This window comes from Lissotriton helveticus, chromosome 7 (genome assembly GCF_964261635.1).
Source record: "Lissotriton helveticus chromosome 7, aLisHel1.1, whole genome shotgun sequence".
NCBI classification, from domain to species: domain Eukaryota; kingdom Metazoa; phylum Chordata; class Amphibia; order Caudata; family Salamandridae; genus Lissotriton; species Lissotriton helveticus.
The window spans coordinates 368,202,362-368,346,540 of NC_136068.1; positions in this window are offsets into that span (position 1 = coordinate 368,202,362).

Here is a 144,179-nt window from a genome sequence, read left to right on the forward strand (position 1 = left end):
TAAATCTTCATTTATGTTTCCTCCCTCGTGTGATTTCTCGTTATATTCAAATATGTTGTCCTGAATTATGGTGTTAAGTCCTCCCCTACTTTTGTCCTGGGTATAGGCGGCCATAAAGCCTTCCCATTCCTCCGTTCCAAGGTATGAGGAGGTCTCTTTGTCTTCTGGCTTGCAACTAAGTTTGTCGCAGAGGTCAGTTCTTTGTTTCTTTCCCACCCACTATTTGGCTCTTTCTGGTTATTTGATGTTGCATTAATTAGGATTGGGGTGGTTGGTACCAGTTTGAAGCCAGTTCCTTCCTGTTCTTTCCCCTTCCTCTCTTGGTTGGAGTCAGTGCCCCCTTTCAGGGGTTTTTCCAACAGGCTTATTGGACTATGGATCTTTGGTGTGTTGATTATAGCACAGTTACTAATTCTGTTTTTATTATGTATTGGTCCGTTGTCGCCATTTAAATCAAAACTGGTTTCATGATATTCCCGATTTTCTCTTTGTCCGTCATCGGACCTCTTGTTTGCTTCATTTTGCCTATGAACTTGAACTACCTCGACGACTCCTGTCTGTATATTGCCTGTAGTTTCCAAGATCTTCCGTGTTTTATTGTGTTGAGGGGTTGATGTTATTAGTATGGGACTAGTAACTGCTATACTGTCATTTCTTTTTATGCCCGGGCTTCTTCTTTTATGAATTGCTTCCTGCTCTTCTATAGTTTGTAATGATTGATTTGATTGTAAAGGCTGAAGAGGTGATTGAAGACCTGGCACGACTCTTGTGTTTAGGGTAGAGCGTCCCTCGCGTTTTAAAAAAAACAAAATTTTGTAAAAATCTTTGGATGATAAGAAAACTGCCTTTTTATTTTTTTATTGCTTGTCTCCGAATTTGTTATTTGCCCACTCTTTTCCAACCCTGAGATATTTCCGTCTGCTGCTATTTCTATGAGGGAACAATTTTCCTGGGTTGCCGGTCCAGTGTCTGGTGATGTTTCGATCCTTGCCTCCTCCAGCATCTTGGTATTTCGCTTCCGTTTTTTTGTCTTTCTTTTGACTGTTGTATTACCCTGGACGCGACCTTACCTCATCCTGCCCTTCTGCTAGCTTTTCCTGCTTCGACTATCTTGTCTCCTGTCTTTTCCGTTCCATGCAGCTTTCTGCGATAGTCTGTATTTGACTGACTGCTTGGATTTTTGTAACACAATCCAAATCCACTGACCACTCAATTGCGCTACTCGAGCTGCACTCACGACTCCAATCCGTAGTTATTTGGTGTCTAGGTTGTTGAAGATTGGCCCTTCCCAGCCGTATTGCTCCACCTGCCCCACCCGCCCCCTGGATGCAGGAGACAGGAGACAGGAGACCAAGGGAGACCAGGCAGGAGATTTATCCCAACGTCCAGCACAGCGACCAGTACGGCAGTAACTTAGCAGCAGTAGCAGTGGTAGTTGCTTATTTGATTTGAAGCCTGATGGCTCGGTAGCTCCTAGTAGCCCCTGCCTTGTCCTGCCCAGCCCCAGCAACGGGCTCAATACCCACAACAACGGACCGGGTATTTTCAACGGAGTAGTAGAAAGTAAAGAAAGGAGTTCTGGGCGAATTTTTATTTTGTGGTTAATGATAAGTCTGATAATAAGTCTGAGTACTGAGTACTGAGGGCTAAGACCCGGGAGCTCCTCACCCCACTCCTGGTGGGTGAGCCGTGGGGCACCTTTCCCCTTTCCTGTCGTCCTTCCCCCTGCCACCGCCTCACTTCACTGTACTAACAAATAAAGCGCTACGACACTACGGCGTCACGGCTTACCTCCCAGCCTGCTCCTGCTGTGCACAGATGAGCTGCCAGCACATCCAACCCGCCAGCCAGCCGCCGACCTCAAACAACAATGTGGTACAAGGCGGGGCGGGCAGAGATGCAGCGAACGAACGCTGGAGCAGCAGCCGTCAGGGAAGGGCAGCCATCGGCCAACAGGCAGTGGCATTGCGGCAGTGCGGCAGCCTGGTATTCGGTGCCGGCAGCCCGACAGCAACACGGCAAGCTCGGCCAGCTCGGCCAGGCCAGGCTCAGCTCAGTTCAGAGTTTCGAGAGCTCAGAGCGGCTCACAGTGGCTTGCGGCTTCCAATGCGGCTCACAGCAGCGGCTCACAGCAGCGGTGCGCAGCTCCTCCCTGTGACGCATCAGCAACAGCAAATCACCCTCAAATCCTCAAGGACCAAAGAGCCCACCACCGATCTCAGCAGTACCTATAGATTCACTCATACATGCTGACAAAGATCAATAGAACACCATCAAATATACTTATACAGCTACGTCAACATTACGCTCCAGCATACATCCTATTCACGTATACAGTTATCCTACTCACTTATACAAACAATTGATGATACTTAAATTTACTCAGCTACACACTTATAAAAACACCACTTCATTTATTCATATAGATAACTCATACTTAGTGTTATAAAATCACTATTCCAAGTATACAGTTATCCATACATTCACTCATACAATCGCTGAGTCGTATGTATACTTATTTATATACAACTGTCACACACACTGCCTTTTATATTTCTACTTTGTTGGATATGTATCATTGAGAAATATATTTACTCATCACTACACCCATAAACACATTCCCTCAACCAAACAACTGTTTCCACATGCAGTCTTAACCTCATATACCTACTAAAACAACTATTTACACATCTTTGGACAGTCACACACCTCCCACCCAACCACACACACATTCACTCTCCCATACAAATACTCATTTAACTAATCAATAACTAATATAGACTTTCACATAGCTAGTAACCAACTTATGCAGTAGTTTACACAACAAGAGACAGAGTGATACAGATATTCATACGGTTTAATCACTATCCCATATATTTAGTGAGACACTTTAAATTACTCACTTAAACAGTCAATCACACTGTTAGTAAATCCTCCATCCAGACACTTATACTTCCAGTCATTCTTCAATGTAGATTGCTATATATATAATATATATTTAAATATCAAACCAAACCATATTCGCTGGATGATGTCATCAGTGATGTCATTTGAGATGTCATCAGTGATGTCATCAGTGATGTCATTGACCATGTCATGAATGATGTAATATGTGACATCATCAGCAGTGGATTGCGGACGCGCGAGTTATAGTTAGTACAACTAACTATAACTGAGGAATTTCAATGGTTTTGTACAAGTGAAATGGTTTTTCAAATGCTAATTCCTAACTACACATGTCTGAAACCTATGTTTTTTCAGTGAAAAAAACACAAATATACATATATATATATATATATATATATATATATATATATATATATATATATATATATTAATTAACTACTGGTGGTCGCCAGTAGGTAGTTATAGTTATTACCAAGTTTCCATAGGAAGACAATTTTTTGTTTTGCTTATAACTTTGGCATCGTTTGATGAATCTTGCTGAATTATCTAAAACTAATTCTTTGTTCATCTCAGCTCCTATGTTGAAAGTTTGGGGGTGATTCTTCAAGGGGGGCCGAGATAAAATGGGGTCCTAAAACGTGTTTTCTCCATGCTAATTTCCATAGGAAACTTTAGACAAGGCTACAGGTCAAACTGGTTGAACGGAATTACACCAAATTTGGCAGGGAGAAGGGTCTTGGTCTAGAAAGCACGCTTTTGTTTATTTGGTGTAAATCCGTTCAGTAGTTTTTGAGAAATATCGAAATTTACAGATATCGATATTTGGGAATTCTGCCATCTGATTGGCTGAGGCGTTACGAGCACGAGCTTGCTGCTGATTGGCTGCGAGCGGTTGCAACTAGGAAGTGTTGGCTACCATTTTGTGATTTCGTTGAAGTCAGTAAAATTGTGTGCCTTATGCTGTGAAGTCATGTGCCGTGGCCGCTGCACTACACCTGTGAAAGTAGTGTCAGCATGTGTTTATACTTACTAGGATGAACTACTGATCCATACTGGTCTGAAAGTCCTGGGGTACAGAAAATATGTGAGGTACTGTCTAGAGTCTCATGGTGCTCAGCTGAGCTGCTGGCGGACTCGGGCATGAAAGCGTGAGCCCAAACTGTGTGTCATATTCTGTGAAGTCATGTGAAGTCATGTGCTCTGGTCACTGTGCCACATCTGTCGAAGTAGTGTGACCTTCTATCACGGAGTGGAACTGGATTATCATTGCCTTTTCTTCAACGGGGAGACCTGAGCCTGACCTGAGCCGGACTGTTTCTTGTGGGCGCGGGACTGCGAGTCCCAGCAGGCAGAGCGCACTAACCATCACGCACACCTGCGACTCTTCCCGCCCCGCTCCTCCCCTGCAGCTCATAACGGCTTGCGGCCCCCCCTTCGCGGGTGCAGCTCGCTGCCGTTTTAAGGAGTAACTCTGTCACTTGTAAGTGGACCTTCTATCACGGAGTGGAACTGGAATATCATTGCCTTTTCGTCAACGGGGGGGACATGAGCCTGACTGTTTCTTGTGGGCGCGGGACTGCGAGTCCCAGCAGGCAGAGCGCACTAACCATCATGGGCACCTGCGACTCTTCCCGCCCCGCTCCTCCCCTGCAGCTGATAACGGCTCGCGGCCCCCGCTTCGTGGGAGACGCTCGCTGCCGTTTTAAGGAGTAACTCTGTCACTTGTAAGCGGACCTTCTATCACGGAGTGGAACTGGAATATCATTGCCTTTTCTTCAACAGGGGAGACCTGAGCCTGACCTGAGCCGGACTGCGAGTCCCAGCAGGCAGAGCGCACTAACCATCATGCGCACCTGCGACTCTTCCCGCCCCGCTCCTCCCCTGCATATAGGCCAGCCCATTACCGCGCACGCGGGACGCGCGCGGGACGGAGCACGGGGCAAAGCCCGGGCCAAGGGCGGGCCCGTTTGTGCCCGTTCGCGACCGGTCTTGACCGGACCCCCCCTCTTATTTCTGTCATTGAATTATTACCCGATAACCCCGTAAATCATGGATGGACGCGAAACCAGGAATAAATCGTCAACTGCCGGAGGATCTACAGTGGGAGGTATAGAAAAATTTCTGATAAGAGCTAACTCTATTATTGACACCGAAATTACTGTTCTGGAGAAACGTTTGTCTCAAGAAATATCGGCTATGAAAAGATCTTCATTGGGAACTATTGCTAATGCGAAAACGCCCGAAAGGCTTCCGGATACTGTTATCACTGTTCCCTGCGTGGCAGGCCAAGTTATTATTCCCGAGGGGGATGAACAAGATACACAGGACTTGGACATTTTAGTTAATGAGATATTGCCTGAAATTAATCTCATTCTTGATAATCAAGTATCTAATTTGCCTGTTCTTGATGTTACTGTAAATAATACACTGTCAAAGGGGGTTAAAGAAGGAGCTATCCCTACAAGAAAGAGGGCCTATAATAAGAAAGACGGAAGAAATGCAAAATCAGCCAAGTTACAACATGATACTAACCCCCCCTCAATTCTAATTGAGGGGCAAGTAGTTCCCACAAAAGGATCAGTTGTTCCAACCCAATCCCCTGGCCTTAATCTGAGTAGCAAAGATCTATCAATTGAAAGTTTGGTTGATTTGTTTAAATCTATTCTATTTCCCCTAGAAGCCAAAATGGAGCAAATTGAACTCAGATTGTCAAATATAGAGAAGGTTACATCTGCCATATTAGCGAACTCTAATAAGTCCTGTAAGCCGAGTGCCTCTTCAGCCCCTGTACCCAAACCTGGGGGACCTGTAGCCCAAGCTGATAGTAGGGCCCAAACACTTAATTGTATACCTGCAGATCTCCCAGGCCCTAACCCGGCAATTCAAGTACCCTCTAAGCAGGCATTTGCTCCTTTACCGGGGGGTGGTACAGCCCTTGGGAAAACTGATGATGGCCAAGCGGGCCCGCCACCACTAGTAAAGGAGCATAGAGCCTTGAGACCTCGCCTACCAGACCTACCACCCGAGGCAAATCGCTTCATGGTAGTGCTGGCGGGAGCACCCACATTGGAAGAAGGGGAAGAAGAAACCTTTAGCTCCCCAAAAAGTAAGGTAGTCAGGTGGCTCAACTGGAACAGACCCCTGCCGGCCCACCTTCATAATGAAATTATTATGGTTAGAAGGGTGCCTTGGTTGGGCAAACAGTTAAGATCATAAACGGGGACTGTATAATTGTTAATTTTAGAGACCCCAGAACCGTTTCCCATATTTGTGCTGATTTTAATACATCATTTGATTCCACTATCCAGACCCTTCCCCTGTCCTTTTTCTTTCCACCCAATTGTATGTCCCATGGAACAGGAAGGGATGACTGGATCAGGGAGAGGTAGAACTAGAAGATATGAAGAAAGAATGGTCCACATGCCCCCGAGCGCTCACTTTTGTGATTATAACAGGTTCAGTTGCCTGGATGCAGTCGACTGACTACCCCCAGCTGTCCAGCCATTAATACTGATAAGATCTCCTGCTCCTGTCTTGAGAAAAGTATTAACGGATGGAGTTGTTGAGCCCCACGGAAATACCCCTGTGGAGTGCAGGCCAACGGTTGTAGATCCATCAGGGATACATCATCTATTGCTGACTGCTACCACTTACCCCTTAGACCAGTCACAGGATGCAGATTCACCGGATATAGTCCTCCCATTGGTTCCCACCGCCAATTATGAGGAGTCACTATTAAACCCAGTACCCTCAGGGGATTTTGTGATCCCAGATGCTGCCCCTTGTGATCTTGGCTATAAAATAGTAAGCTGGAATATCGCCGGCTGGCGCCAGAAGGAGTTGTCTCCTGGATGGAGGGAGACTATCTCAAATTATGACATCCTCTGCTTAAAAGAGAATTGGTCTACGACAGAGATCCATTTTGAAGGTTTTGCGTCCTATAACTGTCTAGCGCAAGAATCCACTATGGGCAGGGCAAAAGGCGGGCTGGTGATTCTACTGTCTGTCAATTTCCCAATACGAGTGAAGTCCTATTCCACCATTGGATTCCATTCGCAAGTACTTTGGCTGGAGCAAAGTGGGGGCCGAGATACTCTGTTAATTAATCACTATAACAATATGTTTGATCCCACGAGTACCTGTGTTGTTAAGGATCTTGAAACTGTAGTTATGAAAATTGGTAGGGCTATCCATAACCCTTATGATATTATATGGGGAGGGGATTTTAATATTTGCACATACCCTCGTTCCTTTACAAATGTATGTGGTTTTGATGGGGCAAATGGGGAGGATCGGGCCCATTTTGTCCACACACCTTATGGTGATTCTCTGAATACCCTCATGCTCAATTTTGACTTGTTAATTTTTCAGCCTGCTGACAATATTGAAGGTAATACTGTACTGACTTTTGTGGGGAGGAACTCAGCCTCTGTAATAGATTATTTGTTGGTTTCAGTTAACATTACCCGCACTGTGCCATGCCAGAAATTGTTGATCTAGGCCTCAGTGACCATAATGCCATTATTTTGTCGACATCTATTTGGGGGCCAAAGTCTACAGCCAAGCGTGGGATTGTTGATGGAATAATGCCTTGTAGGCAGAATGGTATTAGGATCAAATGGTGTGGGGATTACTCTGATAAGCTGTTGCGAAAAATATTGGTAGCTAGCTCTGAAGAGCTGCTTCGTTGTTTAGATGACGATGCAGCCCCATCGTGTACCATTGCCGTATTTGAAGAACTTAACGGTATTATTAAAAGGACCCTCACCAAGACCAATGTTAACACTCAGAGGGCTACTATAGGATGGTTTGACAGAGCCTGTACGAAATCTCTTCAAGAACTGAAGAAGGCACTCTCAAACCATCCTAGGGACAAGGAAGCTGTAAAACTCCTTAGGGCAACTTATAAACTCCATTTGAATCATAGAAAACAGGCGCTAAGGGAACAAGCGTGGGACAACCTGACTAAAGCGGCAGAGCTGAGAGACAGTAAGCTATTCTGGAACACCGTTAACAGCCCTTTCCTCCAAAAAGAGGAATTCCCTGTTTTAACGGCTCATGTTAGCGAGGATAGCTGGGTCCAATATTTTACGGGAATCTTTGATCCGGCCGGGGAGGATCATATAAGCCCTTGTGTCGACATTATTGGGTCTAAGCTACCCTTGGAGATTACATTGTTAGAGGTCGATAATGCCATTCGTAATAGCAAGGGGGGGAAGGCTCCTGGTCCGGACGGTGTCCCGGTTGACCTGTACAAGACGGATATATTGCTATGGAGCCCCCTGCTGACTCAGGTTTTTAATGCATCTGTCAAAGAAAGCACCCCATCCACATGGGGTGAATCCATTATTTTGCCGATTTTCAAGAAGGGAGATAGAGGAGAGGCTAAGAACTACCGCCCTATCTCCCTTCTTGATTCTTCGCTAAAGATAATGAGCAGGGTCTTATTATTACGTTTGGAGGAGTGGGCTGAAGCCAATGGTATCCTTGCGGATTCACAATTTGGATTCCGCAAGGGCATTGGCACTATCGAGCAGTGCATTAATTTAGATTTAATCATAGGCAAATATACGAAAGCCAAGCAGGGTTCTTTATTTCTCTGCTTGCAGATCTTACCAGTGCCTTTGACCTGGTAGATCACGCTTTATTATGGTCCACATTGCTTGAAATGGGAGCTCCTGCTGTAATTATTTATTTTTTGGCCAGACTATATAATAAGTTGTCAGCTCAGATCCGTTTTGGCCCAGCGGGGGAATGTACTAAGAAGATCAAGGTCAAATCCGGAATCAGGCAAGGTTTTGTTTTAGCCCCGTTACTTTTCTCCCTTTTTTATAAATGCTATGGATTCTGACTTGAAGAAGGTTCAAGCTGATGCCCCCCAAGTAGAGGGCCAAGCAATCCCGGTACTGCTCTACGCAGACGACACTGTCTTACTTTCCAGAACACCTGTTGGTCTGCAGAGATTAATGAATTGCTTCTTCGATTTTATTAAGCGGAGGAAACTTAAAATTAATAATTCTAAAACTTTTATTATGGCATGCGGGAAAAGGGTGAATAAGCTTAGACCGTTCCAGTTTAGGGACCATACAATCGAAGTGGTGGATAAATTCTGCTATTTAGGAATCACTTTTAGCAACAGCGGCACGTGGGCCCCAGAGATCCTTAATGTTAAGGCCAAGATGGGTAAGGGGGCCTCAGGGTTTTTTAGATTTGCCTCTAGATTAGGTAGTCGGCGCCTACCAGACATGCTAACTGTTTACCGACATCGATGTGCTTCAGTGGCACTCTATGGTTCAGGTGTCTGGGGACATTGCCAACAGGGGGATCTGCAAGTTGCTGAAAATGTGTTTCTAAAGAGGCTCCTTTGTCTCCCAATGTCGGCTTCTAATGTGCTGGTACATAAAGAAGTGGGGCTGGAATATTTGACCGACTTAACTGGATTGAGGCCTCTTATGGCCTGGAGGTCAATCTGGGCCAAGGATAAAACTGGCTTTACTCGGAGTATAATTAAAGACTGTCTCCGTTTGGATAAGTATAGTCAGATCCCGTGGCTCAAATATGTTTTGACTTCTTATAAAGATGTGTTTGATCTGGATGTTTCTAGGGATCCTGTAAGTGCCACTAACATCTCCAAACAGGAGCTCAAGCGTGTCTTTTTGGGGGATAAATCTAAACTGCGTGGGGAAGCTTGTAGCCAGTTTACCTCCCATTTATTTTATAATTCTAATAATTTGGTTGGTTCTGAGTTTTCTAAGTATCTAATTTTAATTAATAAACAATCTCACAAGTTCGTTCTTACCAGGCTGAGACTTGGTATTGTTCATAATTTGGTGGCATTCCCCCAGATGAAAAAACATACGTCTACTCCCTGCCCATGTGACGGAACCTCTAAGCAGAGCACGCTGCACTTTTTGCTAATATGCCCCCTGTATTTGCATCTTCGTATAATATATCTTAAACCCCTTTTTAAGAAATACTCTGCGACCACTGTTACAAATGCTATGAGACTCTTATTTGCACTCGATGTCCCGGATGTCTGTTTTTTCACTGCGACTTATATCTTAAAATCAGTGTCCATCAGAAAAAGCTTGGAATTCTAACTTTGCCCTTTCCTGTATCAACTGCTGCTATGCCAATTATACCCCCCCCTTCTGTATTGTATTGAATCCTGTATTTGTACATCTCTTTTTACAAATTTTAATGGATCTGTATGTACTATATTGTGCGCTTTTATGATTGTTTACTGAATAATCGAATAAAGCTTTCAAATCGAAATCGTGAGCATGTAGTTATACCTACTCGGAGGAACTTTTGTTTCGAACATTGTACATTATGTATGGTGCTTAGGGGGTGTTATACAGGGAGTGTGATGGTAAATTTACGCGTATCAAATCAATTCGGTATTTGTGAAGTGCAAACCACTCACTCCTACGGGTCTGATGGCGCTGGGGGCGTAAGCTGAGCTGCTGACGGATTCGGGGTAAAGTCACTGAACTACTGACCCCTATCGGTCTGAAAATGCGGGGTACAGAAATTAAGTGAGGTATTGCCTAGAGTGTCATGCTGGTAAATTGAGCTGCTGCTGGACTCGGGGATGAAACCGTGAGCCTCAACTATGTGTGCTATGATGTGAAGTCATGTGCTCTGGGTGCTGTGCCATACTTGTCCAACTTGTATATGGTGCTTAGGTGGTGTTGTATAGGGAGTGCAAAGGTAAATCAATACGGTATTTGTAAAGCGCAAACTACTCACCCCTATGGGTAAGTCGGTGATCAAAGCGACACTCTGTGCTGCAAAGTTTGATGGTGTGGCCGCTGAGCCACAGCTGTGTGGAGAATACATTTTGACGAGGGTCCGAGAGTTGCCTTTACCTCGCCCTAAAATAGCGGGCCTAAGTTGTAAGTTATAGGGTGGTTCTAAAAAGAGCCCTTGTGTTCATTAGTTGGAGCTACATATAAGTGCGGATGCACAGCTTCAAGTTATTCAGGAAAACTCGATTTCCATGATCTGTGATGTGTACTCCACCACTTCTGTAGATAGCAGCCATATCAAAACGTATGTAATTTTTGTAGATGGACCCCATTTTGTGGTCTCTGAGGTATGCAGACACAGCTTTGTTGACTTTCGCCCTAGATTTTTCAATCTGAGGACAAAATTGTTTTGACCATTTCCACTTCTGTCTTTGGCATATATTGGAATATACAAAGACAGTTTGAGGCAAAAGTATCATCAGTTGTCCAAAGGTGTCCTTTATAAGCATTTCCAAACCTACCCCAGTGAATGTGCCTAGGTCGTTTCCACCACAGTGCACAATCATGAGGTCAGGGTGTTGGAGATGCAAACAGGTTTTAACCAAAGGCAACAATTGGTGCCACTTCAATCCTCTCTGTGGAACCCATTTAATGTCCACATTTTGTAAACCTGGGTCTAAGCCTACGTCTCTGTTCTGCATACCTCTTGCACCAGAAAACATAGCTATGTGCTACGATCCACACTAGCATTTTGAAGGTATGGCTGGAAGGTATGGAAAGATGTCTGTAGCTCGTGCAGTTCCTTCGTAGAATATGAGATATTTTAAACCTGGGGAACTAGTTTTTTTCACATACAAAACGATACCTGATTGGGATATTGAAAAGCATTGTTTTTTAAAAGTAGGGTGCACATTTGTTTTTTGGAAAAGCACCTTTGTGATTGATTAAGAAAAAGAAGTTTGAACGTGAGTACATATTATAGGATAAAAATGTGCTCAACTCAACCACACCTGCCACTTGCATTTGGAAGGCACTGTTCAAACTAAACTTTACCCGGCACATGCCGTTAAATGTTCGAGAAAATGTTGCAAAAAAATATCGTTAGGTTTAAAAAAATTGATGAACTTTTAACCTGCACGTGTTGTGGAATGTTCTAGAAAGTGTCTTGATAGAATATGTTGTACTGCTGACTTCGATCTGTTGTTGAATACGAAAAAATCTGTTTATATGGAAAAGTAAAAAGAAACTAATAGAGAGAAGTTTTGAAACGTAAAAGAATAAAGGAAGTATTCTAATTAGTTCTTTACATGTATTTATGTTTGGAGGAGCAAAATTATAGAGACAACAGCAGGAAGAAGAGGATGAAACAGGGAGTGGGGGTATGGGGGGAGATGGGCACAATGGCACACATGCACAATCAAGTACAGCACAAGTATAGACAGACAATGGCCAAAATGAAACACACCAACAAAGAGCACAAGTCACACAACCCGCCAACATCACACCACTGAACGAGCATAGAAGTGTAAACCACGCTGCATTCATACAGGATGTGTACAAAGGCCGGTCATCGGTGTTGTGGGATGTCTGCGACTGTGGTCATCATGGATGAGATGCCCAGCATGTGGCACATGGGAAGGTTCACTGTGTGTTACGTTGCCAAACATCTGCTCCTCCCCCCCATGAGCCCCCACACTTTTGTACGGTACGCTGTTGTATCCCGTGCACTCGTAGGGCACAGCATTGTAATGCCTATTCCGACATGTCCTGCGGCATTCAAAGTACACCATGAGAGTGCCGTTTGGTGATGGTGTATGCCACTTTACAACATCATCTGCTGCGGCCCTTGTGGCAGGCCACACCAGAACACAGAGACACACCGCACTTCCTGCACACGGATATGTCCGAGAAACCCCATTTCCCTCGCCGGATAGGCACACACCTGCGCTGACCTGTGTATGCCGGAACCAGCACACGAGTGCTGTGCTTGCAGGAGGATGCGTGCGTAGCTACATGTTCAGGGTCACTGCCACCACTGAGGTGACATGGTAACGTCTGCTGAAGACAGCACACTGTGATCTTGCAGGGCTCGTGCCTATCATGCTAACACTGTGGTAAATAAATAATTAATTACCGATACTATTTTTCTATACATTAACTAAAACAGATAGCTCAATAAATAAGAGGCAGGATCCGTGATATCTGAGTCAGAATGGCTTTAATCGGATGGCTCGAGCCTAAAGACCATGAAGTGGCATGCAATGGAATGGAATGGCAGCTGCAACGTCTCATTAACATTACATAGTATATATAGTAAAACAGTACAATTGCATTGTATACAGTAGGCGTAACAAGTGACAAACGAAAGATAAGAACATATGGGCGTACAAAGAAGGCGTGCACAGGGCGTGCACGAAGACATGTGATGAAAACGTCACAGAAGTGTCATAAATGGGTGGATACATGGAGGGGGCTACCTGGGCAGCTGGAACCTTTAACCTACTGGTGCGCGCAAACGGGCCATGACGTGTACCTAGGGAGAGCTGGGGCTCTGACTTCTGCACTAGAAGAGGAGACTGAAGTCTGGGATGTCAGGACGACATGTACCTATAGCATATCTGGTATCTGGTGTTTGGAATACATGTTGATAGAATCTAAATGTCATCAGGGCAAAGGCTACTTGACACTAAGGCTGGTGCATGCATATATCTTACATGTATTGCGTGTGCTATGATTCTTTTATGGATACTAATTCAGTAATTCTCTTGCATGGAGACAGGATGACTAGACTATAGCTGAAGATGTTTATGCGGTTCGTTAGCTTAGGAATGTGAAGCCGGGGAGCTGAACTGATAACTAGAGGCATAACATATTCTTGGCAGACAGTCAGGCAGGCCGGGCCGGGCACCGCGCTGCTTGACAGAAAGTAAGCGAAGGGTCAGGGATGCGGGAGGGGCTGCATCGCTCCTCGGAGTGGTTTCAGGAGACTGGAGCTTGAATCTGGTGTCCGGGCCCTATGAGGCCTAGAAACGGGGACAATTTGATGAATTAACGTGCACAATGTAAAACGTTGGCAACATAGGCCTAATACTTGTTGCTTTCAGGGAGACTGGATAACTGGCATACTAACGTTGGACACAACTATAATTGCGTCTTTAATCTGGAGAGGGGGAACATATGCATGTCGATCATGCACAAGTAACATATAATGGGGAACACGTAGGGACACATGACAAGGCAAAATTCAATTTTCCTCATTCCCTCCTTGTGCCCTACGTTTCCTTCAGGAAACATCAATATTCATGATACCATCTATCTGTTCATAGAGCATCATTTGCTCGTCTCGAATCTTCTTGGAACGGGACCTAGGACTTGGAATACAAGAGGTAGCGCACAAGCCGCAAATCGCAGGGCCACATTGTAAACATAGACAACAACTGAATATGATCATTACTACTATTCCTAGGAATGACAATACTTTCCATCCCCAGGCAGATATTATACTCCAGAGCCAACCGGACCATGTCCAGGTGCCTGGATTCTGGTGTAACTGATGGGCTATTTTGTGAAGTCTGGTTATAGCTGAATAAACAGACGGTGCGTTATTAGGAATGAAAATGCAGCAACTAGATCCGATGACTCTACAAGCTCCGCCCCTATCGGCCAGTATGACGATTTTGAAGGACAACAAATCTCATAGCAGATTGTTCTTCAGTTAAGTTACCTAGAGCGGAAGTAGTCTCATTCACTACTGCTTCAAGGGTTCTGGTTAGCCTACGTATTAGCTTACTATTCTGGACAGGACCTATGAAGAAAAAGAAACCTTTATTGAAGTCTTGATACTGTTCTAAGGCAGTTTCAGTTTGATCGACAATTGGGGATTCAGTCTCCCTTCTATGTCTGACGTGTACTAGATGTGTATTTCTGTGATAAGCGGATGGGGCTAGGAAAACTGGTGGCAGTAGGAAGGCAATGTAACATGTTCCATCCCAATCTAGGGGCAAACGTACATATGCGGTCTGACCACATACAAAATACGAATGACGTGAGGCTCTGAAATTAGATTTCCCACTGTCACTATACTCGATCACAGTAGTACAATCACTATGTCCCAGATGTACTGAACCATTCTTTCTGACACATAATTCGCCTTTCACTGGTAGGACGGTAATAGCAGGCAAATCTGGAGTAGTCTCAGACTGAACATTCAAAACCATGAAATTCGAGGAATAATTACCTAGATCATATACTTCATTTTCTAGATCTAACCCTGTTCTATGGGAAAGTTCTTCCTTGTCTGGGAAACATGTTCTATTCAAAAGGGACTTATCGTCTGAGAATGACGTTATCGTAAACCATGCTCCACACCAACCATTGTGTGAAAACGGATAGGGAAAGAGTGGCAGAACTCCCTTCGGTGTCTGGAAAGGGGGGAGTCGACCACACACCCAACAATTAGTGGCATTGCTAGTCTGGTGTGAATAGTGCAACATTCGGATAAAAGTATTGTTGCGCATGGCAAGTCTGTAGGATAACACGTGAGGAGGTAGTTCACTAAAAGTGTGCTCTACTGTATCATTAGAAGACAAATGTACATGTGAATCAATAGGAGGAAAATATACATGTATAACATAACTTATGCATGTAACCGTAAGACTCAGAAATAACATAAACAATAAAGTAATTACGCATCTGCTGCGCAAATTTTTACAGTAGCGTATTTTCTTGGAGTTTCGTCTAACTCTCTCACTAGGGGGGTCTATCTCATACATGTCAGGAACCTGTCTAACCGCTTCACCCGAGAGGGACTTAAACAATTAAACTGTCTGACTTACTAGACCGTAGCTTTAATTTATACTCCTGCTGCGGAGTTTTCTCTAACAGGGGGAGTTTAGAGTCAGTATCTGGGCAGTCCTTGAAAAAAGTCTTTGGACGGAGTCCATGAAAACGTTTAACTTGACTGGAGTGGAGCCATCCTTTGCTGCCCTCCACTTTGACGGCGGTCCTTGTGGTCATCAGTACGAGTTTCGGTTCTTTCCAGCGGGGCTCCAGCGGACTTGAACGATCAAAATTTCGGATCAAAACCAGATCACCTGGAACGACCTCGTGCGGTTTCAACTGGGTGTTGTCTGGAAAGGCAGCAGCGACCTGTGAACGACAAGAGAGTAGTGCAGACATCAAGGAAGCTAGGTAATCTGTCAGCATATTACTGTCTACATCGGTAGTTTTACGTGGCATCGGTGTACCCCACATATTCGGGGGACGACCGAAAACAACTTCATAAGGTGACAGACCTGAACGGGAGTGAGCGACCATTCTCATGTAAAAAAGGGCGACTGGCAGAGCTACCATCCAATCTACGCCTTTTTCGGCACAGACCTTCGCAATGCGTATTTTCAGAGTCTGATTATGTCTCTCGACGAGGCCAGCTGCCTCGGGGTGTCGTACACAGTGGAACTTCCACTGGTACCCTAACAGAAGAGATACTTGTTTCATGAGTTCGGATGAGAATGGCTGGCCGTTGTCTGAATACACGACCCTGGGCAAACCATAGCGCGGGAAATACTCACGAACCAACTGCCTGGCAGTGGTCGCGGCAGTGTAATCTGGAACTGGATATGCTTCTGTCCATCTGGACAAAGCGCATACAACTACGAGGACATACTTGAAACCTCGACATCGATCCATCTGAATATAATCCATCTGGAGGACTTCAAAAGGGTGGTCAGGAGGATGGAATCCACCTTGTTCCACCGGGACACCTTTACCTGGATTGAACTGACAACATATCATGCAGGTACGTACTTTCTGTTTGGCTGCTGCTCGTAAATGCTTGTTAAACCAAATATTCTGGATGCTGTCTAACATGGCTTTCTCTCCTAAATGTGCTGGACTATGTGCGGTATTAATAATGACTTGAACCATAGAGTCGGGGAGAAACCATGTGGCTTTTCCCTTCGTCAACCATCCCTGATCTGTCTGGACCCCTCCTTGTTCAGACCATTTCTTGATTTCTTCTAGGGTAGCATGTGACTGTATGTCTAGTACATCTCGTGTAGGGTCTTTAACTGTCATTCAAGTAGTCTGATCTGGAATATCTGTCTTTGTCGTGTTAACTGGAATGTCTGGAGTCTGAGCTGTAAGCTTGGCTGTTCGATCTGCTAGATCGTTACCTTGGGAAATGGTGTCAGTGGCTTTCGTATGTGCTTTGCACTTCATAATGGCAATGGCTTTCGGTAAATGTATGGCTTCTAACAGAGCTTGAATGAGGGGGCCGTGCTGAATCTTGGCTCCATGAGAGGTCAGGAAACCTCTTTCTTGCCAGAGGACTCCAAAGTCGTGAACGACTCCGAATGCATAAAGTGAATCTGTATATATATTTACTTTCAGGTTCTTAGCTCGTATGCAGGCTTGGGTCAGAGCGATGAGCTCTGCTGCTTGAGCAGACAGGGTGTCAATACGATGTGTTTCTATAACTTCAGTTTCAGTAGTCACTGCATATGCGGCGACTAGTTCTCCTGTACTTGTTCTCATACATGAACCATCCACATAAAGTGTCAGGTCGGGATCAGGTAATGCAATGTCAGTCAAGTCTTGTCTTGGCTTCGTCATGGTGTTAATAACTTCCACGTAGTCATGTGTGGCAGGGTCGGATGTAATCGAGGGTAACAGTGTAGCAGGATTTAAAACGTTGCAGCGTCTGATTTCTATGTGTGGCTGAAACAGAGTCAGTTCATAACCTGTTAAACGTGCTATTGTCAAGTGCTGAGTCTGTGTTCGGTTTAAAAGAACTTCCACGGAGTGTGGAACTTGTACTGTCAGTGAATGTCCTAACACTATGGAATCACTTTGTCTGATAGCTAGAGCTGTAGCTGCAACTGACTTGAGGCACGCAGGCAGAGCCTGGGCCACTGGATCTAATGTGCTAGAAAAATAAGCACAAGGCTTGTGTTGTCCTGCTTGATCTTGTGTGAGAACAGATAATGCTGTACCATCACGTTCAGTAACAAAAAGTGTAAAAGGCTTACTATAGTTTGGTGTCGCTAATACAGGTGCATTACATAAAGCTTTCTTTAACTCATTAAAAACAAGTGTATGTTCCTGGGTCCAAGGGAGGACAGTCGATGTCGCTGCCTCCTGTGTCGTTAACTGTATCAGTGGTTTAGCTAGATATGCATACTGAGGAATCCATTGTCTGCAGTAAGAAGTGAGGCCGATAAAAGCTCGTACCTCCTTCTGTGTCTTGGGCTGTGGAAGATGTGCTATTAACTGGATACGGTCAGGTGTCAACTGTCTACCCCTCTTGGACAGTAAGTGTCCAAGGTAGACCACTTGCTGGACACAGAATTGTAGTTTCGAAGGGGACACCTTGTGCCCCATCTCGGCTAGAAAATACAAGACTGTAAGTGACGCACGTTCGCAGTCACGTTCTGTACGGGCTGTGATTAATAGATCATCGACATACTGGAGCAGGGCAGTGTCAGTTGGCATGTGAATACTGTCTAGTTGTCTTTTAAGTGCTTGACTGTAAATACTAGGACTTTCTGTGAAACCTTGAGGAGCTCGTGTGAATTTATAGCTTCTTCCATTTAAACAGAATCCGAAAAGAAACTGGCTGTCTGGATGAATGGGGACACTAAAGAATGCGTTCTTGAGATCAATAACAGTAAAGAACGTAGCTTCACAATCAATGGCTGTCAATAGGGAAGAGATATCTGGAACCACAGGGTACTGGGGTATGATAAATTTATTGAGTTCTTGGAGGTCAATCACTAATCGATAAACTGGGGGTGCATTTGGATCAGTACGTTTAAGAATCGGAATGATAGGAGAATTACATACATTGGAGTCAGTTTCTACAACTACTCCTTGAGCAATGAGCTCGTCAATAATTTTCGATACGGCTGCTACAGCCTCAGGGGGCAATTTGTACTCTCGGATTCGTGGTAATACAACACCTTTTTTCAGGGTTACACGATAGGGTGTAATGTGCATACAACCTACATCAGTTGGACCTTGCGCCCATAAATGCTGTGGTACATTCAGTAATCTTGGATCAAAATCACGTAACACATAATGACCTTTAAAATCACGTAAAAACAATCTCACTCCTTCTGGAGAGCAGCATATAACTGCTCCTAACTCTTTCAATGTTTTAATACCTAGTAAATTTTCAGGACATGATTTCGTAAGTAACAAGTCTGTAGTTCGGGACAATGGACCAACTTCTAGGGAAACTGGTTTCGATATTTCATTAACAATAGGCTTTCCTGAAAATCCCAGGGAAACGTTTCTTGAGCCTGAGAGTGGAGCCCCTGGAACCTCGTCATGACTGATGGTAGTCCTACTTGCCCCTGTATCAATCAGAAACTTTCTGTCTTTCCCTAATACTTGACTGTGTACATAGGGACCCTCTTGATCTACAGAACCTCGATGAGAGGCAAGCCAACCTCCCTCTCTAGGCTGTTTCATGAATACTGCTGATATTCTGGATAATCTGACTGTGCGTACTGGTACATCTGTTGTGTAAGGTGTTGTGTGGCAGCTATAGGCTGCGGTACTGTAACTGTCTGTTGTGCGTTCTGCGGTGTCTGGAAATTCTGTGGAACATGTTCTTGTCTAGGAGGACGTGGTCTCTCTTTCCTCTTACCTGTAGCTATGTTGTGTTTCAGAACTGCACATTCGTTTATATAATGACCTGGCTGTTTACAGTAATTGCATGTCCCTTTAACAGGAGCTGCAGAATGACTAGTCTGATTCGGACCCCTCTTCTGACTATCTGGTTGAACAGACTGTGCGACTAGTACTTTCATTTTCGTATCTTTCATACGTCTCCTTTCGTGTTCTTGCTCTTCCCTGATTCTATTCTGGTGATACTGTAGCATCTGGAGCATTTGAGACGGGGTATTAGCTTGCCATGTACTCTCGACTTTCAATACTCTATTTTTAACTTGCGGTAAAGAATTCTCAACTAGTTTGGTAACAAAAAGATGGGGATACGACTCACTACTTGTTTTCAGACCGCTATTAATAATGAAACATTTCTCAAATCTGGAATAAAAGTCACTAGTGTCTTCGTCTTGTTTCTGTTTACAGGCTGAGATGGCATCCCAATCTTCCTTTTTCGTGGCTAGTAATCTTGGCAAGACTTGTATTAACAGTTCGGGCAACTCTTTGGCTTTATCCCCAAGACCAGTACCTGGAACTCGTATATTATCTTCGGTTTCTAACGCGGTCCAATCTATCTTTTTCTCTCCCACCTCCCATTCTTTTTCTTTCAGTTTTTCGTATATGCCCGCAGGTAACAGGACCTTTAACATTTTGATGATATCAGGATACGTGTATTCTCCCATACGGAGCATGTCCTTTAACTCTCGATGAAACCCTGCTGGATCTTTATCGTGACAGGGTATTAACTTTTTCATTTCTAGTAGTTCTATTTTCGTGATAGGGGTGTAAACAAATACTCGTTCGAGGTTACCCCCCGCTCCCTTAACTGGATGCACTTCTCGTAATGGATTCTGTCTGTCTATGTAGAACGGAGGTGAAACAGAAACAAAATGCGGAGTCAGGAACGTTCTGCATTTGTGGCGCTGTTCTAAAATGACGCTAATTAGATCGGTACCTAGACCTTTCCATCTATTTAGGAGTAACTCATTCAATACATTATACAAGGGACCTGGATCAGAATGCTGACTCTCGTACAGTGTAATGAGGTGCTGGATCATGTACATACCCACCAGTCGCTGCTCGGCTGGGGGCAGTTTCAGAAACATTTGGGCCACTACTTCGTCTGGAAACGTGGCAGAATCACTGACCCATCGGACTGCTGATCGGGCTAGTTCTTGTTCATGCATGGTACTAAGCTCACTGTAACCTATTCGTAGTTTCAGAACTTTATCTGTAGCCTGGAATATTTGTTCAAGAGAACACTGTTCTGGTACGGGAGGAGGAAAAACTTTCTTGTAGTCTAGGCGTGTGTGTCTATCGGAAGGTCTCGTCCTACCTACATACGCTATTCTAGTGGGAATCTCGCTGTCTACCTCTTCGTTTGAAGAGTCATTGTCTTTCTCGGCTACTCTCTCTTCTTCCTCCTTGTGTATACTTATTATTTCTTTACGAATCTTTTTATACATAGATTCTATACAATTTTGTGTTCTGTGTTTTCCTTCTGATATATTGTCACTCCATCTTGTAAGGACTTTCATATCTTCCTTGTTTTTATCAGGATAATCTTGTTCTCTTATTAAACAATTTATCAGAAATTGCAAAATCATGCCTTGAATCTCGACTTTCCTGTGCGCCATAGCTTCGTGAATACTTTCTGGATTCTCCCCTGTTTGAATAAAGTGGTATATTCTGTCTAGATGTGGTTCCATATTTGATATGGTAACCAAGAAGCTTGCAACTCGACGTAAACGTATGGAATATATTAGCATGCTATCTTCACCTGGTACTGGGTCATATCTACAATCAGGTCCGCACTCTGTGAGATACTTTCTGAGGGCTTCATACGTAGCCAGTTTTGGCGTACGCTGTAACGCTACATCTCTTAGCGTCCGTCGTCTTGTTTGAGGCGGGGTGATGGGAGTACCTCCCCCTGCTCCTCCTGAACTGGAATCGTCAACTAATACTGAATGTGCGGGTGCTGGTAACGTGACTGGCAAAGTAGGAGTACGTAATGTGGGTTGATCCTGGGGGACTGGCACATGGACAGGATTCCCGGGACCCACAACTGGAGGCACAGGAATTACATTATTAACAGGGGGCTGGACTTGAACTTGGACTGGCGGAGTCGGATCTGTATTAGCATATTCGGGAACAGTGTCGTCTAAATAGGAAGAAAGAAAAATTTCGGCTGCAATCGGTTTATGACGCAGTTTAGTCGGGACCAATGGTGGCGGTAAATTATGGGGTGTTTCCGGGGTCGCCTTCGGCAAACCCTCGGCGAGGAGAGGATACATACCTTTAATTAGGGCATTTCTCTGTCTGTCTGACTGTTCTGCTCTAACTCGTTCACCTTCTTCGATCAATTCCCTTTCTTGGGCTTTTTCTGAGGATTCCCTACTTAATTCTGCTTTTCTGAATTCTTTCTCTGTTCTTTTATGGGATTCTTTACGCCATAACTCTATGGCATCTTTCTGGGATTGTCTGGCTTTCTTTTTCCATAATGCTTCTTCTACTCTCATGATGCACTCGGCATCCCATGTTCCTGAAACAGGCCATCTATATTTCTCTTCAAGATGTTTGGTGTAGTCCACCCATAAATCTAGATACAGTATGGCATCTAAGCCATGCTTATGATACATGAAATGTCCAGGACTGTCCCTGCGAGGGACAGGAACTGATTCTTCGAGTAACCCCTTTCTGGTTTTTATCTGACGTAATTTCGAAAACAAAGGCATATTTGAACCGTACTTGGACTTGAACACAATACACAATGAACACAGTAATGAATAGCAAAACAATCATTCATACCACGACATTAAGAATACATTAATAACAGTTCGAACAGATACTACCTAATACATTGAAAACATAATACTTGAAATTCTCGAGAACAGACTTACTAGAATTACTGGATGCACTGCTAAAACAGTACAGAACATACCGGTCTCCTAAAGAGACACGTCATATCGTATCCACCTAGGTGAACACGTCGGACCGGATCTGTGTACCCAAACCCGTCGGACCGGGCACAAATTAATGAACCCGTCTAGATACCCCCAGCAACGGTACTCACCGGGAAGCAAACTGAAGGCCTCGGACTGGACTGGACTGCTACGACGTCTGGTGACTGCTACGCACTACGCATGCGCTTCGGGCTTCGGGCTTCGGTTACAGGTGGGCCTCCGGATACCTCGGACCTTGCTCTCTCGGCTTGGGCTCTGGTCGGAACGACCCGCCTTCCTCACCGCCTCGTCTGGATGCCGGACCGCAGTCTCCGTCTCCTCCGTGGGCCTGAGGGAGACTTGAAGCAGAAATATCTGCATGTGCACGGTAGAGGTTCCGTCACGGCTGTAGAAGGGTCAGGGGGCCTGCGTTACATCGCCGGCGCGTGGGGAAGGGGCTCATCCCTATTCGGGCGCCATATTATGTGGTAAATAAATAATTAATTACCGATACTATTTTTCTATACATTAACTAAAACAGATAGCTCAATAAATAAGAGGCAGGATCCGTGATATCTGAGTCAGAATGGCTTTAATCGGATGGCTTGAGCCTAAAGACCATGAAGTGGCATGCAATGGAATGGAATGGCAGCTGCAACGTCTCATTAACATTACATAGTATATATAGTAAAACAGTACAATTGCATTGTATACAGTAGGCGTAACAAGTGACAAACGAAAGATAAGAACATATGGGCGTACAAAGAAGGCGTGCACAGGGCGTGCACGAAGACATGTGATGAAAACGTCACAGAAGTGTCATAAATGGGTGGATACATGGAGGGGGCTACCTGGGTAGCTGGAACCTTTAACCTACTGGTGCGCGCAAACGGGCCATGACGTGTAACTAGGGAGAGCTGGGGCTCTGACTTCTGCACTAGAAGAGGAGACTGAAGTCTGGGATGTCAGGACGACATGTACCTATAGCATATCTGGTATCTGGTGTTTGGAATACATGTTGATAGAATCTAAATGTCATCAGGGCAAAGGCTACTTGACACTAAGGCTGGTGCATGCATATATCTTACATGTATTGCGTGTGCTATGATTCTTTTATGGATACTAATTCAGTAATTCTCTTGCATGGAGACAGGATGACTAGACTATAGCTGAAGATGTTTATGCGGTTCGTTAGCTTAGGAATGTGAAGCCGGGGAGCTGAACTGATAACTAGAGGCATAACATATTCTTGGCAGACAGGCAGGCAGGCCGGGCCGGGCACCGCGCTGCTTGACAGAAAGTAAGCGAAGGGTCAGGGATGCGGGAGGGGCTGCATCACTCCTCGGAGTGGTTTCAGGAGACTGGAGCTTGAATCTGGTGTCCGGGCCCTATGAGGCCTAGAAACGGGGACAATTTGATGAATTAACAGGCACAATGTAAAACGTTGGCAACATAGGCCTAATACTTGTTGCTTTCAGGGAGACTGGATAACTGGCATACTAACGTTGGACACAACTATAATTGCGTCTTTAATCTGGAGAGGGGGAACATATGCATGTCGATCATGCACAAGTAACATATAATGGGGAACACGTAGGGACACATGACAAGGCAAAAGTCAATTTTCCTCAACACAATGACCACAGGGACACACTTGCTCAGATGCGGGTTTGGGGGGCGTTGGCGGTCCTGGGGTTGTTGCGATGAGTGTTGTGGCCCTCATGGGTATCCCTGTATCATGCTCATTGAGTCTGTGGCACCTGTGGGTGTTCTGGTGTGGCTCTTGGCTGTGTTTCCTTTCATGCTGCAGGTAGTCGTCCTGTTTTGAACCAGCAGAAAGCAGGCGTAAAATTCCTGGTGGCAACATGGGTTATCACCGGAATTAATTTTGCATTGCAGTTGTGAAAGTTGTGATGTCATTTTTTCGTGTGCAGAACAATATACGAACTGGGCAGTGTATCGCGTCAACATCCAGTGCCTGACGCACTATTCCTAATCAATATAAATACGAGATTTCCTCATTGATTTTGTGTGTACACTGTAAATGTAGGCACTACCTCAGTGCAATTCAATGCAGGATTTTAGTACTTAGAATAAATCGCAAAGGTGCACCTCGTGTCTGTTTGCACGGGCACGGCTACTCTGCATTTCATTATCAGCACTTTAATGCAACTAAAGTTGAGATAAATCTAACACAGTAATCAGAAGTTGGTGCAAACTGCAAAGATCACCAGTAATCCCGTGATAAGTGCTCTAAAATTTAACACCATGGTGGATACCACCAAATAACAGTAAAAAGAACAAGAAAGAGTCACACAGCAGTTAAGAAAAGAACCTAAAAGGTTAATAATTTTTTTTTTGTTAAACTTTATTTTTTAATAAACCATAAACTATGTGTACTTTTTTTTAAATTAATATATATATATATATATATATATTCTGCTCTGCTGCCGTCATTGACTTTCCCTTCACTCTCGATCTGGTGCTTTAAAGCGCGGTGACTGAAGCCGCGCAGATTCAGCAATCCAAAGCTCCACTACACAAATTGCAAAAATCCCTCGCAGGAATGTTACAAACCCCAGATTGTATTGGCTTTACAAAAAGTACACCTCCAGACGCGTTTCGGCTTGCCGCCTTTCTCAATACTGGCCGGCGCCGCCATGAGGCAAATTTAAATACTGCAATACAGGAAACAATAAACAAAGGACGCCCAACTTAAAATGCAAAAGGTTTGGCCATTTCTAAACATGCAAAATGGTAAAGGAAAAGGTCAAAACACATCAATCACACCTTACATATAACTGTTTTGATTTAGACGTGTGACTAAACATTAAACAAAACATGATGCCCTGGATGGGGAGTCAAGTATTACTCCTAATACTACTAAAGTAACACTTTGGCTTCAAGTGTACTAATTATTTAGCCCTGGATGGGCCACGAACTGTGCCATACTACACCAGAATAACTATAAAGAGTTTACTTAAATAATTCGGTACATATCCACAGTACAGAATCACACATAGAGAGTGTTATTAAATGGCGAGCATTACAGATGCACGGCCATCTCCTCACCACTGTTTAGGCCACCTGGCCTCTTGGTTTGATTTTCAATGATGTGCCGTGACTCTAATCTGTGTAACTGTAAGAGTCTGTTCCCTCCTCTCACACTCAAGTGCACTTGATCCATACATAAAAAACTCAATAGATCTCTATTGCTATCATGGAATCTCCCAAAATGCCTGGCCACCGGGTATGTGGGATCCCTATTCTGTATGGCCCCGAGATGTTCCAAAATTCTTATTTTCGTGGGGTGGATTGTACTTCCAATGTAACGCAAGCCACATGGACATACCAAACAGTATACCGTGTGGCTTGTGTTGCAGTTCATCAGGCTTTTGATCTTCATAGGTTCCTTCATGCCGGGTATCTGATACTCTAACACTTTCCGGCTATGTTTACAGGCCCTACATTTAAGACATGGGTAAAACCCTGCCAATCTCCCAAATGGGGACACTCTACACTCCTTTTCATAGTGACTCTGCACTAGGTTACTCCGTAGGGATCTCGCTCTTCTAAAAGTTAGAAGAGGCGCCCTAGGTAAGTCCTTCCCTATTACTGGGTCGGACTTTAAAATGTGTCAATTTTTGGCATAAATTCTCCTGATATTCATAGCGTCACTGGAATAGTTAGTTATCATCCTCAAGCTGTCAACTTTATTTTCATTTGCTTTCTCTTTCTTGGTGTTAGATTTGCCTGCAGCTATCAGATCTCCTCTTGGTTTCCTGTCAACTTTAGATTTAAGGCCATATCTAGAGTGGCCTTGTTGTATCCTCTTGCCTAAAACCTCCTCATGCTTTCTTTAGCAGCAACTTGAAAATCACATGCCCTTGTCCAGTTTCTTTTGATTCTTAAAAGCTCGCCATATGGTATGCTACTAACAGTTTTTTCAGGATGGCAGCTGTTGGCATGTAAAACGGAATTCCCTGTGGTCCGTTTCCTGTGCAGAGACGTGCCCAGTCTGCCCTTCGCAGGGAAAACCTTCAAGTCTAGGAAAGTAACCATTTCCGCAATGATTTCCCCTCTGAATTTGAGGTTCAAATTATTATTGTTAAGGATCTGAATGTATGCCCTGGCTGATTCTTCCGTGCCCCTATAGACGATAAAAAGATCGTTTAATATACCTGGTCCAAATCATGACCCTACGGGTGCATTCTGTGTTCCCCTTCGCCCAGGCCACCTGCTCCTCCCACCAGCCCACATAAAGATTCACGTAGCTGGGGGCAAAGCAGGTGCCCATCGCGGTTCAACGGATTTGCTTAAAGAATTGTTCCTGAAAGAGGAAAATATTATTGCTCAGACAGAATTGAACAAACTCCAGCAGCATTACATTGTGCTCTGCCTGATTAATAGGTTTGGTGTCAAGAAACTATCTCACTGCTTCTATTCCTTGCAGATGGTCAACACTGGTGTACAGGCTTGAAATGTCAAGTGTTATCATAATCATGTCCATCTCTCATTCAGTGTTTCAATTTTCAGCAAGAAATCTTTCGTATCTCTTATGCATGAATTTAGTTTATATACAAAATCAGAAAGAAAGAAGTCCACGAACCTGGACATATTATCTGTCAGGCTCCCCATGGATGAAACAATAGGGCGGCCTGGTGGGCAGGTCCCATGTCTGTGCGGCTTGGGTAAGTGGTAGAACGTAGGTACATGAGGGTATTTGCATTCCAAGTACGAATATTCTTCTTTGCTCAACATCCCCCTGTAATACCACCTGTTCAGGATCAATCTGTAGGCATTGACACTCTCCTCAAATGCCTTTTTTTTGTCACCTTTATGTAACTTGATGTGTCCCCCAACTGTGATAGGGCCTCTTTTATGTAGTATTCCTTGGTCATCAACACTACATTCCCGCCCTTATCGGATGGTTTGCATACAATCCTTTGATCCTGTTTAAGATCCTCAATCGCTCTTCTGTAGTCCTCTGTGATATTATCTGTTCTTTTCAGTCTATCCCTGTTGTTTCTCAATTTTAGAAGATCTTTTTTATCACTTCAGTGAACATATCAATTGAGTCTGCTGGCATCATGGGGCAAAACCTTGATTTGGGTTTAAAAGGGCTTCCTGGATTTATTTGTGTAATTCCGGCTCTTTTTGTCTCCAGTGCCGATGATGGCATCAGTGTTGCAGGATTGCCCTCATCCGCCAAGTCCTCCATGACAGCCAGTGTCTCAATATCTCCCACCGTCAGGTTACCAGATAAATTTAAGTCCCTCGAGTTTGGGCTTAGTGTGGTACATTCTTTGCCTTTGAAAAATTTCAGTAGTTTTAATTTCCTACCAAATTTAAACCAATCAATTTTAGTTTGTGTGTATTCGGATGCCTTGGTTGGTCAGAAACTCATTCCCAGTTGTAATACCTCCTCTACCACAGGTTTTAATTTTCTTGGGGTTAAGTTAACAACTCTAAGGACTTCTCTTTCTTTTTCTACCTCTTGTTTCATTGTTTCTTGCTCCGAGTCACTCTTGGCAAGGCGGTATTGCCGCTTGCTCCACCCGGCCCTCCTCGTCTGGCGTTTGCTTTTTTTTTTCTTTGGGGTGGTTTTTCCAGTGGTTCGGCTTCCCCCCTTTGCCCTATGTGTATCGTATTACTTGCAACTCCTCTAAAAAAGGGGCTGGCATGGGGGTCTCGGCTTGCGCTATTCCAGGTGCTCCACCCTCCCTTTCTTCTTCACTTTGTTCGACGTCAGTAACTTCAGATTCTAAGGTTTCTTGGCGTTCCACTGCGGTTTTAGTTTTATTACTCCGCAGCTGCTTTCTCGACTGGTCGTATCTCTTGGCGAAATTCAGTATACGACCCTGCAGATAGTCCCTCTCGTCCATCTCAAATTTATCTTACTTCCGTTGTCTAATTTTCTGTTTATATATCTTAAGGTGTTTTTTCATAGCCTCACGTAGTTCCTCCTGACTCTGTTTATCAGTGTCCTTTGCTATTAGAGTTTCCAGTTCATCAATGTCCCGTAGTGCCTGTTCCCTATCACACCATGCAAACTTGATTAGGATGAGAAGCATTCCTTTGAATGATGCGGCAGTATGCTCCGCCCATTCTTCTAACAGTAGTGGATTGGGATTTTCATACGCAGGGACCGTACATATTCTTAGTCCTCGCGGCACACGCTCAACCTCTATGTAATTTTGGAGTGAGGTTGCATCCCACCATTTACGGGTCTCGCGTTCGCAAAGTCTCTCAAGTCAATAGAGTTACACCAGAGCTGGCTGTGTGAGCCCCCCCGCTCTGCTCTCCGTGTTTGTGTGTTCATTTGTTTTTTCAAAAGATCTCCAAGACTGCCTCACGGCGTGCCGCCTCATCAAACATAATCCTTTTGAGCTTTTTGCTCCGTAGCGATGTACAAACGTTCCTTCAATCTACCGAGTTGTTTCGCTTTCGCCACTTTCTCCAGCTCTCACCTGAGCTTTGGTTGTCAATCTCACACGCATTCACTTTCCACTGAAGCGCGTTCGCAGCTCCGTTTCCGTTGCCGCTTCTAAGGGAACCCCGGTGATACAATGTAACAGATATCTGCTCCCTCGGTGGTGAAGGGAGATAAACACTCTGCTCCACTGTCCGTCATTGACTTTCCCTTCACTCTCGATCGGGTGCTTTAAAGCGCGGTAACAGACGCCACGCGGATCCAGCAATCCAAAGCTCCACTGCACAAATTGCAAAAAGCACTCGCAGGAACGTTAGAAACCCCAGATTTTATTGGGTTTACAAAAAGTACACCTACAGACGCGTTTCGGCTTGCCGCCTTCTCAATAGTGGCCGGCGCCACCATGAGGCAAGTTTAAATACTACAGCACAGGAAAAAATAAACAAAGGACACCCAACTTAAAATGCTAAAGGTGTCAGCCATTTCTAAGCAAGGAAAAGGTCAAAACACATCAATCACAGCTTACATATAACTGTTTTGATTAAGATGTGTGACTAAACATTAAACAATCCACAAGAGGATGGGATGCACTCCTTTTTTCTTCTAGAATTTAATCATATTTATCCATAATTGTCACAAGATGCGTGCGTACTGGGTTTAATGCCTTGCCCTGATAGCACATAGAATATACCATACTGTAGCGGGCAGCATTTGTGCCCCATACCCAGTCGCACAGCTTTAAGGAGAACGTTTCCACATTACTCAATGTAATCCATTTAACTCCTTTTTAATACATGTACTCCATCGTATTATCCAACTTTTAACTTTAATCCCAATAACTCCACACGTTGGGGTGTCATGCTATTTTTCCAGGATTCTCATGCTCGAGATGTGCCCATCCGGACCTCTTGTCAAGAACACAAACAGACGCATGATTCATCCAAAAGCAGTGTTTATTTAAAAACCCAATGCATTTCGACCTTTGACAAGCCCTTCTTCAGGGGTCACTACAAATGACAAAAAGCATTCACCATTACACCCTTATTCACTAATATGCATATAGAGATCAATACAGTCAATCATTGTTTGTATCAAACATAATCAAGAAAGTTATTATATTTATCCATTTGCACGTCAATAAAAAAGACACACGAAAAAACACATATCATTGTGCTATCCCACATAATCACCTCAATAACCTGATTTCAACCCCCATCCTTCCTTTGGTTTACTGTGACGGATCATCTCATCTATCACACTACGTCAATCCCCTCCATTTACCTAACCAAAAGACGCTATTAACTAGCTGTCCACACTGTCCTCACTCGTGACATCCATTGACATCAATTCATTCATTCATACTTTAACCACTCATTCTATCTCACTCCTGTCACCCTCTAAAACTATCCCCTGTTCTTCTTTCACTTCACCTATCCACGTCTCGCCATTCATCTGCGTAAACATAATCCAATCGCTCTGGGAGGGCGCATGAACAATAGGGTAGTTACAGGACTCTGTGTGAGACTGGGATTATGTTTACGAAGATGAATGGCGAGACGTGGATAGGTGAAGTGAAAGAAGAACAATATGCCTCACTGAAGGGAGTTTGCTGCTGCAGTTGTCTTACAGAGTTGGGGGTCTCTGCTATTCAGGACTCAGGACATAGTTACACATGTGGGATTGGCTTGTGTTGAAGACGGTTAGTGGCACCATGTGTGGACGGTCTTCCACAGTGTAGGTCAGAAGTTGTGGTGAGCAAGGGCCTATAGCCATGTGCACACGTTGGTGGCCCCACCGGCCAGAGTAGTACAGGTTCAGTGGCACCACGTGTCGTTTGTCTTCCATATGCAAATATCCTTTACTGATTGAAGGGAGTCTGGTGCTGTAGTCACTGCCACGTAGTTGGGGTCGCTGCCATTCAGGACTCAGGAACCAGTTACACATGTGGGATCGGCTTGCGTTGAACAGGGTTAGTTGGCACCAGGTGTCGCCGGTCTTCCACAGTGTAGACCGGAGGCAGTGGTTAGCAAAGGCTCACAGGCAGGTGACATTGACTTGAGCTGCACAGATTGGAAGCATTTGGTCTTCTTAACCCATTATAGTCTTTTACACAATTTGCATCGCTAGGTATCTTAAATTGTGAACCGTGTAACCCCAGTGAAGGGCGCAGGCAGCGGTCAGGATGGGCGCACAGCCACGTGGCGTTGAGCTGAGCTGCACAGTTAGTGGCACCTGGAGCACTCAGTGCGTGTGCACCCTGTGATGATACGTGGTCCTGGCAGGCTGCACTGGGAGCAATGTCTTGCCTTGATAAGGCCACATGAAGATGACTTATGGTGTAGTGAGTTAGTAGCACCTGAAGCACACAGCGTGTGCGCATCCTGAAATGATGCGTGGTCCCGGCGGGCCGCACTGGGAGCAACGTGTCTTGTGAACTGGACTGCGCCATCTGCAATCACCACTGCATCTGAATTGTGAGCCCTGCTGTCTGCAGTGTAGATCGAAGGCAGTATTTAGCATAGACATCAAGGAATGCTTTTGTCACTTCTTGACAAAATGCGAGGACATAGAGTACAATTCTCTGTGCAATTAACAAATCAAAGCTGAATTCAAGTTGTGAACCCTGCTGTCCGCAGTGTAGATCGAAGGCAGTAGTCGGTACAGACATAAGTCTGCGGTGCTGTGGCGCTGGGTTCGCAGGGGGCTTGTGTGGAGGAGGCCTGCGATCATGGTGGAAGCCACGTGCTAGGGTGGATGCCGCCGCTCTGGCAGACTCGTTGGTCTTCCCAGAAGTGAACCACACGAAAAATCTGGCCTATTTATTCATACTCCTATGCTGGAGTGGCGTATGTTGGATCAGCCCACTCTGCTTCCGCTTCCAGGGGAAAAACAACACAGCTACATGATTGAGATCTTTCCCACTGCCTGAGGTAACATGGTTGTGTCCACTGTGCACTACACTACAAGTATCAATAGTATATCTCCACATGGAGAGGTTTGTGCTTTGCATAGTGAGATCTGTGCAGCACATCAGCGTTACACTTGGCATAGTGTGCATTATTATTGATGGGTGACTTGCCTTCTTCATATATAGTTGGTTGCCACATCTCTCAATATTCAGCTATTGTGCGGCGGAGGAGCCATGGTATTTTGGGAAGGTCCGTTGTCCTGTTTTGTGCTGCCTCAGTGGTAGTAGTGGGGGGGTGTACCGGGGGGCAGGTTGTGGTGGCGGTGGCGCTGGGTGTTGTGGTCTTGTGGGGTGTCGGAGCTGCATGATCAGTAGCTCTATCACGTGTTGGTCTTTAGATGTGGCTGTGAGTTGGGTTTAATTCACACAGTAGATAGTCGACCTCCTTATACCAGTTAAAGGTTGATGTTAATTTGTTACTGGTAAGCGGCTTATCGTCTGCTTTTTGGATCGCATTGCAGATTTGGCTGGTTGTTTAAAATATGGGGAAATTGTGTTTTCATGTTTTTTTGCACGGAAATGCCTACTTTTCTTATCATTAGCGTTAGTTGTGGCTCTAGTTTGTGGCGACTTTGTTGGCGGAAGGTATTGATGGAAGAGTGGTGAGATTTGCAGTTTTCACAAGGTTGAGAATGGGATGATAATTAAAAAACATAGAAAAAAAGATATGTTTAATGAACATTATAATTAGAAATTAGCATTTAAAAAACCTTTGAAATTCACTGAAAAACCATAGGTTTTACAGACGTAATAGTTAGGAATTAGCATTGAAAAAACTTAGGAATTCACAGAAAAAAACATAGGTTTTAGGGATGTTATAGTTAGTTGGACATTTCACTCATACAAAATGATAGAAATTCCGCTGTTATAGTTAGTTGAGCTAACAATAACTCATGCCCCCGCAATGCACTGCTGATGACGTCACATATTACATCATTCATGCCATGGTCAGTGACATCACTGATGACATCACTGATGACATCATAAATGACATCACTGATGACATCATTGATATCATCCATGTGACAATCTGATGCACCTTGTCAGACCTTAATATAACACTTGATACACCCACTCTAAAATACAGACTATAATTTTTGAAACATTGACCACACCAATACCAGTTAGTACATATCCACTGACTAATTCCTAGGTCTACACATACATCAATTCATTCACCCATACAGTCATTCATACATACAGTCAGCCATCATTATCATATCCAGTCACATATCTATACAGACACTCAGACACCGCCTCTCATTCATAGAGTTATTCACACACCTAGTCAGTAATGGAAATAATGAATCACACTTTTATTTACTCACCTGTATAGTTATACACATACACCTCACTTATTTAAACATATACTAACATATACATTCCCTCTAATACAATAACTAATGCAAGCACACACTGATCCATACAGGCACTCTGACAATCACTTACTCTCACATATAGTCATTTATACAGTCCAACATGCACATATACTGACTTTCACATATGCAGTTACTTTCTGAGTACCTCAATACTTTACTGCTTAACCCGTGATTTTCATGTTGCTGTTTCAACCTTGCTATAAATCCGCATTTGCATTAGATCAGCTCAATGTTAAATAAAATGCAATATTGCATAGCAGTTGTTAAAGCGGGTAAAATATCATTATTATCAAGCCATGTATCGGCATGGTAGCTGTCCAATTACGATTATACCATTTTGTTGTATATCGGCGAAATCTCTCTCTTATGATGCTTTTGCACCCAGTGGCAGCTAAAAAAACTCATTATATAGCCATGTATCGGCTGACCTACTAACCGCTCTAAAAGTTTAGTGTATATCAACACAAATTAATAGAACACCTTTTCTATAAAAGAAACATTAAAAAAAATATCTCAAAGGTTTCGTAAATTTATTTAACCACATCTTATGAATTAACACTTAATCACCGAGATGTATAGCAAATACTTCCCCTATATTCATTCCTTTCGGGGCCTTGGTCTCTAAATCAATTATATATCTTGATTCTAATCTTCGTAGCTCGTGATCCAGTCTCCTCCCCGTATATTGTTTGGACCCTGATCTAGACCAAAGTAACGTAACAGCTCCCTGTCACTGTGATTTTGCTCTGCAAAATGCCTTGCTACCGGATACATGACAACCTTTTTGTCTATCGCCCTCATGCGCAGTAACACTCTTATTTTTATGGGGTGGATAGTACTGCTAATGTATCTCATTCCTCATGGACACTCTAGGCAGTATACTACATATGTAGTATTGCACGTCTAAAAACTTGTTTATGGTCCTTTGCTATTTGAGACCTGGCACTTTGTACATAAGTGTTCTTCTACTTCCTGTGCAAGCCATGGACTTTCCACAAGGATAAAAACCTCTTAGTTCCCTTAGGGTCCCTCGTGTATTCAGCTTGTTCTCTAGATGACTCTGTACACAGAGATGCATAATGAGTTTTTTTTAGCTGCCACTGGATGCAAAAGCATCATAAGAGATAGCTTAAGCCGATACATGGCAAAATGGTATAATCATAATTGGGCAGCTACCATGCCGATACACGGCTTGATGACAATGATATTTTACCCTCTTTAACAACTGCTATGCAATATTGCATTTTATTTAACATTGAGGTGATATAAAGAAAATGCAGATTTATAGCAAGGTTGGAACAGCAACATGAAAATCACAGGTTAAGCAGTTAAGTATTGAGGTACTCAGATGGCATATGGCGCTCATGTTTACATGGGATATGCTTATCTGTCGTTGGTGGCTATGTTGGTACATCATGTGACTTATTTATGGATGTTTAAACATGTCATGTTGGCTGTACAAATTAAAGCTGTTTAACGACAAAAACCCCTGTGAGTGCTTTTTTCTATCCAGAAAGGGAAGGAAAGTGAGCATGTATTTATACTCAAAAACAGAACCAGCGCATCACTTCCTCGCACCAGAACACGACACATCAATCCAAGGTAAGATTCTTTCAAATTTTTATTGCAGATTTAGGGCTATGACGCATTTCAGCATTGCCCCCTGCCTTGATCACAACCATAAATACATATATGCATGTATACATATTTATATATATATATATATATATATATATATATATATTACATTAAAAATGTACATTAAAACTAAAATGATTAACTTTATGAACAAATATTAAAAAATAATATATTTAAACAATATTAGGAAATATATTAGAGTCTGGTAAGGATAGATATACTATTCCCACTCCAATTCATGCAAGAGTAGAGAAATAGTAGAAATTTTGAGGGGTTAACCCCTTCCATGCTGCAGCGATTTTCCCCGTGTGCTGCAAAATCGCGAGTGGATGGGTTTATGACGGCCCCCAGCCGTCATCAGCACACGAGCACCGTAGTGCATGACGGATGGGGGCCGTCATAAGCATGCAAGGGGTTAAATACATTCCACTTCAAACAGTGCAACAGTAGGGAAAACGTTAGACTTCAGAAGGGTTACTTTTGCTATTCCCATGCCAGTCTGTGCAACAGTAGGGAAAGTGTTAGATTTCAGAAAGTTTAACTGTACTATTCCCACTCAAAAGTCCAACACATTTCCTACTTTTGCTTTGATTGGAGTGGGAATAGTAAATTTAAACCTTCCGAAATTCAACACTTTCCCTACTGTTCCACGTACCGGCATGGAAACAGCAAATTTAACCCCTAAAAAGTCCAACGCTTTCCCTACTTTTGCTTGGATTGGAGGGGTTACATTTTCTATTCCCACTTTATACAGAGCAACAGTAGGGAAAGCATTGGACTTCAGAAAGGTAAGATTTGCTATTCTCACTCCTGTCTGTGCAACAGTAGGGAAAGCATTGGACTTCGGAGGGGTAAGATTTACTATTCTCACTCCAGTCTGTGCAACAGTAGGGAAAGCGTTAGACTTTGGAGTGCTATATTCTACTATTTCCACTCCAGTCTAAGCAACAGTAGGAAAACAACCTCATTTCAACACATTACATACTTGAATAACCCTATTAACTTCAATTATACAGGAGTTTACCCTGTTGGTTCCAAGACATCAAGGGCAGTCACAGTATATTTACTACCTTTTAGATATTTAGGCTTATTCATGACTAATCATCATGGTCAAATATTCATGCTAAACTATGGAAACACACTTTAAAAAGCTAAGAGATTGTTGGACAGATGGTCTCTTCTTCCTTTAACTTTATTAGGTTGAGTATCCCTAATGTTCATTTTACCATTATTTTATCTTTGTTTATTCACCTTCCTAATAAAATACCTAAATACTATTTTATCATTAATATTTAAAAATGTATGATTGTCAGGCCTCTGGTTGCCAGCTCTCTCAGGGGTCCCTGCAACTATGGAAGGAGGCGGGCTTTGAACGTTAGGGGGATTTTTTCAATCTATCAAACTTGATCACTAGCAAGTCCCTGTTTCAGCAACTGGGCCCAGTTTGTTAGCACTTTCTTTTAGCTTTAAACAAATATCAAGTTTTGTAAGAACAAATTATGCTATGACAAATATTTTGGTTTATAGGATCTTAAGCCACCTATATGATCAGGGCTTGCCTTGAGTCTGCAATTGTTATTGTTGTTTATTGCAGCTGGGGGAACAGAAAGTGATTGGTAACTTTTTCTTTAAATTATGAAAAGAAACTGGGTGCAGTGTCAGCAAAAAAAATGGCAGACTATGTGAAGTAGGGCATAGAGCGCTGCGAGCGGCCAACTATGAAAGAATGACCATCTTGTCATGATGACTATCTTACTATACGCCGAAAAGACTACACAAGATGTCCCTGGCTTCCTCAGAGTATTGTTTTAGATTCAGGGATAGGGTCTTGGGATCATATGTTTTTTTAATTGCGTGCTCTATATCAATTTTGGTCTCATGTATTTCAAAAGATTAATCATTCATTAGCACTATCGGTCCACATTACCCCTTCTCTTAAATTGGTCCCATTTGGTTCTTCAATAGAGGTTCAGCACTCATCAAAGTACCTGCAATATTTTTTTTCTATAGCTATAGAAGTGGCTAGGTCCCTAATTCTTCAGAATTGGAAATCTGATAAGATACCTTCGATTCATCATTGGCACAAGAAGATGACTGGGACATATATCTGAAGAAGCATACACCAAACATTTACGGTCCCTTCGTAGATTTGCAGTGACCTGGTCAGGGTTTTTCTACAATTTATACTAGGTTGTTTGGTGGCATTTTCACCCCTAATGTTCTTCATCTTTTCTACTATGCAGCTGATATCTATTTTTTTTTGTTTGTTTTTTTTTTGGTTAAAAACTTTTATTGAGCAACAAAATCAGGGTTACAGAGATGGGCCTACAACCTCGCGGGCTGGCCGCTAAAATCAAGGCACAACGTGGGAAAAACACTTGCGGCCACTCCGGAGGTCAGGCACAAATCGGATACAAAATGTCGGCCAAAGTATAAAACAAGATAAGGCATTTTTCTTTTTTATACACACCAAAAAAACAACAAACAACAAGAAAGGCGAATGCATAATAAACGGAGTCAGCCCAGAAGGAGGAGGGGAAACCCACTAATCAGGAATATGAAATCATAATCAGTAGGACAAAGCAGGGTGGGGGGGACAGCGGGGAGGACAGGCAAATCAAAGGACAGTATACGAAATTTCAGGAACGCCAGCCTAGGGCGATAAGGTAACATCGGGGGGTTCAACCAATGGAGGAGCACAAATATCTCCATGATAGGCGTTCCACTGACTCCAGATCTTCGTCCATGCACTAGGTCTGCCCCTGGCTGTATAGACCGTCTTTTCGCGGAACATAGACCAGTCCATGTTTTCCTCCCACACAGAGGCAGTGGGGGGCCTGTACGAGCCCCAGAGTTGCGCTATGTCCCGCTTCGCAACCATATATCCCAGGGTCGCCCATCTGGTCTGGGCCACCGAATAGTCGGTAAGTTCCCACACGTTCAACAGGCATCTCCGGGCCTCAGGCACTAGGGCAATGCCAGTCACATCAGCCATCACCGCAAGTACCTCAGTCCAGTAGGCAGCCACCCTCGGGCACTCCCAGATAATGTGAAGAAATGTAGCACTCATCCCGCATCCACGCTTGCATAAACCATCCGGGGAAAAACCCATCACAACCAAACGAGGACCAGTAACATACACCCGGTGGAGGATCTTGAGCTGAACCAGACGGAGACGGGCAGGAATGGCGACCTCTTTCGGAGAAGATAGTGCCGACTGCCAATCCTCGTCATCCAATTCCCGCCCATCGCCGATCCAAGCCTCCCTAAGTCGGACAAGCAAGTCAGCGCGATTGTGAATCAGCTTCTTGTAGATCAAGGAGATAGTGCTATCGGGGAGGTGGCCATCCAGGATACGATCTTCGAGGGGGGAGGACTCAGGGATGGCGGCACCAGAAGTCAGAACAGAAGCAAGGGCATGGCGGACCTGCAAATATCTAAAAAATTCCCTATCACTCAAGTCATAATCATTCCGAAGGGCCTCGAAGGACTTCACCGCTCCATTCGTACATACGTCACCCACTCTACTTATTCCAATCATATCCCAGCGGTCAAAACCCTTCGTCGTACAAAGACATCCCAGACGCTCGGATGCATAAAGCGGAGTCGCCAGTGTCATGCGATCCTCCCATCCCAGGCTTACATTCGCAGCGCGCCACACACTAACCGCAATCCTGGTCGGTCCCGTAAGATGGCGCCCAGCCGACCTGGAGTAAAGCGCTCTATTAAAGTCCCCTCCCGGCAGTTGGAGTCTATCCATTTCAAAGGCCGGATCCCGACCCGGGGAGTACATTGAGTGGTTAATGGCAGACAGTTGGGTAGCCCAATAATATCTCCTGATATCAGGAAGTGCTATGCCCCCGTCATACCAAGGGATGGTAAGCTTCGCAAGGGCGATACGTGGACGCCCGTCCCAAATCAGCTGCCTTTGTAGACTCTCGACCTCTCGAAAATAGGTAGCGGGGATGTCATCATAGGAATTCTGGAGTGTGTAAAGGAATCGCGGCAAGGACATCATCTTGAAAAGGGCAGCTCTGCCCAGCGGAGACAGAGGCAATTTACGCCAGCGAGCCACGTCCAGCCTCAGTCTAAGAAGCGGGGGAAGGAGATTACGTTCAAACCGGAGCGACGAATCAAGTGTAATAAAAATCCCCAGATATTGGAAGCCAGACTGAACAACCTGGATAGGAAATCTATTCGGCAACGGGGGCAGAACACCCGAGAGAACATATACACAGGACTTAGCCCAGTTGATAATCAAACCAGAATTTTTACCAAACGAGGTGAGAACGTCGAATAAAACATTTAAAGATTTACGCGGGGAAGTAAGGTAAAGAAGAATGTCGTCCGCGTAAAGCGAAACGCGGTCCTCAAAATCCGGGGACCAACGTATCCCCTTGAGAGAAGGCTCCCATCGAAGCCACGCAGACAGCGGCTCTAATGCGAGAGCAAAAAGTAGAGGAGACAAGGGGCACCCCTGTCTGGTCCCCCTACCGAGGGAAAAGGGAACAGAAACTCGACCGTTAACCACAACCTGCGCCAGGGGGTCGGTGTATAGCAGCTTCACCCATCCAATAAACCCCGGGCCAAAACCAAACTTCTCAAGAGCTGCCCAAAGATAGAGCCACTCTGTCGTATCAAAGGCCATCGAGGCGTCCAACAAAGCCAAAATGGCCGGCTCCGTCAGAAGCCCCGCCCTCGCAATGGCTCCGTGGAGGCGACGCAGATTAAGAGCTGTGTTACGGTGCGGGATAAAACCGGATTGGTCCGGATGAATCAAGTCACTAATGACCGTCAGGAGGCGAGTAGCCAAGAGCTTGGCAAGAACCTTGGGCTCAACATTTAACAGGGAGATGGGTCTATATGACGAACAAAGATCCCGGGGCTTACCCTCTTTAGGAATTACAACGATCGTAGCCAGGCGCTGGTCATAGGGGAGAGCACCCCGCTCACGGGACTCCAAAAACATTGTTCGAAGATAGGGCGCAATCTTATCAGGACGCAGTTTGTACAACTCGATTGGCAATCCGTTCGGGCCCAAAGCCTTGCCCGAACGGAGAGAGCGAATGGCAGTCGCTATTTCAACCGTAGAGAACGGGGCCTCCATAGAGACCTGCTCCAAATCGGAGAGGCAGGGCAAAGCTATATCACGCAGCTAGAGGCGAGACTCGTCTGCATCCCGTTCTGACACAGGGGAATAAACCGCACGAAAGTAGTCCGCAAAACATTCCACTATTTCAACTGGGTCCGTCACTCTCACACCATTCGAAGTCTGAATCACCGGCACCACTCGATTCGCCCTCTCCTTCTTATCCAACCAGGCAAGCAATTTACCCGCTTTGTCCCCAACATCATACAAACGACCCTGTTGCTCTCGAAACATCATTTTAGCCGCATCTGTGACCAGAGACTTATAGGCAAACTGCTTCAGACCCAGGGCATGGAGTTTGCCAGGAGTAACACTCGATTCCAGGTGAGCCTCCATCTCAAGTATTTCCATCTCAAGATCCACCACCTCCCGATTCCTCGCCTTTTTGGTTTCAGCAATGAGAGACAGGGCCTGCCCACGAATCACTGTCTTAAAAGCCTCCCATAGGGACACCGCAGAGGAGACGGACACCTCGTTGTCTAGAAAATAATTGTCCAGGGACTTAATCAATAGACCACGGGTCTCAGGGGTGGTCAGGTACCAAGGGTTGATAGGAGCCACCCGGCCCGCCGCCTCCACCCCCACATCAAAGCAAAGCCAGAGCGGAGAATGGTCCGAGATGCCCCGGGGAAGGTGTCTAATCTCCCGGACAGCCGATGATTGTGCAGCTGGCATTAGGAAGTAATCCAGTCTAGACAGACTCCCATGGGCCCCAGAATGGAAAGTATATTGAAGCTGAGTGGGGTGCATAAGTCTCCAACAGTCCACCAAACCAAAAGTATCCAAAAAACCACCCAGCCACAGTTGGGCCAAAGGAGTGTCCCTAGGGGGGTAACGATCACTCAGACCAGAGAACAGAGTGTTAAAGTCACCAGCCATGAAAAGAGCGCCATCAGGGAGGCCCAACAGCACTCGGCCCAAATCGGAGAAGGTAGAGGTCTGCAGGCCGGGGGGCACGTAGACGGCGAACAGAGAAAGGGTCTGGCCCTCATATCGTCCCACGAGGACGGCATAACGCCCCCGATCATCAAGGATCACATCATCTATCGCAAGGGGAAGGGAAGCCCGGACAAGGATGCCCACCCCCCTGGAACCCGTAGTAAACCCTGAGTGCGCGACAAGGCGATAGCCCCACCTATTCATTGCACGACAAGTATTACCCACTAGATGGGTCTACTGCAGAAAAACAATATCGGGAGACAAACGTCGCAGGTATCGCAACACCACCCCCCTTTTTATATGATCCCCCAGACCATTGACATTCCACGAAATAAACCTCAACCCGCTACCCCCCATCCCACAGAGTGATGCAGGAACCATCCCCCATTGAGCATGACATTGAAAATTCCATTAGCAAGATAGAGTCGCCTTGAAAAAACAAAACACGAACCTCAAACACCCCACCAACCCACCCCCCAACATCCAAGAAAACACCCCCCACCCTGCACCCCTGCAGTAAGCTAAAAAACCACCCCAACATGCAGTGTGCCTGTCGCCCAAAAACCCCCATTCTACAAAAAGACCCCGGAGGAGGAAAGGCCCCGTCCCACCCGCCACCCCGACAGAGCTAAAGGGAGAAGAGAATACACAGAAAAAAGAGGCACTCAAGTATGGAACCCTGGGAGAATTCACATGGCACGGAAACAGGGGCATAGACAATAAGTTCAGCTCTCTACACCACCCTCGGCACCACCCGGGTGTTCGGTGGGCTCAGTCCAGTTAGGCCGGTCCGGCAGAGAGTCCAGCCAGTCATTTACCAAATCAGGCCGATCAAAGAAAAGGGTCCGTTCATTGTACTCAACTCGCAGCCTGGTAGGAAAAAGCATGGCGTATCGCAGTCCCAAGTCCCGAAGACGCTTCTTGACTCCACGGAAGCCCATACGTTGTCTCTGCACGAGCTGTGAGAAGTCCGGGTAAAAGTTCACCATGGCATTCTCGAAGGCCACCGGGCCCTTAACTCGCGAGGCCTGCAGGATAGCGTCTCGGTCCCTATAATGAAAGAGTTTTGCAACAATGGGACTCGGCGGGGCGCCCGGCTTGCCCTGGCCACCCGGAACACGATGGGCACGTTCCACCGCAAAGAATTTGCTCAATCCAGATGGAGAAAGGTAGTTTTGTATCAAGTCCTCAACCAGGAGATCAACAGAATGTGGGTCAGGATTTTCCGGAACGCCAACCACACGCACGTTGCAACTCCGTGCTCTGTTTTCAAAATCCTCCAAGCGCCGAGTCATAAAATCATTCACCTTTCTGAGGTTGCCAATCTCCGTCTGTATCTCCGAGACGTCGGCCGTGAGGCTAGATGACTTGAGATCCAATGACTTCACCTTCTCATTGGTTTTAGATAGGTCGGCCCGAATCAAGTTCACATCGATGGCCACAGTATCTATTTTGTGGGCCAGAGCTTCATACTGTTGGCCGATGGTTTCTCTCATGCCAGAAATGGTGCCCATGATGTCCTGCAGGGACGGCTCCGCCGAAGCCTCCAAAGGGTGCCCAACTGCACTCGGGCCAGGCAAGGCGGTTCCAGGGGACCCCTTTGATTGTGTGTACCGGTCCATGATGTTAGACTGGACCGGGCCCCCGCGCAGGGGCGTCTTGGTCTTCCGCCTCTCTTGGTCCCCTCTGCCAGACATGATGGAGACCGCGTCCCCGAGGGACCCACGCGACCTGGTGAAAATGGCCGCAGGAGGACAGGGCGCCGGAGCCAAAAATCAGCAGCAAGGGCACATCGAGGTGTGAACCAGTCTGGAAGGATGCGAAGCAGGCAAAAGGTGCAACAGCAACCTCGCGTCGCTGGACCCAACAACGGCCAGACACCTCTGCCGGAAGACGTAGTCTGAGGCAAAATCGAAACCGAAAGTTAAGAGGGGGACCCACAAGTCGAATCCCCCTGCCGCTGTTGTTCAACTCAGACACGGCAACAGAGCCTCACCAAGACCCGGGCGCACCACCGGGGCGGGCCCCGAAAGTTCGAGTCGACGTATCTTCGGTGCCCGTGGTCCAATTCGAAATCCAAAAACGGCATTAAGATCAGCCCAGGTTCCTCTACAAGAGTCCTCGTAATTAATCAGGATATGTTCAGGATATCATGCCGGGAGTGGCGGGGGTCCGGAGAGCACTGTGCTCACGCGGCCATCATGGATGCCCGCCAAGCTCCTCCTCCGATATCTATTTTAGATGTTAACTAATCCTATGTATTAATATGAACTTTTGTTTTCTTTTACTGGACTCAAACGTGATCTAAGATTAAGCTGTTGCTAGCAATGCAATTTATAATGCATGCTGCTGTTTTTCTTTTATTTATTGCACTAGCTTTTTATCCATATATTGATTGCTCCATTGGACATATATGCTCAATGAAATTGTTTTCTTCTTTGCATCAATTGTAGTGCTTGAAGCCACTCAATATTTGTTTTTAAATTAAAAAAAATATCCATTTGGAAGATTCATAAACAATGTAACAGTTAATTTTCAATACAAAAATATTGCCTATTTAATTATTACCTAACTAATTTTCTACATTATACCCCTACAAGCCAAGCATCCCACACCTAAAATATAATGAAAATAAAGAAGTATATATTAAAATGTACATAATTGATCAACAATTACAAAATGAATTAACAACTATAAAAGATAATTGTTGATTAATTATTACTTTACTTACCACCCTACAACTCTGCAAACCCAGTAACCAGCATCTACAATATAACTAAATATATAATTGTTACACAATTTATATATATACCTACCACCTACAACTCTACAAACACAACAGCACACACATTAAATATAACTGAAATATATACCTGATACACAATAACTTACATGAATATGAATCAGTTAAATATGTAATTATACATTAACACTTGTTATTTTTCAATTATTATTTAATTACCTTCTCACAGTATACTCCTACAAACCTAGCAACCCACAACTAAAATAAAGCTGGAATAAATCAATATTACATAATGCACATAATTAAGTGTAATAAATCAATTTTTCCATAAAATACATAAAGAATATTATTCACATACTTGCTTCAAAATTATTTATTAGATAATAATTAATCATTAACTATTTAACTTCCCACCTAACCCTCTACAAACTCAACAGCCCATTACACTATAAATCAGCATTACCAATTAAATTAATACTTCTAAATCACTTTAAATTACAAAATACATTTTAAAAATGAATAACAATTAGTCAACAATGCTAACACAAAAAATAAATATATAAACTAAAACACATTAAATTAGATAAAAAAAGCTTTTTACAACTATATTATTGAAAACAAAATGTATGACAACAATTTTCTTAATAACCATATTGCTTACCTGAAAAACAATATTGTGGTAGCTGTAATGCCAGTGGCATTGGTGATGATAGCCGTAGTAATGATGGTAATAGTGAGAGTTATTGTAATCTGGTAGCACTTGTTGTGGTGGTGGCTATGGTGCTGGCTTGGTAGCATTAGAATATAAAATCAGCCCTGGCTCAAATGTTCAAATCAGGCCCATGCTGTAGGTTTTAATGACTATATTGGAACCAATGGGCATTGTTGGGTCATGTCACCCCATCCTGCTCTGAAAGCAGGCCTCTAATTTGCAGCTTACTTGAAAAATAGATGTCAAATGGACTAAAGGCAGAATGGCAATTTCAACCCTGGCCTGAGTAGTTTTGGCAATGCTGTTGATGTCAGCGATGATAGTAATGAGTAACTAAATTGTTCAGATGTCAAAAGGTTACACAGTTGGTGGCTGCCTGGCACGCACCACTGAAAATCAATAAGGGGCTATTCCACACAGTGTAGCCAGATTAAACAAGGAGGCAGAGGTAGATTAAGAGCCACGATCGAGATGAGCAGCAGTGAAGCTGTAACAGGGAGTTGGGTTTTAGACATCCTCATCAATTATGTACCTCAGAGTACAATATGTGTGCCTCCATTGCCATTACTGCAGTTATTCTCAGCCAACATGCTCGAGGACAAAATGTGTATGATTTGCAAGGCCCATCTAATTTTATGGTGAAATTGGGTGATCATTTAATCTTGTGCACCGGTGCATATTGATTTTTGATTGCCTTTATCTAGCAAGTTTTGCTTGCAAATACAACAATCAAACAACAAAAAATGACATCAAGACTAATTTGCTGCCGATCCACCCAAGAGTAAATAACACTTGAGAGACCACACAGATAGTTTCTAGGTGACAGTAAAGAATCCCCAGACAAACCCTAAAGCAAAGCAAACAACTGTTTTAATTTTCATTAAAAGCCTATTTTACTGATAGGTGTTTTCAGTCTGCTTCATCTCTGCATAAATAAATATGCAGTTTTTAGGTCTCGGCTAGTGTAGGCTGTGCACATGCGCAGTCTCGCTGGCGAGATTTTATGATTTAGAGTACGTTTCACTAGCTAGGTTAAGCCCCGCCCCTCTTTTCCATTGGCTGGCATCACCGTTCATGCTAAACGGTGGCCAGTCAATGGAAAAGAGATTACAGTGACATACTCTTTTCTCTTTTAGAGCCGTCCCACTTGGACTGGCTTCCTTGACTTACGTGTGTGGTAAAAGGTTTCCTATCTTCTTTATGGGGCAAAACAGATGGCCCCATAAAGAAGATAATGAACCTTTTACCACACACTTAAGTCCGTCCAAGTCCGTCCAAGTGGGACGGCAGAAAAGTGTACGTCACGTCGTAGCGGAAAAAGTCTGATTTAACCATGAAGTGCTTGAGCCGCAGAGACTACTCTTCCCCCTCCAGTGGCGCCCAGCGGCGGTTGCAGTCAGCAGACCCGGCCATGTGAAGTCAGTGTATGTGGTGTTTCTGAAAAGGGTTCGGGCTGATGCATCTGGGTGCACTCTCTTTACTGTCTCCCGGCAAGACAGCGGTCAGACAGACTCGCAGCATGCCGAGTGTCTCTGGCCACAGCAATCATCGCTTGTGTAGCTGGAGCGCTGGGACAAGGCACAGATACAATTGGAAACTGCAGTCATGTCAGTAAAGTCTGCAAGGTCTTCCTGAAAATCATTCATGGGACGATAAAGAGATCCCAAACTCACCTTTTTACAGTGTTTTCCAACAGATCCTACATGTTATTGAATACTTCCGGGCTGTCTGTATGGCTAGGAGAGACAAAACTTCCCAGAAAGTACATGCTCACCAACCATGGATTTAAACAAAGGAGTTAAATAGACTTGGGGGGTCAGCGCGAATGTTCTGCATCACGCGGACAACCTGGAGGTTGCAGCTCCAACAGGGTAAAGAGCCAGCGGTTGCTTCAGTACTTTACGCGGGTGTTTAAATGCTTTGTAGACTCCCAGTTGTGACGCATAAAGAAACAAGCGGAGGGAGGTTAAGAAATTGGCTTGAATCAGAGTGCGTTTGATCAAGTTGATTGGGAGGTTGGAAGCTGGGTAGTGGCCGCGGATAGTATTCGCCTACCTTGCATATTGGTACCAAACTCTTATTACTAGGACCTGAACATGAGTGGGCTGGGAGGTTCTGATTCAAGCACTCACCCCTGCTTGAGCAGGGGGGTCTGAACTGTGTTGTGCGGAGTTTACCACCCGGCAACTACCAGGTGCAACAAAGTCTGCACCTTCGTTAATTTCAGCAGGCCAACCCTGCCGAATTTAAACAAGGAACCATTAGTACAGCGTTTGCTAGTTATATGCATGGTAAACAAGAAGGCCCTTGGAATGCACTTTTACCGGACTCATGTGCTTGAAGGCGGGTTGTATACAGGGTGCAGTCTGAGAGGAGTGTGAAGACGCCAAGCCCAGCCTGCCCCACTCCCACTGCTCTGGTAGGCTGTAACTAGGGCTGCCTGCAGTCTCGACAGCCCGGTGAGGGAAGCGCCTCTGAAAGGCTGGGCTGGAAGAGGCAGCAGCAGGGAGGGACCTAGACTGATGCGGCGCTCCAGATACTGAAACTATGCGCCTGATAATGAGATAATTAGGGGGTCACATAATTCTGGCTGCTGTCGACTTCAAAACCTTTAAGAGCAGCCTGCAGTCTCTCCTACAGCCTTTGTGACTACGAGCAGACATTTTTCTTTAATGGCTAAGTACAGTAACCAGAAAGGGGAACAGCGGGGGCATTGTTCGACGGTTGGGAACACCACAAAACCCCGACGGCCCGCTGCAGTGGTTACAATGACAATAGTTTAAATAAAAATGCACCTTTGTTACACCTATGCAAGTCTCTTCTGTAGGGAGGGTAAATGTTTTTTTAAATGGGGACTGATAACAGTTCCCTAGACTGCACCCATCCAGCATAAAAAAGGTAAAAACCAGTGAACCTGATGCAGATTTTATAGTGCTTGCAAAGCATACTATGTATGCAGAAATTAAATATTTTCGTGAGACAAACAGCTCCCTCAAACTTTTGCTTTGTCCGCCCCGTAGAAACAACTGGGCCATTTTTCATCTATTCTTGTACCGCTCTCGATTTTATTTTGATGAACGCTAGAGTTTTTTAAGTAGGGATTTACACATTTGACCCTAGGCCTAGGGTTATCGAGCAGGTGTTTTGACCTGAGACTTCTGAGACATGGCAAACACAGGGTTGCCTGTTACTCACGGAACACCCTTCACTAAACTTCCACCACTCTCTAATATACTACTCTCTACTACTCACTCTCTCCTACTTGCTCTACTACTATCTCCTACTCTCTACTACTCACTCTCTACTACTCTCTACTATACTACTCTCTGCTACTCTCTCTGCTATCTCCTACTCTCTACTACTCACTCTCCCCTCGCTCTACTATCTCGTACTCTACTACTCACTCTCTCCTACTCGCTCTACTACTATCTACTTCTCTCTGCTACTCTCTACTCACTACTACTCTCTAGTACTCTACTACTCACTCTCTACTACTCCCTACTACTTACTCTCTCCTACTCGCTCTACTGCTATCTCTTATTCTCTTCTACTCACTCTCCACCACTCTCTACTATACTACTCTCTACTACTCACTCTCTCCTACTCACTACTACTCACTCTCTACTAATCACTATCTACTATCTACTACTCACTCTGCTACTAATCACTCTCTACTACTCATTCTCTACTCACTCTCTACTGCTCTCTACTACTCACTCTCTACTACTCTTTACTACTCACTCTCTACTCCTCTACTACTCACTCTCTACTACTCTCTACTAGTTACTACTCACACTCTACTACTACTCTCTACTGCTCACTCTCTACTACTCACTCTTTTGTTCACTCTACTACTCACTCTCTACTACTTTACTACTCCCTACTCTCTATTACACTCTACTACTCACTCTCTACTACTCACTCTCTACTACTCACTCTCTACTACTCTGCTCACTCTTTACTACTCACTGTCTCCTACTCACTCTCCACTACCCTCTACTATCTACTACTCACACTACTACTACTCTCTACTGCTCACTCTCTATTCCTCACTCTGTTGCTCAGTCTACTACTCACTCTCTACTACTCTACTATTTCATACTCTCTATAACACTCCACTACTCACTCTCTACTACTCACTTTCTACTCTCTACTCAATCTACCACTCACTCTACTACTGTCTCCTACTCTGCTCACTCTCTACTGCTCACTCTCTCCTACTCTCTACTACTCACTCTCTACTACTCTCTCCTCTCTCTCTACTACTCTCTCTTTACTACTCTCTCTACTACTCTATACTATTCACTCTACTACTCACAACTACTCTAATCTATACTCACTCTCTACTACTCACTCTCTACTACTCTATGCTACACACTCTCTTCTACTCTCTACGTCTCACTCTCTACTACTCACTCTCTACTCCTCTACTACTCCCTCTCTACTTCTCTCAACTACTCTCTACTACTCTCTACTACTCACTCTCTACTCCTCTACTACTCACTCTCTACTACTCTCTACTGTCTACCTACTACTCACTCTAGTATTCACTCTCTACTACTCTCTACTACTCACGCTCTACTACTCTCTACTACTCACTCTCTACTATTCACTCGCTACTTCTTACTCTCTACTACTCACTCTCTACTAGTTACTCTCTACTACTCACTCGCTACAACTCTCTACTACTCTCGCTCTACTACTCTCTACTACTCACGCTCTACTACTCTCTACTACTCTCTCTACTCACTCTACTACTCACTCTCTACCACTTTTTACTACTTACTACAACTCTCTATTACTTACTCTACTACTCTCTACTATTTACTCTACTACTCTCCACTACTCATTCTCTACTACTCACTCTCTACTACTCTACTACTCACTCTACTATTCACTCTAATACTCACTCTCTACTACTCACTCTCTACTACTCTACTACTCACTCTCTAATACTCACGCTATACTAATCTCTACTACTCACTCTCTACTCCCCTACTACTCATTCTCTACTTCTTTCTACTACTCACTCTCTACTATCCACTGTACTACTCACTCTACTCCTCTCTACTACTCTCTTTACTGCTCTCTACTTCTCACTCTCTACTACGCACCCTACTACTCTCTCTCTACTACTCTCTACTACTCAATCTCTACTACTCACTCTCTACTACTCTCTACTACTCACTCTGCTATTCACTCTCTACTACCCACTCTACTACTCACTCTCTACTAGTCTCTACTACTCTCTCTCTACTCTCTACTACTCACTCTCTACTCTCTCTCTACCTCTCTACGCACACACATGTACATACATACATACATATATATATTCACTGAAAAAACCATAGGTTATAGACCATATATAGTTAGGAATTAGCATTTACAAAACCTTGAAAATTCACTGAAAAAACCATAGGTTATAGACCATATATAGTTAGGAATTAGCATTTAGAAAACCTTATTTTACTCACACAAAACCATTGAAATTCCATATATAGTTAGTTGCACTAACTATATATCGCGCACCCGCAATCCACTGCTGATGATGTCACATATTACATCATTCATGACATGGTCAGTGACATCACTGATGACATCACTGATGACATCTCAAATGACATCACTGATGACATCATCTAGTGTCTGTGTGTTTTTGTAAAGTTTAAATACGTTTTACATATTGAAGAATGAGTGGATGTATGGAAGACTGAGTGTGTGTGTGGCTGGCTGGGAGGTGTGTGACTCTGTGCATATCAATGTGTACTTGTATCAGTGATTGTATAAGAGAGTAAGTATGTGTTAGTATATGTGTGAAAAGTATGGTGTTCTGTGTTTAACTATAGATGAGGAAATCGAAGTGTGATTGATTCTTCACAGGACTGACTAGGTGTATGAGTGCATATGATAGTGTTGTAATAATGAGTGACTGTATGTATGAGTGATTGTATGGGTGAATGAGTGAATGTGTGTGTAGACGTAGGAATCAGTGAGTGTGTATGTAGTAACTGGTATTGGTGTGTCATGATGTCATCAGTGATGTCATTTGAGATGTCATCAGTGATGTCATTTGAGATGTCATTAGTGATGTCATCAGTGATGTCACTGAAGTATGGTGTTCTGTGTTTAACTGTATAGATGAGGAAATGGAAGTGTGATTGATTCTTTACAGGACTGACTTGGTGTGTGAGTAACTCCATGGATGAGTGGCAGTGTGTGACTGTCTGCATAGGTGTATGAGTGCATATGATAGTGTTGTAATAATGAGTGACTGTATGTATGAGTGATTGTATGGGTGAATGAGTGAATGTGTGTGTAGACGTAGGAATCAGTGAGTGCGTATGTAGTAACTGGTATTGGTGTGTCATGATGTCATCAGTGATGTCATTTGAGATGTCATCAGTGATGTCATCAGTGATGTCATTTGAGATGTCATCAGTGATGTCATCAGTGATGTCACTGACCATGTCATGAATGATGTAATATGTGACAGCATCAGCAGTGGATTGCGGGTGCGCGATATATAGTTAGTGCAACTAACTATATATGGAATTTCAATGGTTTTGTGTGAGTAAAATAAGGTTTTCTAAATGCTAATTCCTAACTATATATGGTCTATAACCTATGGTTTTTTCAGTGAATTTTCAAGGTTTTGTAAATGCTAATTCCTAACTATATATGGTCTATAACCTATGGTTTTTTCAGTGAATTTCATTGGTTTTTTAACAGCTAATATCTGTAGCTGTAAAATGTATTCTTCTTTAAATCCAAAAATATATTTTATGTTTATTAATAATTTTTTTTAAATATTTTTTTTTCTTCGTTCCCGCTTCGCGAATCGGGAAGCTTCCCGTTAGCTGACCTTGATGCCGCGAAATAGACCGCGAACCGGTAAACGTTCCTTTACCGCAACTGCCGCGTTAGAAAACAACATCGTGACGCCTCCCGTCCGCATGACGTTTCGCGTTGTCGCGTGATACGTCATATGACGTGCTACGTTAGCGAACTGGTACGCTTACCGAGGCGCAAAGCGCAGGTTTCTGGAAGCAAACCGGGAGGCGGTGCAAAGCGCGTAACGTAAACACAGCAGGTCATGTGACTTGGTAATAACACTTTTCATTGGTTCATTTCACTTTTGGTTTCCTAATGATGTAAGACTAGGTCATATAATCTAAAATGAACACTTTTCTTTGGTTGAGAACTATTGTTTTTCCCAAATGATGAAAATCCCTCCTTCTTTCCTCACTCTGACTTTCATCATTGTGAGAGAAAGACCCTTTGTTACCAGTGAGCAATGGCTTCTTTAGTAGCTTCAGCTGGTGCTTCCCCACCACCTCCACCACATCCAAGGAAGAGTGGACCACCTGCTGAAGTTATAATTCAGCAAGAAGAGGAAGAAGAGGAACAGGAGGAAGAGCACGAAGAGAGGCAGTTTTTGCCTGAGGAGCCCAGGACGTCTCACCAGAAAGAAAACTTCATTTGGCAATTTTTTTAAATTCCCAAAGGTCAGAAAAAAGTAAATGCAAGATACGTAACTTGCCTTATATGTCAAGATAGACAGTCCAGAGGGACCGACAAAAAATACAGTTTCGGAAACTACACAATGCATCGCCATATGACTAGGTGGCATCCTAACAACTACAGTGCTGCACAGTTTCGTAACGACCTAGATAATCTCCCTATTATGGCCAGAAGATCTGTTGTACCGGAAGTAACGGGACCAGAGGGCAGGGAGATGGTGCCAAATATACAAATGAGATTTGGTGAAGTAAAACAAGTCTGCGTACATTGCAGTGGATTCATTTGCTACAGAGAAAGTAGCATCACTCTGATCAACAGAGCTATTGACTATCATATGCAAGTTTGTACGAAACGCCCCAAATAATAAATTCTTTTTTTTTTTTTGTTGCTCCTGTTGAGCCCTTTACAATGAATCGTTTTCGTTGCCCCCTCCGAAAAAAACCCCAAAAAATATAAAACTGTTCAGAAAAATTCAAAAAAAGTAAAAAAATGTTCAGAAAAATAATAAAAAAAATATAAAACAACAAAAACAAACAAAAAAAAAGTTCTTTTCAGAACTACCTCCCCGTTATTAAAAAATTGGTACAATATTTGGAACTGTGCCAACCTCTATTTCTCTTAGTTCGCTTCCCAGTTCGCTCGCCGGTACGCGAACCGGAAGCGAACCAAAAATTTTTTTTTTTTAAAAAGAACAGTAAGTATAAGGGAAGGAAACAGACAGTTATGTTAAAAGAAAGACAGCTATAGGGGAGTAAACTAGAGATACTATTACCCGTAATCCACTGCTGATGATGTCACATATTACATCATTCATGACATGCTCAGTGACATCATCAGCAGAGGATTGCGGGTAACAGTATCCCTAGTTTATTCCCTATAGCTGTCTTTCTTTTAACATAACTGTCTGTTTCCTTTCCTTATACTTACTGTTCTTTTTTTTAAAAAAAATTTAGATCAGTCAGAAACAGTGAAAGTAATGAAATATAAAAGACTACGTAGAATATGAGCACTGTATGCAACAACTTTGACACTTAAAGAAGCCTCACCTTCTCCATGCCTCCTACACAGTTCTACATGTACATCATAAATGCAAACAGAACAGAATTAATTATACATGTTAAATGGTTTATTTTTGCTGTTCTCAGAATGTATCAAATTTCACTAAAACAGTGACTTGAAGGTATTCATCATATAACAGCGGGAAAAAAAAAACACAATCAAAATGATTGTGTTTAAAAAACCCATACAACATAACAAATCAGAATTCAGAACTCCTTAAAGTTAACTTACTTTCCATGACGGCCAAGGATGTCCTATGAACAGCTTACACTCTGTTGTGCTGTTATTACTTTCAACCCGCCACTTTCTGAAAGAAAACCTCCATCGTTTTCAAAAACATGTTACATACAATAAATTACTTCTCGCTCTCTACCACACGTTTCCACAAGGCCAAATCGTGTCTGAGCCATTTATAACTCTTAGAATTCTTTTAAGCCAATCCCGTCATGTTGTATTTCCGCAACTTTCACAATTAAAATGTTGAAGATCATTTTCACAATCCTGGACTAGTAATATCTTCCCCTTCTTGCTCAATCATGTTCTACATTTCCTATCACACTGATACTGCTTACTATGAAGCAGACTTACACTACCTTTATGACTAGTACAATTATTTAATTCTCTACATCACTTTTAATCACAAAGCAATGTAAAACAGTAGACAGCATTGCAGACTTACATTCCCTCTACTCCATGTTTTGATTGGCTGCTTCAATTAGCTTATAAAAAGAAACAGTTTTTCTGAACTCATTCAAAGTGCACGTATTTCTCCATGACGTCCAGTGTTATGGTAAGAAGTTATGTCTCTGTACTACACTTATCCTCAAGGCCAAATCGTGTAGGAGCCATTAGAACTTCTTGAAATTCCTCAGAGCACATCCCGAGATTCTTTCCCTAAAATTTTGGTTTTAAAAACACCAGGTAAGAGTTTTTAAGGTCATACGGCAATTTTTAAAAAAAAATTAAAACAGAATCATTGCAGAATGACCAGCCATTTCTACACTTTAAATAAGCTGTGTAATGTCCTGATGTTATTGAAGGACCATCATGATATATAATTGCTACAGTTACAAAAGTCCTTCCTGATATTGACAACTGTGAAGCCACAAAATTTTTAATTAAAGTTGTCAATTTTGTTCCATCAGGCCTACATCGTTGGAACATTAAAATGACATACTGGCCATATGTTCGTATAAATAATGTGGACATCATTTCAGATTTACATTGGCTACACTCCATGTTGTGATCAGCTGCTTTTACTAGCTTATTAAAAGAGACTGATTTACTGTCTGGCAAAGTTAAATATATAAATCTTTCTGAGTCTACACTAGTAGTACTTGATACCCTACAGTTCTCGCAGTCATGCTGCCATTGATAAGAAAGCCCAAACAGGTGATCTACATCTACACCTTCATCATGCAATACATCAAGCATATACATTAAAAACTCCTGACAATCTTGCTGACTATTTTGAGAGAATTGTGTTTGGCCTGAACATCTGTCTAACAGATTTCGAATTTCAGACACACTTTCTATGTTTGTTCTATCAGTGCTACATTTCTCTAACACAGAATTTAACAAACTGCAAAATCTTTGATCAGAATTGACCACAATCTCTTCTTTTACATTTTCTAGAGAAAACAAAACATTAACCACTACATTAGCATAGCAGTTGACACCAGAACTGTTTTCAAATTGAAAACCAACAACATCTTCAACAGAATCCTTTTTGTTTCTGCTTATAATTTCAGGTTCATCGACTTTTCGTCTTTTTGCTACAACCTCCCCAGTGTTGGTCACATTTCTTCGTTTCCGGCCTACCACACGTTTCTCAAACAAAGGATACTGAGGCAAATGTGGCGCATACTCTCTTCTTAACCTATTGTATTCCTTAACACAATCTAGATCCGCACAAATGTTTGTGACATCACACTCAATCAAGTACAATCCCGATAAAGTTCTAACTCGTGACAATGCCACATATGCCATACCCTCCTTGAACACAGAACTGCCAATATTCACCAATGCACAGTCTACACTTAAACCTTGCGATTTATGGATTGTCACCGCATATGCCAAGCAAACAGGAAACTGCTTACGACGAACATATAAGTCTTTTACAAGCAAAAATCTAGCAGAACAACGACCAATTAGCTGTACTTCCTCAATGCCATCAAATTTAATTTTTAAAAATTCTATTCCATCTCTATTTCTGTATTTCACAAAATCAACAACATTACCCATTGATCCATTTACCAGACCTCTTTCAACATGTAAATTCCTTCTTAAAATTATACGGCAGTTCAAGCACACATTCAGAGTCTTTTCAAAACCTGCAGTTTTAGATATACTCTTCTCTAATGAATCCAATTTTGTTTTCAGATTCTCAGACCAAATAATTGTTGATCCCATATGCTCTACTCTGTCAATAGCTTCCAGTTTCACAATCTCTTGCTTTTCTAAATGCAACATTTTGTTGTTGAATTTGGCACATTCTGCAAGAGTTGGCATCAAACATATTCCAGATTTTTTCTCAGTAATTTTCTGAAAAATATTCTCAGGCACAACATCTTCGTCTGGATATAAATTTGTCAGTAATCGTGCATGTAAAGCTTCTTTCCCATGCTCGGTCACTTTTCCAATTCTAACATCTTGTAGAATAGTCTTGTAAACTTCATCCTTTGCCTGACGCATATTTTCATGCAGTTCAGCATAATTGAAGTTTAACCATATATTGACGTTGCCAATGCTCCCTAAGCACTTCCTGGTATCTTCATGCGTGAGCATTTTGAACACAGGTTGCCATTTCACTGGTGTCAGCTGCAGAAGATCTCCGAAAACAATGATGTGTTTGCCACCAAATAACACATCATACTCTGTTTTGAGAACTTCTTGCATTCTCAAATGCACAAAGGCAAGCATGACATTGGAAACCATGCTTACTTCGTCAATGATAAGAAGTTTCATTTTCCTCAAGACTCTTGAAACTTCAAAACAAGCATCTCCAGATAGCTTGTGATATTCTAATTTGTTGTCATGCTCCACTGGCAGCATCAGTAAATGATGTAAAGTAATCCCTTTAATGTTATGTGCTGCCAGTCCAGTTGGAGCGGTGACAACACAAGACAGCGATGACTCTGTCCTTTCCTGCAAATAACATGAAATTGCTTTAATAAGGAAACTTTTTCCAGTTCCCGCTTCTCCACTCACGTACAGTCGGACAGGCTTCAACGACGTACATGAGCACTCTTTCTTGTCATGACTTAATCCATGATCAATTTGCATGGTAAGTTCGTCATATATTTTCCTCTGCTCAACGTTGAGTTGTCTTTCCAACTCTTCTAAGTTAACCGCATCCTCCTGAGCATGTGCCATGGCTCTTTCCACTTCATTCATAGCAGTGGCAGCTTCATTTTCGATAAGAGGTCCTCCTAGTGGATCCTGACTCAATGAAGCAGAACTCTGACTGTCCTGAGAACTGTCTCTGGCACTCTCAGCTGCAATCGTTGCTTCCTGCTCAATTTCCACATTCAACATTTCTACATATTTGGGAAAAGCAGGACATTCTATGGTCTCCTTGGCAGCATTGAATGAGTCTTCGTAACAAAGGAAATCTCCAAGCAGTTCCTCTTCTGCACGCCAAGGCTTAAAAAGTTGCAAAAGTGCTAAATAGAAAAACTCCTTTTTTTCAGGAGATTCGCCACTCAATTTTCGATGGTTTATCAAGTGGCATTTTCTTTGCTTGACCAGACATCCCTCACTTCCTATTACAGCATACACTCCTTTCTCAGTATCTTCTTTGATGTTCCTCTTGAATATGTAATTTTGCAGAACCTCATACAGACAAACATTCTCGAGGTGACTGCTTCGATTTGGATAATATGTATCCAACATGTTGGTCTTCAAAATGTCGGTACTGTTTGGCTCCTTTTCCGCCAAATACTCAATTTCCCGCACAGGTTTGAGAACTCGATTACGCTTTGCAGCAAGACCAACACTCGCCCAAACGATACTCCTGGACTTGGCATAGAGACTTGCTGAAGACAACCGGTCAGAACATTCGTAAGCTCCGATTTCTCGATGCGACAACATCTTCAGACTGAAACTGTACAACTTCTTGCTGAGGCTCTTTTCATGGGAAATGTCCTCCCACATATCCTTCAATTCTGTCTTCTCTTTTTTGGTGATGTAAGATGTCACATACCGAGCCACAGCCATACAGTTATCAGCCACAAACTGTATATCCATGTTAGCATTCCACATGGACAAAATCACCGGGTTGTAGTCGTTGATGTACTTAGACTCTTCGTTCCTCTTCAAATTGTATGTGTTTTTAGGTGATTTCTTCATCACATTATGTCGCAGCGAAGACATCAAACTGTTCACTCTTCCTTTAGAAATCACCGGTCGTGGAAAGCCGAAACGACATTTGGTGTAGAACTTGTCTTTGTTCCGGAATTTACGACGACAGTACTTTCCACATCGATGGCTTTGGAAACGTAGAACTTTTTCTCTTAGGCTTTTTTTCTCCTTTGCGTTTGGAACAGCACACGTAGAATACTGTTCTATGAAACTCATCACTGAGTCTTCTGCATCCGTTCCAAATTTAGGTGCATCCTTGATCCACAGCAACATATGTATATGAGGAGCACCTCTTGCTTGGTACTCCTTCCTCCAGAAGAAATACAACACCTCTCCAAGAGGTGGATTCTTCTTATTCATGATGAAAGACATCATACCTTCAAATCTATGATTGAAGTACCTACATACATTGACTGGATCCAAAGAGCACAGTTCTCCGGGTGTCTTGAATTCGATGTTTTCTACGTTAGCATTTGCCTCTCGTAGAAATTCAAGTAAGTCTTCCCAGCCATACTCAGCACAGCTCAAAGTGAGGAACCATGTGGGAGTTCCTAAGTTCCTCAGCATACATTTTAAATCACCATGACGACGGTACCAGTACTCATTAGTACCACGCTGACACGCCATGAGATTAATCAGGTGAGAATCCAAAATACTGTCTTGGACATTGACTTTATCCATAAAGTCACTTGCCGAGATGTTTTGCATGTGTATACCACTTTTCAAGATGTGGTTCACTGCATATGACAGTCCAGACAGATCGCTTTCAAACAGGAGATGAAACAAATAAGGAATGCATTGTCGAAACCTAGGATCTCCTGCATACAATCGCAAAGTCCGGTATTCAGAAGCAGGAATTTGATGAGGTCGCTCATCATATCTTCCTCCCTGACCTGTTGGAAAAAGCTGTGGGAAACACCGAGCTTCCAAACTTTCCTCCCAAACACTAATGGGACTCCCTTTCGCTTGTTTCATTTGAAACAACTCAATAGCATTCCCCATGACTTCCTTGGAATGCAAAGGATGAACACTATAATGTTCATATATTTCTTCACTAGTACAGGGTTCTACTTTCTCAATTTGACCAGCAAACAAATCGCTATCCTCTTCCTCACTTACTTCCTCTTCTGCAACATATACATTTTTATAGTATTTATTATATTTTTTCAAATACAATGTTGCCCTTTTGACTTTCCTAACATCTACTAAATCTTGCCATATTTTCTTATTCTTTGTCGGAACCCCATTAACTAAGATAACAAGAGGTTCCTCTTCCACTTTTTCTACTCCAATTGTGTTAATGTTTTTCTCCAAATCTAGAGGCAAATAAACAACTCTTCCCTTTAATCCTCTCTGTAAATCTGATGGAGGCAATTTCCCTGTCTTTGGCTCCATTCTTACAATAGCCTGAAAGGGATGGATACTTTGAATCAAAATAGATTCATAAGTATTTAAATCCTTCAATTCAGAAGGAATCTCAACCAATTCCAGATTATTATGAACTGCTCTAGCAGGCATCTGGTTTTGATTTAATTTGTTACAACAATAAGTACACACACGTTGATCCAATCCCAAATCAAAACAATTTTCTACCATCAAGTATGTTGTAAAATCCTTCCATTCACTATTATTTTCCCTTTCACTTTTTCCATATAAATCCACTAACTTAGTCTGATTCTTATAATAAGTGCGTCGACAACACACACAAGTGAAATTTGGCCTCTCACTTGATTTCACCTCAAACGTCGCAATTTCCCTCTGGAAATTATCTGTACTGGAAACCTGTACACTAACTTCCACATTACTCTCTTCTTCTTGGTCAATTTCAACATTCTCCTCTTTACTTCCAAAGTAACAAAACTCAATTTCTTCACATATATTCTTCACATCTATTTCAGAACCATGCAAAAGAGCAGCGCATAATTGTTTAAGCATAATTGCTGGACTCTTAGCATAATACAACATTCTAACTAATTTCCTCACTTTATTATGATGCACTGCTAGCATCCTGAAATGATGAAAAACACTCTGGCATACTCTCCTGGAAAGACAAGCCAGTGAATGACCATGCAAACCTATCACTTCTCTCACTCTGCAAGGATCTAATTCTTGCAACAACTTCATTTTCTGCTTCAAACTTTTCTTATTAAATGACCGTATAAAATCACAAAGCAAATTGATGGAATCCTGTCGTACACTGCAAATACTACTACACTTCCAGGTGTACACAGGACCCTTAGGACGTCTCCCTAAAACCTCATTACCTAACACCTCTTCTATCTCTGTTGTCACAAGTTTTTTTTTTTCAACTGGACAACCATCTTTCACTTCATAAGCTCGACCACTGGTGTCAACTGCATGCACCAAATCATTATCCTGGAAATAACTCTCCTCATTAAAAAAAGCCTCAGAGCTTGAACTATGCATCCATTCTCCAGAAAAAACTTCACAAAAATTACTACGATTAACTATTCTCTTCCATCTACTATTTCTTTTGAAATCATAAATTGCCTTGTTTAGCTTCCTAATTCTATTGATTGTCAAAATAAATAACTTACGTTTAATTTCAAATGCCTGATCAATAACTTTCTCAACTATTTTTTTTCTCTTATAAAAAACCACTTTCTGTTGACCTTTCTTAATATTTTTTAACAAATTGCCAATTATCCTGTTGCGGAACATCCGTTTACGAATGTCCTTTAAACTGTTGTTTCCTTCTACTTTCATGCATAGAGTTATCTCTTACTCTAGCAGTAACATTTTTCATTGGCCTTTCCTTACCGTTTGAATTGCTTCTCCTTTTCTGGACTGAAACATTTTCTGTAGTAATATTTTTTTTACTACAGATATTTCTTATGAATGTTTTTGTACTCTTACCCGGTGCTTTCTTGGTGACTTGACAAATCTTTTTGTTAGAGGACTGCTGCTTTTTTTCATTCACCTGCTGTCTTTGACGTTTTGCAGCCTTTCTCACTCTTTCTTTGGTTGGCATCCTGAAATCTTGAAATAATCTGCAGTTGAATCTGTGGTAAAATATAATAAACAATGTTATTAACCACTATTACCCAACAGTAAATTAATAACAGTCATCAAAAACTTAACACACTACTTAACATTTTTACATAGAAGAATTTTTTGTACATGGCAAATTTAGAATACAGAAATAGCAGAAAAGAAATGGAATTTATATTCATTTTACCTGTGCTGTTTTATATATGAATCTGATCTAATTTTATGACCATATTTTAATATTTTATTGAAGACACTACACATAACCTGTTTTTGAAGGTGTCTTTATTTTTAAATTAAACGGTTTACATATTTACTTTTTATTTATTATAAATTTATAAAATAAATGTTTATAGTTCCATAGGCTCAAGCACGTCAGCTTCCCATCCTATGTCATACAATTCTGACAAATCTGCATCCTCATCACGTTCTTCTTCATCCTCAGGATTGAAATCATCCAAGGGATCAACATCCACTGATGTTTCAATTACGAGTTCAATGATGAGGTCGAAATCAACTGATTGCTGATTGTCGCTCATGTTGATGTTGTCTTTATCTTTAAAGAAAGATAACAACAATGAGATGTTGCAGAGTAAGAGACAAATCTCAGAGATTATAATAGTAAAATTGTTTAACAACAGTAACATTTTGCAGCTATTATTTAACCATGTCCAACGATGCTGAGGAGGCAGCCGCGGGCCGTGGAGGGAGTTACGGTGGAGCAGGGAGGCGGGTAGGGGGAGGGGCAGGGTGGAGGGACCTAAAAACTGGCATATGAATAATTGCAGGTAAGTACACAATTTAATTATTCAAACGAATTTCGTAGCGCGCACAGCATCGCAAAATGCGATGCTGTGCGCGCTACGAATTTCGTTTAAATAATTAAATTGTGTACTTACCTGCAATTATCCATATGCCAGTTTTTAGGTCACTCCACCCTGCCCCTCCCCCTCCCCGCCTCCCTGCCCCACCGTAACTCCCTCCACGGCCCGCGGCTGTGAGGAGGTGAAGCCTATCTCCAATTTTTCACTGAACAGGACTCATCTCTTCTTAACCTTGGATAAACCTCACCGACTCTGTGTCCCCTGCACATAATTAAATGTAAAGGGGCAGATTTATATTAACTAGCACATCCCCAGAGATGCACCAGTTAACGTGCACCGCTGCTCTGCCACCCACGGTGTGCCGCATTTACAATCAGATAGGACAAAGCTGCATCAAAACCCTGCGCCTGCTTGAAGCAGGCATAGATCTTGACGCAGGTAGGCTGAAAGCTAAAGCAACAACTAAGTGTCGTGTGCAGAAGTTGCAAAAAAGGAAAAATGGCGTTTAAACCAGTAATGAGCCCATGCTAACTTAACACAGTGTAAAGATATCCAGGATCTACATCAGTTTGGGGTTCACGAACCTGGCAGGTACAAGGCACTGAGGCTTTGCACCGTGCATGTCTCATCCCAAATCATATGTTGTTTGTGAATGAAACAATTTCCCAGACCAAATGCTTTGGATTGGCTACTTCTAAAAAATTAAACACCCCTACTATCCCGGAGTTAGAAGAATATGATGGTTGGAGTAATTTTACTCGGTTGTCCATTAAAGATTTACAGGCCCTACTCCGTAATTCTTCCTTTAACATTTCCAGTATAAATCCAAAAGGTTGGCTGCTTTGGCAACGTGCCTTATCCACGGTTTAATAACGCTGCCTTTTGCTTTATATAAGTTTTCAAATTTATGAAATATATACCAATAGGTCGTTATGAACCTTTAGGTAGTGGTTTTCTTCATGAGGTCTGGTCGCTTCCATACACATACAGATGTTTCAAAGATGATCAAGAAGTTTATCTGAATGGAGAGGAATGCACTGAGACGCCAGATCATTCACTAATGTGTAGGCACATACTGTAGTGTAGTTCCTATCTTCCCAATAGGCTCTGCGCATTGGAATAATACCTACAGCAGTAAAGGCCTAGGCCAGACGTTAACTAGGTCTACTACTGTCGATACTAGACTTAAAGTTTTGGGTTTGCCAGCTTAGCTCAGAGTTCACTAGAAACTTTCTCGAATGTTCAAGGAGGACTTAACTTCCCTGATTAGACAAGAAGGGATTTAGTTTCTGACAACCATAGAACATGACAACTTTGCTCTCCCCTAATCAAGAGTCAATCTCGAGAGTCGTGTGAACAAAAGGCAAATTATTTTACTCAGTCAGTACGTGCATTCTTAGTCTCATCAGAATGTAGAGAAAAGGAAGAGACGGGTGTGTTCAATAAAAAGGTGTTATTTATTGATCAGTCTCTTTTCTCATACAAGAGAAATGGATCGATATTATTGCAATACTTATAGTTAAGTAAAGTGCATACATTAAAAGCAATAGTATAAAATAATACTGTAAAAACATTGATATGGTTTCTAAGCCATAAGATGTTTTAAAATGAATAAAATATATTACATACACATATACATTTGACTAAACGTACTCAACTGGTGTTTCTAAATACGCCTACCCCGTGTACCTGACCTAAGTCTAATACGTGGGCGGGAATAGAAAGTTACAGTTTAAGTTAAGTTGGTTTTTGCCAAGTGAAATAACTTAAGAATTCTCTGTGAGGGGTTATTCAGTTCTGTACCTGGAAGTTAGGATGAATGAGGAATGGTATCTCTCTCTCTGGTCTCGATATTCCAGGCGGCCTGCGAGGGCTGCCCAGAAACGCCGGTGCTGGATTCTCGGCAGGAGAAAGCAGCGCGTCTCTCAGCGCGTCAGAAAGGCGGGGCTGCTGCCAGCGGGGTCTGCTCTGCTCTGGGCTTCGGCAAGTATGGCTGCTCCGTCTCGTCACCACGCGTGTGTTTGCATATGGCAAGATCGGTAATATTTATACCTTTAAGGTGCCGAGATTGACGTAAGGATGGACATAGATACGTCAATAAAGATGTCATACGACTTGCTCGTTAGCACATTCTTTTACTAAAGTTCTCGGTGAAATCAAAACAATGGCCGCAGGGTTTTGCCCAGGTTGTCATAGGTTTGATTTGTTATGAGAACTCCGTATGCCTTATCAGGGGCTGGAGGAATATCGCTTGTCTAATTAGATCGCAAGCGTTATGACCTAATCAGATAACACGTTCCTGTGCCGTAGTGTGACTGCGTCAGATAACGGTATCTGCATCATGGGGGTTTTCTGCCTCATGGGCGGACTGCTAGTTAACTTGTTGGTTTGTTTAACTAGAATAGGGTCAGGAATAGGGGGATCGATTCAGGACCTATAGGAATACATGACACCCACTCCACGCTAACTATGGACATATTTACTAATCTAGGCATAGTATAACATAGTACAACATACTATAGAGTAGTGTGTATACCTTACCACCCCAAAATACATAAATGCATTTTGAAATTTTCAAATATACTGAAAAATTGCAGACATATATATTGTATGCACTCAAGCTGTAGAATAATGCCAAAGTAATCGCATTTGTATACATTATTGCTTGTATGGTATATGAGAATTACACATGAAATGGTTTCTTAAATACAGAAAAAAGTTTCGAGACCATTTCATCACAGAATAAAATATTTATGAACATGCCAGCGGGCAGCTAATGTCTATAAGCTATCTAAAATTTAGAAACCTTAGTTCTCTAAGAATAGTTCTTACTTTAAGCAGAAGATAGTGTCCCGAAAAATATGCAAAAATATTTTGGGGCTGCTGAAAAATTGCTGTCCGTGAACTGGAGCGAAAGTGTTCATGTGACTTTATTTTTAAAGTTGAAGGCCGAATTCAGGGAACGCCGTGTGCGGGCTTGTTCAAAAGTCTCTATTTCTGTTCGGGTGAGAACATCATATCATTTAGGCTTTCGAAAAAATTGTCAACAGCTTCCTGGGAAAGTTCCACTAACTCGGAAATAGGTGTAATCATGCATTCTTGCGCATGATTGTCTCCATTGACATTCTGATTCGCATTGCTGACAGAAGGTCGTACCTGTTCGATGCTGCTTTCATCTTGAACTTCACTACCCATCAATCGTAGTGGTGAAGCTTCCACGAATGCCGTCATCAGGATTGGTAGCCTTTGAGGGCAGCACAAAGCATGAACCTTGATCGGGCTCAACAATGTTTCTGCATCCATCGGCGCATCCGATTGTAGCGTCAGACAGGTGTCTAACACGCATTCTTCTCCACATAGCAGACACCTCAATACAGGTAAAACACATCTTTGCCACATTGGTCGAAATGATAGAAACCAAGTCATGTTCAGGTCTCTAAGCCGGGAGAGTCCCAGGATTTTTGATATCCGGTCCCGGTGTCCAATGGCTAGGATTGTTTCTTCCCTTGTCGCAAGAGTTTTGTCTGTGACATGGGTTGCCATAACGAAAAATAAGGACTAAGAATAGGATTCCTGCAATTAGTCCCAAGATCAGGGGAAGTCCGCCAAAAATCGAATGGACGAAATCTGGAAAAATACCCAGTATGGCTTTGAATGGTGTTAATGCCATCGAAAATACTGTCTTAAATACCTTTGAGACCCCATTGGTATCAGAAATATTTAAGATTTCATTCAGGATTTCCGCGAAATGTACGGGGGAATTAGTTGATAATAATGTATGTATCTCTGCAGTCGTCCTTGCGACTTGTAGATCATACGTTTCTTTTGATGACGAGAGCCTGGTAGGCGTCTGAAGAAGGACTGTTTTCATTCTGCTTAAAGTATCTATTCAAATAGAAGTAATTTTCAAATCGGGCCATGACCTTGCCTCACTGTCTGGAAAGGAGCTGGGGAACAACGAGCGTCCACAGCACTTGACCTTCGCAGTCGTAGTTACTAGATAAGGAGTCCCGGGCATAAGACTACAACATCTGCGGTCTACAATAAGAATGTAACTCCCATTATAGAGTCTTTGAAAGAATGGTTCTATTTCTGTTGCAGGTGCGCCTTGCTGGTGACATGAAAGGTTGTATGAATTCCCTTCACAGGCTCCATGCAAACTAATTCCGTTACACAGAAGTGTGCCACTTAGTGACATCGCACAATTGTTGCCACTAAGAAACACTTTCTGTCCTTTATTACTGACACATGCATGTGAATAGGGCAGGTTCCATGTTGTTTTAAGGTACCCCTTTCCCAATTTCTCGTACATGCCAGCCTGTATATATTTTTGGCAGTATTGAAACCTGAAGGTTGAGATTGGAATATTTATTATCCCATGTATTATCCATTCACTGACAGGTCGTTCTGACATTGTCATTGGTAATCTTTCTAGTTTTTCAATGCTCAAGATTGTATAATCAGCACCCTTTTGTGCCATACCGATTTGTCTATCAGTAAGGTTAAAGATTTGGAATAGTGACGTTGTGTTGATTAAACGCCAAGGCACATAGCCTAAACGCAGATTTTGTAACGTCCAGCCAAGCTGTACAATAGAACGCAATTGTGACTGACCGTGTTGTAATAACAGTAAGTCTTGCAATAATATATCGATTGCTGACGACACAATGCTGTCCAAAGAAAAAATTCTGGAGGACAGAGTCATTAACCCATTGTCCACTACAGAAAGTGATTTTTCCAAATTAATACGGTCAATTTCCCGTATTCTCTCTGCTGTTTCAATTTGAGTAACCTTCCAGGCCTCATTGTATGCTGCATATACAGAGGCTGCTATGAAACGCTTTTGACGCTGTTTGCGTGGTCCCAAAGTGAAATCACGCAAGTCAGCACCATCAGTAAGTAAAGTTAGGTGTTGCTTAATTTCTGCCAGTGTGGAAGTTTGTAGCCATTGAAGGCATAATTTGCCCACACTGTAGGTTGTTATTATCCCTGGGTGATGTCTTTGAGGATATCTAGGGTCTGGCCTGGTAATTTTGAACCCCTGTGTTTTGTTCAGGAATCTGTCTTGACAGTTATTAGTATCTGTGGGCCAGATCAACCACTGTTTCCAATCAGGATGTGTTCTGTTTTGGTTTAATATATGGTTTACGTCTATCTCTTCATCTGTAGAAGTGTTGCTAAACATTGTTGGCTTTGGAATAGACGGTTTATTTAAATCTTTGATTTTGGCTAGGCCAAGACAGGTGGTTTGTTGAACAGTGTCATTTAGAAATATCATTTGTTCTGGGATCATGCAGGCTCTAAACAAAGCTTCTATACCCTGTACATGCCATTCTTTTGTACCCCAAACACTTTTCAATTCAACATTTTTGTCCCAATATTCAAAACCAAAAGTATTCATTTTTTCAAAGAATGAGTCTGAATATAACAATTTTGTGTTGGTTATCATGGTTTTGGTTCCTGTCTTGTTCGACAATTTAAAATAAAATGCTTCAGCATTACTTATGTTAAAACCTGAAAAATATGAATATTTGTCGTAAACGGTTCTTGAGCTCCCTTTTGGAGGTGTTGCACAATGTTCCCATTGATTATAATTTAAAACATTTCTAGGTTGTGCAGATCTATGTAAAAAGTGGTTACCATAGTGGTTATAGCAATACATACTGTCATAATTTGTAGAACCCTGCAAATAATCATGTTTGGTAAATTTAGCAGACATTACTAAGTCAGACATCATATTATTAATGCTTTCGAAGTCCCAATCATCAGCAAATGAGTTTGGTTTTGCAAAGTCACTCAATGAGATCTTAATTTGGTGTGGATATTTCAGGATCTCGACCGGACCATGAATTTCATAGTCAGTGTTGTCCCAAGCTACCCCACCAGGTATCGGATTGGCTGTGAAGTTGGCTGAAGAAAGTTCTCTTTTCTCGACGTGTGAAGATGTGTGTGGTTTGAGGATCAAGTTGATTTTCTGACTTGCTGTGTCCATTTTAGCATATTTTCCCTCAATGAAGCGTCCCAATGTTAGTATCATGATGAGCCAAAGTATGAGGATAAATGCACCAAAACTCACCCAAAATTCAATCCATGGGGAAATCAGATATGTTTCTTTCAGTTGTTTCAAAAGTTCCTTAGCTTTGTCTTTAGAGGATTTTGATGATGGCTGTGTCTTTGATTCACTGAAACCTTCAGAGGAATCATCGAAGTTTATGAAGTAGCCAGATGCAGTTCTGTCAATTGTTCCAATTGGTTCAGGATTTCTGTTTCTTGCATTTTCACTTGGTACCTCATTATAGGTTGGTGTGTCTCTGCTAAATGTTTTTATTTGGGTTTTCAGAGGTCTGAGTTCTATTGCATTGTTGCATAGTCCTTGTTGTTCTTCTGTAGGCGTTTCGAATGTGATGAGCCTCTTCGTTAGGACCTCTGTACTGGTAGCAAACATTGGTGTTCTGCTACTTATTGGGAGTCCACTTGGCCTACTGTTTGTTATCGGCCACATGTTGTGGTTTTACCAGGTCGATTGATACAACTCGGTTCTCCTTTTTTCCAGCAAGTGGCGGTAGTACAACTGATCTTGTCCCGTTGACAGACAAGACAGGAACTGCTTTTCTGTAAGAAGGCCCAAATTCCTTCTTTACCGCGATCTTTTCCCTGACTAGATCCCCGACTTTTGGAATCCAGACAGGTCTTGCTGGGACAGGTGGTGGTTCTTCAGTGGTTGTTGGCTGTTGTTTCAACTTTATGTTGCTCAGGTCTTTTCTTGTTTTGTTTAAGTCCTGCAAAATAGCCAAACGGTCTTTGATATCAAAGCTTTTTTCTTTCACCACTGAAGTCTGACTATCAATGTCAGAGATCATCATCCTAGTTCCAAATAATAATTCGTACGCACTGAATCCCTTCAGAGAATTTCTTGGCAAGTTATTGAGACTACGTTGGACACTTATTAGATGTTTGACCCACCCAGCTCCCGAACCTAATATCCTTTCCGTTATAGATTGCTTTATGCCTTGGTTTTTTCTTTACACCGTCCCGTACCCTCAGGAAGGAAGTGAGAAGATTCCCGCTGGACTATGCTCATTTGGTCATGTTTCCCCCCAGGCTGGAGGGCTTGAGTGAAAACAATAGTCAAACGTAGCATGCGCTTAGCGTATATGCCACTTAGACCCGCAAATCTTTGTATAACAGTCCGGACGTCAGCCGAGTGCTGGTGATCTACATTATAAGTGGAAACTAGCCTGTATATGTTAATCGCAACCCTTCCTTTTTACTCCTTTATTTTTCCTGGAGTAGAACGACGAGGTATTAAACTGTTTCTCTCCCCACTGCGATCTCTGTTGCAGTTTGGGCAGTTTTTTACAAACATGGTGTGACGCAGGCTCATGCCTGGCCACCAGTACCGTGATTGTAATTCTTCCAGAGAATCTTTCAGTTTAAGGTGTCTGAGACCCTCGCCCATGTGTGCGTCTGCGATTAACAAGTTTCTCCTGTCCATGTTTGGAATCACTCTATCCCCCACTCCAGGGATTCGAGCAAAAGGGACGGAGTTTGCATCGATTATGTATGTATAATTGAGTGGATAGTTGATCGGTAACGCTGAGCAGTCGCCTTTTGATGACGTTTTCACCGCCAGCACTGTTTCACCGTCAATGTATTTTAATGTACGCTTTTTTCGAACTACGGGAGCCGATTTAGTGGCTGCCGCTGCGGCTGTTTCAGCCAATGAATTCCCTGCAACGTGAACGCCATCACGTTGATGACTCAGTGAGTGAGTCACGTGAGTCTTTGGTAGTTCTTTTTGTAAAAGAGCTATTTGTTCCCAGAGCAGTTTCTGCTTTATTGGTGCATCTGTGTCATCTTTGTAACCGTTTTGAATCCATGTCTGCAAATCGCTGTTATATGATTTGACGCAGTAATATGAATCTGACACTATAAGTGTCGGGAATTCGCGATCCGCATTATCTAGCGCCATTTTCAAAGCTAATATTTCAGTTTGTTGTTCTGAATTAGTTTCTACTGAGTGTGTCTTTGTTAATAGAGGTTTTAGTTTACCTCCGCGCCACACTTCTTTTGTAATCTCACATGTGGGGTTGTATGCTTGTTCTCCCCAAACGGAGGGTTGAGCATGTCCGTCTGTATAGATTACACAGGCGTAATGTCGTAAAGGCAGAATGTCGATTGGCAGAGGATATGTTTCTTCATATGCTAGATTTTTCATTTCTTCTAGTCTTTAGAAAATTGTCAACCAGGCTATACTTGATAATTCATATCCTTCGTATAGGACTGTCAGATGGGCAATTCTGGATTTTTTAAAGTTGAATTTGTAACCCTCTGCAGCGAACCCAAGTAGTATGGTGTTCACTCTTTTCAAGTGAGTCTCCAAGTCATCATCTGTTAAGTAAATGTCATCGACATAAGATAATGCTTCATCATCATATAGTTGAAGTAATTCTGTTACTTTAGCTGAGAATACCCCCGGGCTGTTCTTGTACCCCTGGGCTAACCGACAGAATTGTTTTTGAGTGCCATTTACTGAGAATGCAGTTAAATATCTGCTCTCTGGTGCTATGTTTTGACAAAAGAATCCATTGGAGATGTCTAAGGTTGTTTTATATTTTTTGCGCACTATGTTATTCATTAGTGCAGCACTGTGTGAGTTTTGCACTGCAAAAGTTTTGCAACATGTGTTAAGGTGTCGGTAATCCAAAACTAGACGATATGAATTGTCTGGTTTGGAGACCGGAAACAAAGGCTTGTTCATTTGTGAGGTGCAAGTTTCAATCACCCCCTGGTATTCTAGCTGATCTAGTATTTCATGTACCTGTTTTTTAGCTTCTTGCTTAATTGGGTACTGCCTTTGTGCAGTAGGTTGTGATTTTAACTGGATTTTGTGAGGAGGGGAGTCCTCATCCCATCCTACATGATTTTTATATAAAGCAGGTGCTAGAGCCACTGCCCACTTTCTGGCAAGTGTGTATTTTTTATGAATTGGAATTTGATTTGAGAAGGCAGGCATAATTACTTCTTCGCCATGAGGGCACTCCCTGACAAACTCTGGTGGCCAGTCTTTTTCAGCTAGAAGGATGTCATAACCCTTGGAGAGGTTATCCCAAAATAGTCCCCTTATTTTCCTAGTCTTATCTCCCTCTATACGTAATGTTATCTCGTATATCTTGTGAGGTTTGCTAACCCTGGTGTCTGCAGTTTCCACTTGAAGATATTCATTCGTGTCCACTGTCTCCAGATGATTCATAAGGACTTTGCGAGCTATGCTCACTTCTGCTGCGCTGTCTAGCATTGTCTGAGCCCATTCCCCGTTTTTCAGTTGTGTCCTCAGTATTCTCGGCATTGTTAACTACCTTGATACTGGCTACCTTCTTTTTTGGAAATTTTAATTTCTTTTTTAGCTGAGCAGGTTCCTTGTCTTTGGACTTGGCGTGCTCTTCTCTCTGTTCTGATCGTCCTCTTCTTTCCGATTTCTGCGAGGAATTCTGAAAAGATTGAGAGGGACGTGTATCAATGTCTTGATATCTATCAGTTTTTTTTATATTATCCCTATTTCTAAGGTTATATCTTTTCCCAGAGGGGTCACTCTGAGGTGACCTGTGTCTTTGGTTCGGAGATTTTTCTCTTCGCCTAGGAGACCTTCCTCGGGACTGGAATTTCTTCTCTTTAGGATTGGATTGTTTGTTTCCATCCCAGTTCTTTTTTGGTGAATTATTATTTAAAAATATTTTTTCTGGACTTTCAGTCAGTTGCGGTTTTACTGGTATTCCACCTAAACTATCTCTGCCTAGTTCCTCATAGGATTTTTCTATGATTCTGGCAATTTCAGCTGGTTGGTCTGCTATATCTGTCTCTTTTAACCTCTGGCGGATCGCCACGTTTGCTGCTTCACCTTTTATGTTGGCTAATAATATAGCCGAGACCTGCTTGAAGTTTTTTAGTAATTTCATACCAAGAGTTAAAGCGGGTTCAGGACCATATTCGTCTTGAATTTGTTTTAGCACGTCTGGTATCACCGAAATGGATGGAACACCGTGCGTTTTTGTGTAGATGGAAGCAAAGACTGTACCCCAAGTGTCACAGTCCTCAATGTGTGGTGCGATTCCCATAGGAAGACAGATAGTCAGAATCCTGTGTTTTTCTAGCGGGGTGGTGTCAGGAAACACCGCCTCTATTTGGGTAATTTTCTGTGCCAACCAGAATGGTATTTGTTCCCGTTTAGCCGGTACTTTACCTAGGCAAGACTGGATGTTCTGTGGTGTAATTTTATTTGTGTTCCCCTGGTGAGGGGTCAGCTGTGGAAGTTTAATCGCTGGCTGAATTGTTGAAGTCCGCATCACATACTGTACTAATTGTCTATGAATTTTTATTAATTGTTTTAGCTGTGTTAACAGCTCTACTACAGACATCCCATTGATGTCTGGGTGTGGTGTGTATCCGGCTAGGACCGGCCACGTTGCTCCTGGTCTACCTAAAGGACCGAGCCTGGTGATGTGATTGTTATGTTTTAGGGCGCCATCAAATAAGAGCAAATGCTCTTGGAATTTGAGTGGTACTTCCACCTCCTCGAAAGGAGTGTACTCATTAGGAGGTTCCTCTATTTTGTAATAGTGGAAGTACTTTGTTACAGCATTTGCTGCTGGAAAATGTATCCATGAATAATATACCTCTGTCTGCCGATATTCGTGTGCCTCAATTACGAATATGACTGTGCCACCTCTAGGTGTCAGTCCATTTTCTATAAGTTTCAGGGTTATAGATCTCCTTTTGATGACCGGGATGAGTATTATATCCTGGTCTGCTGCCTGCATGGTAGCATCAGCTGCTGCGAGTTCAGTTGCTAATCTAACTGCCTCTCTTTCTTCCTCATTGTCTGACATTTTACTGTCCTGAAGGTTATTTTGTTTGTTTGCAGATCAGGTTTCTTATGGAAACAAAGATTAGATGCACAATATTTTGGAACTGTTTATCCTTCAACGTTGACTATACCAAGAACCATACATAGGAGTTCCCTCCTGCGAGGTCTGGCGGATATAACCTTTCACCCACTCCAGACGTCTTTGGAGTATTTGGGAAAAGGGGTCTGAGTGAGAAAGCACGACTGAGTTACTCTAAATGTCTTACGTTAGTTTTATCGCCCTTTCCAAACGCGTTGGGCGCCATGTAGTGTAGTTCCTATCTTCCCAATAGGCTCTGCGCATTGGAATAATACCTACAGCAGTAAAGGCCTAGGCCAGACGTTAACTAGGTCTACTACTGTCGATACTAGACTTAAAGTTTTGGGTTTGCCAGCTTAGCTCAGAGTTCACTAGAAACTTTCTCGAATGTTCAAGGAGGACTTAACTTCCCTGATTAGACAAGAAGGGATTTAGTTTCTGACAACCATAGAACATGACAACTTTGCTCTCCCCTAATCAAGAGTCAATCTCGAGAGTCGTGTGAACAAAAGGCAAATTATTTTACTCAGTCAGTACGTGCATTCTTAGTCTCATCAGAATGTAGAGAAAAGGAAGAGACGGGCGTGTTCAATAAAAAGGTGTTATTTATTGATCAGTCTCTTTTCTCATACAAGAGAAATGGATCGATATTATTGCAATACTTATAGTTAAGTAAAGTGCATACATTAAAAGCAATAGTATAAAATAATACTGTAAAAACATTGATATGGTTTCTAAGCCATAAGATGTTTTAAAATGAATAAAATATATTACATACACATATACATTTGACTAAACGTACTCAACTGGTGTTTCTAAATACGCCTACCCCGTGTACCTGACCTAAGTCTAATACGTGGGCGGGAATAGAAAGTTACAGTTTAAGTTAAGTTGGTTTTTGCCAAGTGAAATAACTTAAGAATTCTCTGTGAGGAGTTATTCAGTTCTGTACCTGGAAGTTAGGATGAATGAGGAATGGTATCTCTCTCTCTGGTCTCGATATTCCAGGCGGCCTGCGAGGGCTGCCCAGAAACGCCGGTGCTGGATTCTCGGCAGGAGAAAGCAGCGCGTCTCTCAGCGCGTCAGAAAGGCGGGGCTGCTGCCAGCGGGGTCTGCTCTGCTCTGGGCTTCGGCAAGTATGGCTGCTCCGTCTCGTCACCACGCGTGTGTTTGCATATGGCAAGATCGGTAATATTTATACCTTTAAGGTGCCGAGATTGACGTAAGGATGGACATAGATACGTCAATAAAGATGTCATACGACTTGCTCGTTAGCACATTCTTTTACTAAAGTTCTCGGTGAAATCAAAACAATGGCCGCAGGGTTTTGCCCAGGTTGTGATAGGTTTGATTTGTTATGAGAACTCCGTATGCCTTATCAGGGGCTGGAGGAATATCGCTTGTCTAATTAGATCGCAAGCGTTATGACCTAATCAGATAACACGTTCCTGTGCCGTAGTGTGACTGCGTCAGATAACGGTATCTGCATCATGGGGGTTTTCTGCCTCATGGGTTGACTGCTAGTTAACTTGTTGGTTTGTTTAACTAGAATAGGGTCAGGAATAGGGGGATCGATTCAGGACCTATAGGAATACATGACAATACAGTTACACGGTTCATGCAACAAACACCGACCAAATATGGCTTGCGTGTTGCAAGGCACGCCAGTTCCTGCTATCATCCCCACGTTCAAGTTGTTGGAAAACGGTAGTTATTTGATGCTCAATAATGAAGATTGTTCTGGGTTAATTAAAAGTATTCCTTTTATCGTAACAGTAAGTGAACGGGTTATTTGCTGCAGAAATGTTCTATTTCCTCCCACACATGAACATAGGGAGTTTTCAATCTGGCCACAAATACCAACCTTGGGAGCAGATTTCAACGGCATGGCAAGAATAAGAGCTCTTTTGTCTCAGAGAGAGGTGGCCTTGAGTTCGGCCCGTGAAACTTTCGTGCTTCACATAGCGAACACCCGTACAGAGGTGCAGACCCTTTTAAATACTGATTCGCCTTTCCATTTCAGCAAGATCGTTCGGACTATCTTTAACGCGTCCTCCACAAAGGGCCTGGCGCACTTTTTTAAAGTTGTTACCAGTGGTCTCGTGACTTCATTTGAGAAAATCTTTGGAGTCATCCCTGCTTTCTTTCATTCTATTTTTTCCACTGTGCTTGGTGGATTCCCATTTTTACTTGCATTACCAGCGGACGCTCTTGTGCTTTTTTACATTTTTAAATATGGATGTCCCTCCTGTGCAAGCTCCCGCCCTGCAGCTGCTGACGCTGTTCCGCAATCGCATGCTTGAATATTATGGCACAATGCCGTTGGCGATATTAAGCACGGCATATGGATTATCTTTTCGATTCTCCTACTTCACCTGTGTCCAGCCTGTATTTCACTGCCTGACCTGTGATTTCGATGAGGCCATTGATTTGTGTCTCTGCGGACCGGTTTCTCCTGACGTCGACTTTAATCAGCTGATGAGTCCTATCATTACTCACGAGTTGGTTTGTCCTGGCGAAAGGATTATGGCTGTGGCATTGATGCATGTACTAATTGGTCCCTGGAATTTACTGGCGGCAACACAGTCTTTCTTGGAACAGAGCTTTCTTGAAAACCCACCGAGCTGTCCTCTGATGGTGATAGAGGATCCGGTGCTGGGAGAGCACGTATGTTCTTTTCCGCTTTTAAATTGGATGGCTGAACTCTTTTCGGATGAAGACGGTGACTTCCTATTGGAGGCTGTTGCAGCTTATTTTGCATACACAGTTATGTCATAGACCTTTTTCATGTTTGATATGCTGAGTACTAGTATTTCATTGACAATTCATTGACTTATTTGTCAAGTTTTTAGTATTTAGCTTGCCTATTGGCTTAAGCCTCGATAAAGTAGTTGGCTGTTTTATTTTTCTTTAGCATTAAATTTTCCTAGTTTTTAATGTTTTACCTTGCGGACCGTCCACATATAAAGTTGCAATCTGCTCTCATGAGATGGCACTTCTATTATCTTATTCAGTTCGTTTCCGGATCATGGGGAGGTGTCATCTAGATCCTGGATATCTTTACACCGTGTTAAGTTAGCATGGGCTCATTACCGGTTTAAACGCCATTTTTCCTTTTTTGCAACTTCTGCACACGACACTTAGTTGTTGCTTTAGCTTTCAACCTAGTAGTTCATCGTGGTTTACATGAGAATAATATGTTATTGCTCTACTATCTGCTTTGCTTGTTAAACTATATCTGTACAGCGAGTGCTGAAGTTTCAAGAACAACACGATACAGAATTGTTATGAGGTCTGATCTCCACGACTTCATACTCATAACATAAGTGCAGCTTCTGCCAATTCTGGGCATGAGGCGGGTTTTATATTGCTTTGCCGAACACACATACACAACACTTGATGCGGTTCACATGAAGAGAGAGCTGGTGTATGCTGATGTGATTCCTTCAAATCTAAGACACTAAAGTATGGGCACACCCTAAACCAACACAAAGAGACCTTCTTAGCAAATAATATAATATGTGTATTAGAGAGGGTGAGATATAAGCAGCCGCGGGCCGTGGAGGGAGTTACGGTGGAGCAGGGAGGCGGGGAGGGGGAGGGGCAGGGTGGAGCCCTCTCCACCCTGCCCCTCCCCCTCCCCGCCTCCCTGCCCCACCGTAACTCCCTCCACGGCCCGCGGCTGCTTATAAGTGTTGCTAACTCTTATTCATTTACAGCATGTTAACATACTGTCACCATTCGCTTTTTATGTACTAGTAACTATGCTGGTAATTTTGCTACTGATAATATGTGTACTTGTATTATCTAAGATACTACGCCTGAGAAGACGGCATTAGTAAATAAACATTTCAAATACACATGTGTTCTTCTTAACTCCATGTTCTGGTTTCTAAGAAATATATAACGACCGAGTGTTCATGAGTTCCACGTATCCTGAGGTACTATAAGTTCATATTCTGGATTGTCTAAACATTGAGAGTTTGTTATATCCAATGTGACACTGTACCTAGCTTGCTAAGCGGTTTTTGATTACTAAGGTGAGTTTTGGGGCACCCTAATTCGCCGAGGTTCCAATCCTCTGTGCACAGTTCTCTGTGAGAACAGAAACCCTGCGACAGGGGCACCCCTGAGCCTTGCTGGAGCTTCATCACACTTGCGATACAACTCCAGCAATGCACCACCTTTACGGCACAGATACGTCACGCATCTGTGCTGTTTTTGCCCCATGATGCGCCGCATTGTAAAGGCAGCACACCATAGGTGGCGGAACAGCGGCACAGGATGACTAACACTTCCCTGGTGATGCGCCAGTCATCATAAATCTATCCCTATGCTTCTTATCTTGTTAGAGTTGAACCGCCATATGTATCATCAAAGTTTTTTGCATTTCCTAAATAGCGAACTTTAAGGAATAAATAGCGATTCTTTACCATTCCTAGTTTGCGATGAGCTATTTGCTAATTACAAATTACCCATTCATTTCCATGGAGCAGGAGGCCCATACGAATGACGGTGCAATTTGCGATTAGCAATTACCTCATCGCAAATTACGAATTTTTCCGAGGGTGCAGGGGTGCGCTACTCAAAGAAACAAAATCTATTTGTAAAACACTTCAGACAAACCAACATTTGAAAAACACAACTTTCTTCATAATTTTCTCCTTAAAGCACACTATTTTCTATCTAAATTAAAGAAATCTTTTCTCACCTTAGCAAATACTTTGAGTTTCAAAACAGTCTCAGAAACACACCAATTTGTCTTCAGCAGAGCAAAAGGTATGCACTCCAGAGTCTGCAGCTATCAAAAGCACAGAAATGCTGTAATTCTTCACACATATCTCTCATGTCACCCAATCAAAACTCTTCCCTCACTTTTTTTCAAATCAAAACCCTTCCCCCCTCTGCCCCCTCTCTGCTTTTTCTGCATAGCAACCACCTCTTGCAAGACCTCTGGTGTTTCCAAGTTCACACAACAATGTTGCAATTGAACTCTGAACTCTCAGTGCTCCTGCATATCCAGTGCATACTTTCATTTAACGATTTTTTCTTCGCCACTCAAAATACATCTTTCAACGAACTCATCCATGCACCCTAACTTTCTGTTTTCAGCAATCAAAATCCACCAATCACTCTTACTGCTTCATTAACACAGAAACTCCTCAGTTTTTTTCATTTTACACTCTCATTTTTTCAACTGCCATTTCATTGCCACACTTCATCTGACTGCAGGAGAACCTTCTCTCGCCATGTTTTCTGTCTGGATTGTTGGACATAGTTACATCTATTGGGCTCAGAGGTACGCTGAAAACAGGAATTTACCTAACCTCAATTTACAAGATGTGGAAATTAAGTGGTTTGGCCACAGAGGATTAAAATGTCACCAATTGATACCATTGGTGAAAACCTTTATGCATTTGCCAAAACCTGACCTGTTAATTGTGCACTGTGGAGGTAATGATTTGGGCACTTTGACTGGGGTAGGTCTGGAAATGCTTTTAAAGGACACCTTTGAGCAATTGATGGCACTTTTTCCTCAGACTGCCTTGGTATATTCAAATATATGCCAAAGACAAAAATGGAGGTGGTCGAACCAATTTTGTCCACAAATTGAGAAATCGAGGAAGCATGTAAACAAATCTGTTTCAGCTTACATGAGAGACCATGGAATGGGCTCCCTGTACAACAATAACTTGCGTTACTACATGGAAGATATCTACAGAGGAGATGGAGTTCACTTCTCAGATGAGGGCAACAGAATTTTCACTCTGAATTTAAGACTGTGCATTGGTACCTACTTATAAGTACCTAAATGTACCATAAACCCAAAAGCTCTTCTCAGAGCTACCCTACATCTGATCACTCACAATTATTATTTTAGTCTAACTTTTTTCACTAATTTTCAAGAAAGTACGCTCCCCAGAACGCTTCCCGGTTCGCGAACCGGGCGCACTCCACGCAGTAAAACTAAAAAAACAATATTTTTTTTTTTTGCCCTGCGAGACCCTTTTAAAGCCTCCACATCAAACCTAGGGGGTCAGGGAGGATCTACTATGCCCCCTTATGGTCATTTGCCCCTTCGCTTTGGCCTCCTCTTGTCTCTCGATCCTACCGAGAGACAAGATGGCGGCCGCTACGGACTGTTTGGAATGTTTACAGACGCCGAAGAACCAATCAGCTTCGCAAAGCTCCGTAACGCGAAAAGTACGCGAAGCGGAGCGCTGTTACAGATATATATCTTTTTTTGAACATTAATTTCTCAAAATCCACTGGAACACATATATTGAGACCTAGCAAAGGCACATCGGGCTACCAGTCCCTACAATTTTGCCAATTTCGTGCAAATCCATTCAGCCGTTCCATTATTATTATATTTTTTTTTTTTGCCCCGCGGGGCCCTTTTAAAACCTCCACATCAAACCTAGAGGGTCAGGGAGGATCTACTATGCCCCCTTATGGTCATTTGCCCCTTCAGTTTGGCCTCCGCTTGTCTCTCGATCCTACCGAGAGACAAGATGGCGGCCGCTACGGACTGTTTGGAATGTTTACAGACGCCGGAGAACCAATCAGCTTCGCTTCACAAAGCTCGGTACCGCGTAAAGTCCGCTAACCGGAGCGCTGCCCGGTCCGCTGTTACAGATATATATCTTTTTTTGAACGTTAATTTCTCAAAATCCACTGAAGCACATATATTGAGACCTACAAAAGGCACATCGGGCTACCAGTCCCTACAATGTTGCCAAGTTTCGTGCAAATCCATTCAGCCGTTCGGGCTAAAAGTGAGGCCAACCGCCCTATGGAAAACTCAATGTTAAAAACACGTTTAGGGACCCCCCTTTTTTCTCGGCCCCCCCTTGACGAACCCCCCCCCAAATTTTTAAGGGCTGCTCAGAAACAAAATGTGCAATTTTCCTGAAAATTTCAGCCAATTCCGTCCACAAACGCCAAAGTTATTAGACATAGAATTTTCAAAAATCCCATAGAGAAAAAATCCTAACTCTATATACCTACTGGCGACCGCCAGTAGGTAATATATATATATATATATATATATATGCATATACATTTATGTATAAGTATGTGTATGTATATATTTACATACATACATATATAAACATATATATTACCTACTGGCGGTCGCCAGTAGGTATATATAGTTAGGATTTTTTTGAATAGGGATTTCTGAAAATTCTATGTTGAATAACTTTGGCGTTGATGGACGGAATTAGCTGAAATTTTCAGGAAAATTGCACATTTTGTTTCTGAGCGTCACCTGAAAGTTTGGGGGGTTTCGTCAAGCGGAGGCCGAGAAAAAAGGGGGGGTCCCAAAACGTGTTTTTAACATTGAGTTTTCCATAGGGCGGTTGGACTCACTTTTAGCTCGAACGGCTGAATGGATTTCCACAAAACTTGGCAAAATTGTAGGGACTGGTAGCCCGATGTGCCTTTGCTATGTCTCAGGATATATGCTCCAGTGGTTTTTACGAAAATTAACTTTGAAAAATATATATTGGGCTACATTGGGCTATATATATGTTAGAGCCCAAATGGAGCCCAATGTAGCCCAATGTAGCCCAATGTAGCCCAAAGATGGCCACCAGAGACAAAAAAAAACAAATGTAGCCCAAATATCAGCCAGATGTTGCCCAACTATAGCCCAGTGACAGAATGTCCCAGAGTGTTCTAAAGAACAACTAGAGCGCTAACAGTCTTACTTATGACAAAAGTATGGCACACCTGAAGTCATCTTGATTGGAATAAAGTGTTAACACTTAAAACATTTAATTTGCAAAGGAACAAAATGAGGGGGTTCATTTTGCCATAGAAATTATGATTAGTGCTGAAGAAAGAAAAATTAGGGCACATTTTGAGTGACTTCTCAAATCCTCTTATATTTCATTAAAAAAATTCTGATATGCAGTCTCCCAAGATGGCCACCAGAGACAAAAGAGCCCAAATGTAGCCCAAATATCAGACAGATGTAGCCCAACTATAGCCCAATGACAGAATGTCCCAGAGTGTTCTAAAGAACAACTAGAACGCTAACAGTCTTACTTATGACAAAAGTATGGCACACCTGAAGTCATCTTGATTGGAATAAAGTGGTAACACTTAATACATTTAATTTGAAAAGGAACAAAATGAGGGGTTTCATTTTGCCATGGAAATGTTATATATATATATATATTCACTGAAAAAAACATAGGTTATAGACCATATATAGTTAGGAATTAGCATTTAAAAAACCTTATTTTACTCACACAAAACCATTGAAATTCCATATATAGTTAGTTGCACTAACTATATATCGCGCACCCGCAATCCACTGCTGATCATGTCACATATTACATCATTCATGACATGGTCAGTGACATCACTGATGACATCTCAAATGACATCACTGATGACATCACTGATGACAACATCCAGTGACTGTATTTTTCTGTAAAGTTAAAATATGTCTTGAGTGGATGTATAAGTGTCTGGATGAAGGATTTAGTAGGTGCATGACTGACTGTATGAGTGAGTGATTAAATGTGTCTCACCGAGTGCATGGGTTAGTGACTAAACTGTCTTAATTTGTGCATCATTATGTCTGTTGTTCTGTAAACTGCTGCATGTGTTGATCATTAGCTATACGAGAGGCTATATGTGTTATTAATTGGTTGCCCAAGTATTTCTATGGGAGATTGAGTTTGTGTGGGGGTGGCTGGAAGGTGTGTGACTCTATGCATAGATGTGTGAGCAGTTTATTCACTAGGTGTATGAGTTCAAGAGTGCATGTGGAAACAGCTACATGGGCAGTTGACTGTGTGCATGAGTGTATTGATGAGTGAATGGATATCTCAATGCTACATGTCATAGTAAGTACATATGTAAAACACAGTACATGTGAGAGTTGGCATATATAAATAACTGTGCATGAGAGCCACTGAATGAGTGAGTGGTTGTATCGATCATTGTGAACTTGTATCAGGGATTGTATAAGAGAGTAAATATGTGTTAGTATATGTTTCAATAAGTAAGGTGTGTTTAACTGTATAGTTGAAGAAATGGAGGTGAGATTGTTTCTTTGCATGACTGACTGGGTGTGTGAGTAACTCCATGGATGAGTGGCAGTGTGTGAGTGTCTGTATACACTGAGTGTATCTAAGGTTATATTAGAGTCTGAAGAGGTTTATCGTATTAGCACAAGAATGATGTCAAATGAGATGTCATCAGTGATGTCATCAGTGATGTCATTTGAGATGTCATCAGTGATGTCATCAGTGATGTCACTGACCATGTCATGAATGATGTAATATGTGACATGATCAGCAGTGGATTGCGGGTGCGCGATATATAGTTAGTGCAACTAACTATATATAGAATTTCAATGGTTTTGTGTGAGTAAAATAAGGTTTTTTAAATGCTAATTCCTAACTATATATGGTCTATAACCTATGGTTTTTTCAGTGAATTTTCAAGGTTTTGTAAATGCTAATTCCTAACTATATATGGTCTATAACCTATGGTTTTTTCAGTGAATTTCAATGGTTTTTTAATAGCAAATATCATAAGCTGTCGAATGTCAAGTACGTGGTAAGTGAAAACATTTTCGTGTTTATGCACACTGATCTGCTTTGAATGGTGCCCCCCCCTCATTTCTATTAGGAGTACTCTCTCTTTGCAGATAGTGAAAGGTAGTTAACGCAGGCGTTTGCCCCCGTTGTAATCCGTCGTGCCTGCTTCTCTCTCCATTTGATTGATTGTTATCCAAGTATTTACTGTTTTAGAATTAGTTCTCTTTGGTTCATTCTCTATTTACAAACAAACACAGAGTCGCAATACTCTGTTTAGTCTTTGCAGATAACGAAAAATCGTGTAAAAAAAAAGAAAAGGAATCGAGCAAAATCAGTAGGCCACTAATGGGATCTCTTTTTGACCTCGCTAAAATAGAAACATTAGGAACAACCCCTCATGACAAATACAAAACTAGTGAGATGAACTGAACTCCACACAATGATGGCTGCAAAACAGCTCGGCTCCGCCACCCACCCCGCCCAAAATAACGATAAAGAACGGCTGCCATGATTGGTTGCGGAATGACCACGACGGAGCTACGAAATGGTGCTGCTCTCATGCTAACCCCAGCTTCAGTCTGAAACATCCAGAAACACTGTAGACTACCAATTCGATCAGTTCCGGTAGCGCCCCAATGTAACCCGGTAGAGAAGAACTAGCCCTCCCCTCTTTGACTGATGGTTCTTGTTGCCTGTCCCTTCTGTTGCCATTTAACAGAACTATTTAGCCTGCTGAAAGGGGTTGTGTTCCGACCGCTGGTTGGTGGAGACATTTTGACTATATTCTGTACCTGCGTTGTCGCATAATGCGTCATATGACGCGCCGCGTTAGCGCATCCGGAAGTCATCCGGGGCGCGCAGCGCGTAACGTAAGCATAACAAGTCATGTGACTTGTTAATAAAACTTTTCATTGGTTCATTTTACTTTTCTTATTGTAATGATGAAAGGCTTGGTCATATGACCTAAAAATTACGCTTTTCATTACTTCCGAACATTATTTTTTCTTAAATATATGTTATAATGTTCCAGGCTAATGTACTTTCCCGGAAATTTTACAACTGTCCTGCAAGTAAAATATATTCTTTTTTCGAGAAAAAGAGCGTTTCTTCGTCCCATGACGGAGCCGTTGAGCAAAAGAGGGTCGACCTGCTGTCTTAGTCGCCGATACGCCTGAATATGAGATTCTTATCGATCACTTTATGTTGCAGGAATAGAAAACAAAACAGCCCTTGACCATTTATCTTTACTGCGTTCCTTCGTATTATACCTTTTACCCTTCATGTAATTGGTCTGCTTTATTTCACTTGCCTTTTAATGATTCTAAAACAGTCACTATTATTAAAAACTTTACCAATGTATATACTACTACCATGTTTTCTTTTAAAAACCTTTATTGTGAAAATGTCATTATACAAATACGAGCCTATAACCACGTGGGCCTGCCACAGAGCAAACTGTAATCGTATATGATGAATAGACATTTACACTGTAGAGGAACGTAACGGGCGGGCCATTAGGTTGCAAGAACTAAGGTGTCTAACAGTTACGGAATCGGTGGACGTACATTTTATAATTAAAATACGACAGGGCCAGTTACAATAAAATTATCTAGATATACATTTGCGGGCAAGTACCATGGGTGACGTTAATTCGAACTTTCAGCAGTACAGTAATCAATAACACATCAGAACTTAATATCAATAGGGATGTCGAAATAGTCAATCAATTCTCGTCCCCGCCCGCCATGTACTTCAAAACTGCATACGTATCTCGTGATTTCAAGGTTCTGCAACCAGTACACAACAAGGAGTTACGAGTCCCATTTATTCCGGCGCCATTTTGGGCGAGGACGGGCAGGTCCAGGATATAGTCAAAATGTCTCTACCAACCATCGACTATGATGATGTTCATATGCTGTATTTATTAGAGTAACACTCATCTGTCCACATGAAATTAATTTGCCACAATCTAAACATGTCATTTTAATCTTTCCAAAGTTCTTCTAAATATTTGGGACCGTTTCCCTTGCCTCTGAAGCTCTCAGTGCCACTTCTTTGATGAATGTACTAGCAGGTCAGGGGTTCTCCTCCAAATCTCTCTTTTATGCAGCACTATAATTAATTGGTGCCACCTCTCCATATGACGATGCATGGTATAGTTACCACAACTATATTTTTTTTCGGTTCCTCTGGAGAGTTCATCGTGGCAGATGAAGCGTGTAACGTACCGGGCATTTACCTTTTTTTGCATGTACAGGAAAGGAAAAAAAAATCGAGCGTCCGAGTTCTAAGGTGTCCCAGGGCCATTTTAGTGGACCAGGCCCAAATCCAAAGAACAGGCCGCCCTTTTGAGAGTCCTCTTGCAGCCGCCTGTCGCTGTAGCATCAAGAGCAGCCGAAACTCAGCTGAATGGCAACTGAAACGGTAAAGGGGCGCCCCACTACAGCAGACGAGCCTCCACCTAGGAAGGCCCATTCACGCCGGCTCCCCCCCCCTTCGGGCACCCCACGCCGTTATTCGGAGCAGTATTGTAGGATGGCCACACCAGTGCGGCAACTTGCTAGACATCACCTCGGTGGTAACCGAATCTCAACGCCTTGTGGTGTCTTCTATTCAAAAAACATTGTTATGCTGCCTTCGACCTATTCGCCGCAAGTGCGCACACAACTCAACTGCATAGCTTGCTAGACACCACCTCGGTGCCATCCGGATCTTGGAATGTCAGCACCTTTTGGTGTCTTCTCTTCAGAAAATATTGTTGCGCTGCCTTTGGCCCCATTCGCACATCAGTCCGCTACTGACGCCATCTCACAGGCTAATGGGGCGCCCCACGCCGACTTTCAGCATTGTAGAATGACCACACCAGTACAGCAACTTGCTAGACATCACCTCGGTGCCATCCGGATCTCGGCGCCCCACTGCAGATGAAGTGCCTCTCAACTATGAAACCACCACGGTGACATCCGGATCTTGGCGCGTTGTGCTGCCTTCGGCCTATTCGCACATCGGTCCGCTACTGACGCCATCTCACAGGCTAATGGGGCGACCCACGCCGAGTTTCAGCATTGTAGGATGACCACACCAGTACAGCAACTTGCTAGACATCACCTCGGTGCCATCCGAATCTTGGCATCTCAACGCCTAGTGGTATCTTCCATACAAAAAATATTGTTACGCTGCCTTTGGCCCCATTCGCACATCAGTCCGCAACTTAGACATCACCTCGGTGCCATCCGGATCTTGGCATCTCAGCGCCTTGTGGTGTCAGTCAGAAAATATTGTTGCGCTGCCTTTGGCCCCATTCGCACATCGGTCCGCTACTAACGCCATCTCACAGGCCAACGGGGCGCCCCACGCCGACTTTCAACATTGTAGGATGGCCACAGAAGTGCGACAACTTACTAGACACCACCTCGGTGCCATCCGGATCTTGGCGCGTTGTGCTGCCTTCGGCCTATTCGCACATCGGTCCGCTACTGACGCCATCTCACAGGCCAACGGGGCGCCCCACGCCGACTTTCAGCATTGTTGGATGGCCACACCAGTGCGGCAACTTACTAGACACCACCTCGGTGCCATCCGGATCTTGGCGCGTTGTGCTGCCTTCGGCCTATTCGCACATCGGTCCGCTACTGACGCAAACTCACAGGCCAACGGGGCGCCCCACGCCGACTTTCAGCATTGTAGGATGGCCACACCAGTGCTGCAACTTGCTGGACACCACCTCGGTGCCATCCGGATCTTGGCGCATTGTATTGCCTTCGGCCTATTCGCACATCGGTCCGCTACTGACGCCGCCTCACGTGCCAACGTATTTTCTACGCATTTTATACCCTATGCCGCATAACAGGTCATGTGACTTGTTTATAAAACTTTTCATTGGTTCATTTTACTTTTGGTTTCCTAATGATGGAAGGCTTGATCATATGACCTAAAAACAACACTTTTCATTGGATGAAAACTTTTTTTTTTTTTCCCAAACGATGAAAGCCCCACCTTGTTTCTGGATGTTTCAGACTAAACTGGCGTCAGCATGAGAGCACCACCATCTCGTAGCTCCGTCGTGGTCATTCCGCGAGCAATCATGGCAGCTGCTCCCCACCAGAAGCCTGCAGGAGTCGGGGCCCCCAAAACATTTGATGAATTCTCAAGGCGGAGGGGACGCTTTCGAGAATGGGGTCCAAGACCTAGCAGACAAGCGTCCGATTTCCAAGGTGTCCCAGGGCCATTTCAGTGGACCAGGCCCAAAAAGGAAAGAGCCTGCCGCCATTTTGAGAGTCCTGTGACAGCCGCCTATCGCTGCACCGCAAGAGTGGGAGCAACTCAGCTGAATTGCGGCTTTTGACACAGTGGACCAAAAACGGACGGAATGGCAACTGAAACGGTAAAGGGGCGCCCCACTACAACAGATGACACTCCACCTGGAGAGGCCCGTTCACGCCGCCTCCCCCGGGGCGCCCCACGCCGTTATTCGGAGCAGCATTGTAGGATACCAAAACCAGTGCGGCAACTTACTGGACATCACCTTGGTGCCATCGTTCTGCTGCCTTGGAACTATTCGCACAACAGTTTGCTACTGATGACCCACCCCCCGCGACGCCCCACGCCGTTATTTGCTGGGTGGCAACTTACTAGACATCACTTTCGTGTCATCTAGATTTCGGCGCGTTCTGCTGCCTTGGAACTATTCGCACAACAGTTTGCTACTGATGACCCACCCCCCGCGACGCCCCACGCCGGAAATCTGGACGTTGTGCTGCGTTGGGACTATTCGCACAGCCGACCGCTACTTCGTTGTTTTTCCCTAAAAATGTTTATATGTTATTACTATTTTTGTTTTCTTGTATATATTTATAAATTATTAAAGTTTTATAATCTTACTACTTTGTCGGAGTGCTATATATTTTTAATGTGACACATAATTGTAAAAACTTTGATGTACAAAGAGTCATCCCTGGAATCTTCCGCTTCACGCTCGGTCCCCTCCCCAATCACAATACAGGATGGTTTTCAGATAATAGCAACGCTTCTGCTGTGACGGATCTCATCGAGTGTGGGCCTTGATCTACTATAACTCCTTTGAAGAGGGGTGATTCTTTACAGCTGTGGCCATAAACTACATCTGCAGGGCTAGCTGATAGCCTAGGACCGGCCTGGACAATCGGACACAGAGGAAAAGAAGTGTCAGAGGGTGCGGTAGTGAATAGGGCGAAAGGGAGGTGTCGGGCGGGCACAGGGTGTGATTCTCAGGGAAGAGCAGCGCAGATGGGGGGAGGTTTATTACCCATGCATAAGACAGAGACAGGGGTGACCACTGCCTGGGTGAGATGCTTGCGAGGGTGGGGAGCCATGCTAAGGATCGACAGCGTGCACAGAGTGGGTCTGGTCAAGGCATCTAAAATGGCTGCCGTGCACGACAAAAGTGTGGCATTTGAAAAAAGACAAGATGGCGCAGACAATGTTTTTCAACACTTCCTGATTTCCTTCGAATCGAACGTTAACAGACGTTGGGGCATATTACCAAAGTTAAGCGATATTTATCCCTAACGATGCATTGCAAAGATTTTTTTACCGTCAGAAATTATCGCAGATAAACCTTGCTATTATCAAGGTTTATCGCAAATACGATAAAAAACGACCGCAATGCATTAATATCGCTGAAAACTCAGCGATATTCATGCATTACCGAGCTAATGCTCTTAGCCATGTTATCCACCTCCCATTGGATAACATGGCTAAGAACTGCTCAGGGCAGCTGTTACTTTTTGGAGATATTCGCGCTTATCTCGAATATTTCCAAAAGTTGATAATAGGAGATAGCGATGTTAGCGACTGTTTCCAGTCGCTAACATCTTGGCATGCCCACTTTGCATGTCATTAGTGATAAATATCACTCACATGCAAAGTGGGGCCCAAGATGGTCGCTATCTCCTACTAGCCGTCGCTAACTGGTGTTAGCAACAGCTAGGTAATACAGATATAATTTTATCTCCGCGAAGCGGAGCGCTGTTACAGATATATATCTTGTTTTTGAACGTTAATTTCTCAAAATGCACTGAAGCACATATATTGAGACCTAGCAAAGGCACATCGGGCTACCAGTCCCTAATATTTTACCAAGTTTCATGCAAATCCATTCAGCCGTTCGATTATTATTATTATTTTTTTTTTTTGCCCCGCGGGGCCCTTTTAAAACCTCCACATCGAACCTAGGGGGTCAGCGAGGATCTACTATGCCCCCTTATGGTCATTTGCCCCTTCGCTTTGGCCTCCTCTTGTCTCTCGATCCTACCGAGAGACAAGATGGCGGCCGCTACGTACTGTTTGGAATGTTTACAGACACCGGAGAGCCAATCAGCTTCGCTTCGCAAAGCTCCGTAACGCGAAAAGTACGCGAAGCGGTGCGCTGTTACAGATATATATCTTTTTTTGAACGTTAATTTCTCAAAATCCACTGAAGCACATATATTGAGACCTAGCAAAGGCACATCGGGCTACCAGTCCCTACAATTTTGCCAAGTTTCGTGCAAATCCATTCAGCCGTTCGATTATTATTATTATTTTTTTTTTTTGCCCCGCGGGGCCCTTTTAAAACCTCCACATCAAACCTAGGGGGTCAGCGAGGATCTACTATTCCCCCTTATGGTCATTTGCCCCTTCGCTTTGGCCTCCTCTTGTCTCTCGATCCTACCGAGAGACAAGATGGCGGCCGCTACGGACTGTTTGGAATGTTGACAGACGCCGGAGAACCAATCAGCTTCGCTTCACAAAGCTCCGTTGCGCGAAAAGTACGCGTCCTGGAGCGCTGCCCGGTCCGCTGTTACAGATATATATCTTTTTTTAAACGTTAATTTCTCAAAATCCACTGTAGCACATATATTGAGACCTACAAAAGGCACATCGGGCTACCAGTCCCTACAATTTTGCCAAGTTTCGTGCAAATCCATTCAGCCGTTCGGGCTAAAAGTGAGGCCAACCGCCCTATGGAAAACTCAATGTTAAAAACACGTTTTGGGACCCCCCTTTTTTCTCGACCCCCCCTGGACGACCCCCCCCCCAATTTTCAGGGGCTGCTCAGAAACAAAATGTGCCATTTTCCAGAAAATTTCAGCCAATTCCGTCCACAAACGCCAAAGTTATTAGACATAGAATTTTCAAAAAACCCATAGAGAAAAAATCCTAACTATATATACCTACTGGCGACCGCCAGTAGGTAATATATATATATTACCTACTGGCGGTCGCCAGTAGGTATATATAGTTAGGATTTTTTTGAATAGGGATTTCTGAAAATTCTATGTTGAATAACTTTGGCGTTGATGGACGGAATTGGCTGAAAATGGCACATTTTGATTCTGAGCATCCCCTGAAAGTTTGGGGGGGTTTCGTCAAGCGGGGGCCGAGAAAAAAGGGTGGTCCCAAAACGTGTTTTTAACATTGAGTTTTCCATAGGGCGGCTGGACTCACTTTTAACTCGAACGGCTGAATGGATTTCCACAAAACTTGGCAAAATTGTAGGGACTGGTAGCCCGATGTGCCTTTGCTATGTCTCAAGATATATGCTCCTGTGGTTTTTACGAAAATTAACTTTGAAAAATATATATTGGGCTACATTGGGCTATATATATGTTAGAGCCCAAATGGAGCCCAATGGAGCCCAATGTAGCCCAATGTAGCCCAAAGATGGCCACCAGAGACAAAAAAAACAAATGTAGCCCAAATATCAGCCAGATGTAGCCCAACTATAGCCCAGTGACAGAATGTCCCAGAGTGTTCTAAAGAACAACGAGAGCGCTAACAGTCTTACTTATGACAAAAGTATGGCACACCTGAAGTCATCTTGATTGGAATAAAGTGTTAACACTTAAAACATTTAATTTGCAAAGGAACAAAATGAGGGGGTTCATTTTGCCATAGAAATTATGATTAGTGCTGAAGAAAGAAAAATTAGGGCACATTTTGAGTGACTTCTCAAATCCTCTTATATTTCATTAAAACAATTCTGATATGCAGTCTCCCAAGATGTCCACCAGAGACAAAAGAGCCCAAATGTAGCCCAAATATCAGACAGATGTAGCCCAACTATAGCCCAATGACAGAATGTCCCAGAGTGTTCTAAAGAACAACTAGAACGCTAACAGTCTTACTTATGACAAAAGTATGGCACACCTGAAGTCATCTTGATTGGAATAAAGTGGTAACACTTAATACATTTAATTTGAAAAGGAACAAAATGAGGGGTTTCATTTTGCCATAGAAATTTTATATATATATATATATATATATATATATATATATATATATATATATATATATATATATATATATATATATATTACCTACTGGCGGTCGCCAGTAGGTATATATAGTTAGGATTTTTTTGAATAGGGATTTCTGAAAATTCTATGTTGAATAACTTTGGCGTTGATGGACGGAATTGGCTGAAAATGGCACATTTTGATTCTAAGGCGTCCCCTGAAAGTTTGGGGCGGTTTCGTCAAGCGGGGGGCGAGAAAAAGGGGGGGTCCCAAAACGTGTTTTTAACATTGAGTTTTCCATAGGGCGGTTGGACTCACTTTTAGCTCGAACGGCTGAATGGATTTCTATGAAACTTGGCAAAATTGTAGAGACTGTTTGCCCGATGTGCCTTTGCTAGGTCTCAAGATATGTGCTCCAGTGGATTTTGAGAAATTAACGTTCAAAAAAATATATATATCTGTGACAGCGTCCCGGTTAGCGCCCCGGTTCGCGTACCAGACGCGTAACGGAACTTCGCGAGGAGAAGCGGATTGGCTCTCCGGTGACTGTCAACATTCTAAACAGTCCGGAGCGGCCGCCATCTTGTCTCTCGGTAGGATCGATAGACAAGAGGTGGAAATAAACGAAGGGGGAAATGAATGAAAGGGGGCAAGGTAGACCCCTCCTGACCCCCTAGGATTGATGTGGGGGCTATGAAAGGGCCCCGCGGGGCAAAAAAATAAAATACATTTTTTTTCGATTTTTCGCGGTGGAAGCGCTACCCGGTACGCGAACCGGGTAGCTCACCGGTAGCGTAACGGGAGTCCGCCATCTTGTGTTTCGGACGAATTTAGTCACAAGATGGAGGATAAACAATGTTGGGAATGGGTATAAGGGGGCACGGGAGACATATCCTGACCCCCTAGGTTTTCTGAGGGTGGCTGAGGAGGCCCATATATGTAAAAAAACCACCTTTTTTTTTTCAAATTATCGCACGGTTAGCGCCCGGTCCGCTCGCAGGGGGGCGCTCCGGAAAGCGTAACAAGGGGAAAACCAAGGGAAATAGTAAAATAATATTTTAGAGTGCTTTGAGGTAGGGTAGCTCTGAATAGAGCTGTTGTGTTGTGTGGGTGATGTTAGTACCAACATGTAGGTACCAATGAAGAGTCTAAAATTCAATGTACACCGTCTCCTCTGTAGATATTTTGTATGTTCTAATATGCGTTATTTAAATGTAAATGTGTGGAAAAGTACTTCATGCTTTAAAGATATTGTATTTTTGAACTGGTTGTTCTTTCCTCTTAGTCCTCCTCTTTGTTTTTTTTCCCCACACTCTTCTTCAGCATGATAGTTGATAAATTCGTTCCCTCCAAAAATGTATATACATAAAAAAATTATATTAAATACATATAAAATATATGTTTCCTTTAAAAGAAGAATACATTTTACAGCTTTTGATATTTGCTATTAAAAAACCATTGAAATTCACTGAAAAAACCATAGGTTATAGACCATATATAGTTAGGAATTAGCATTTACAAAACCTTATTTTACTCACACAAAACCATTGAAATTCGCATATATAGTTAGTTGCACTAACTATATATCGCGCACCCGCAATCCACTGCTGATCATGTCACATATTACATCATTCATGACATGGTCAGTGACATCACTGATGACATCACTGATGACATCTCAAATGACATCACTGATGACATCACTGATGACAACATCCAGTGACTGTATGTTTCTGTAAAGTTAAAATATGTCTTACATATTGAAGAATGAGTGGATGTATAAGTGTCTGGATGAAGGATTTAGTAGGTGCATGACTGACTGTATGAGTGAGTGATTAAATGTGTCTCACTGAGTGCATGGGTTAGTGACTAAACTGTCTTAATGTGTGCATCATTATGTCTGTTGTTCTGTAAACTGCTGCATGTGTTGATCAGTAGCTAAATGAGTAACTATATGGGTTATTGATTGGTTGCCCAAGTATTTTTATGGGAGACTGAGTGAGTGTGTGGGTGGCTGGGAGGTGTATGACTCTGTGCATAGATGTGTGAGCAGTTGATTCACTAGATGTATGGGTTCAAAAGTGCACGTGGAAACAGCTGTATGGGCGGTTGACTGTGTGCATGAGTGTATTGGTGAGTGAATGGATATCTCAGTGCTACATGTCAAAGTAAGTACATATGTAAAACACAGTACATGTGAGAGTTGACATATATAAATAACTGTTCATAAGAGCCAGTGAATGTGTGAGTGGCTGTATGGATCATTGTGAACTTGTATCAGGGATTGTATAAGAGAGTAAATATGTGTTACTATATGTTTGAATAAGTAAGGTGTGTATAACTGTATAGTTGAGGAAATGGAGGTGTGATTGATTCTTTGCATGACTGACTACGTGTGTGAGTAACTCCATGGATGAGTGACAGTCTGTGAGTGTCTGTTTACACTGAGTGTATCTAAGGTTATATTAGAGTCTGAAGAGGTTCATCGTATTATCACATGAATGATGTCAACAGTGATGTGATCAGTAATGTCAAATGAGATGTCATCAGTGATGTGATCAGTAATGTCAAATGAGATGTCATCAGTGATGTCATTTGAGATGTCATCAGTGATGTCATCAGTGATGTCATTTGAGATGTCATCAGTGATGTCATCAGTGATGTCATTTGAGATGTCATCAGTGATGTCATCAGTGATGTCACTGACCATGTCATGAATGATGTAATATGTGACATGATCAGCAGTGGATTGCGGGTGCGCGATATATAGTTAGTGCAACTAACTATATATGCGAATTTCAATGGTTTTGTGTGAGTAAAATAAGGTTTTGTAAATGCTAATTCCTAACTATATATGGTCTATAACCTATGGTTTTTTCAGTGAATATATATATATACATCTGCATATCTATCTAAATATGAATGCATGCATACAAATACATATATGCATACATATGCATGTTATGTACATGAAAGTTTGAAAAACACTAATAAAAGCAAAGCTAAAAAGCCTACTAATTACAAAAAGAATTGCTTTAACTTAAATGAAGACGAGACCTGTTGCAATTATATAATGCTTGTTTTTGTACCAGTCAGTTTTATGATTTGAGTGGCTCTGATTTTTATTGCAAAAACAACAGTTGATGGCCAGAATGCAGAACAATGTCATACATTCACCCCAGTACAGAGATCTGGGCCTAAATCCATTGTTTTTTTGCTCACCATGCCATTCCAGTTTGAACCCAGCCATATGCAAATCAGTCTTGACACTGTGCCCCATGGGAACAGTCCAGCCCGAACTGCCAAGCCAGGTCTTCCCTGGACTGCAAACAAGAATCCTAGGACCTGTTTCGGGCTTTCAGCCCTCATCAGCCAGGATAGCTTGATTCCAGTCGCATGGAGAGCACGGGACTCACGTCTGAGCATACCCTTCCCACTCGGCGTGACAAATGCAAAAACAACAGTTGATGGACAGAATGCAGAACAATGTCATACATTTACCCCAGTACAGAGATCTGAGTCTAAATCCATCGTTTTTTTGCTCACTATGCCATTCCAGTTTGAACCCAGCCATATGCAAATCAGTCCTGACCCTGTGCCCCATTGGAACAGTCCAGCCCGAACTGCTAAGCAAGGTCCTCCCTGGACTGCAAACAAGCATCCTAAGATCGGTTTTCGGGCTTTGAGCCCACATCAGCCAGGATAGCTTGATTCCAGTGGCATGGAGAGCACGGGACTCACGTCTTAGCCCACCCGTCCCACTCGGGAAGACAAATGCAAAAACAACAGTTGATGGACAGAATGCAGAACAATGTCAGTCTTGACCCTGTGCCCCATGGGAGCACTCCAGCCCGAACTGCACAGCCAGGTCCTCCCTGGCCGGCAAACAAGAATCCTTGGTCCGGTTTCGGGCTTTCAGCCATCATCAGCCAGGATAGCTTGATTCCAGTGGCATGGAGAGCACAGGACTCATGTCTGAGCATACCCATCCCACTCGGGTGACAAATGCAAAAACAACAATTGATGGGCGGAATGTTGCACAATGGCAAAACATTCACCCCCAGTCACAGAGCTCGGTTTAATCCATTGTTATTTTGCTCATCACACCATCCCAGTTCAGACATGGGTCTATGCAAATCAGTGTTGACCCTGTGCCCCATGGGAACAGTCCAGCCCGAACTGCCAAGCCAGGTCCTCCCTGGACTGCAAACAAGCATCCTAGGACCGGTTTCTGGCTTTCAGCCCTCATCAGCCAGGATTGCTGATGAGGGCTGAAAATAAGGAAATCGCAAAATTTGCGATTCCTTATTTTGCGATTGCATTTAAGGAGTCGCAAATTTAGCAATTCCTTAAATGCAATGTAAGAAGCCAAAAAAATTTGCTAAATGGCCTTAAAGAATCGCAAATTACCTCCAACTTCTAGTTGGTGGTAAGTAGCCAATTCCTTGAAAAATGCACATTTTTGCATTTTTCAAAGTGCCATGTGACGCACATACATGCCCTTAGGGCATGTATGTGTGCCACATGTGCACCCATGCATATTTCAGGGGTGCAACAGGGTGTCCTTTAGACACCCCTGCACCCTTGAAATTATTCTCAATTTGCAATTAGCAAATTGCGAATCGGAAATTGAGAATAACTTCTCATTCATTCCTATGGGCCTCCTGGCCCGAAGAAATGAATGGGAAAGTATTCCTTAATTGCGAATTCGCAATTTGCAAATTCGCAATTAAGGAATATCAAGAAATCGCTAATAAATTGCAATTTTCTTGATACATACCAATTAGCGATTCAGAATCGCTAATTGGTAACTTGATACATATGGCCCCAAGTGCTTTGTGCTTTAGCAAAAGTGTTGGAGTGCTAGGCTATTCAGAAAAGGGGGTGGTGATGAACAGAGTGTCTGAATTAAGCAGACCACTCTTACCCAGTCCAAAGATCAGGGCTTGATCCATCACCGTTATTTAGCTCACTGCCCCATCCCAGCTCAGAACCTGGCTATATGCAAATTAGTCTGTCCCTGGCCCAGTGCATCGTGCTAGGCTGGCATGAAAAGCGATCAGTCAAGGAGGATTGTGGATATCAATTGCATTCAAGGTCTTAAGGTACACTGAGAAAGGGCTTCATGCTTTAGCAAGTTTGATGTCTTAATTAAGATTGTCAAAGGGGATAAAGTGCAGGTCGAGTGCATAGTCAGTGGCAGATATGAATTGAAGGGCTCACTGAGTAAATGTGCTCAGGGCATTAACAAGATACTTTGCCAGTTTGCTTTCTGCCAGCGACATAAATTTTCAAAAATGTCCCGCAGTGCAAAAGGCCTTCCCTTGAAAGCAGATTATTATTGCCTGTCGGCACACACACACTTCTTGCCTTGAAAAGTGGGATTTCAAAAGACCTTTTCTCTCTGTCATCACTGCAGGGCATGTGCAGGCAATGCAGCTGATGTCTTCCTTTGCATGTTTGCACAGCCGGCAAGAAGTCACAGGGGTTCGTCTCAGCCAGGGAGGGGGGTTACATAAGGTCCTAAAATAGCCCAAGTGGTAACTCGGCAGCTTCAGCCTTGCCCTCAACCCAAACAGTTCTCCTAGGTACGACTGTGGCTTCGAGAGACCATATGCGCCAATTTTCATCCCAGTATGTGATCTTTTTGACAGTGTGGCTTTGTCAGTAAGGGAAGAGAGCTTCTTGGGTGCTGATGTATATGCTCCGTTATGAACAACCTGGGTGAGTGTTTAGGCCAAAGTTGGATAGCTTGCAAGGTTTCTAGGGCCAGATTCATGTATTTGTGTGCCCATACATTACCTGAATCTGATATAGCACTCCACAGGATGGTATTTAATGTGCCTCTTGGCTCTTTTTTAAATTTGTGTTTGGTTTTTAAGTAGGCACCATAGCTTGATAGGTTCTGTCTCCGTAGCACACATTCTAGTATTTGTTGGGCTGGAGAAAGGTGTTGTGAGAGGCTGAATATCTGCTGACAGTTGCCAATTGTAGCATTATCAAATAATGTATTTGCTCTCTTCCTAAGTACTTCTGCTCCGTACACTACTGAGGAAGCTAATTTTACAGCCATATCTAGTAGAAATCGTTGGAGAGCCAGACCTTTTAGTGTGTTCCTTAAAGAACAAAAGACAGACATTAGAGTGTTACTTTTCCTTAGTATTGAGCAACTTGTACTGATTAGTATTGTTTTGGATTTCTTGAGATTTACTTGAAGCACATGATCTGCTGCATATGTTGCTGTGGAGTTTATGAGCCTCTGCAGGCAGACCTTCGTATGGGTAATCCGTACCACGTTGTCAGCATACAACTTGTGGGAAGAATTGAAACCTGACAGTGTTGGGGCATATGAGTTTACTTCTTTAAGTGTTGTTGATAGGGCTGCTACGTACAAATTAAACAAGAACAGGGCAAGGTCACATCCTTGTTTCAGGACATTATTTGTGTATATTTTCCTTGAAGCAGCTGTGTCAGAGCCTAGTTTTACCTAAGTCCAAGTGTTTGTATATAATAGTTGGATTGCTCCGAAGATCGTTGGAGAAATTCCCCAATTCTGAAGTTTGGAACAGAGCGGCAGATTATGAAGGCCCTGCGCCGCCGGTGCGTCACTTTTTCCCATGTTAAAAGTGACGCACCGGCGGCGCAAGGCCTTCATAAATCTGCCCCAGAGAATATTGTTCTGTACTGCATCAAAACAAGAGCGAAAGTCCAAAAACAGAGATACAGATTCTGTGAGCAAGATCTTGCTTTATCGATTAATAAGGTAAGCATTGAGGTATTTGTAGTTGCTTGTGTATTTTTCATTAATCCCATTTGATTCCCAGGAACTAATGAATTTTTCACTGCCCAGTTGGTTAGTTCTGCCAACAGAAGTTTGGCGAAGTATTTCGCATCCCTATGTAAAACAGCGATCAGTCAGTAGTTTGAGTTCTCACCAGCTTTATAAATCAGGCATGGCCTGTTAAGAAGAGCGTAATTGTACAGGCAGCTCAGTTCTTCAGACCAATACTGGTGGTTTTCCTTAAAGATGGCCTGGGGGATGCCATCGGGGCTGGAGGCACTGTCATGTCACCCAGAAGAAATTACTTTTTCACTTCATCCGGAGTGATGACTTCATGTGGGCGATTGGCTGTCATATTTCAAGTTGATATTTCAGAGTTAGCAGATACTGTCTTAATACAGCTGAACATTCAATGCAGGTAAGTGGTGCCGCTCGCAGAGGAGTGTTTGATTCGTCAGCCAGCCAAGTGGATCTGTCAGCCTGCTTGAGACCCTGGGAAGCGCCGCGGCCCATCAGGCTGTGCGCTCAACGCCGAGCACACCTGTTGCCTCTTCCCGGGACTCCTCCCTTCATTCACCGCCTACTTTACTCCTCGCTCCGCGGGGGCCGCTCGCAGAGGAGTTTTTGATTCGTCAGCCAGCCAAGTGGATCTGTCAGCCTGCTTGAGACCCTGGGAAGCGCCGCGGGTGCAGAGAAGCTCCGTGAAGCGAAGTTAGCCTGTAAGGGGGGACGGGACTGCGAGGCCCATCAGGCTGTGCGCTCAACACCGAGCACACCTGTCGCCTCTTCCCGGGACTCCTCCCTTCATTCACCGCCTACTTTACTCCTCGCGGCCCCCGCTCCGCGGGGGCCGCTCGCAGAGGAGTGTTTGATTCGTCAGCCAGCCAAGTGGATCTGTCAGCCTGCTTGAGACCCTGGGAAGCGCCGCGGGTGCAGAGAAGCTCCGTGAAGCGAAGTTAGCCTGTAAGGGGGGACGGGACTGCGAGGCCCATCAGGCTGTGCGCTCAACACCGAGCACACCTGTTGCCTCTTCCCGGGACTCCTCCCTTCATTCACCGCCTACTTTACTCCTCGCGGCCCCCGCTCCGCGGGAGCCGCTCGCAGAGGAGTGTTTGATTCGTCAGCCAGCCAAGTGGATCTGTCAGCCTGCTTGAGACCCTGGGAAGCGCCGCGGGTGCAGAGAAGCTCCGTGAAGCGAAGTTAGCCTGTAAGGGGGGACGGGACTGCGAGGCCCATCAGGCTGTGCGCTCAACACCGAGCACACCTGTTGCCTCTTCCCGGGACTCCTCCCTTCATTCACCGCCTACTTTACTCCTCGCGGCCCCCGCTCCGCGGGAGCCGCTCGCAGAGGAGTGTTTGATTCGTCAGCCAGCCAAGTGGATCTGTCAGCCTGCTTGAGACTCTGGGAAGCGCTGCGGGTGCAGAGAAGCTCCGTGAAGCGAAGTTAGCCTGTAAGGGGGGACGGGACTGCGAGGCCCATCAGGCTGTGCGCTCAACACCGAGCAGACCTGTTGCCTCTTCCCGGGACTCCTCCCTTCATTCACCGCCTACTTTACTCCTCGCGGCCCCCGCTCCGCGGGAGCCGCTCGCAGAGGAGTGTTTGATTCGTCAGCCAGCCAAGTGGATCTGTCAACCTGCTTGAGACCCTGGGAAGCGCCGCGGGTGCAGAGAAGCTCCGTGAAGCGAAGTTAGCCTGTAAGGGGCGACGGGACTGCGAGGCCCATCAGGCTGTGCGCTCAACACCGAGCACACCTGTTGCCTCTTCCCGGGACTCCTCCCTTCATTCACCGCCTACTTTACTCCTCGCGGCCCCCGCTCCGCGGGAGCCGCTCGCAGAGGAGTGTTTGATTCATCAGCCAGCCAAGTGGATCTGTCAGCCTGCTTGAGACCCTGGGAAGCGCCGCGGGTGCAGAGAAGCTCCGTGAAGCGAAGTTAGCCTGTAAGGGGGGACGGGACTGCGAGGCCCATCAGGCTGTGCGCTCAACACCGAGCACACCTGTTGCCTCTTCCCGGGACTCCTCCCTTTAAACCTCTTCCGGTATAAAATCTGTTACCAGGCTCGCGTGAGCGGTACGCGTGAGCGGGACGAACCCCGGGACGAAGCCCGGACTAAGGGTGGACCCTCTGAGACCCTCCGAGAGCCGAGAAGACTGGACTGGGCCTGTCCCTTTGTGCAACAGGTACTGTTTACATCTAGGCTCGCCCTTCTTATTTGCTGGCATCAGCGTAAATAATGTCTATTGTGATTCCCGATCAACCGGTATTGGACAAACAGGGTGTACTGGTAAATAGGACCCTTGATGACTATTTTGCCAAATCTTCCCCTGATGTTTCTAGGGAAATGTTCATGGCGGAAAGACGTGCGGATCGCCGCCGCTCTATAGAAAGCATAAAGAGTAGGTCGGTGTCACTAACTTCTTTTCCTGCCTCTTGCTCCATTGACATTGATAATGATGCAACAGTTAATGAGCCGGTCAATAATTTAGACAGTGAGCATTTGGATGCGAGTGTGTCAGTGCTTACATCACATACCCCGCCAAAAACGGTTTTGAATGGTCTATCTCCAGTTCCTAATACCAGTAGTCAATGTATGTCAGAGGGAAATGCTTTGCCTACTGTGAAATTGTTGTGCAACAGGGCAAAAAAATCCATACCCCTGCAAAAAATGTATGGCCCGCCGCCTACCAAGAAAAGGCGGAAAAGGGGGGATCCATTACAACCCAAGCTGAGTTGCTCTGAATTTGGGAAAAAAGTTATTGCCAGTTCTATTAAGAAACCTATTATTCCCCAAGACGACATGGAGGGGTCCCTTGTCACACTTTCTCCCCAAATAAATCTGCTAGTAGACCATGAGGATAATATGGATGTCAACATGCTTGTAAATGTGCCTACCGAGGACAAGGACCATGCTACATTACTCAATATAGAGAGTTTAATTAAATCCTATTCTGCATCTATTTTGGAGAGGCTGATGGAAGTAGAATGTAGATTGTGTAAAATTGAGTATGCATTGGGTGGTAAGGATGTTGTATCTAAAAAGGTATCAAACAAGGCTACTAGTATACCAACAAATAACGTATCATCTAATATACTAGTACCCGTTCAATTACCTCCAACTATCCCTACTGCTATTCCTTCCCTACCGGCATCAACCTCCAACCCTATGGGGAATATACCTCCAGTACCTGCACAACCCAACTCACCCAAATTACCCTCTAAAATGAACCATAAAAATAACGACCAACTGTTGATCAATGTTGCAAACAAAACCACTGAGAACATCCCTAGCAAACTCCCAAGGAATCCAACTAGGGAGGTGGGGGAAACCAGATACACGGGGGGGAATCTAGAAAGACACCCCTGTCCGAACGTCCGCCAGAGGCAGTACCCTATGTGGTTGTCTTAACAGGTGTACCTGTGCTGGGACAAAACAAGAGAGAGGGTTATGTACAATTAAAGAATAAGACCATGCATTGGCTGAGTTCTTATAGGCCAATTGCAAATAACATAAATGGTGAGATCGTACATGTTCGTCGGCTCCAATGGTTAGGGGGCAGACCTAAAGACATCAATGGCGATGTGGTAGTCGTGAACTTTAGGGATCCATCTGCTGTCCATTTTATTTTAAACTGGCAATCAGGTGGTCCAAAGAACATCATAATCCCTAAACCATTAACATACTTCTACCCAAGATCGGTGGTATTTTCTTCTCAATACCACTCATCTCAGTACCATCCATCCCAGTACCAACCATTTCAATTCACAAACCAAACCCAATCAACCAATTGTTTTACCGCACAGAACACTGGTAGCAATCAATATGCCATGTACTCACCTATACCACAGAATACAAGCAATTCGCACTATGCCCCTCATCCCCTGGTAGTCCTAGATCCCCCGGGATGGAATTATGTCCCGGACAAAACAAGCAATTTTCACAATAGAAGGATGGACCATCTAAAGCCCTTTACACCTCTAGAAACCTTTAATAGGTTTGACATTTTTAGTGGTCTAGATGATTGCGACTGATGTTTGTTGACCAGGGGTGGTGAGGGGCCGGAAACACTAAGCCTTGGCGATGTGGGTGTTGTTAATATTTCTGATGTACTGGCTAATTCTGTGCCTTTTGGTGGTGTGGGCGCTGTAAATATACCGGATGTACTGGTTAACTTGGTGCCTTTGGGTTTGGATAAGATTGTCCCTCATGAAGTAAATGTAATACATGATGCAAATATTGAAGAAGAACAGGTACCACTCACAACCATTCTGTGTAATAAGACATCATCTGAGGTAATACCCTTGGTAATACAACCTGTGGTTTTTAACTGTCATGAAGAGATGCCAAGGGTTCTTACAGTGAGGCCAGTTGCCCTCGAGTTGCCTGTTAAATTGGTCTGTTGGAATATAGCCGGAGTTGCGAAAAATTTGAGGGATCCGGAGTGGGCATGTTTTATAGAGTCATTTGATCTCTGTTTATTTCAAGAAACTTGGACAGTGGAGATGCCTCACAGGGTGGGTTACAAGACCTATGGTATAGGTGCGACACCATCCAAAAGTGGAAGGCCGTCGGGGGGACTTCTGTTGTGGGTGAAAATAACTTTAAGGGCGAAAATCGAGAAGATTGATATAAATTTTGTAGATTTACTAGTTTTAAAAATCACATTGGTAAATGGGAAGAACCTATTTCTAGTAAATGTCTACAATAGGCCCCTACCCTCATCAAGAGAATCCCCAACCATCTCAAAATTGGACTGCTTTTTGAGTGGATTAGATCCCAGAGAAGATTTCGTTATCCTGGCTGGTGATTTCAATTGTAATTTTGAGCCAGTTGTGGGGCTTAGCGAAATCTTCGAGGAAGAGGACCAGGCGAATAAAATTCCCACTCTCGAGAATGTTAAATCGGTCAAATGCTCATTACAGGGTCTCCAAATGATCAATTTATGCACGGACCATTCTCTTAGGGCTTGCAACGGACGGTTACCATCAGATAGCTCTAAGAAACCAACATTCACCAGGAATAATTATCAAAACAATTTAGATTTTGTGATTGCCTCCATACCTTTCTGGATATACCTGCTTGACCTTGAAGTCAAGGAACGGTTCGAAAGTGACCATTTCCCTCTAATTTTGTCTTTAGATGCTCTATTGTTTAGCGATAAGGCTCAGCAATTTCCAATTGAGGGCAATAGTGCTGATAATTCCGAGATCCACATTAGTAATAATAGAAGATCTCTGAAATGGCCGCTCATACTGGACAACAGTAACATCCTTAGCGAAATATATTTTCTTCTTGCTGAGATATTTGGACCTCATCTAGCTGCAAAGCCTGAGGACGAATTTAGAATGTCCTTTATGTTTTTACATCAGAAATTTTTTGCTGACCTAAGATTATTAGTCACTAAAATGCCCAAAAAATCCCAGCAAAAGACCCAGAATCTGTCCCACGGTAAACCATGGTATGATAGAACATGCAGGGAGTCAAAGAGGGAACTGCTAATGGCAATAAAAACTAAGTCACCAAGAGATGTCAAAAGAGCTAGGAATAACTATAAGGCTATCCAAAGGGCCTCAAAGACAAAATGGGAGGAGGACAAATGGGCCGATTTGTTGCAAGCCGCCAGATCACGTGATAACGTGGCGTTCTGGAGGCTGGTCGCAAACGGGAATCATGTGGGTAGGGTGGCAAAAGATGTTTTTCTGGATGAGCAAACGTGGGTTACCCACTTTACGAATCTATATAAAAAATATGATGATTCACATATGGATACGATTGTGGTAAACCACGACTCCTCGACGGAGCATTTGGTTTTTACCCTAGGGGAAACGGAGATGGCCATAACCCAATTCAAATCTGGGAAAGCCCCAGGTTTGGATAAGATCCCAGGGGACCTATACAAGCACGACCTAGAAATATGGGCACCTTATATTAACTACCTGTGCAATACATTATCTTGCTCTTTAGAATTTCCCGAAAGTTGGAAGGGAGCGGAAATTGTTTTAATTTTTAAAAAAGGCGATAGGATGGACCCCTGTAACTATCGGCCAATAAGTTTAATGGACATCCTACAGAAAATCTATTCACGACACATTTTATTACGTGTGAGTGATTGGTTGGATGAAAACAAAATTTTAACCAAATTCCAAGCTGGATTCAGATCAAAAGTCAGCACAATAGATCAGATCTTTAGATTTTGCTGCCTCTATTGGAAGTACGTAGAGATTAAAAGGTGCCACTTATATGTTGCCTTTGTTGATTTAAGGGCAGCATTCGATCTGGTGCCTCGAAATCTTTTCTGGAAAACCTTGAGTGCAGCGGGTATGCCAAACAACCTTGTCATTCAGATTAAAGAGTTGCATGAAGGGAATTTTGCGAGAATTAGATGGGGCACAAATGGTGAGTTAACCCAAAAAATACCCATTGAACGTGGAGTCCGCCAGGGCTGCGTTCTGGCTCCCACGCTCTTTTCCCTGTTCGTAAACGATATCCCCTCTTTTTTAGAGGGATGTAAAAACGACTCTCCTAAACTGAATGGAGAAAAGGTAACCTCTTTACTATTTGCTGACGACACAATTTTGATATCCCAAACGAAAAATGGACTACAGTCACTATTGAACACTTTTAACGAATATTGTAGCTTAAAGGGGTTGGAGATTAATGGAATGAAAACTAAATGTATGTCCCTAAATCCTATAAAACCGGATAAGGGTTGCTTAACATTAAAGGGAGCAAAGTTGGAATCAGTGCCCCACTTTTCTTACTTAGGGGTGACACTAGATTCCAAGTTTAACTGGAAAGCGCAAATGGATAAAAGTAAACTAATCTTTGCTCAGAATGTTAAACCAATCCTCAGGGAACAAAGTCAAAGCACCAGTAAAGCAGTGTCCCCTGTGATGGAACTATTTAAATTTAAGGTTCAATCATCAGTCCTTTATGGAGCGGAAATATGGGGCCCTGGAGCCAAGGATATTTTTAAAGCATCAGATAACAACTTTATGCGAAGCCTGGTGAGGGTCCCGAGAGGTACCCCACTCGTACCCTTGGAATTGGACCTAAACTTTAAAAGAACAGACCATCATGTTCTGATTCGACCCCTAATGCTGTGGGTTAGACTATGGCATGTCCCCGAACTCCAAGATTATAGAGACGGGCTAAAAGAAATTATGGCGCTCGATAGCCAGACTGCCACCCCATGGCTAAGGCATGTTAAGATCTGGTTGAGTTGCATAGGATTAAAACAATTCTGGGAGAACCCTGAGCAATTACCAGATAATCCCAAACAAATTTTAAAAAGGGCTTTCTGGACCTTTATAGGAAACAGGACTATAAGTAACACAACAAGTGGGACCTTAATCTCAAAATTCTTAAATTTTAAGGACGAACCCCTTTATGAAATTTTTATGGATGAAATAGAGCCCCCACTTGCCAAAACTTTATTTTTAAAATTTAGGTATGGAAACCTTTTAATCAAAACAACATTGGCTCGTTGGGCTAGGAGTCGAGATATATCGTCCCAAGCAATGGACGAAACTTGTCCTATGTGTGAACATGAACAGATTGAAAATGAACAGCACATCCTTTTCTTTTGCCCCTTGTATGCTCAGGCAAGAAAGAGATGGATCAAACCAATATGCCTACTCTTAGGCTTGAGGTCATGCTCACAGGCTCTGAGAATCCTAACTACTAATACATCCCAACAGGTAATATTTAGTGTCAGTAGATTTCTACTCTCTATTTTTTATCAAAGGAAAAAAATGGGGCATCAATTGTAATTGAACTGATCTGTTGATCCGATGTGGTGGTCCATCCTACGACATATGAATGTATTGTTTTCGCTCAATTTGACTCCCAACATGGATTGTACTTTTTATCAACGTTTTTATGCAGTGATATGTTGTTTTATTTAATGTAATGCAAGTAATGTGTGCACTGTCTTCTTTTATGGCATATATGCCGAAATAAAGATTTTGAATTGAATTGAAGTGGCCCACACTTCTTCAGGTTTGTTAGATGATACAGGAGGAGGCCTAAGACATGTAGCATGGTTCACCAGTCTCCAAAATACTCTGGCGTCTTTCTTCTTGTTGCAGCTAGTAATGTGTGCCAATATGGTCCTGTCTCCATCTTGGCCGAGTCCCATGTTGTTTTTTTTGTATAGGAGTCTCAGCTTGACTAAGACAGACCTCCATAATGTAGAGGTTGGGCTGAATCAAAGTAGCCTAAGTGAGTGTTTTAATTTCTTTTTAGCTATGGCTATAAGGGCTGTGAGTCACCTGAAATGGTCGCTTGGATAATGATTTAGTTTTCATGATGGACTTTTGTTATCACCTAAGGGGAGGACTGGAAGTTGACCCTAGATATTTATATATATGGAAATACCTGAACAGCCGGATGTCAGGGAGTTTGGCACCTCTCCAGGATACTGAAGCCCTTGTTGTTGATACCTGTATCATGCCCTCCTGCTGGGTCAGGAAAGTGGCAGCAGGGGCCTGCTTGGGGACCCCATTCCCCACCACACAGAGCCAAACGTGAAACTGTGCCATGGTGAGGAGGGCTGGCAATGGTGCTACAGAAGGGGAGAGGAGCCAAATAGATAGGTTACCCCAGACTGAGAGCATCAGTAACACAATACTGCTCATTCAGCCTTAGCCGCTAACACAAACAAACATTTACAATGCAAAAGGTCTCGCAATCACATTGTTTTGAGCTATTGGCATTGAAAATGTTATTGGTTTTCTTTCCCTTCGTGAAGCATTAATCAAGCAATGGTGTTGTAAATGACAATGTATTTACCGCCTGTTGACCCCCGCATACAGACATACATAGAAACCGCACTACAAAAGAGTACACGTGCATGCACACACTGAGAAACACACGCACCCTGTGAGACAGACACACTAATACATAGAGGCACACGGGTGCACCGAAGCATGTGATCACACACGCAGGCACACTGAGTCACATGCACACTGTAGCTTTGGGTCTGAATGGCCTCGTTCAAACCTGGCTGAAGCCTGACTGATTCCCTCCCCGTCCGACCATCATTCTGAAGGTTGATAGGAGGAAGGATTACACAACCCCATCTCAGTCATGCTGTTAATTTATTTATTTTATATGGAAGGTTTTATATAGCACTGGCTAGACCCATGAGTATCAGAGAGCTTTACATGAGCAGAAGAAGTCCAAGAAGAAAACAGTTGTTCTGGGTAAACACAAACAAGCAAGTACAATACAGCATTGAGTTGAAAAAAAGGGTCAGAAAGCAATTTACATGAGAAGAGGCACACAAGGGCAATTTTACAAGGTTACAAAAACACACAGGTGGAACTCAACAGTTAAGTTAAGGGGGGTCCAAATTTCTGGACGGATTAGTGGGATATGAACAGCTTAATAATATAAATGGGTGAGACAATTTAGGGATAAAAGAGAGTATCAGCTGAGAAAGAATAAAGGTAGTGATAGGGGTAATGGTAGGAGAACAGGGGGTGGGACAAAAGGGGGTAGGGTCAGAGTAAACAAGGTGATATGTAAAAAGGAGAGAGCGAGGTGGGAGTTAGAAAGAAGACAAAAGGATCACCAATGCAGGGGATATATATTTCTTCTTTCATACTTCATTATTCAACTTCCCGTCCTAACCCCATAAGCACCTCTTCATTTGAAAAAAGTCGATTTATGCCTACAATACAAACCAAACTATATCACATGAGCCCCCGTAGGTAATATTAAGTATTATTATTATGAAGTGTACCATGGTCTGAAGACACAAGGGGTGTCTGGTGACATGGGGCTCGCAGCCTTCAGCCCACCACGGTCTCTCGGTATGTTGTACCTCCCACACACTTCGTTATAGAAACATCGTGTTTTTCAAATATTTTTCTCAACGCTGCAAACCTGTAAGCACTAAACAATGGCGACCCCCTGTCAGGGTGTAAAGTTAGTCCCCTCGAAAGACGGAAATAAAGAAAGAGGAAACAATAAAAATACATTAAAAAACAAGTTAACATTATTAGTATGGATAACATTTCACTCACAGACAGGTTATCGGAATATCTTTTTTTATAGAAATAAAGGCCCAATTTGGTGGATTTTGGAGGTTTTCGTTTCCATTTATTTCAGAATCCTTGCTGCAATGCCACCATTTTCAAAAGTCCTCCGTGCCAAAAACAAAGGTGGACGTCGAAAGAAAACACTGCATTTGTGAAACAAATGCTCCAGTTTCAAGCAGACGGGACTGAAATAGGAGGAGGGAAATACTAAATAAATGCTCCACGTTGTGAAAGGCCTCTATTGCCTCCGGCTTCAAAGCTCCTTGTGATACAGAATAACACGGAGGCGGTTAAAGGATAAGAAAGTAAGCGTATGGTTGTAAACACAGACGGACGGTGAGAGTGCACTTTTTAAAAGCTGTGGAACCAGCCCTTGATACAGGCCAGGACGCTATGCTTTCAAACTTAGACACATCCAAAGTCTTGGTTGTAACCCTTCCTGAAGTTCTCGCGAGCTTGAAGGCAAGTAAGGGGGGTAAGGCGGCTGGACCAGATGGTATACCAGCACACCTCTATAAGGCTAACACCGAATTATGGGGGCCTCTGCTTGTCCAGCTTTTTAATGTTGCTTTGGCAAAAGGTTTAGTTCCTACCTGGTTTACATCGACAATAGTCCCAATCTTCAAGAAAGGTGACAGACAGAACTGCATGTGCTATAGGCCAATTTCTTTATTGGACTCTTCTATAAAAATTTTGGGGAGAGTGGTTTTAGATAAGCTGCGAATCTGGTCAGAAGAGAATGGGGTGTTAAGCGATTTTCAATTTGGGTTTCAAAGGGGTTTAGGGACTATAGAGCAAGGACTGAATTTGTTTATCCTGCAACAGAAGTATATAAGGGTTACAACGTCTATACCTCACCTTTGTTGACTTATCGTCAGCTTTTGATTGTGTTTCACACAATAAATTGTGGTCAATTATGGCCGAGTTGGGGGTAGACAATGCCATTATATGCTTCTTGCGAGATTTATATTCCGGGGCCACTGCAAGTGTCCGTTATGGGAAAGATGGAGAATGTAGCAGACAATTTGGGATTGGTCGGGGTGTACGCCAAGGGTGCGTTTTAGCCCCCTTTTTATTTTTGCTATATATAAATGGCTTGGAGAAACGTCTCGTGCAGGTGGGCAGGGACATGCCTATGGTGGGTGGAAGGCCCGTCCCTGCCCTGATGTACGCTGACGATGCTGTTTTGATGGCACGAACCCCAATGGCGCTACAAACTTTGGTTACATCCTTTAATAGTTTCATGCTTGGCTTAGACTTAAAAATCAACTGCTCAAAAACTTTATCTATGTATTGTGGGTCAAGGACAAGCAAGCATTTGAAACCTATTTTTATAAATTCCAACCCCTTAGAAAAGACCGCCACCTTCCCATATTTGGGAATTTTGTTTCATGAAAGTGGCTCATGGACTAGTGCAATCTATGCTAGATCCCTGTTGTTTTCCAAAACTATTATGGCCTTACAATGTTTTATGAAAAAATTAGGGAAAAAACCCATAAAAGAAATTTTAACTATTTATAGGGCAACCTGTTTAGCTGTAGCCACCTATGGATCAGGTTTGTGGGGTTACTCAAATATTAGTTCAATTCAAACCATGGAAAACAAATTTTTACGTTACATCTTGTCCGTGCCTGAAAGTATTGCAACTATGATATGCCATGTTGAATTGGGAGTAATTTATGTTACTGATACGATTAGAATCCAGCCAATCCTTCTTTGGCACAGGGTTTGGACAAATGATGAATGTGTGGTTAACCGGGCTATTTTAAAGGATATTTTAGCACTGGACAATATTAATGATTTTAAATGGATATGTTACGTCAAGAACTTTCTCAATGAACTAAATTGTGCCCAATACTTTGAGGACCCGTCCTCAATGGCATATATATCGAGAAGAGACCTGAAAAATTTGTGCATTACCTACCTCAGGGACAAAAGACATTTAGAGGAGGCAAGAAAAAAGACTGTTTCCGCCCACCAGGACATTCTATGTGGAGAGAAACTACAGCCATATTTATCATTGTATATGTCCAACCATGAACGTTTCCTTCTAACCCGGTTTAGACTCAACATTGTTTTTAGGGTTTTATCTTTTCCTGTGATGAATTGTTGGTCGAAAGAACTATCCTTTTGCCCTTGTGACGATGTATCCCCACAGTCTGATATACATATTTTATTTTTTTGTAAATTTTATACCTTCTTTCGAAAGAAACTTATCATCCCTATTCTTAAAGAATTAAATATACACAGATGTCGCTTAGCTTTTTTAGAGTGCCAGAAAATGGAAACTGTTTTTATGGTAGCCTCATTTGGTGAATTTTTTAAATCTGTTTTTAAATGTCGCAAATCGATTCAAATGAATTAATCTCTATATTGTACATACATATTTTTAATAATGAATACCTGACTCCCCTGCAAACTGTACCTTTTCATGCTACTTTTATGGTTATTTTTGCTTTTTTAACCGAATAAAGTATTTTGAATCTGAATCTAAAAGCAATAAAAAAACGAATGGACGTGAGATTCAAAAGCAGAGAAATGGGCTCATATCAAGTTGAAATCGGAGAATTTAAGCATTATATATGGGAGCGGGCTGGACCAGCGTCCACGTGGAAGAGAGGGGGCGGGGGCACCTTCGGGTGTTCATATTAAGGCGCTTGAAAATGCTGATTTGAAAATAAATTCAGATCCATTTCACATTGGCATTTGGGCTTTGCCAGAATAGCGCCAAGACGTCTGGTGCAAGGCCTCTGGCGCTCTTGGTTTGTATATTACTATTTGCATCCCCAGCCTCTGTGAGGAACAGAGCACAGATGCCAGGCCTTGCAGAGCGCCTCGTGCAGCACTAGGCCTCATTTAAGAGCTGCACAGCAAGAACGCCTCCAGATGTATATTTCTATAAAGCGCTATAAGCAGAGTAAGGCACTAGGCGGGGAGCCCCTCATAGCTATACTTTTGAATAGCGTCTTAGGCTACACAGTGCACAACAAAGAGCCGAGCTAGGAGCCCCTGTTTGTCGTATTTATATTTTTCTATAGCGCTACATGCATCACTAGACCTTGGATAGAGTCATGGGGAATGCAAGGCCTCCTAACGAGGCTCTTGGAGCGAGGCCACCAGTAGTTTTTCATGCGCTTTGTGCCTGTCTGCAGTGGGAACCAGCGCTTGCCACTGCGGGAAGGCAGGGGGCCATCTGCTTTCACTCAGCCGAGTGTTTATATTTGCATTGGCCTTTCACTTTCACTTTAAGTTAAAGCACCATGCAAAAATAAACACAGTGCTGAGTGAAAACAGATGGCCCCCATAAAGATAAGAAATTGCTTTGCGACAGCAGCAAAGCAGACGACCCGTCTGGATCGGCCGTACGAAAAGGCGAAAGGGTGTCAACAAAAAACCTCTTTTCCAATGGCAGGCCACCGTTTAGCATAAACGGTGATGCCAGCCAATGAAAATGAGTGGCGGAGCTTCAAGTCCCCTTCTCAAATCTACTCTCTCACTATAGTTCTCGCCGAGCATAAAGTGCATGCGCTGCAACGCTAGGCGAGACCTAAAAATGGACTTGCCTTGGCTGCTGTCCTCCACTGATGACTGGCCATTGTTGAAAGAAGTTACAACAAGCATTTGCAATGCAATAGGTCTCGTATTTGCGAGAGTTTGAGCTATTGGCATTGTAAATGACAAGGCCTTTTATTTATGTGTTGGTTTTATTACAGATAAATAAAAAGCATTGTCATTTGGGGAGAGGAATTGGCCTAACGGCTAGGGCGCTCGACCTCGGACCTGGGGATCTGGGTTCGAGTCTCGGTAACGACGCCAAAAACCTCCTGTGATTCTGGGAAAATCACTTAATCTCCCCGTGCCTAAAATGAAAGTAACTGGAAACGTAAAATGTAACGTAACTGGAAAATATGTAAAAGCGCTCTGATACCTGATTCGGTTCGGGTCTAGTTCGCGCTATATAAAACTCTGCAAAAAAAATAAATAATAATTTACAATGCTAATAGTTTGAACTCTCGGAATGTGTGCCTTATTGCATTGCAAATTCTTATTTTTAATGTGCTGGAGATTGTTGAAGACTGTTGGAGAAAATGCTGCAAGGCGGAAAGAGATCCAAAAATTCGAAGTCAACCCGAAGGAAGTAAAAACAGTAGTTATTGATGTAGGCAGGAAGTAAACAAACACACATCTCAACACAAGGTAGAAACGCGGACACTTACCAAGCTGCCGATTTTGGGGGGGTGGGGAGTTGTTGCCCTCTCTTGCTTGGCCTATGACAGTCAGTGACCAGTGTGCTTGGTCAGACGTCTCCCTTACCTCCTCTCTTGACATTCACAACAGACTCCACAGAATCCACACAAACCTCCATGAGAAAGCCATTATCTGCCATTCCTAAGGATTAAAAAAACAAGGGGAAGGAGAGCAGTCGGCGCAGGGAAGTCCCAACTGCAGCAGTCCTCCCGGTCTTGGTGCCGAGATACTTCCGACCCTTTGCAGTACGGGTTTAATGTGCCTCACCCTCACTTTATTTGTGTTTCTAAAGGTAGATTCCTACATTTAACCCATAAGCCTGTTTTACATTCAGAAGTGCTGCAGTCTACATTCGGTCATTGCTAGCAAGTGGACCCACTTCTCAGGTAGCCAGCTCTGGTCTTTTGCATAGTGGGACATGTAGTTTAATTGTTACAATTTTAATATGGGTATTAATAGTGGTGTGGATGGTTGAGTTGGCTGAAAGGCAAGGTCTGTCAAAAGGTACCACGAATAACAGGGGACCGAGAGACAGAGCTACAAACAGACAAGAGGACATACACCGTCCTATGGCTCAGAGATGGGAAAAGGAGAGAGACTTTTATTGAGAGCCGAAGACATCTGGATACTGGGGCGGGGGGCGCAGACAGCGTAGAACGCATCTGGAGGGAGTGACACCTGCGCTGTCATGCATTTTAAATGCAAACTAACACAAACTTTATCATGCCAACCAGTCGGTCATTGTGAACACGCGCACAGGAGGTACGGCTTTAACGTGCATGAACGTGTACGTGGCACAGCGTTAACTCCTGGGCGGGCACGTGTAGTACAGAACACCACCGCATGCACATGCTCGAGTCACAGCTGTAATGAGGGGTGCTTGAAAACCCTAGGAGCAGCTTGTGTGCTCCCTCAGTGGTACCCCCTACAGCACCCATGTCAAAGAGATCACTCCGGGTGTCGAGGGGATCCTGCTCAATGCGGACGCCCCTCCCCCTTCCCACCTCCCCCCACACACTTCCCTTCACTGTACACTTCTGTGGGAGGCTACGAGGCCCAGGTCTTGTATTCCGGCCCGCAGGGAACTACCTGCTCGGCTGTCTGAACTCACACTAACACCACCCCATGCATATTACCTTCTTGCTCGCACTCGGTCACTCGTGTGAGTATGAAAAACCACACTACACCCAACGCACACGCTCCGCATTGCTCGGACTCTCTGTGAGCGTCACCTGTGCTCCAGAGTTAGAAACCATACACTCCTCACATACACACACATTCACACACACTCGCATGGTCTTTTTGTCAGGTGCTATAATTCACATGCTTGCTTGAGAAACTACGAAGCCAAGACCCTACCCTGCCACAAAGGCACCTACGGAAGTATGCACAGGACTGCTAGGGTGCTGTAGCCGGCAGACCAAGTGAGGAGCTATACTACTGCACTGTGCTTACCACATGAGAGGGCGGACCCCTTTACCTGCACCTGCTGACAGCAGGATGAGGAGAGACCCACAGCCCCTCTCCTCAGAGTGCTTGAGTCTACAGAAGGTACGCACTGAGAGTAGGGCAGGCAGCTGTGCACAATAAATAGCTTGTATTCCTTTTCCAGCTGCGAGTGCTTTGAAATAACCGATAAGAGAAACCAGGTGCTTTAAAACATGATTCGCGTCCTAGACAAACAAGCAAAACAGAAAGCAGCTTGACATCCGGCCCGGGGAGGAGACCTGGGACGGGGAGGGCTGCCCGCGCATGCGCTGTCCTGCAACTTTTGCGTGCCCTGTCAGGTCTCCCGTGCTAAAAGAGAACCCCGGCGCCAGAGAGGAAATGCGGGGGCTGAAGTCCGGGTCCCAGTAGGGGACCCGGGTGAAGAGTAGGATATAGCAGTGCGAGGCTCCCTTGCCTATGGAGAGCCCCGCGTTCTGCAGCAAGAACTGTAGAAGAGCTGGAGAGGTCCGCCTGCAGCCAGCCACCATTTAGGAGCACCCCCCCCCCCCCGCAGACCGGGTGAGTCAATGGCCCAAAAGTTACACTGTTTGCTGGCCCTCGATGGCCCGAAAGTTACACTGTAGGGCAGGAAATATGCGCCTGGCTGTACGCGCGAACGCAAAAGTGAAACTGTATGCTGGTTTGCCTGCGAAAGCGGGACAGGCGATGTGCGCGTGGCTGAACGTACGCGTCCACAGACCACAATCTGCTCGTGCACCGGTCTGTACCATTTGGGAAGCAAGTCAGTCACAATAGATCCCGCTGGCGACAGCGCTTTCGCGCTGCATCACCAGCGAGACCTAAAAATTGTGCACAACGTCAGCTGTAGAATGTTGTTGAAATATTTGTGCAAAAGTCAACATATTATTTTTATGGTAGAAACAAAAAAAAGCGATGGAGTATAACAAGCCTCTGGCTTTGTAGGAGATTAGATCCTGCAGCTGTCAGTATCCCAGTGGGCAGCCGAGCGCTGTAAGAGTGATCAGACAATGCGTTAAGAAATTAAAATGGTGGCACCGTTAAACCTACTTTACCTATCAATGGTCATCTACATTCTGAAAGTACTATGAGGCAACAGAAATGGCAGTAAAGTGGGCAAGAGCTCAGAAGCAGGGGAGGCTTCACACCGCCCTGAGGCTGCAGTGCAGTGCAGACCGCGCCTATAAGGCAGTATAGCGAGGGCAAATCCGCCCACACGTGACCTAGGGTCAGAGTTGTATATGTGAAGGGAGGGCGTTTTGCAGTACATATATTTGTAACAGATGGTCCATTGAGGTGGTAATGGGGTTGCTATCTATCCCAAAAACGCATTGGAAAGCCAATGCATTGCACTGTTAGTTTGCCAGTTGCTGGGTATTTTAGTCAGAACACCACAACTACATCTCTCATAAAAATTCTATTTTTTCAATGATTACAAATATGTGGCAATTGGAATTGCTATGTTGCATCCACTTTCTTTCCCTGGTATTTCACACAGAGAATTTGCATCGTTGAAGCAGGTGAAACCTCTGGGTTGAAAATCAGTCAATAGTAGTGATCCAGCGCGGCTAAAATAAATCTTTCCTTATGACACTAACCCAGAAAACATCTACACAACCTTAATCATAATAAACCCTATGTTGGTGGGGCCCATAACACCGCAATCATACATTCACTCAATTTTCTGGATCAAACGCTAAGGAAATGAGCTGCTGGACAAACAGAGTACCTTGTTAAATTGACAAAATTATAACTTACACATTAAATACATTAACTTAGAATCCTTTCGGTTCTAAACATCAAAGTACTCCGCTATTCTGTCAATGGACCAACTAGTAGAATCGGTTGATGGCGATTAAGTCCAGCTCAATCACAATTAAAACCTTTAACATTTATTATTCACAATTTTATTCTAAAGAACCACAGATTCATTTAGAGCTAGCATATAATTAGGCTGTGGGGTTTTAGGTTTAAACATATAATAACTGAAAAAACCCCACTGAAAGAAAAATAGCCCTCACCGGTGAAAACATATAAACACTGAAAAAACACCTGCACAACCACAAACTAAATGCCATTCAAAGAAAGAAAAAAGAAAGTGAACGAGTCATTTTGTTCTTACTGAAGGGGTCAATAAAATATAACTGTTATACAAGCTAGCAGTAAGAAAGACTGGCTAACATTATTCTGCTTGAGTTTTGTTCTTTAGGGATGCCACTAAAATATTGTTTCTTCTTCCTTTTACTTTTTTCAGTTGTATGGCCTTTGGTCTAAAGATGCAGGGTTTAGTTTCAAGTTTTAGGTTTAGTTTAATTATTTTATAAACTGTAGAGAATCAGGACATATCAAACTCCCATTTGATATTTTGGCTGCATTATATTCTTTCACTGATAAGTAAAATGGCTAGTTTCATTAAAAAACTTTCCTAATATGTGTCTTCACATTTGCCCACAGAGAATGGGTAAAAACCCTTAATACATCAGACCATAGTTTCTAGTGGGTCAGTATTGATAGTAGGTGAATTGCCAACACCTCAGGCTTTAAACATTAAATGCAAGGTATAGTGACAAGTATATATATCACCAAGCATCTGGGATAGTGTTGAAAACGTGACACTAGACTTTTGGAAAACATGGAACGGAGTGTCAGTTGTTATGCTCTGCAAAAGAGGTTCTTTCCAAGTTCAACAAAGATTGGAGTGATATTGTTTGTATTTGTAGTAATTCAGCAACGTATATAAAAAATTTGTGTGATGACCTGTCAAAGTTGATACCCGAGCTGAAGTGATTCCCTGCAGGAGATCCTTGCCACTTGTTAGATGGTATGCTGAAAGCATCTTTACAATCTTCAGAGTTAATGAGGGATGCTACTGACTTTTTAGTCCATTCTGGTGCACTGTTTTCTTATGCCCAGGAACTAAAACGCAAATATTTATCATTTCGTGCTTTATGTGGCATCAAAGAAAGAGTCATCCCAACTGTGCCCCTTAGCTGACGGTTCTCAGCCCAAGGGCCTATGAATGCTGAGAGGGCCTTTTCACAGAAGTTTACATGGGAAGGAAAGCGAGAGCGCACATGACCAAAGACTCACTGAAGAAGTATTGTATGGTGTACTACAATAAGATCAATTTGCAAACATCTCTTTGTACCTCATATACACTATACGTACACTGTCTATATACCATGTTCTTTCAGTGCAGAAAGCAAGCAATAATAAAAGCAAAACGTTCCATAAACACTGGAAAAACACTTTTTCTGTTGTTTTTTAGTGGCGTGAAAATGGGTAACCACTGATAACAACAGTTTTTTAAGATATTGAAAACACTGAAAAAACCCCACCAGAATTTACCAAAAATAGAAACTGAAAACAGGACAGCCTACATATAATGTTATCTAAATTCTTTCAGCAAATAAGTACAGTTCTTTATTAGGCAAAGTACATTTAAAACATCAATCAGCATTTAAGTAAATTTTTTAGAAAAGAAACGGAAAAATATTAACTACCCTTGGCCATAGGGCGATGACAAGAATGGTTCACCAAGAAAGGAAGATGAACCACAGGTCACGGGAAAGGACTTCCAAAAACTGACTGACTGTCCCAGTAACCTCCTCGGACGCAATCTCCTCCCGGGGCAACTCCCACAAAAATTTCGTTCCTTCCCCGGTCAAAGTTAAAAAAGTCCAGAATGACCGAGTCTCCCGCAGCATCAGGATAGAAGCAACCCCGCACAACATAAGAGCAGACTCTCTTATACCCCACTCTCTGGCTCACTACACTCAAAGTTGCAATCTTTGGGCCGAGAAATCACACTTATTGGTCCATTGGAGGGGTGGTGATGGTCACCTCATCGCCCTCCTTGTTCGAACCGATTTGCAGACAATAATGCATACAGTAGTTCTCATGATCCACAATGTCCAAAGGTAATTCAACTTGGTAATGTATTTTGTAACAAACTCTGATGGTCACACATTAGTTCATCCTCTGAATGAAATGAAATGAAATGAAATTTATAATGCGTAACTAAGCCCGTGGGCATCAAGGCGCCTAACAAAGAAAATCAAAAAGGCAGAACCAAAGCTAAGGATAGGCTATGGCAAATAGCCATGTCTTAAGGGCCTTTCAAAAGGCTTGCTTTGAGGGAAGAGTTTTAATATCAGACGGCAGAGAGTTCCACAACCTTGGGGCCAAAGTTGAGAAGGCTCTGCCACCCCACCTAGCTCTACGGACACGGGGGATTGATAGCAAGGCTTTATTGGCCGAGCGCAGGGATCTGGAGGGGGTATAAGGATTTAACAGATCCCTTAGGCCTCCTGACTTGTTCGTGGCCAAGGCCCCATGGATCAGACAGAGGGACTTGAATGAAATCCTGGCCTCAATTGGAAGCCAATGCAATGCTTTCCTGGCAGCCGTAGCAGAGGCCCGCCTAGGAAGATCTAACACAAACTTCGCGGCGGCATTCTGCACCATTTGGAGTCGCATTATAAGACTCTTGTTAATGCCGAGGTATAAGGCGTTGCAATAATCTAGTCTTAAACCTATTAATGCTACTACTATTTGCTTTCTTGCTTGAGGGGACAGGTAATGTTTTATTTTCCTCAGGATGTTTATTATGCCCCAGCAGGTGGAAATAGTCCTACTTACTTGCTGGCTCATCCCCAAATAAGGGTCAATCATGACTCCTAAGTTCCTAGCTAAAACAGTGGGTGTAGGGCACACTCCCAGAGATGAAGGCCACCATTCCTCCGACCAAATATCCTCCTTGCCTCCGAACACCAGAATTTCTGTCTTCTCGCCGTTGAGCTTCAATGAATTGCAAATCATCCATTGAGCCACTGCCTCCATGCAGTGTCTAAAATTGGAGGCTGCCGAGATGACAGGTTGGGCGAGAGACATCAATATCTGCGTGTCGTCGGCATAGGAGACTACCTCCATCCCGTAAGATCTAATAAGCCTGGCAAGTGGGGAAACATAGATGTTAAAAAGGGTCGGACTTAATGCCGACCCCTGAGGGACCCCACACTGCACAGGAAGGGATGGAGATAGGAACTCCCCCAGCTTGACTCTCTGTTCCCTCTGGCCAAGGAAGGAGGATAGCAAACTAAGTGCAGGCCCCTCCACCCCTATCTCCCTCAGGCGAGATGTTAACACTAAGGGAGACAGGGTATCGAACGCAGCCGTAAGATCTAATAGGATAAGGAGAGTGGTCTGGCCCTTATCCACTCTAGTACGGATGTTATCAAGCACCGTGGTAAGGGCCGACTCCGTACTGTGCTCTCTCCGAAATCCATGCTGCGAGTGATCTAAAAGGCCAGAGGTTTCCAGGAAGGCAGCAAGATGCTGGTTGAGATGAGTTTCCAACATCTTTGCTGGGGCTGGGAGCAGCGAAATGGGGCGGAAGTTTTTGAGGACGCCCGGGTCCAAAGTAGGCTTTTTTAACAGTGGTTTAACCACCGCTCTTTTCCATTGTAGCGGGAAAGACCCATCTTTCATTGCCCTGTTCATGATCTCTAGTAGCAGGGGCAAGAGAGTCTCCTTGCATTGTTTAAGAAGTTTTAGAGGGCACGGGTCTAAAGGAGACCCCAACCTGGTCTTCAAAAGGAGAACTTCAAGTTCCTGCAGGGAGAGGGGTGGGAAGCTGGAAAAACACCCTAACGGTACAACCTCCGAGGATGTTAGTGGAGGGACAGGAACGCTCGGAGAGGAAGATAATGCCGACCTCTGAGATTCTAAGGCCGAATAAATGTCCACAATTTTAGATTGGAAAAATTGTGCAACATCATCACAGAGCCGCTGTGAACTAACCACAGGGTCCGGCACCTTCAATGAGGTGAGCGTGTCTACGATCTTAAACAGCTCTTTCGGCGAGGAGAGTGAGGAGGTCAACGAGGTGAAGTACTCTTGTTTAATCCTTATCACCTCCGTTTTGTACTCCTTTAAGAGGGATTTGTGACTATCCCTCTCTCGCAAATCCCAGCTAGTCCTCCAAAGGCGTTCCTGTCTTCGAACTCCCTGTCTAAGGAGTCTTGATGATTCCGAAAACCACGGTGCCGATGGGCTTTTCCTCGCGGAATAACGGAGTGAGGCAGGGGCCAGGTCATCAATGGCAGTTAAGATAACAGTATCAAATCTGTCTACTGCATTCCCTACGTCCTCCTCAGAGGTAATCAGCCGACTGGGCAGTCTAGGAGCAAGCATATCATTGGTATGCTTTTGAGGTTACGCCTCAATTCCATTTTACTTGGCTCATTCCCCTTACTCTTGACAGTCGGGATTGATAATTCTAAGGGAATCGCAAAATGATCCGACCAAGAGAGAGGGATGGGAGTCCCGATGGTTAGCCGGGGGTCGTTAGAGAAGACCCCATCAAGCAAATGGCCTGCTTGATGGGTGGGATCATTAACTAGCTGTTTCATCCCACATCCGGAAAAAATATCCAATAGGGAAAGAGTATCCTTTGACTCCAGATTTTCCAAATGGAAATTCATGTCCCCCAGGACAGTAAAATGCTCACAGCCAAAGTGTGGCTCTAAAATGTTGAGCATATGTTGACCAAAGTCTGTCCTGGTCCCCGGTGGCCTATAAATGAGGAGGCCCGTGAACGGAACTGCATAAGGTCCGTTGATAGAAAACTGGAGGGCCTGAAAGGTAATTTGGGGTGTGGAGAGAGGGATGGTGTGGCAGGAAAAGCAGTCTCTGTAAAGGATGCCCAGCCCTCCCCCAACACGTCCCACTCTGTCCTCTCTCACCAGCTAATAACCATCCGGTACTGCCTCAACCAAGTCAGGTCCCGAAGAATCCTTGGCCCACGTTTCTGTAATGAAGACCCAGGCGGGTTGTCTGGACAAAACGAAATCCTTAAATGCGAGATTATTCTTAATCAAGGACCTCGCATTTATGAGAAACCCCTGATCGTTCCTCATCAAGATTCCTGATTTCGGATTTGAAACTACCGGTATGACAACCGCAGATGGAGCCGGCACCGTATAGGTAGGCCGGAAGCAGTGACAGCGTGGGGGGGTCAGAAGCGACTCCGGGGCGTACCTATGAAGGCAAGGCAGTATAGGTGGCTTGAGAATCAGCAGTTCCTGCCAGGAATAGCTGATCTCAGTAAATTCACCGTCAGCAAGTCCAGTCTCCCAGCCGTCCAGCCCGTCCTTAGCGCGGACGGGCGCAGACGGGCTGGACTCTGGCGTGACTCCGGCGTTACTGCGGCACACACGCCGCGCGCACACGCCGCGCGCTTGCATGACTCGTCTATATAGGGCTCTAGCGAGTCAGCCTGACTGCTAGAGCGCTCCCTGGACTGGCGATCCTACCTACCCCCAAGATGGCGCCTATCATAGTAGAGAGCGCGAAAACTTGCTTGGATAGACCCGCTGAAGCCGCGGTGGATGGCCCAATTATGGTGCAAGTGAGTGGAATGAGTTAAAAGCAGGGGCAAAGTGCTTTAAAATTAAATTAAATAAAGAGACAAAAACGGGAAATTTTAAAATTACAATGCACCTGAATGCCACAGCGCAGCGCGTAGCAAGGTGAGCCTTAACAGGCAGACCCACCTTCAACTATCCCTTTTATAGGTTATGCTTCACGATGCCTCTAGCCAGTCAGCCTGACTGCTAGAGCGCTCCCTGGACTGGCGATCCTACCTACCCCCAAGATGGCGCCTATGATAGTAGAGAGCGCGAAAACTCGCTTGGATAGACCCGCTGAAGCCGCGGTGGATGGCCCAATTATGGTGCAAGTGAGTGGAATGAGTTAAAAGCAGGGGCAAAGTGCTTTAAAATTAAATTAAATAAAGAGACAAAAACGGGAAATTTTTAAATTACAATGCGCCTGAATGCCACAGCGCAGCGCGTAGCAAGGTGAGCCTTAACAGGCAGACCCACCTTCAACTATCCCTTTTATAGGTTATGCTTCACGATGCCTCTAGCCAGTCAGCCTGACTGCTAGAGTGCTCCCTGGACTGGCGATCCTACCTACCCCCAAGATGGCGCCTATGATAGTAGAGAGCGCGAAAACTCGCTTGGATAGACCCGCTGAAGCCGCGGTGGATGGCCCAATTATGGTGCAAGTGAGTGGAATGAGTTAAAAGCAGGGGCAAAGTGCTTTAAAATTAAATTAAATAAAGAGACAAAAACGGGAAATTTTAAAATTACAATGCGCCTGAATGCCACAGCGCAGCGCGTAGCAAGGTGAGCCTTAACAGGCAGACCACCTTCAACTATCCCTTTTATAGGTTATGCTTCACGATGCCTCTAGCCAGTCAGCCTGACTGCTAGAGCGCTCCCTGGACTGGCGATCCTACCTACCCCCAAGATGGCGCCTATGATAGTAGAGAGCACGAAAACTCGCTTGGATAGACCCGCTGAAGCCGCGGTGGATGGCCCAATTATGGTGCAAGTGAGTGGAATGAGTTAAAAGCAGGGGCAAAGTGCTTTAAAATTAAATTAAATAAAGAGACAAAAACGGGAAATTTTAAAATTACAATGCGCCTGAATGCCACAGCGCAGCGCGTAGCAAGGTGAGCCTTAACAGGCAGACCCACCTTCAACTATCCCTTTTATAGGTTATGCTTCACGATGCCTCTAGCCAGTCAGCCTGACTGCTAGAGTGCTCCCTGGACTGGCGATCCTACCTACCCCCAAGATGGCGCCTATGATAGTAGAGAGCGCGAAAACTCGCTTGGATAGACCCGCTGAAGCCGCGGTGGATGGCCCAATTATGGTGCAAGTGAGTGGAATGAGTTAAAAGCAGGGGCAAAGTGCTTTAAAATTAAATTAAATAAAGAGACAAAAACGGGAAATTTTAAAATTACAATGCGCCTGAATGCCACAGCGCAGCGCGTAGCAAGGTGAGCCTTAACAGGCAGACCCACCTTCAACTATCCCTTTTATAGGTTATGCTTCACGATGCCTCTAGCCAGTCAGCCTGACTGCTAGAGCGCTCCCTGGACTGGCGATCCTACCTACCCCCAAGATGGCGCCTATGATAGTAGAGAGCGCGAAAACTCGCTTGGATAGACCCGCTGAAGCCGCGGTGGATGGCCCAATTATGGTGCAAGTGAGTGGAATGAGATAAAAGCAGGGGCAAAGTGCTTTAAAATTAAATTAAATAAAGAGACAAAAACGGGAAATTTTAAAATTACAATGCGCCTGAATGCCACAGCGCAGCGCGTAGCAAGGTGAGCCTTAACAGGCAGACCCACCTTCAACTATCCCTTTTATAGGTTATGCTTCACGATGCCTCTAGCCAGTCAGCCTGACTGCTAGAGCGCTCCCTGGACTGGCGATCCTACCTACCCCCAAGATGGCGCCTATGATAGTAGAGAGCGCGAAAACTCGCTTGGATAGACCCGCTGAAGCCGCGGTGGATGGCCCAATTATGGTGCAAGTGAGTGGAATGAGTTAAAAGCAGGGGCAAAGTGCTTTAAAATTAAATTAAATAAAGAGACAAAAACGGGAAATTTTAAAATTACAATGCGCCTGAATGCCACAGCGCAGCGCGTAGCAAGGTGTAACCCAATTCTCCCATCCGTTCCCATGTATACATGCTGAACTCTTGGCATGACTTTTGCTGCAGGTCAGGCTGACCTTGACATCTCTCACTCTGGGCACAGGCCGCATACATATGACTGGAGCATTCACTCTGCTCATGTGCGAGGGCCATTTTATTCAGCGCACGCACCATATCCATTTCCAACTGCCATTTTCGAAGCACGGCCTAGCAGGCCCAAATGAAACTAGTATAAGAACACACACAACACAATTATACATAGAAAATAAGCCTTTTTGTTTACCACCCACCATTCTAAAGACCCATGTTAGGTATTACCTAGCAGAATTGACATTTAAAGCCATTTTACTTACCATCTGCATTCTTTGCCACAGTACAATTTCCTAGACAACACAAATCATGGAAATTACTCTATTTACAAATCACATTTCTAATGTTAGTTTGCTTTACATTTGTAAACAAATTAGAATTTGCAATTCCAGCAAGTTGCCCATGTGTACTGTTTAATAAAGGTGCATTTGTTAATTAATACATGCGTTCAAACAGTTAGTATCATTAAGGTTAATGGGTCGTTAACTTCGAAGGGGTACAAGAAATATTTTATTTTCCCTGCTCCATAGTAGTGTTTTCACTTAATTCATTATTTCAGGGGGCCCAGTAACTCCTGCCAGGCCCATCGGAATTAACAGGTCACTCGTAATGAAGGGGTTTAGTGCCTTAAAAAAATCTCAGTCTGGTGATAATTCTGAGGAGTTAGGTGATCTGAAGATGCCAGAGCATGCACTGAATGGTGTTGTCACCTGATTTGGTACTGACAGACACGTTCTATGAGCATAGCAGACCTATCAGGTTGAACGACCATTAGGTCTCCTACAAAGGCTCTTTGTTTGTTGTGGCCCGCGGCTGGGGGACTTCAATTACCACCTTCCTTTGCTCCCCCAGGAGTGAGGAGCAAGCACGCATTTTCGTGCTCATAAGCGCTCAGCACACCCGCAACGTGGGACGCGTCTTTGTTTGTTGTGGCCAGTGGCTGGGGGACTCCAATTACCACCATCCTTTGCCCTCCCAGGAGGGAGGAGCAAGCACGCATTTTTGTGCTCATAAGCGCTCAGCACACCCGCAGTGCGGGACGTGCTCTTTGTTTGTTGTGGCCAGCCGCTGAGGGACTCCAATTACCACCATCCTTTGCTCTCCCAGGAGGGAGAAGCAGCACACATTTTTGCGCTCATAAGGGGTCAGCACACCCACAGCGCGGGACGCGCGCGGTCGAAGCCCGGGCCAAGGGCGGACCCGTCCTGCACCCGTCATCGCCAGGAGGAGGCAGGGCGTGGCCACCCACCTTGGCAGAATTTATCGACAATCATCCTATTCTAAAGCCAGTGGCTAAGACTTCCAATATCTATTCCTCCTCCATTGACCCTGCGCCAAAGAGGCAGAGACAATAATAACAGTTCTGACCTCTCGCCGTGTGACTGTGACAGCAAAATTATAACATTGCTCTACCAACTGCACAGCCTGTAGCTGGACAGGTGTACAATGCTATTACATCAATCACTCACACCCAGTCAAAAGATCTGGGTTTAATCCATCACCGTTCTTTAGCCCACTCTGCCACCCCAGTTCAGACATGGATTCAAGCAAGCCGGGCTGAAGACGGCTGGAATGCCAGAAACCGGTCCTCGGAAGCTTGTTTCCGGTCCAGGGAAGACATGGCTTGGCAGTTCGGGCTGGACTGTTCCCATGAGGCACAGGGTCAGACTGATTTGCATATAGCCATGTCTGAACTGGTGGCAGAGTGGGCTAAAGAACGGTGATGGATTAAACCCAGATCTTTTGACTGGGTGTGAGTGATTGATTGGTTCAGATGCTCCGCCCATCACCATCCCCTTTTGTACCGCTTAAAGTCTATCAGCTAGCATTACCTATAATAACCAAAATGTGGGAGGTAGGACTAGGGGAGGTCCATACATGGGATCGAGATGAGGCATGCAAAATACACGAGGAGCAAATTGCTAAATTGATTGACGTATTCTATCTGGTGTCGCAAATGAGGGAAAACAAACAACCCAAATGCTCCTGGTAATGTCAATTGTCGTACCTACTGGATGCAGTGAAGGCGAAGGGCAGTCCACAAATCAAACTTGCCAGGGCCTGGTATATAGGGACCATCCAGCAGGAAAAGAAAAACTGGGAAATATATAGATGGGGAGCCCTCAGGAAAGCCCTGAATGATAAACATCTGAAAGCGTTCTGGGCAATAGTGCGCTCAGGAGACATGGAAGGGCGACCAGCCATAGAGCCTAACATAGTGCAAGAAGCTTGGGAGACACATTTTGGGTCACTATATGATGGCGAGGACGGCGGATGTGCTACCACTGGCACTGTGAGTTCACCCTTGGAATTCGAACAGGAGGGAGGGTGGGAGATTACCATGACTGAAGTGGGAAATGCTATCAACAATCTGCATTGCAATAAAGCGCCAGGTTTAGATAAACTTCCAGGGGGTCTCTTCCGGGACAAATCCAAAATTTGGGTTCCATACTTGTGTGCCCTATTTAAAGCCATCATGATGGGCATGGCGCGGGGAAGAAATAGTTCCCATATATAAAAAAGGCAGCCCTCTTCTAACCTCAAACTACAGACCCATCAGCTTAATTGACATCACCCAAAAACTGAAGGGACGGGTCCTTCTGGACCGCTTACAGGGTTGGATAGAGGAGGAGGAGATCCTAAGTCCCTACCAGGCCGGCTTCAGAACATATATGTCAACTGTAGACCAGATATTTAGACTACAACTACTTTTCTGGAAAACGGTGACTATAGAGGGTGGTAGCCTCTATCTTATATTTGTTGATCTGAAGTCGGCCTTCGACCTCGTTCCCAGGCAGAAACTCTGGAAAGGGCTCAGTGACCTTGGGATTCCCCCTTACCTCCTCAATGTGTTAGTGAGGCTCCACTCAGGAAACTACACACAAGTAAGATGTGGAAAACATAAGGACCTTTCCTCACGTTTCCCCGTTAAAAAGGGGGTACACCAGGGATGCGTTCTAGCCCCTACCCTATTCTGTCTTTACATCAATGGGCTCATAGATCACCATAATAACATAAAGGAAAATTATGACCCTAAGCTAGACTCGGGGAAGGTGCCCGCATTGATGTTCGCGGATGATACCCTGTTACTGTCAAAACCCCCAACGGTTTAAAAACTCATTCTTGATGGTTTTGCGAAGTTTTGCAATATGAGGGGATTGGAGATTAATTTAACTAAGACCAAATATATGGTCTTCAATCCCCCCAAGACCACTCGTCCAAATCCCTCCCTAAATGGTACACTCTTGGAAAGGGTGAGGAGATTCGAGTATCTGGGTATTACTCTATCAGATCACTTTGAGAGGGGGTACAAGATGGCCAAAGCAAGACTCAGGTTGACCCACACCCTGGGTAGGATCATGAAACTGCACATAACCTCTGCATTTAAGCCAGCTGGCCCTGTTGTGGAAATATACAAAGCCCAAGCAAGGGGGGCCACTCTATATGGGGCAGAACTGTGGGGGCATTACTCTACCTCTAATCTCATGAAAGTGGAGAACAACTTCATGAGGCAGTTACTAGGCCTCCCTCATAGTACCCCCCCTAGTTCCCCTCTGTATGGACTTGGGCATGAGGCCTATCTACAAAGAGATTGCCCTTAGGCCTATTACATTCTGGTACCGGGTATGGGTGACCCCGGAGTTGTCCATCTATAAAGCTGAGCTTAAGGAGATCTTGTCTATTTCAGCCACCAAGAAAATTCTGTGACTTTGCCACATACGGGATCTCTCTGTAAGGCTAGGCAGGATGGACCTCTGGAAAAACCCTGAGACCTCATGTCCAATGATATCTAGGTTGGATCTAGTGCAACAATATAGGCAATCCAACATACTGTCCTTACAGGAAAGTAGTACTGGTGGTCGGATGACAGCAGAGTTTCTGCAAGAAAAAGATCTATATAGAAAATAATTCTTCTTGGATGTGATCTACTCCCAATGGCCAAGAAACTGTACATGCAGTTCAGACTAGGGAACCTTCCATTAATGGCCCACACTAGCGTAGAGAACATGGGTGTTTGTCCTGTGTGCAATTACAGTGTAGAGTCTGAAATTCATGTATTGTTCTTTTGCCCTGCATATCCACTGCTTCGCAAACGCTGGTTAATCCAAATATGTAAAAACCTAGGGTTTGTGCATTGCCAAGAGGCCTATAGGGTTCTAAAATATGATACCCATCGTCCAATCGTATTCGCTGTATCACGTTTTATAAATATTATGTGGCACATACGGCTGGATTTCCTAAAGTAACTCCCTGGGTAGAATAACGTGATAAAACTGCAAAGGGTCATAACAATGTAAATACAAAAAGGGTACATTGTCCCAGTTTTTTTATATATATTTTTCTTTTTTCCTTTTTTGCTCTTAATTGTGTAAACATGTTAGCTTGTGTTTTTAACCAATGGTCGTTTTTAATGGATTCTAAGAATGTTGGAGGATGCTATTTTCTTTTTTACATTCATATGACTAAATACTGTGGAGAATCATTGTACAAGAAGTCATTTGTGAGACACGTAAAATATATTATTGTAAGTGTACATATCTTTTAATGTTTGATTAGCTTTTTGTAGTAATGTACTTTTATGGCCTTAGTGGCCGAAATAAAGTTATTGACAGACTGACAACAAAATTAGACATAGAAAATAAGCCTTTCTGTTTATCACCCACCATTCTAAAGACCCGTGTAATGTATTACTTAGCAGAAGCGACATTTAAAGCAATTTTACTTACTATCTACATTCTTTGCCACAGTGCAATTTCCTAGGCAACACAAATCATGTAATGTACTCTATGTACTATGCAAATCAAATTTATAATGGTTTTTTGCTTTACATTTGTAAATGAATTAGAATTTGCAATTCCAACAAGTTGCCCATGTGTACTGTTTAATAAAGGTGCATTTGTTGATTAATACATGCGTTCAAACAGTTTGTGTCATTGAGTTTATGGGGTCATTATTTTCCAAGGGGTACACAAATATTTTGTTTCCCCAGCTCCATCAATTCCCCCCTTTGGTGATTTTTAACATCATCACTAAAACCTATCTCTACAAAGTTATCAGAAAATGTTTCTTGTCCATTTGCATTTGTTATTTCAGACAATTGTGTACATTTCATTTTGTCTTTTAGACCTGTTGTACATGTTCTCTTTAAATTCTTCTAATTCAATCTCTCCCATCTCCCGTTCTCTTGTTTCTCTTTCCTTATTTTTCTAATGTTCTCTTTTTGCTTTATTTTGTCTTTTTCTCTTTTTAATACACACATAGGCTAATATCAACATTAATGTTATTAATATTACTAATGTCACTGGAATTAGTATTTTCCCAATTAGAGAACAACCTATTTCGATGAACCATTTCTTTATTGAGAAAAACTTTTTACCAAGCTTCTCCCAAGCACCTTCAACTTCCAGTAGGGCAATTTCTTTTTGCAACTCAGTAATGTTCTTTATATACTTTTGTATATTTTGACTTTTGTCTGGAATGTAAGTGCAACAATGTTGTACCTTCAGCATTCCGCAGACTCCCCCTTCTTTTGCCAAAAGAATATCAAGGGCAAGTCGATTTTGCATCACCATAGCTCTCATGGCAATGATCTCGGTATTTACCATCAAGAACCCTCCAGCAGTATTCGTTGCCAAAAAATCTACTACTGTAGACAATTTCTGAATTTTGTATGCATTCAAAGATACATCCACTGCTGGTATCAATGCTCCAAAAATGTCACCTATTATCTCTGAGAAGCTTTCCCTTTTCTTTGGGTTAATGGTTTACCTATCTCGTGAATTCCCTTTGTTCCTCTTTCTACATGAAATATCTTTGGAAAGACCAGGCCTAGATAACATGTTCCATACCAATGGTCCGGCAACTTATAATAAGGTTAGTTCCCGCGAATATAATAGATTCCTGGGAATACTGGATCGTTTCCTCCTTTGAATCCCTATCCTCCCATAATGTTGTATGTATCTCAGCACTCACTAGAAACCACAAAATAGTTATCATACATAGTGTTATCTCTGCTAATACACAATTTTCCTTGTTGTGGCCAATCTAAAACCATGGCTGCATTTGTTTCACCTTTGTCATAACTTCCTTCCTCAAAAACCCAAGGTGGGGTTTTCGTCTTTTCTCCTGTTGCTTTTCTTTCAAACTTAAACCTTCTGTCTTCTACCATGTCTAAAAATACCTATTCTTCCTTCCTTAATCTACAAGTAGGCTTGTGTTGAAATGCATAGTCTAAAGTTAATTCTTTTGTTTCCAAGAAAAAATCTCCAAAAATCTTAGCAAGTTTCACCTTATTTAGTTTCGGGGACTATGGGAACTTTAGCAAAAACAGCATCAACGTCAGTGTAATAATATTCTAATTGACCTATCTTATAAAATAAACTGGCTAAAGCACTACAAGTTATTTCATACGTCAAAGGAAGGTGATGATACGTTACACCTTCTGTCGCAGACGCAGGTAACTGCATACATACATAACAATCTCCAACATCCATTTTCTCTACATATTCGTACAAAAGTTTTATAAAAACATTCTTGGAAAATCAGTTATCGACTTGTCTCTATGAAGTTCAGTACTATCTATCAGTGTTGCTGCGTTCTTTATGTTAGATTTCTTGTCACTATTTGTGCCATGATGATTTCAGTTGTATTTTCTCCAACTTATCTAAGTGGAATGATTACTGCTAAAATGAACCAAATAGGCATCAATAAACCTGTACAATAGAAACACATTTTACACCATCTAAGGAAAAACTCACATTTAGATCTTCTATTCTCAGTGTCTACCATGGTGAACCATAATCTAAAATATGTACAGGGAAAATGTATATCTCCACAACTCAGTTTGACTTTTGCAGTTTTACCCTTTCTCTTATTGTTGACTGGAGCCAAATGCTTTTAGCGTACTTTTTTGGTTTTTCAGAAATTTTCTTTTACTTTATCAGTTTGTGTGTCTAGTCCGGTTTTCTTTTCCCCTCTTCGGGATGGGTGCAGTTCATTCTCACCCACGTGTTCACAGTCTTTTTTTCTGGGTTTTTGTGACTGCTATCCACTTCTTTAATGTCAGGCAGTGCATGTAGACCCATTCTGAGGGTCCGTGACGATTTTAACCCGTGTTTTTAACATTGTCGCAAATACATAATTTTGGTATCAGTGATCCGCAAATGATCCATTTAGTATATCCTGGTGTTTTCGCTATGATACGAGCAAGAGCACTCCTGTTACAAACACATTTCTGATCTACCCGTGGCATCCATTTTAGAACACGGAAGCCATTTTGTATTCTTTGCCCTCACATAGTCAATGAACACGCAATAACCTCTTTCAATTAAGGACACGTAGGCTTTAGCCGGCAATTCACCTTGCTAGTGACACGTGCACCTTAGGCAAGCAACGCTGTGACAGCATGACTCAGCAAGAGCTGCCTCCTCAGCCTGAGGCCAGCCCTGCTATACTGGTTCTCGTGTCCGTTGGCTTGATCATGATTAAGCGGCCGAAGCTGGTAGCCTTGCCCATTTACGACCCACAAACATCTCTTATCCTGCTTTTCTATCTTCTGCACCTGGCTCTGCTCCTTTCCTTCTGGGCCTTTATTAGGGGGAGGTAACGAAATTTACGATGAGGCGGTCCGGGTCTTGAATGAGAGGTTGACATGGGATTATGATGGAATAGTGGGAACCTCTCGTTCGTAATGTTTTGACATCAGATATTATTGACGATTCCTGTACAACGCCAAATATTTATTGTTCAAGATACAAAGGTTTTGGAAATGTGCTAACATGTAAAGAATTTGCCTGAAGCCCAATATTTAGTATATAAGGAGCAACCCTCTTTGTACAAATTGAACAGGCTCCTAGATACTGCCCATGTGTAGTTTCTGTGACTTCTGTGTCCCTGCAGTAATAAACCTTTGGTCTTTGACGCCACCATCGAGAAGCCCGTGTTTCTGTTTGTTTGTGCACCGAGGCAGGTAGAACTCCGGGGTCTTCGGGTGTTATCCCTGACACCTCTGGACGGAACCAAAAAGTCCAGAACTCCAATTGGCGCCCATAGTGGGGCGACGTCATTCGGTACCGGTCCAAAAGCCTGAAGAGTTCGAGAAGCTTCGTGTGAAGATTTCAGAGGGAGGCGCCCCACTTCATTGATCCCGGCATATCGCAAAAGTGGCCCGACGTTCTCTTCCACGAGGGTTCCCGTTCAGACGGCTGCAGTGGTTCGTTGCCTTGACCGTCGCCCTGTCTTGGACCCGAGGTGCAGTCCTTAGTACGGCGAGACGTGACGGGTTTCTCCTTGGTGACGTCTTCAGTGCCTCAGTTAAGTATTAAGTGGTTGCTAGTTGGTTACTTCGTAAGGGTTGCTCCTGTTTGGATAATCCTTTTAGTTTTTGGTTTGGTTTGGTTTCGTAAGATTATCACTGGTTGTTCTGGTTAAGATAATCATTTGGTTTAGTTCGGGTATCGATACATTTGTTCGCTTTGGTAGGCCTAAGTTCTTGGTTCGAGTGCGCACCTTTTTGTTTGTGTTTTGTCTGTTCTGTGTTCCGGATTATAAAATGGTAAGTCGGAAAAATTGTATGTTGTCTTGTTTTAGTTGCAACAGTGATTCCCAATTGGAGGACTCGTGTTCGGTTCCTCCGATTGGAACTCCCCTTTATGATCTATATTGCAAATTTGGTGTGGGCCCTATCTCTTATAACGAGGTATGGATCCACTATACAGAGAAAGATGGTGTCCTTAGTTGGCCACTGCATGGTAGTTTCGAACCTCAAGTTCTTGATAACTTAGAAACGAAATTGTTCAAGAAGAAAGCCCGGCCGGCAATGTTTGATTCTTTCCGTTATTGGCGAAAAGAATCTAAACAGAGAGAAATTAAAAAGTTGAAGAAAGAACAGAAAGAGCAAGAGTTGACTTTAGAACAGTCTGCTAAGCAGCTGCAACTCAACGAGTCTGAGAAGGCAATGGAGGTGGCCAATGGAGAGCGTAATTTAGCGATAGATAAGTGCTATCCTGCTTTGCCATCGAGTACAGCTAAGATAGTAGAGGACCCTGAAAAGGATCCCCTGTTGTCTTACTTGTTACGATCACCCCCACCGTATGCACAGGGTGCTACGGCTCCACCTATACCGAATGTTCAATTACCGATTGCTGGACAACCTGGTGTTCCTGCTCCTCTGAATCAAGTTCCTGTACCTCCTGTGGTCAATATTAATGTTCCTTCGGCACCCCCTCTTCCAGGGTTGCCGGCTTCTTTACCTATACCTGTATCGCTCACACCTGCTAGTTCACAGGCTATTTTGCCCGCTACTCCTACTGCTCCTGATCTATCTGTTCCAACTGCTACTCTATTTACTGCTTCTGCTAATATTATGACTCCGCTTTCTGTTCGTCGGAGAATCACTGATTCTGTCTCTAATATTCTATCTCCCTTCTATAAAACTCTGATTAAGACTCCTACCTCTGACTCTGTGCAGAGACGTAGTCAGCTTCCCAGTACTGAAGAGCGAGGAATATTAGATTCCACTGCTCTTAGATGGGTTTCGAAAGTTGGAAGATATAATGTACAAGATGTATTAGATACGTTTATGCAATGGAACGAACCGACACAACGATATGTGTTCGATGAAATGTGCTTCCTTCTACGTGAGGAATTGGAAGAGGATGACCCTGAATCAAATCTAGAAGAATTAATTAATGTTCAGAAAGAGTTTGCTGCAGGTATGATAGTTGGTCAAAATATAAAAGAAGCGATGGAACTGATTTTAAGTTATAGGAATGACCCATCCCTTCGTTCACCGAGGGAGTTAGAGAAACGTAGTACGAAACAAAATCGTCAATACCCAATGAGGGAGGTTCCACCAATTTGGCGTGAAGCTGTGCAAGCTAATGCAAACCTTGGTATTGCAGCCGCTCCAGCTCAATTCCAGAGAGTATGGATACATATTCCATGGAAGCAAGCTGAAGTATTAGCAGTGAAACAGGCCTTGCCAGATCCGCGTAAAAATCCTGCAGGATACTACAAAGAGTTGGCTCAGACAGTTGACGCTTGTGTATTGAATCTAGCTGACATAGATCTGCTGTTTGGTAATGTAGTACCGCAACCAATTTGGGCTAAAATTCGTAAAGAGAATCATCCAGTTGCCCTAGGTGGTGATTGGGCAGCTATAATTGCAGCGGATGGTCAACAAATAGGTGGTTCTAAACCTGAACCCTTAATTGCTAATTTGCCTGGTAGAATAATCGATTTAATGAAAACCCTGATGCCAGCATTGCGCGTTAACTGGGACAAATTGTCCGCGTGCAAACAGAAGAAAGACGAAAGCGTCTCCGACTTTTTCACAAGATTCGAGGAGACTTTCGTGGATCATAGTGGTCAGGATATGAGCACAGAAGGAGGCCAGAGATTATTTGTTGATAAATTTGTGCACAATTTGTTGCCAGAACTTAGTGGTAAATTAAAGAATTCTGAAAGTGCGTGGGCTGTCTCTACGACTGCGCAAATACTTGCGACTGCCCAGTACTATGAAAATAGGGATAAAGAGGAGAAAGAAAAATCAGATAAAAAGACGAAAGATTTAAAAACTAAAGTTCTTTTACAGCAAGCATATCCGCCTCGCACGAATAATTCTCATACACAGCAAGGGTCATATCAAAGGACGGAGTATAATTCTCAGAGGCCACAGTACCAATGGAATCAGTGTGCTTATTGCAAAATGGAAGGCCATTATAGGGCTGAGTGTCCAGTCTTAGCGCAAAATAATGCTGCGACAGCTCAGAGAGGTCGTGGTAGTTCTATACAAAACTCTAGAGGTCGAGGACGAGGTGCTATGCCTCCACAGACAAATGATCGCCCTTCTAATCATTTCGATCAGCGAAATGGACAATCTGCCCAACAGAATAGGTCTCAACAGTATCATGTTGAAGATTACTATGAAGCTAGTGAGGAAGTTCAGCCAAGGGAGTACTAGGACAGCCATGGACAAAGAGAGGGAGTAGTATCAGTTCCAGTAGATCAGAGTGGGCCTTATGTCGCAGTAGCAACATCAGGTATAGTCGAACCGTTTCTGTTGGATACTGGTGCAGCAAAAAGTTCTATCATACATGCGAAACTCCCTGGCGCACCTTTGTCTGGCTCTACAAACGTTTCAGTAGGTTTTTCAGGCGCCCCTGTTCACAACCCTGTTTCTGGTCCTTTGTCTATTTCTGTTGGACCCCGCCACTTGAAAGCTCCCCTGATTTTGACGACAGGTTGTAATGAAAATCTACTTGGTTTAAACTTATTAAAACGCCTGTACGCGACATTGTACTGTTCTCCGGCAGGAGTACAGCTTACGTTGGGTAAAAGAATAATTTCTCCGATGTACTTGTCGATGGATGCGCTCCCACCAGAGCTGCGTTCTCTCCCTGATACTCTTTGGGCGACTGGTCCTAATGATGTAGGTCTTTTAGAAATTCCACCCTATGTAGTAACTTTGAAAACAAATGCCAAACTTCCACGAATACCACAATACAAGATCTCGAGTGAAGGTGAGCGTGCGCTCCTACTGATAGTACAAGATCTGATCAAGAAAGACGTTGTAGAAGAAACTAGAGGTAATGTCTGTAATAGTCCTGTACTGCCCATTCTGAAACGAACTGACCCAACAAAACCTCCAGTATATAGGTTTGTAATTGATCTTAGAGAGGTTAATAAAATTGTGATTCCACAGTTTCCTGTGGTTCCAGACATTACTACATTGTTAACGTTGATTCCTGCCACCGCAACATGGTTTTCGGTTATCGACTTGAAAAATGCCTTTTTCAGCATTCCGATAGCCGAGGAAAGCAGAGATATCTTCGGTTTCTCTCTAGGAGGACGAAGCTTCAGGTTTAAACGTGCTGCACAAGGTTATTGTGAAAGCCCATCCATTTACAGTCAAGCATTAAAAAGCCAGTTAGACTCCTTTGTACTTCCTCCTGGTTCTGCTTTAATACAATATGTCGATGATCTTCTAGTGGCTGCCGATGACAAGGAAACTTGCAAAACAGCTACAATTTCTTTATTGCATCATTTGTCAAATTTGAATCACAAGGTGTCACCTTCAAAAATGCAATACTGTTGCCAAGAAGTGACCTACCTAGGTCATCTCTTGTCAAAGGAGGGAAGGAAGTTGACCCCAGAAAGAATAAAAGCAATTACACAGATGAATGTTCCTAGCACGCAGAGAGAAGTACGTGCCTTTTTAGGTATTACCTCATATTGTAGGCAATGGATCCCAAATTTTTCTCTTTTGGCAAAACCGTTGGTAGCTTTGACTGGGAAAAATGTTCCGAGTCCAGTGCCATGGTCTGCCGAATGTCAGGAGAGTTTTTCTGAGTTACGAAATGCACTGTGTTCAGCTCCTGTATTGGGTACACCCAATTACAGTAAGCCATTCACGCTCTATGTCCATGAGAGAGAAGGTTGTGCGTTGAGTGTTTTGACACAGAAATTTGGTGATAAACAACGCCCTTGTGCGTATTTTTCATCAACGTTAGATCCGGTAGCTAGAGCGTTGCCTAGTTGCTTGAGAGCTACAGCCGCAGCTGCAGCCTCCATTCGACAATCTGCTGGTTTAGTAATGAACAACATGCTAGTGGTTATGGTTCCTCATGCTGTGGATACACTCATGAACCGAACCAAGACGCAGCACCTTACCAGTGCTAGATTATCAGGTTACGAACTGACATTGCTAGCGAGTCATATTCAGATCAAAAGATGCAATGTATTGAATCCAGCAACATTGTTGCCGACTAGCCAAGAGTCGAGTGATTCCGAACCACATGACTGTTGTTTCAGAACTGAGGAAGAAACAAAAGGACGAATTGATTTAAAAGACACTCCGTTATCAGATCCAGATGGCACGTTGTATGTTGATGGGTCTTGCTTCAAATTGGAGAATGGTGATGTGACTGCTGCCTATGCAGTAACGACTTTGCGTACGATTGTGGAGACTGCAAGAGTGAGTCAGAATTCTGCCCAGGCTGCAGAATTGATCGCGCTAACAAGAGCGTGCGTTTTAGCTAAGGGAAAGAGAGTGAATGTGTTCACAGATAGCCAGTACGCGTTCGGCGTAGCCCATAGTTTTGGCCGTTTGTGGAAAGAGAGAGGTTTCATTACGTCCCATGGGACTAAGATTCAACATGGCCAGCTAGTTAATGACTTGTTGGAATCTCTAACCTTGCCGACTGAAGTTGCGATTGTGAAATGCAGTGCTCATAAAGCAATCACGGATGATGTTGGTCGTGGGAATGCTTTTGCCGATGAGACTGCAAAACAGACAGCTAGAAATATGATGAGCAGAATGTATGTTGCAACGTCTGCAAGATGGATTTCTGAGTCTGGAATGTGTGAGGACACAGTGGAAAGCGTGAAAGAAATTCAGAAAGAGGCGACTGAGGAGGAAAAGCGTGCATGGAAAGAGAGCACGGGTAAATTGGACCCGAGTGGGTGTTGGATTGACTTGTCGGAACAACAGCGTTGGATGTTGCCTGATGCGTATGTGCTTGCAGTTGTAACGATGGCACATGGAGCAGCGCACATCAGTTCTAAAGGGATTTGTAAGATGTTGGCTCCAGTTTGGAAGAATGATGGGATTAGTAAGTGTGCAGAGAGAGTGGTGAGAAATTGTATGGTATGCTTGATGCATAATCCTGGCAAGGGAATCCCCACACCTGCAGGTCACTTCGCTCCTCCTTCCTGCCCCTTTGAAGTGATTCAGTTAGACTTCATTCATATGAATCGCTGTAACAATCTAAAGTACGTCCTAGTGGTAGTTTGTGCGTTCTCCAGATGGATCGAAGCATACCCACTGAAGGACAATACTGCCTTGTCCACTGCCAAAATCCTTCTTAAAGAATACTTCCCCAGATTCGGAATGCCACGGATTGTATGGTCAGATAACGGAAGTGAGTTCGTAGGGAAAGTTATGCAGAGTGTGTGTGCCGGCCTAGGGATTAGAGAAAAGTTTCACAGTGCGAATCATCCCCAGTCCGCGGGTTTAGTTGAGGGTTACAATGGCACCCTTAAACTGAAACTTGCTAAGATACAAGCATCCACGGGTTTGCCCTGGCCAGATGCACTGCCTTTGGCTTTGTTATCAACAAGAGCAACTGTACATTCTAGAGTAGGGCTTAGTCCATATGAAATAATTTTTGGTCGTCCTGCAAATGTTTGGGGGGTACCTAGACCAAAAGAATTTAAGCAGCTGGAATACCCAATGTTAATTGATTATCTTTTCGACTTGACTGCTAAATTGAGCCTTATTCACCAACAGGTTTTCGATGCATTGCCAAAGCCACCGGAGAGTCCAGGTCATCAGCTGAAACCTGGGGATCAAGTAGTCATTAGAAATTTTGCAAGAACGAAAAATCTTCAGCCCAGATTCGTTGGACCTTTCCAAGTCTTATTGGCAACGAGAACTGCTATTCGTGTGGCCGGACGGAAGAATTGGATCCACACGACACATGTCAAACGTGTGCCTCTGCCACTTCCTTACGACAACTGGGTAAAGAAAGGAATCAGTGCCTCTGAAGCAGAACAAATACCCAGGTTCATCCCTTTCAGTGATGCAGAACTGATCACTGATACATCAAACTCTGACTCTCCTCCTGAAACTGCTCTTTTGAACCCTGAACATTTGCCATCTGCACCAAAAGAACATTTGCCATCTGCAAACGTGAACATTGCAACGTCGGCTGAAAATACATTGTTTCCAGATCAGACAGCTCCTGCAAAACTGAGATACAACTTGCGATCTCGCAATATGGACAAATAAAGCAGGAAACTGCCTACTTTCACATTTGAATTTTTGATACTTTGCCTCCAGCCAGGAAGTTTGCTATTATTTTGTTGTTTTAAAATTGCCTTGCCGTCTGGGTAGCCGTAGGGTCGTGGCTGTGTGCCTAGTTGAATCTGCGGGGGTCAGACATAAGGTCGATCTTTTTGTTAGTTCTGGGAACTCCCAGGGCTGATAGAGGCATTTTCATCTACATACACATCATCAGTGGTCACGAGCGGATTGTAGAAGATGGAGCTTCCTGAGCTGCAACGAAAGAATGTAATTTATGTTCGCAGAAATAGACTGTACCGAATACTTCACAGCAAATGCTTTCTAATGCAATGTGCAGTTACATTTTTAATTGTTTTGATAACGTTGGTGGGTGGAATCATCTTTGGTGTGCATTTGATTTTTATGCCGATAACTACAGTACCTCCCCTTGATCCTACTACTTCTACGGTTTCTTCTATGCATTCTTTTCACTCGTTTCCTGAACACGAACAAGCTCGACGCTCAGAATTTATTAACAATACATTTGTACAGCTCTTGCATCAACACCAACTGGTAGTTAATACTACAGACTGCTGGGTGTGTGGCTTGATACCTCACACTATGGATAAAGGCATTCCCTATCTAGTCTTGCCTTTTAGCTATAATGGATCATTTCAGGCCTTTCATACCATTTTTTCCTATGCCCTTGAGACCTATCCTCCGCGTCCACCACGGTCCACTAAATACAACTCAGCCAACAAAGCTTTAGTCCAGGGAATTATTGACATGATTAAAGACGTCAATAATACTCCATCTTACCCTAAAGATGAATTACGGGTGTATTTGAGTTGGAACTCTACAGAGTATCGCCTTAGTTTGGAAGAAAGCAAGCGTAAAAGCTCCACTTCAGTCTGGGTCGTGCCTCACCGAGGCCAGGTCTGTTTGCAAGGAAATGGGAGAAATCTGAGAGCTCAGCTAGGGAGGAGTGAGTGCGTTGAGACTTACGTATTTCCGTCTAACTTCTCCCCTGCCTTCCTTACTGCTAGGGGTACTTACTTCATCTGTCAAGACAGGGCGTATACATGGCTGCCTGCTGACTTCTCAGGTTCATGTTATATTGCTCGATTGTTACCTCCAACATACACTGCTTCTTCAGATTATCACAAGACCAGAGTAGCAAGAGGTGTCTTCAGCAAGGAAGATACCGCTGGTCAGGAAGCTGGAGACTTCTTCAAAGGTTTCCTTCCATTTTGGGGGCCTATGGCCAATAGTAGAAATCTACGTCAACTAACACGGGTAGTTGAATCTACTATTACAGAAACTGCTGGTGCCCTTAGTAACTTAACAGCTGGGCTTCAGGCGGATCGTCTCATGACGTTACAGAACCGTATGGTTCTGGACGTAATACTTGCAGATCGAGGTGGGGTATGCAGAATGATCCAATCGAGCTGCTGTGTTTTTATTCCCAATAATGCTCCAACCGTCTATGAAGCGATCTCTAAGCTACACAAGATATCCGACTCTATACACGTAGACAAGGGAAACTGGTCCTTCATGGAATGGTTTTGGACTCTGGTATCAGCATGGGGATGGAAGGTTCTGATGGTCATTGGTGTCATCCTAGTATTTCTGTTCTCGTGCTGCCTTATTATCCAATGTGGTCCCGCTTTGTGTAGTCTCTGTGCTGCAACCTGTTTCAGAAAACCACCTGCATTTGGAGAGAAGGTACGAGACAAGATGATGATGCAACAACATGTCACTGACCTAATGAGCATAGAGTTAGACTCTGACATAGACTGAGTAATTGCCTATGTAAGGGCAAAAGGAGGGTCTGAGGGTCCGTGACGATTTTAACCCGTGTTTTTAACATTGTCGCAAATACATAATTTTGGTATCAGTGAACCGCAAATGATCCATTTAGTATATCCTGGTGTTTTCGCTATGATACGAGCAAGAGCACTCCTGTTACAAACACATTTCTGATCTACCCGTGGCATCCATTTTAGAACACGGAAGCCATTTTGTATTCTTTGCCCTCACATAGTCAATGAACACGCAATAACCTCTTTCAATTAAGGACACGTAGGCTTTAGCCGGCAATTCACCTTGCTAGTGACACGTGCACCTTAGGCAAGCAACGCTGTGACAGCATGACTCAGCAAGAGCTGCCTCCTCAGCCTGAGGCCAGCCCTGCTATACTGGTTCTCGTGTCCGTTGGCTTGATCATGATTAAGCGGCCGAAGCTGGTAGCCTTGCCCATTTACGACCCACAAACATCTCTTATCCTGCTTTTCTATCTTCTGCACCTGGCTCTGCTCCTTTCCTTCTGGGCCTTTATTAGGGGGAGGTAACGAAATTTACGATGAGGCGGTCCGGGTCTTGAATGAGAGGTTGACATGGGATTATGATGGAATAGTGGGAACCTCTCGTTCGTAATGTTTTGACATCAGATATTATTGACGATTCCTGTACAACGCCAAATATTTATTGTTCAAGATACAAAGGTTTTGGAAATGTGCTAACATGTAAAGAATTTGCCTGAAGCCCAATATTTAGTATATAAGGAGCAACCCTCTTTGTACAAATTGAACAGGCTCCTAGATACTGCCCATGTGTAGTTTCTGTGACTTCTGTGTCCCTGCAGTAATAAACCTTTGGTCTTTGACGCCACCATCGAGAAGCCCGTGTTTCTGTTTGTTTGTGCACCGAGGCAGGTAGAACTCCGGGGTCTTCGGGTGTTATCCCTGACACCTCTGGACGGAACCAAAAAGTCCAGAACTCCAATTCCGGTGACTTGTATTTCAGGTTAGGTCTTTTCACTCTTTTCAGTCTCTGTAATTGTCCTTTATTCGATTGTCTCTGTTTTCTCTGACTTGTTATTTCATTCACTTGCTTTGTCTTTGTTCAAATTTACTATTTTATATCGCAATCTTTTAATTTTGTTGGGCCAATTGTCTCATTTTTTGGCCTTTTCAGTTAATTTTCCTTTTCTCCTCGTTCCGCTACCCAAGTTCTTTTTCTTGGTCCAATTCTTTGCCTTATTTCTTCTTCACTTTCTTCAGATTCTGTTTCAGATCTCACTTCACTTTATTTAACTCTGAAATGAAATGAAATGAAATGAAAGGAATCTTGTAATGCGCAACTAAGCCCGAAGGCATCAAGGCGCCTAACAGCAAAACCATAAGAGCAAATAAACAGTAACTACGGGTACGCCCTTGCAAACAGCCAAGTTTTCAATGCTTTCCGAAAAAGCAGAGCGGAGGACTGAGATTTAATTTCACAAGGAAGGGTGTTCCATACCTTAGGGGCGATTGAAGAAAAAGCCCTGCCGCCCCATTTATTCCTACGGAAGGGAGGTACCACCAGCAGGTTCTTTGAAGAGGAGCGTAAGTCTCTACCCGATACATAGGGTAGCAACAGCTTCTTGACACCCCCAGCACCCTTACCAGAGAGTGCACTTATAGGTGAGGCAGAGCGTTTTAAAGATGATCCTCGATTCAATAGGAAGCCAGTGTAAGGCCTTCCTGGCTGCCGTTGCTGACGCTAATCTGGGAGCGTCCAGAACAAATTTGGCGGACACATTTTGGGCAGTCTGAAGACGCTGTAACAGGCTCTTATTCATGATGGTGTATAAGGCGTTACAGTAATCAAGTCGCGAAGCGACAAGTGCTACCACCACTTGCTTCCGTGCCTGAGGAGATAGGTAATGTTTTATTTTTCAGAGTATTTTAATAATACCATAGCAGGTAGCAACCGTTCTGTTAACCTGCAAAGTCATGGAAAGGACTGGGTCAATCAACACTCCCAAGTTCCGTGCCGACTCCGTAGGAGTAGGACAGGCCCCCAAAGAGGGCGGCCACCAATCAGGTGACCAGATGGTATTGTTTGGGCCAAACACCAAGATCTCAGTCTTCTCACCGTTCAGCTTTAGTGAACTCTGAACTTTATGATCTTTGTCTCTTTGTCTGAATTTGAATCTCCTTGGAATTCTTCTGCTTGTAATTCTGAGTCAAATTTTTCTTGTGTTTCTTCAGCAATTTCCTCGACCTCTCTGTCTGAATCTGAATTTGTTTGAGTTATTACTATAATTTCTGGAGGAATTTCCCCAAAGCTTGTACTTGGCTGTTCACCGTCACTGTCTATTAGTTCAGTTTCCCCTGTTTCAATATCATTTCTTTGTTTTTCGGATTCTTCTGTTTGTCTTTCACTGAATTCAGGTTGGCCTACTTCAGATGCCGAACTGGTTTCTGATATTTCTAGATGTCGACTCACAGGTCGATCTTCAGGATCTGGAACTCTGATTGTTTCAATTTCTTCTTCAGATACTGAACTGGTATCTGATATCTCCAGGTTTCGACTTACAGGTTGATCTTCAGGATCTGGATCTCTGATTGTATGGCTGGCATGAATCCAATTTTTCACACCTGCACACTTTACTGCTGTGGTAGTTACCAGAATCACTTGATGTGGCTTTTCCCAGCGAAGAACCAAGCAATTTCTTCTTCTGTAGACTTTTATGCAGACCTAATCTCCTGGACTCAGATCATGAGCTGGTTTTCTCTCAAGAGTGGTCGCATCCTGTCCAGCCTGATGAAACATAGAATGCACCATATCAGCCAATCCTTTGCAATAGTCCAGAACGAGATCATCAGTTATAGTCCACGTTTTTTTGACAGGCACATGTGCTTGTTTCATTGTTCGTACCATTAATATTTCATGAGTACTCAGACCTGTTCTTCTGTCCGGTATGCTTCTTATGCTCATCAACACTAAAGGTAAGGCATCTGGCCATTTGAGTCCTGTGGCTTGACACATTTTCCCTAGCCTAACCTTGATTGTGCCATTTACTTGCTCAACCACTCCAGAAGCTTCTAAGCTGTAGGCACAATGCAGCTTTTGTTGAATGTCTAGTGCGTCACATGTCAGTTGGATAATTTCTTTCTGGAAATGAGTTCCTCTATCTGTTTCTATTGTTACTGGAAAGCCATATCTTAGCTACAATAACTCCATCATTCCTTCTTGTTGGATAGGCTTCCACCCAATGAGAGAACAATCAGACGACCACCAATACATACCTCAATCTGTTACTCGGGGCATTTCAATAAAATCCAGTTGTATTCTGGTAAAAGGACCTTCTTCATGTCCTATTGTTCCCAAACTCACTGCTGTCTTCCTTCCAGGATTTATCTGTTGGCATATAAGGCATCTTTGACAAAGGCTTTCAGCTATAGCCCTAAACTTGGGGTTGTACCAGGTCTGTCTCAAAAGTCTGATCATGGCATCCCTACCTATGTGTGCCTTCCCATGGTACATCCATGCCATGTTAGAGATCATGCTATCAGGCATAACTGGCCTTTCATCTCTTTAAACTCATATTACATCTTCCTTTCTTCGTCTACAGCCTGATTTTATCCATATATCTTTTTCTTCATCGCTTGCTTCTTCCTGCAATTGTTTCACAAACAGCAAGGGACATAAAACATGTTCTTCTTCCCTCCTCCAATTCATTAAGGTCATACTTCTGGCACAATAGTGAGCTAATTCATCAGCAAAATTGTTACCTACTTCAATTTAATCAGTTCCATTGTTGTGAGCAGTGCATTTTACTACCTCAATCTGTTTAGGTAGCTGTATCGCCTCAAACAACTTCTTCAAAAACTCACCGTTCTTAATAGGAGACCCCGAGGAAGTCAGGAATTCCCTCTGGGACCAGATCTATCCAAAATCATGGACCACTCCGAAGCCATACTGGCAATCTGGGATCACAGTAATTCGGAAATTCCTTCCCAGTTTGCAAGTTCGAATAAGAGCAATCAGCTCAGCAAATTGGGCTGAACGTATTCCTCTCAAACAAGACGCTTCCATTATGGTTGCCACCGTACATACAGCATACGCAGAGCTCAAAACTCCTCTGTTTGTTCTCAGGCATGATCCATCCACAAACATCACATAATCTGACTCTATTAGAGGTTCATCTCTGATGTCAGGATGGGGCTTTGCGCAAAATTCACCACATCCAAACAATTATGATCAATCTCATCTTTGACCTCTGCATTTACTGCATCAGGCAGTAAGGTGGAAGGATTCACACTTGTGCATCTTACAATGGTTACATTGTCTGCACCCAAGATCACTTTTTCATACTTAGTCAGCCGACTATGCGTAATAAATTGTGTCTTTGTTCCGGTCAGGAGAATTTCAACTGAATGCGGCACAGATGCTCTCAAAGGATATCCCATCACAATGTTTTCACTCTGCTCTAGACTCACACAAGTAGAAGCTACTGCTTTCAGACATCCAGGCAAAGCTTTTGCTACCGGGTCCAAAGCAGCTGAAAAGTAAGCTATTGATCGTCTCATTCTTCCATGCCTTTGCACTAATACTGAACGTGCACATCCGTCTCTTTCACTACAGTACAGCTCAAATTCTTTCTCATAATCAGGCATTCCGAATCCTGGGGCTTCACACAAACTGGATCTCAGTTGCTTGAACGCCTTCATCTCTTCCTCATCCAACACAATCAGACCTTTCACATGACTGTTTGTCAATCTCTGTAAAAGTTTTGCAATCAATGAAAATCCACTTATCCACTGTCTGCAATAACCAACCATTCCAAGGAACATTCACACCTCTCTTTGTGTCATTGGGGCTCTTATTTCTTTAATAATCCTGATTCTTTCAGTTGTCACTTTTCTCATCCCTTTTTAAATCTTATGACTTAAATACTCTACTTCTTGTTGACAGAACTGCAGTTGTGATGGGGACACTTTGTGTCCTCCTTCTGCCAAATGATTCAGTAAAGCAATTGTGTCCGTTACACATGCGTCTCTGGTCTTTGATACCACCAATAGGTCATCAATATATTGGACCATCACAGATTTTTCAGGCATTTTCAAACTTTCTAAGGATTTCTTCAAAATTTGATTAAAAATAGAAGGACTTTCAGTATACCATTGAGGAATTCAACACCATGCCAAGATACGTTCTCCAAACCGAAACACAAATAATGGCTGGCTGTCAGGGTTGATACAGTAGTACAGCAGGGTTTGGAACAACTGGGCAGCAAGGAATAACAATCTTGGTCACTTTTCTAAAATCCTATACTATCCTATATGTTCCATTAGGCTTTTTCAATTCCACTATAGGAGAATTATATAGACTGCTCATTATTTCTCTCAAAATTCCTTGTTCAATCATCTTATTAATTACTGGTGTTATTCCTTCAATATTTTCTGGCGTCAGTTTGTACTGCGGGGTGTTTGGGTAATTTGTTCCTTCTTTTACAGTAATTTTTATAGGATCAACTTCTCTCATTAGTCCAATATCTTCACCTGTGAGATCCCATACATCAGACCTGACTGTTCCTTTCAATTCAGTGGGAATTTTCATTGCATCGAACACAGGAAACATATCATGCATTCGTAGTTCAAGTTCTGCCATTGTCAATTTATACAGAACATGATCATCTGGTATCTGGAAAG